This window comes from Colossoma macropomum, unplaced genomic scaffold (assembly GCF_904425465.1).
Source record: "Colossoma macropomum unplaced genomic scaffold, Colossoma_macropomum, whole genome shotgun sequence".
NCBI classification, from domain to species: Eukaryota; Metazoa; Chordata; class Actinopteri; order Characiformes; family Serrasalmidae; genus Colossoma; species Colossoma macropomum.
Window position 1 is genome coordinate 15,011,352 of NW_023494797.1, and position 116,563 is coordinate 15,127,914.

Below are 116,563 nucleotides of genomic sequence, written 5' to 3' on the forward strand. Positions count from 1 at the left end.
ATCAGTTTATTAATCCCAGAGGGAAATTCCAATATATATCAATAATGTCTAGAAATTGGCCTCAAGCTCATCTGAAATGTAGTTGTGTGGTTTGACAAGTCAACCTTTTAGATTGTTGATGGAAGTAGTGGACCAGGCCAAAGAAGAAAAGGACCATCCAGATTGTTACCAGCATAAAGTTCAACAGCCAGTGTCTGTCATGGTATGGGGGGTATTAGTGCCCACAGCATGGGTAAATTGCACATCTGTGAAAGCACCATCAACAGATATGACAGATATGTACACATTTTGGAGCAACGTGCTTCCTTCTAGACATGCTTATTTCAGCATGACGACGACAAGAAATGTTCTGCCTGTGTTACAACAACATGGCTGCATAATCAGAGAGTGCAGGTTCTAGACTGGCTCACCTGCAGTCCAGTGCTCTCTCTCACTGAAGATGGGTGGTGCATTATGAAGCATAAAATACAACAGTGAAGGCCCAATACGTTGCACAGCCAAAGATTTGAATGATAAATTATTGGAAAAAAATTCTGGATAGATATTATATACAAACAATATATAAAACTGTGTTTCATAGTGCCCTGACTTAACACGCTAGCCACTATACTATGAGGTAACATTACACAATACAATACATTACAAACCTAGAGGGTGGGTCGATATGGTGACAGTGGTGATGCAGGTTGGTAGTGTAATATAACTAAATGCAGCGTTCATAAAGGGCTCATATTGAAAACCAATTTTTTATTGATATGAAAATCTGATGTCTGATGTAGTCTGATGTACTTTGTAGACACTGTTAAAGTTTCAAAACCTACCATTCACTCCCCAGTCCATACACTCCATATATGGAAACCAAACTGCAAAAACAGCCAGTTATAGGCTGCTTCAAAAATGTGCCTATTTAGCCTACAGCAATTTTGCCTCACCCATTCAACCTGAAGTTATAAAGAGTGTTTTAACCCAGACTGTTTGATGGAAGTGCAATATATGGCAGCCAATCAGAACAGAGCTCATTTACGTGTATCATTCTTAAAGGCACAGTAACAAAAAACAGCCTGTTTAATTCTAAAGGATAAAGAGAGGTTGGATAATATTCATGTGAAATGAGATATACTGCTTTTGGTACATAAAAGCACAAAAATGATATAAGTGGACCTTAAGGATAAATAACACACAAGGAAAATATAGGATATGGGCCCTTTAATCTAAACAACACATACACACATATCCAATGCCTATATATATATATATATACATATATATATATATATATATATATATATATGTTCTTTACATTAAAGGGCCAATATCTTTTTTATCTAAATCTTCAGTTATAACCAACAAACAAACAAATAGGACAGGTGTTATTTTGTGTGCCTTATTTTGTGCAAATTATATAACATTGTGGCCTAACTATAAATAAAATACGATGCATTTACTGTTAGTGTTGTAACCTACTTGTGCACCTCAGTGCTTTTGTGCCCTCTAGTGGGATGAGAGACTATCAAGACTTATTCAGAGATGGATCCGGCGGATTTGTCCTTAATGTTTATTTATGTTTACACACACTTACACAAAATCAAACATTTTACAACATTTTCATGTCACATCCATACAATCAAAGGGCCACTGAGAATGATTTAGCCTTCATGGGATAAGGGAGAATTTTTCCCAGTGCTGTGTTTGTGATTCAGTTATGAATCATTTAAAATACAGAGCATGTTGTTATTAATTGAAAGAAGGGAAATAAGCAAAGAAAAGAAAAAATGAGTTGAGCTTTGCAGCTCTCTAGTTCTCTAGTTCCTTCTTACACATTTTGTCTATTGCACACAAATCAGCAGTGAAGTCTACATTGCAATGAGGAACGTTATTTTTTTATTCTATTGTATTTCTATATGGAAAGGATAACAACAACAACAACAACAACAATAATAATAATAACTTTATTTATGTATTGCTTGTCATACATTAAAATGTGGCTCAAAGCTTGACAAAGAAAGAGGTAAGAGTTAAGAAGAAAAAGAGAAAGTAAAAGCATTGAACAAGGAAGTACAGTACGAATTAAATAAAAAACCTAAAAATAACAATAAAAATACTAACAAAATAATTACAACTAAATAATGATAACCAAAGGGGTGAAAAAAATTAATTGTAGTTCAGCACAACATTAAAAACTACAACAATAAATGACATTAAAAATACCTAGATAAATGAATAATTCTTCATAAAATAAGATACAACAGAAATAAATGACAGTAATGTTTTTGGCTCTTGATGGTCACCGAGATTTCACACTCTATAAAGAGAAATGTACAGAAATGCGCCACAGAACTACTGTACATTTAATCTCAGCTCAACACGCTCTAGGACTTTTATTGTGATAGTTAATGAACCACAGGCAGAACCAATTAAATGTGCTCGTTCTGTGAGGCACTATCCAATCCGAAAGCAAGCAATGCCGTTTAGTGACCATCGATATATTTGCATTTGATGACGCCGCATCCAATGAGAAGGCGGGAAGAGGAGCTCAGTAGCCAATCAGAAAGCAGGGAGCGGTATTTGAATCATCGCTATGCGCTTTGTTTCTATCCTCTCGGTGGTTTAAACGCGATAACTGAACAGTATTGAAGCGCAGAAGCGGCAGAGCTTTAGAGTCGTTTTTAATTTTTATTAAGGAGTCGAGCGGCTTTTAAAACAGCGTCATGGACCTTCGCGCTGTTGTGAGTAACGTTATTAAGGAAAAACTCTTGTTTTTGTGGCGTGTTTGGTCTAGTAAGCAAGTTAGCTAGTGTTAGCTAACCTAGCTAGCGTTGGACATAACCTATGTTTGGCAACACGACGCTAAAGTTAGTGTTTTATTTTCCAGTTCCACCTTAAATAATGCAGCCAGAATGTAACTGCAGCACTCCTTTTAAGGTGGAACGGGAAACTTGGGTCAAAAAACTGGCGAATTGGAAGCCACGTTCAGCGTTGTTTTGGTCTTTGGGTGATTAGCTAACGCGAGGTTTCTTTTAATTGCATTAACTTGAGCCTTAAACTTTGATTTTGATTTAACTTAATCGGATTTTTCTAATGCAGAAATTGGTTAAATAATTGGTTAATGTTTTTTTTTTCCTCTGGTGCCTTCTTAAAAAAAAACAGGTAAATCGTAAATAACGGCTAGCTGTATTAGCTTAATGGTTAAAGGAGAGGTTAACCGAAAATGAGTTTTTATTTTTTATTTTTTTTTTAAATTTGGTTACATCTTCCCCATAGTCGGCCAGACGACGTGCTTGGTGTCCAAAGTTTTCTGTAACTTACTAATTTTTCACTGGAGCTGCGAGGCCAATGTTGTAGTTTCTTAGCAGCGAACTTGGCGAAGACACCAAACAGGTCTTGGTTGTGTAGCTCGTTTGGGGAGGTGGAAGTCTTTTACTAAGGGTGCTCTCACATGGTCGATCACGCTAGGACATTCTTGGCCCCGACCCTTTTTAAATAGCATGTCTTTTGTTTTCTAGTACCGTAATGCAGAGAACCAAGCGCCAGTCGGCGGCAAGGCCGGAGTGACCAACGCTGGAGCCAGGCGGGCCGCCCTGGGCGAGCTCTCCAACTTTACCGCCAAACCTGCAAAAGCCACGGTAACAGCACAGTAAACACTTTACCTACTGAACTATCCCTACTTTAATGTGGTGACTCAGTTACACTCAAGGGTTCTTTAGTAAAGGAAATGGGTTTACCTAGAACCGTGAGTTCTGTATAGAACCCTTTTGTGCTGAAATGGTTCTTCGTGTGGTGAGCGTTCTTCAGATGGATGAATGGTGTGGTTATAGTTAAAGGGTTCTACTATTATGAACTTTACATCGTAATGGTAGAAGAACTCTTTTGGTGCTAAACACTTTCAAAAGGTTCTGTATAGAACCCTACTCGCATCTTGGTCTGGGCCACTTCAAGCAAAGAACCCATTAAGCATGGAGCAATTCTTGATAGAACCATTCCTTTTACTAAAGAACCCTTGTGCCATCTTTGAGCATAGCCTTTCCAAACATGACTCAGCTCAAAGTCGGTATAATACTTGAAGGGTAACTTCACCAACTTTTCAAATTCTGTGTAATCTAGTGGCTGAGTCTTTGAGTAGATGTGGGCTGGTTCATTATAGTGACACTTGCTCAGATGTCTTTACAGTAGTGGTGTTGGGAACCAGGGGATCACAATGTCCCCAATGCAAATATAGCCATTTATTTTACTAAAGCTACCAGTGAACTTGCATGAGTCATTAGTTTGTTTCCATGAATAGAAAATATGCCTTATGCAAAATACTGGTGGTGCAGGTGCTATAACAAAGCATTATGAAATTGAATGAAAGGAGTTTTGGCTGAATGTTAGACTCAGTAGCCTGCTTGCATAGAAATAAAGGCATCGCTTAACCTCAGGAATATATATTCATTTCATGGATGTGGGAGTCAGTGTAGCTACTATATCTGAATGTTGCAGGCTCTGCAGTTTTCTTTCTGATGACCTCTGTGCTTTCTTGTATACAGAAAGGCTTGAAGTCTGCAGCTCACGCTGCTGCTGTGCAGCCTAAACGTGCTCCAGTGGTGCCGGAGGTCTGCCCTCCTCCGGCTCCAGTTCCTCCTGTTCAAGCTGATGTCTCCATGAAGGAGGAAGACGACCTGTGCCAGGCTTTTTCAGATGCGCTGTGTCCCATTGAGGACATCGACAAAGGTGATGCTGAGATACCGCAGCTGTGCGCAGAATATGTGAAGGACATCTACATGTACCTCCGCAGCCTTGAGGTACGTATGCTCAACACTAAGCTAAAGCCACTTTCTTGTCCTGCATTCTTTTAGTAGGGGTGTAGCTTAATCTCAGAACTCATTTGATATAATGAAAGGGTTGTTAGACCCTTGGTGAACATGCTGTTAGTATTGAGTGTTCAGGTTTTCAGTTTGCAACCATATAGACTTGCATCCTTATTGGGAGCTTTTTGCTGTGTGCCAACCATGTGCTTTTGTTCCAGGCCCAGCAGTCGATCAAACCAAAGTACATGGATGGTTATGAGATCAACGAGCGTATGCGTGCTCTCCTGGTTGACTGGCTCATTCAGGTGCACTCAAGGTTCCAGCTGCTTCAGGAAACCTTGTACATGACTGTGGCCATCCTTGATCGCTTCCTTCAGGTGAGACTTGAGTCAAATTTAACCATTTCTAAGAAAACGTAGTACATGTCATGTAACGCTGTGTATGCCTGTACAGGTCCAGCCAGTGTCTCGAAGGAAACTGCAGCTAGTGGGGGTCACGGCTATGCTGGTTGCCTCCAAATACGAAGAAATGTATGTGCCAGAAGTCGGTGACTTTGCCTACATCACAGACAACGCCTTCACCAAACCCCAGATACGTGAAATGGAGATGCTCATCCTCAGAGAGCTGAACTTTGAACTTGGACGGCCTTTGCCCCTTCACTTCCTCAGGAGGGCTTCCAAAGCTGGAAATGTAAGATTTCCTTGTCAGATGTACTAACTTGACTTCAATGAGCAGTATAGACTTTAAACTGCGATTCAGCTGGTCAGAGTGCACTCAGTAACTAATTAGCACAAGGAATTATGCATAGTTGTGCTACAGGATTCTGGTATTGGTGTAAAGGCAGCATTCAAATATCATGTGCACTTTCCAGGGCTAATGTTATTTCTTGTTCAGCCAATTCTGTTGCAAACTGCCAACTTATTGTACCTTGGAGCAAATTGATTCCAGTTGTGCACTGTACTTGTACATGGAGCTCACTTATTGGGACTGTACTTCCCTGATTAGTTTGACTTGGTATTTAGTGTTCTCCCTATAGTGGACCAGAAAGTTTAAGCTGGGGTGTCCAGTCTTATCCCCAAAGGGCCAGTCTGGCTGCAGTTTTTTTACTTCAGACAAGCTGGAGCACACCTGATGCCACTTGTTTAATCAGCTGGCTTCAGTCTGTCAAACTGCTGATCAGGTGACCTTCTGCTTTGGAATGAACGTGCAACCACACAGTTATAGTATATTTCATCCTTAATTTTGCTCAGTTTCTGTTGAGATACTAGGAATGGGCTGTCACATTAGAAGCGAGTTTTAAGCAGATCACCTGCTTTTAAGAGGTTAAAGAGGAATTGGGGAGGATGTCTAATTCAGTGGTTGCTGTAAACCACATCAGTGGTTTGAAGTGGTTCACTGTAGATGAACTTTCCTTGGCTTTCTTTAGTGGTGGTGATGGGAACCAAGGGTTGTGAGATCAAGTGTAGCCACTCTATTTACTGTCAGACAACTAGAACTTGCACATGTCCTGAGTTTGTATATGTAATGTTAGTGGTAAGTATGAACACCTTGTATTTACTTCTCTGCTATGGATAGCTTTTTAAAAAAAAACTCAGCTGTTGTCATTCATTCGGCAGAGTACTTGCAGCCTTTTGATAACTTTTTGTAAAGGAGTTTCTGGAGGATTTAAATGCTTTGGATGTGGTTCTGATCACCATTAAACACTTCTGACTTTCATGGATCAATGCCTTTCACATCAAGCCACTAAATGAATTGAATCATGATTGCTTAGGATTTAATTGGTGCAATGCCATTTGACTTATCAAAAGGAAATGGCTATAATTAAACTTTGCTTTCTGTTTCAAGGCTGATGCTGAGAAGCACACACTTGCAAAATATTTTCTTGAACTGACCCTCCTGGACTATGACATGGTCCACTACCATCCATCAGAGACTGGGGCAGCTGCCCTTTGCCTCTCTCAGCTTGTACTCGATGGCCAGAAATGGGTAAGTGTTTCAAACCCTGAGATGAGTTTCTTCCTTTCATTAAGGCTCAATTGCTTATTACACTGTCTTCTAGTCTCCAACACAGGAACACTACACCACATACAGCGAGGCCCACCTGAAGCCCATAATGCAACACATGGCCAAAAATGTGGTCAAGGTTAACGAAGGGCTCACAAAATATGTGGTAGGTCTCTTAACCTGTTATTTCTTCACTGACTTGATGTGGCCTTTTCTGGACCCCTGCTGACCCTTTCTGTCTTACAGGCAGTGAAGAAAAAGTATTCCAGCAGCAGACTAATGAAGGTCAGCCTGCTTCCACAGCTGAAGTCCACCTTGCTGAAGGACCTTGCTGCTCCTCTGCTGCCTACCTCATGAACCTTCTCATGAATGGATGATTTCTACTGATCTGCACTTTATTCCCAATCAGCCATCAGAGATGGATGGACTGCTGCTTTGTGATATTGTTTGTATATATGCAAATAAACAGGTTTTACATTTTAACCATTTTATGAACTTTTACAACTTTCTATTCAGGGTTTCAGGTTTTACTGTCATGCTTGCTGACTACATTTGTCCTCGTGTGGGGAAAATTGGGCTCCATCAGTGTTTGAAGTGCAACATTTCAATAAAAGTCCAAAGATGTTTTAATGGCATCAGCTTTTGGTCAGTGGCTTCATAACTCCTGCAAGCTTTTTAAAAGCAACTGAAGGTAGTGTGGTAATATAGCAGCAAATGGGGTTTTTTAACCCCATTGAAAATGACAGCACTTGAATATGAAAATTGGTATTTGGTCTCCCACCTTGATTTCTGTATCATTCAATGATTGAGATGTAAAATCATTCAGAATGGTTTGATGTAAAACATGCTGAAAGACCTGTTTAGTGGTGGCAAGGGGGCTTAATTTCTCTAGAAGGGAGCATTTCACATTAACCTACTTTCACTTTATACATTTAAGAACTGAATTTATGCATAAAATTAAACTTCTGCTTTTAAGGGTTTTGTAGGTTCTGGTTTTAATTTTTTTTTCCCCTTTTCCCCCCTCCCCTCCTCCCCTCTACAGTGGATAACTGAGGCCTGAGTCCAGTTTTCTTGATTTCACTCCTTACAGAACTTGGTCTAGCAGTCATTTCTGTGTGAGTCATGATTGTCCAATCAAGGGCTGGTGTGGGTTTCACTGGTTTGCTGTGGCACTTCTGTTTTCTAAAACAACTGATCAGTATTGTGCTTGAATAGAAACCTGCAGGCATGCTGGCCTTTTCAGACAAGACTGGAAACCCCACAATTTTACCAGTGCAACCCTTTAGTAAGTACCCAGTTACCATAATACCTTCAGCCACACATCAGGCTGAGGGAGGGTCTCATTATGTAAACAGAAAAGACAGACCACTACAAACCCATGGAAACATGCTAAATGTCAAAGCTGTCATTCTTCTTGACTTATTTTTCTGAAACAAAATTGATCTTTGATGTAGCATGTAAATATTGTTAAAGCATTAAAACAGTATTCACTCTTCAGTCTAAACAGTCCATATGTGGAGGCTAAGCTGGACAAACAGCCCATTTTCAGTTCATTGTTCTTGTGACATCATGAAAACCAACACAATCACCTATTCAGCTTAATAGCAGTTTAGCCCCGCCCATCCACACTAAAGTTATAGGGGGTGTTTCAGTCTGGACTGCTCTCTGAACAGCTAATCAAAACAGTTCATTTGCATATATCAGACCTAAAGGCCTTGTAACAGAAATGGCCTGTCTAATTCTAAGGGAGAGGAAGAGGGGGTAGAAATCAGTGATGTAAAATTGTATTATGACTGTTTTTGATACCATAGAATACCAGAAATATGATGTGAAAAATGTGGGATATGGGCTCTTTAATGTAAGCTAAAGCTCAGCTAAGCCTATCTGTCCCACTCACATTCACATGGTGGTGGTGTGAAGCAGGTGTGAAGGAGGGAATGAAGGTTTTCATTGTTTGTCAAAACATTTTCAACACCTGCACCTCTAAGGGGTTAACCCTTTAACCCCTTAAGTGGTCACGGCCACCGGCGGGCCCAAAGTTTACCTACACACTTCTATAACCGAAGAACACACTCTTTAACAAAGCTGGTTCTTCAAGGGTCCTTTAGTAAAGAAAATGGTTCTGTATAGCATCTTGAACTCTCCAAGAAGCTTTTGCATGGTTAAAGGGTTCTTTGCAGTGTGAAAGTGTTCTTCAGACTGATGGAGAGTGTGCTGTAGATGGCTCTATATAGAACCTTTTTGAAAAGGGTTCTCTTATTGTTACAAGCTTGATATCGTAACAATAGAAGAACCCTTTTTGGTGCTGTATAGAACCATATACAACACATTCTTCGCCAATCTGAAAAGCTGTTTCATGATGCAAAGAACCCGTTAATCATGCAAAGGTTTTTTGAGAGTTCATGGTTCTACATGGAACCATTTTCTATACTAAACAACCATCTTTTTTAGAGTGAAGCTCAGTCAGTTTGCATTAATAAGCTAAAAATAAGCTTTATACTAACAATGTTTGCTATCCGGTGTCGACCAGAGGAGGATGGGTTCCCCTTTTGAATCTTGGTTCCTCTCAAGGTTTGTTCCTCCTCCTTTTAGGGAGTTTTTCCTTGCCACTGGTGACACTCATGGGGGTTTGGACAAGGATTTTTCTGTAAAGCTGCTTTGTGACAACACCTGTTATAAAAAGCGCTATATAAATAAACTTTGCTTGCTTGCTTGCTTGCATTAAAGTCCCTGTAGTTGCTGAATAATGAGCCTTAGTATTTAATAAGCCTGGGATTTTAAGGGGTTAACGTCCATATCAGACATTTTAAATGTCATTTGGTCCTTAAGTTCTCTGACCTTGAGCACAAATCTGAATATATTTTTATACTGATCAAACCACATGGCTAAAAAGTGAGTTTTTATCACATAATTGATCATACTGATCACAGTGTTTTGGTCACATGGGGATGTTTTTAAACAAAACAGTCAAACGGGTCGTATTAGATATCCACACAAAATTTCATCATTATAGGCCAATCAGAGGAAGTGCTGCTCTGGGATATTCTACTTGATTTAACTGTTGGACATAAATGGGTTAATGTTATGTTAAGCTGAGAGAAAGAGACATTAAAAACACAACAGACTCGGATCCATGAAATGCTGTTAATTCATTGGAATGAAACAATGAGCACCTGTTACCAAGTGGACAGCGTTAAATGTATTTGGTCATCAAAGTTCTGTCAATAGTGATGGGAGTGAACTGCTTATAAATGCTTACAAATACAGTCTTATGTGTATAAGAGGAACTTGTGTTTTGGTCCAGTTAGCATTGTTACAACCCCTCAACCAACCGCTGTTGCGCATTATTAATATGACAGCCAACATAAGCAAGAAGAGCACAACACAATGTGTCCATCCTATTATTAACAAAGTAGTACAAAATATTCTAGATACACAGATGCAAAATGCCTGCATAATCATGTAAACAAATTGTTTTTCCAAAACAATCGGTTCCCTTCAGCAACTAGCGCATCTTTGGCAAACCTTCATATGTACATCCTGGTGCGTCTGGCCGTGGCAGGACAGGTCGGTACAAATTCATACTGGTAAAGTGCTTTTTTAACCACAGCGTCATGTACAGTTATGCAGTAACGGATGTGCTCCTCGTGGCCTGGGGCTTCGTTTACTTCTAAAGAGTGAAGCTGCAAAAACTGCAGTTTTTTTTTAAAACAGGTATTAGCAGCACAAAATTCCCTACTAAACCCATAGATTTGAACATTAAGCTACAGGAGATTATAAACCACAAGACAGCAGGTGAATCTACAGGAAAGCACCTTCATTTCCTTTAAAAAAAAAAATCCTTTCATTTCAAAAGCTAAAGAGATTTCAGGTCCCACATACAATGAATGCACTGCGTATTCTTCATATGAGATAAGGTCGTTTTAAATATCACTGAAGGCTGAACCAAAAAAATAGAAGAAGTAAAATGAAGCTATAAATACAATAAATAGTTTTGATCAGTGCTCACAGGGACTGTGTAACATTTAGCCCTGGAGAGAAGTCTGGAGGCCGGCGCGCTGTGCGGGACTCCGCTGCAAAACTGGCCCACGGCAACAGAACGCGGCTGCGCTGAGGCCTCCACGCGGCTGTCTTCTCACTCTTTCTCTCGCTCCTGCGGTTCCGCTACACTGGGAGTCCTCTGAGGTACGCGTGACGCTCTGGCCGGCCCCTCAGCTGCAGTAGATGGACTTAGATCTTGGTGACGTAGTTGTTGGGGAAAAGGCCCTGTTTACCCCTCAGTCTCCCCGTCCACCAGCCTGAGGCGTCTGCGCAGCGAAGACGAATGGTAAAAAACGTGAGGTCTTTTAGTTAAAAGGGAGAGCAGAGCACAACTAACCCTGGGTAAAATGTAACATGGATGTTTTATGAGGTTAAACATGCCTTTGGTCATCATTCACACAACAACCTCATCTGCAAATTTATAGACAGATATTTCTCAAGACTCTAAGTTTGTCAGTGAAAAGTTACTGTATACATTTAAGGAGATACATTTTTCGTTAATCAAGGCAGAAACAATGTAAATCGCTGATGTCAGAACAAAACCTTGTATCTCCATCTCGTTTTTCAGATTTTAACATAATTTGAAAATGACTGTTGCTCTTTACATTGTTTGTAAATTTTATGATAAATGGACCAAAGGAAGTGACCCAAAATTACTTGGAAAAGAAGTCTGGTTCCATTGACTTACATTAAAAGTGGAGTAAGTTTTTTCCTTCTCCTGTAAAGTTACCATTTTGGAGATACAAGATTTTGTTCTGACAACAGCGAAATGTACCCTTAAAGGTACAGCAGTGGTTTTGAGGTTCAACTGTGTACCTTAAATGAGTTTTTCTCAGGGAAAAGTATGTATTCATATCTTTTTATAATCAAATGTTTCAAAACAAAACGGTAATATATAAAGGCTGGAGTCAAGAAAGGGTGTGACGAGTCAACATAATTAAAAAAAATATAAACGCAATGAAATATGGTAGTTATGTTCCCGAACTAAAGGTTACGAAGACCCTCCCTTGAGGGTACCACCCCGTGACAGCTTAGTACATTTTTATCTGAGAGCGTAACTGTTTTTCGGTTACTGAGTGTATAAGTCACATAATTCCCACCTGGATTATTTTAATCTCCCTCTTGGTGGCTGTAATATAATAGCATGTAAACAACTCACAGTGAAAGAAAGGCGGGCTGAAGTACAGCCTCAACACGAGAGGGATGGTTTTAACACAGTGTTAACACTAAGACCCCCAAATAAACAATGAGAGAAGTTCATATCACTCTATGTAAATGAAGTATATTTTTTATTTACAGATTTTGGACATAATGTGAATAAAATGTATTTTAGTTTTACATGCTGATATTTCTAGTTCTTCTTTAAACTGCCATGTTTGACAAAACCTCTTTTTTAATAATGACTTTTACATATTTCATGTATTTTGGTGGGATTTTCTAAGTGAACACATTCTCTACAGAGAACACACTTCTGCACATTTTAATACACAATTACTGTTTATTTACTGAATTTAACATACTGGAGAAAATAAATGGTCTGTGCAAAAGTTATGACATTTTATATTTTATCTTATTTTCACTCAGAAAATCAACTAAAGTCTGCAATTGATCCCCCAGATGGCACTGCATTAAAAACTGACAGGCTTCTGTAATGAACATGACCACATGGGCTCAAGAATATTTTGGAAAACCCTTGCCAGTAAACACAGATTGTCAGTCTGATGGGTCCACCTTTCAAATTATGTTTGGAAATAATGGACATTCTGTTTTCCAGGCCAAAGAGGAAAAGGAGCATCCAGATAGTTGCTAATGCTTTTGAAATGCCAGCGTCTGTCAGTGTACGGGGGTGTGTTAGTGTGTAATTTGCACATCTGTGAAGCCACTATTAATGCTGAGGGATACATAGGCGTTTTGGAGCAACATATGCTGCTGTTGGAACAAAACCTCACCTCCATTTTTTTTGTTGTTTTTTTTATTTTTTTAGTTTTTCAGTTTTTAACATATTTTGTAAAAGCCTGTTACTCTTTACATTGTTTGTAAACTTCACGATGAACGGACCAAAAGAAACAGCCAAAAATGACTTTGAAAAAAGTCTGTTTGTTACTTGTAAGTTATACTATAAGCTTGTTCTGACAACAGCAATATGTTGCCGTCTAGATGGCGTCTTTTTCAGAGACGTCCCTGCTTATTTAAGAAAAACAATTCCAGGCCTCATTCTGTATGTGTTACAAGAGTGTGCCTGCAGTCTAGATCTGCCTCCCACTGAAAACGTGGCACATTATGAAGACCTCATATATAAAACTGTATATAAAAAACAAAATAAAAAGTTTAGCTGAAACTTTAAACACCTTATAGTTGTACTGTTTTAAATCAAGTACAGGTCAAAAACTAACTGCCAATCATTGCTGTCTGTTTTTACTGACATTTTTCCTACTGTCCCAACTTTACTGGAACTGTGTTCGTACTACTACTCTGATCCCTGCGGTTTGCTCACCTTCATTGATGATTTCGATGATGTCATCTGCGTTGAAGCTGAGCTCGTCCGTGTCCTGGGCGTCGTAGGCATACAGAGCTTTACACTGAGGCACCTGTGGCTTGGGTTTGGGTGCTGGCTTTGGTCGGCCGCCTCCCGGAGGGGGCCTGTTGGTGGACTGCCTGTGGGCCCTAGAACAGAACAGAACAACGACAATGTAGCAACAGAGCGCGTGGGACTCCTCTGTGACGTTACAGAAGCTTGTGAGCATGCTTTAAAAGAGCTAAAGTGAAATTAACTTCAAGTGTGAAGTCAAAGAAATCCCTCCACCAAACATGCTGACACAGCTAATGCTGAAGGGAAGCTAGTAGCCGCCAATTAGCATAGCGTCACGGGCATAATGCTGCATGGTGGCTGTATGATTTAATTCAATGCTAGCAACATTAGCATTTTGGCTGAATTATTCCTTTAACTGTACTGTCAGCATTCATAAATCATAAAGCACTATATGGTTTGTTTGCTGTGACAGCTTTCATAATTGTGAATGCTTGGTGTTCAAACCAGTGACTTTTTTTTAACTGCCACAAGGTGGCGCCAAATGCAAACATTTCACAAATGTACTGCACTGAAGAGTGTATCAAATTGAGGAGACAACAGACTTGAAATTTTCACATTGATTTAGGAGATATATATATATATATATATATATATATATATATATATATCCTTATTCAAGTCCACCAAAACCAAAGACATCCAAAGAGCTTCACAGCCAAAATTTTAACAGAAAAGTAACAAGATTAAAACACCAAAACCTAAAAAACGTATGTCAGCGGTGAAACTGCTACTCCGATTCCACTCTCAGAAAACCCTGAAGAGTTCTTTTCTGAGTTTGCGCAGAACTGGATGAATACAGCCCATCTCATGTGACCTCGTGTAGCTGTTTGTTTGCTCTGTAGAGGACCCATGAGAGGTTGACTAAGACTACAGGAAAAGCCAGGATGAGAAGATGACCCAATTCCAACTCCCTTCACCTTAGCAAAGGCTCCACATGTTGATCTGAGGGACTATATTCAGACTCATACATTAGAAATTCTCATAAAAATACATGTTTAGTGATGCATTAATATGGCACTTCTTGAAAGATACTGTTAACTTATAAGTACCACCTTGTTGTGGCTGTTACTGATACAAATAACAGTAATATTCTTACTTTTTGCTTTTTAGAAAGTTCCCACTACAATCAATCTTTGAACTGCAGGATGAAACTGCTGAAGATGATAGAAGATGCTAGCCACTAATGCTAGCTTCCACATATCCTTTAGACTACATGTGTCAGACTCCAGTCCTTGCGGGCCAAAACACTGCAGACTTCAGCATGCTGCCTCGTTTAACACACCTGATTCAGCTCATCAGCTAATTCGCAAAGCCTTGATGAACTGAATTCAGAGCGTTAGATGAGAGTAAACGCTAATCTCCGCAGCACTTTGGCCTGGAAGGTCACCGGTTTGACATGCCTGCTTTAGGCTATAGAGATCATTGGCATGATCAGTGTTTAATAACTTAAATTTGTGGTACTCAAAGTTTTGGGCTGTTTTGTCTTCGCTGTACCGCAGCTGAACATTTGCTGCAAATTTCAATTCTGCTGAAACCTTGAAAACGTCCACATGGCTAACATTTTCACTCTGCAGCAGCAGAACATGATTACATACCATTGCTGTCAGGACCAAACTTTGTATCTCCATTTTTACCTTTTTACTGTTGTGCAAAATTTGAAAATACCATCTGCCCTTTATATTGTGTCAAAAGTTCATGATGAATGGACCAACAGAAACGGCCCAAAATGACTTGCAAACAAATCTAGTCCAATTAACTTCCATTCAAAGTTCAGAATGTTTCTCCTTCTTCTGTAAAGTTACCACTGAGATACGAAGTTTCGACCCGACAGCTGCACGATGCCTCAGTGCGTACGTGAGCAGAAACGACTAGTCATAGGTTGTAATTTTTATAATCATTACATTATTTCACAAATAACCGAGTAATGAATCAGCCAATGATAACATCCTGCACCCCTGATAATATCCCTTGGACTATTTGCTGAATGAGGTTCCTCTTTCTGCAAGTGGAGAACAGCCACAAAACCAGATTATGAGGAAGATCATCTGTCAACAACTTTTGTATTGTTAACAGCTCTTCGGTCGGGTAGTGAAACCCACAGATATGTAGTAAAGAGGCCATTTCCATGGTAATAAGGCTTAGGGCTGGTTTGGAATTGGACATCTCTGTCAAGCCTAGTACTACAGTAATCAGAAAGAAACCACAACCAGCAGCACCACTGATGCACCCACACACACCCACACACACACACACACACTCTCAGACTCACATTCCTCCGTTTGCAGACAGCCGCTGGTTTCTGTTTTGGTAAAGAAGTACATCAGCTGTGTTACACACCGTCTCTCTGTGTGTCACTGTGTGAATGTGTGTGGACATGTTTACAGAGAACACTTTAATCTTAAGTGGCTGTTTGGAGCTGCTCTGTATTTATAGAGTGCTGGGCGTAAACTTTTCCATTAAAACCTTCTCGTTACTGATGACTAGCTTGCAGTCCGTTTTGCTTGTGTTTGTGTGCGCAGAGGAAGAGGGATTGTGTTCGTGTGTGTGTGTGTGTGTGTGTGTGTGTGTGTGTGTGTGTGTGTGGGGAGAGAGTACTTTTCAGAGTACAGTCGTATGCAAAAGATTGAACAGCCTCAGTGCAATTACAGTTGCACAGTTGTGTTGATTTTCTAAGTTTATACATCTTCGACAAGAAACACACTTAAATACGGCATTTGACTTATTTTAGTGTACAATTTCTATTTATTTGTGAGTTTAACATACATACGTAAATATATCGCTGCTGTCGGAACAAAACCTCTTATCTCCAAAATGATAACATTACAGGAGAAGGAAAAAACACACTTTACTTTTAATGTAAGTCAATGGAACCAGAATTTTTTCCAAGTCATTTTGGTCCATTTTTCATGAAATTTACATACAATGTAAAGGGACAACAGGCATTTTCAAATTATGTCAAAAACTGGAAAACAACAAAATTGGAGATATGAGGTTTTCTTCCGACATGATCCCACATTCTAACATTGTATAACAAATCTATGAGTATGTGTGTGTGTATGTATGTGTGTGTGTGTGTGTGTGTATGTATGTATGTGTGTGTGTGTGTGTGTGTGTGTGTGTGTGTGTGTGTATGTGTGAGTGTGAGTGTATGTGTGTGTGTGTGTGTGTGTATGTATGTGTATGAGTGTGTGTGTGTATGTATGCGTGTGTGCGTGTGTGTGTGTGTGTGTGTGCGTGTGTGTGTCTGCGTGTGTGTGTGCGTGTGTGTGTGTGTGTGTGAGAGAGTGTGTGCGCTCACCCTGCAGCTCCCTGATCGGGCACTTTAAGGCAGTCCAGGTTGGGTTGCTGGGCTGCATGCCTGCTGCCTCTGTCTTTCAGCTGATTGACTGTGACAGGCAGGAAGGGGCGGGCCTGGTTGCCCGGTGCCGACCTCTGGTTACTCTGGTGCTGCGGGTTTCTTTGACTGGCAGCGTGATTGGCGTGTTTCGGCCCGCCATTCTGATGAGCAACTAAAAGAACATGCGCAATGAATCGTGTCTATTATGCCCACTGAAGAAGTGATGTTGACCATGTAACACAAGTGAGAATAGTGATCCTTGCTGGGGGAGAGTGTGCCTTACCTGGAGGTCCAGGCGCGACCCGTGTCGGGGTGTGGTGGTGCGGCCGGGACATGTTTGAGCGGCCTTGACCGATGCCTTTCTTAGTTGGACCTGCCGGAAATCACTCTCAGTTACACATGATGTGAGAACACCAGGGTGGACATAACCGTTATGGTTTTACAGGTTTCTTTTTCAAAGCAATAAAAAAAGCTAATTTACACGATAATAAACTTATTCCAAACACAGTCGATCAGCTATAACATGTTAGATATCAGAGGTTTTCCAATGGAGCTTTCCAATGGAGATCAATGTAGCTAACATATAAAGGCAGCGTATGACCACCATTCGCCGTGCAAACTGCCTCACAGCACACAGAGCTTAAACAGTGTCAGACAGACTTGGTTATGTGGTTTCTGACACTGTGTGACATCTTGTCTATAAAAATGGACAGACAAAATTCAAGCTTCAATGTCGGTTTCTACAGTTTTTAGCTATGTGATGTATTTTTTGTGTCGTACTGTGTCCATTAGAAATGACTGAACAAAGCAAAAGTCTGATGATTTAGGCATGCAATGCTAATGATGTCCATAATTAGGGGTGGGCAATATGACGATACTTTATCGTTATTACTAATTTTTGTCATTGTGATACACAATATGCATTTCTCATCGTCAATACATAAGGAACACTGAATAACTATGTGTTTCAATAAAAAGAGAGCTTAACTGTAGCCTGTTTAATCGGATTTAGTGTAACAGTATGTAAAATGTAAAATCATTTGACACTACTAGCACATTTTGCCTATGCGTGATAACATACTATGAAGTGTATCGTGAACATTTCTTTAAGTATCATGCCGCACTACTTTTTCCATGACGCTGACTCTGAGCCATGAGCTTCCACTACCTGCTATCTCCTTTAATCTCACAGCTGCAGTGCAAAAAACCTCAGATACCAACGTGTCTTAGCTGATCGGCTGCGTTTGGGAAAAACGTGAAATTACGTAGCCTGACTTATTGCCAAGTTGTCACTTTAACCCCGATTGACCTTTGGGATATGCATAAATCATGCTTTGGAGAGGCGTGCAGTGATACTTACGGGAGTTTTTGGGCAGGCCCGGTCCAATGCTAACCTGCAGCATCTTGTTGGACGGTCGCAGCACAGTGGCGTCTCCCTGACCCTGAATGAACTGCACCTGCCGCGAGCCTCCGGCACTCCACGGCCCCCAGCTCTCCTTCTTCAGCTTCATCTCCAACCTGAACATAACAGTCAAACCATTACATTACCCTGTGTTTTTTCATTACAAACTCTTACACTTCTTTACATTCTTCTCTTATAAATACATTTCTTCACGTTTTTCCTTTACACTCTTACAAACCCTTACTGATCTAACCAATCAGACTTCTGAAGAAGGGAACTAGCTGGAGCTGGTGTGGCAGACAGTGGTTGGAACTGGACTCCGCAGGAAGGTAGACCTCCAGGACCAGGGTTGGTGACGACTGTCTTACATTCTTCACTTACAATCTTACTTTTTTGTATTTGGCTTATTTTTACGCATTTATTTATTGTAATATCTTACACCTACAACTTTGTTTCAGTAGGCATAATTCTGGGCACCTGCTGCAAATAATTCCACTTTAATATTTCAATAATGATGTAATATTATGTTTTTTGTATTTGTATTTTTTGTATTGTCCATTGAATGTGGCCTGGCCAATCAGAACCGGGACCATTGGGTTGTGTTTTGGGCCAGATGTGACCATATGTCCCAACTGAATTCTGTTTTAATGCACAAAAAACCATTTAATCTTTGACGATTATGTTGCTTGGCAACCACGGCCTGTTTATTATAAACTACATTTAATGTTGTGCCTAACAAATACCCTTAACTGTGGTAAAATAACTAACACAAAGCCTCTCGTGGCTTACTGCTTTATTATAGTTGTCATTCAGACAAACTTTATGCACTTTACATTAAATAAACATGTATATGTTTTTACTCCTAAAGCCTGACTGCAACTTAACGAGGGAAGCTCTGAATCTCTTATTTAACAATAAATTTGAACTTGTACTTTTCATTTAAGACATCATAACTGAATGCATGCTTGCAGTATTCAAAATATCCAATAGCGCTACAAAATCTCTAGAATTGTCTCTAAAATTGTTGGTCTACTATTCAGCACTACTATATAGCACATGATATGATGCTACTTTATTTGGATTGAATCCAACAGATTAAATATAGTTAGAATTAACTACACACTTTCTGGTGAAACTCTCAACAGTGTTAAGGTTAGGATTAGGATTAAGATTAGGGTTAGCGATAATCAAGGTAAAATGAATAGTATATTTAGTTAAATATAAGTTACATGCAGGAGGAACATCTACAAAGCGTCTACGTTGTGCTATAGAAATAATCCAACTATCTAAATGCATGTAAGGGGGACTCACGTGTTGGCGAATTTGAGGGGCAGCTTCCTCTGGGTCTTCTCCTCGAACCTGCGAGCCACCAAGCTGATGAATTCAGTCTTAAACACGCACTCCAGCAGGCTGTCATACTCCTGCTCATGCAGGATCATGAAGTCATCCTGTAGAGTGCTACAGAAGAAAAGAGAGACAGGAAGAAAAGTGAGATTTTGAAGAACAATTAAAGGAATAGTTTGGCAAAATATTGAATGTACACAACTTTCTCTTTTCTCCAAATTTAGTGGATCAGCCGAGAAATGTTTGGTGTCTGAAGTTTGATTCTTTAGTTTTGCTATTATGTTTGCACTGTGAGGCTACAGTGGACTGAAGTACATTCCATATCTAAAGAGAGTAACAGTAGCCTAAGTTTTGATCATTTTTATCATACATATATATACATACATACAGAAAAATCTGTTTGGCCTTATTTAACAACTCGACACAGTTCGAGGAGCGTGTGAAGATTTAGCATGCAGTTAGCACCATGCTAACTGGACGGCTACCCATCCAAAGGTATTTGCTCCAGTGCAAAACTAACAAAGCCAACTTCAGGCACCAAAGTACACTTTGGGAAATTCATTTTTAACTTACTATTCCTTTAAGCTAACGTTTTGGCTCCGGACTGAAAATGGAAAGTAGACGTGTTCGCTGACGAATAATATATCTACACATTAATTAATACATGATCTCTTATGAATATTGAACATTGTGCTCTGCAAAGAGCAAAACATCAAAACCCAAACACTTCCCATTCGGCACTCCGCACAGATAAACACGCCAGCAGGCTGAGTGTCAGATGTTCTCAGCTCAGTCTACAAATGACTTTATACGACGACAAACAAAACAGCAGGCGACTGAGGGGCGAACAGAAACGACATCAAGAAGGCCCATGCAGCGATGGCCTGTTTCCCCCAATAAACTTAAGTCTTTTCTAATGAGCTTTTTACAAGGCCTGCTCTCGCTTTCCAGGAGCACCTGGTTCACATTACCCACAACCCTCCACTCACATTACGCCTCACAGACCCCCATCAGACACACGGCGGGGCTTGTACACACTTTACTGCCCTCCATATGCATCACGTAAAAGATCAATGTGGGGCAGTGCACTGTAATGTTTAACTCGTCGGGTGACTCCTCTACTTTAATCCAGAGTCTTCGGGGAGCGATATGTGAAACAACTGACTTTTATCTCATCCCTGATTCATTGAAACCAACTCAGGACAGCTGTTCTAAATGTGCTTTTATAAATCAAATTCAGTACTAAAATCTGATAGGCTAAGTCACATTCAAAGCCATTGTAAAATAAAGTAATAAGCCACAAGACGCCTCGCATTACAGTGATTTTACAGTTTAGGGATGTTGTTAGGCCTTTGTTTTTAATCAGACATAAAATACAAAATTCTGAAATACTGATGTTTAATAAATAAATAAATTCTTACAATATAGCGGTAGTGCTATGTAGTTTGTTAAGGGGGTGTGGGGATGGAGGGTGGTTCAAATTGCATTTTTTGGTTGCTTATGGCTGCATATCTCCCAGTTGTTAAGCAACAACAGCCTTCTAACTGTCAATCAACTGTGCTAGTTGTCTAATGTTTCGGTATGTACAGGCGAAAAGGTGTGGCACTCGCTCTTTTAGAGGGATCCACTATTAGCTATCCAAAGTCAGTTAAACAAAGAAAGAAGCTGCTTTTTGATTATGTCAAGCCAATTTTGATCCATGAAAATCATAAAGCTCATGCTTAGCAACTACAACTGCTACTAAAGCCTGGCCTTCCTTTTGATCCGATTGGTCAGCACAGAAAAAATGCTCATGATGTAAGCTACCGACCAGTACAAGTTGAACTTTTTTCAACTTGTGTTGCCTGGAGCAACAAAGTATGCGATAACAGTGTGCAAACTATGGATCTCCCATTAAAAACAATAGAAAAAAGGCTCCTCAAAACGTATCCTGTGGTTGCCATTTTGTATTTTGGGTCAGTTGTGACCATATGGCCCAACTGAATTCTGTTTTAATGACCAAGTAATAAAAAGCCACTTTATTTTTGACTATTATGTTGCTTGGCAACCGCAGCCTGTTGATTACTTTTGATGTTGTGCCTAACAAATACCCTTAACGGTGGTAAAAAAAAACAAACAAAAAAACTGTAACACAGCCTCTCATGGCTCACTGCTTTATTACAGTTGTCATTCAGATAAACTTCATGCACTTTACATTAAAAAAAAACATGTAAACGTTTTTTACTCCCAAAGCCTGACTGCAGCTTAAGGAGGGAAGAACTGAATCTCTCACAGATGTCTTCAATTCCCCATGTGTGACATTTTAGAGCAACACAGGGGGCTCCGAGGGCTTTAGAGTCCAGCCCTGAGGCCTTTGAAGTGGCTGTGTCTGGATTTGTGCAGATGGAGAAGCTGGGCAGTATTACGGGAGAAAGGGAGGGATACCCGTACTCTGTGCTATAAGTAGTGCAGTGACATTAATATCAATACCAAGTGCTTTTAAAACACTTTAAAACATGTATTATTGCCTGAACAGTCGATGTTTATTACACTGAACAAAGAAAAATAAGTAAATTGCTACAGCTTAACTGATATCTATGATTTATTTTCTATCTTCATTAATATAAACTCTTCAAATGTTAAACAGTTAACTGAATAACGGAAACACTGGCTTACTTGGCGTGTTCCACAGAAACGATTGTGGGAACAATGGAATAAGAGAACACAATATAGCCTAGCACTCATCGCACTGTGTTCACAACATATACATACAAACATATAACTATATATACACACCGATCAGGCATAACATTATGACCACCTCCTTGTTTCTACGCTCCACTTACTATATAGGTGCACTTTGTAGTTCTACAATTACAGACTGTAGTCCATCTGTTTCTCTGCATACTTTGTTAGCCCCCTTTTACCCTGTTCTTCAGTGGACCAGGACCCCCATGGACCCTCACAGAGCAGGTACTATTTGGGTGGTGGATCATTCTCAGCACTGCAGTAACACTGATGTGGTGGTGGTGTGTTAGTGTGTGTTGTGCTGGTGTGAGTGGATCAGACACAGCAGTGCTGCTGGAGTTTTTAAACACCTCAGTGTCACTGCTGGACTGAGAATAGTCCACCAACCAAAAATATCCAGCCAACAGCGTCCTGTGGGCAGCGTCCTGTGACCACTGATGAAGGACTAGAGGATGACTTTACATCTACGAGGTGGACTGACAAGGTAGGAGTGTCTAATAGAGTGGACAGTGAGTGGACACAGTGTTTAAAAACACTGCTTTGCTGTGTCTGATCCACTCAGACCAGCACAACACACACTAACACACCACCACGTCAGTGTTACTGTAGTGCTGAGAATGATCCACCACCCAAACAGTACCTGCTCTGTGAGGGTCCATAGGGGTCCTGACCACTGAAGAACAGGGTAAAAGGGGGCTAACAAAGTATGCAGAGAAACAGATGGACTACAGTCTGTAATAGTACAATTATAAAGTGCACCTATACAGTAAGTGGAGCTGATAAAATGGATGTGTGTGTTGGTCAAGCTAACAGACAATCAAATCAAATCACATCAAATCACAATGGACTGTTTATTTGTATTTATATTATTTGTATTAACAAAGTTTTCAAGAAGTAAGTTAAAAGTTGAGTATTAAATCATTTACAATGTTGTAGTATTGAAAAAGCACAAAATGTTTGATATATTGTTCAAGCCCTAGTTTAACTTAAAGAAGTTCTAAACTGCAGAACCAAACCGCAGGACAGTACTGAAGGTCTGAGTTTCGGTGTTGATTCAGTAACGAATGTGTATTGTGGGATAATGTCAGATATGATCTTTCTGTATATGAGAAGTATCTGTGGCTTTTTATCTGCGTATGTGCTGTACTCCTGACTACCGATGAAGGTTTGTTGTTCCATTCTCACTGTATTGACTCACTGTTGTTTAATTATTAACCGGTTGACCTGGTTGGCACAAACGCACACACAGATACAGTGACTTTTATGCCTTACCTAAGAGAAATAGCCATGATCTTGTCCACCTCGATTTTGCGCTTGAGCACCTCCTTTATCTGGCCTTTTTCTGGACCCTGCTTCACCTTCTCCCTCCCGATCAGATAGACACCCTTAGGGGTCAGGATGAGGTCTCTCTTAATGCCCTTTCACAGCAAAGAAAAAGACAAAAAACATCAAGATAGAGGAAAAAACGAGAACAAATGCTAGAAATGTTCATAATGTCTATGAAATCTTCATAAATATCACTTCATGATCAAAGAATCAGGGGTCTGAATTCAGTCCCAGCTTCAGCAACCCATTAAAGTGACTGTTAAATCACTTTAATTAAATTAATATATATACAAAAGCAAAAAACATGGACAAAATTCGGGCTTCTACCACAACTACTAAGGCTACACTGTCTACATTTATAAAGAACAGCATGTCATACAGTGTTGGAAATCACATGAGCGAGTCAAGGCTACGTTCACATTATGAGGCACTAAGTGCAAAAGTCTGATCTTTTCAAATCAAACTTGAGTCACTTTCATACGTGGTCCTAGATCGGAATCGGTACATATCCATATTGTGTCCAAGCGACTTTAACTCTAATGAACAGATGATCCATTCTGAGAATTTGCTGATGCTCTTGAACGTCATAAATCTGCTGTCAAACGAGTTACAGCAGGGGCAAGTACACAATGACCACAGTGTAAACGTGTTTCTCTGAGCTACACTGTTTTCTATCACAGTGTAAAAGGTGCATGAGTCTTCCTTTCTTCTTGAACGCACGATGTTTTTTTTTGAGAGCAAGAGTGTGAGCTTACTCAAAACACAGTTCAGACTGATTATTATTGTTTTGTTTAACCACTGGGACAATTAAATGTGACTTATGTTTGTTATTCTGTGTTTATCTGTGAGAGAATGTAAATAAAAACCTGTGAATTTTTCACCTGTTCAGGCTTTGTTAGATTGTGTTCTTTGCTTATCAAATGAATGCCGCAACAATATTGAGAAATCATGTGATTAACGGAGAAGAGCTGATTAAACGGCAGACATATTCGTGTTTTTGTGTTGGTCCTGAAAGATTAATGAGCACAAAATTTATACGTTTTATCTTGTAAATCTGATTTTTTGATAAACTATTACTTTAACGACTGGTTTATTGAGTTCAACCAGGCACGCTGGAGCAGGACACTAAACTGGTGGTACTATGTTTTTGGTCTCCACTGGTCGAGGACTGTCATACATAGTACTGATATCTGCTCTGTGTGTTCAGTCAATGTATTATAGCTGAAGCACCTTGAAGCGTCTGTCGTATTTGGTGACTTTGTCCGCGAAGTCGATCTTCTCTCTCTTCCCGAGGAACTGCCTGAGCTCAGGCCGGTCATCCATGCCCAGGTAGTCTCCAACAAAGTTCCTGTTCAGGCTGTGCCTCCTTCTCTCCTTCTTGTTTAGCAGCAGGTCAGAGGCTGGAGGAAAAACACACAAACCATTTAACACTAGCATTTTACATCAGTCAGCCTATTGATGTGCACTGCACTTAAAAAAAGGGAACACAGTGACCTGACTTACATTCCAATAGTTATTTCTACATGAATGTAATGTATTACAACATGATTACTGCTGAAAGTACTGGACATTATTCATCATTTACCAGCTTCTTGTTGCTCCCAAAAAATTTGAACTATAGAATAAAACATCTAAAAATACCATTTTGTTGTATAAGTTACAATATTTCAGTCTATACTTGGGGTTGGAAATGAGGCGATATTCATTGTTGTGTATCTATTTAATGCCAATATGGTTTTCTGGATATTGTCAGTACTGAAGAAGTAGTACTTATAAACCATGATTAGTCTAGGTGGTCTAAATGGACTAAAACAAATCATTGTTTTCATAGTTTTTTATAATATTTTTAAACCCACTGCTGGTTCCTTTTTCATATCCAACTTATTAAACTTCTAAATAAATAAATAAATAAATAAATAAATAAAGTGTTTCATACTGTGTATTGAGAAGATACTGTGAATTCTTGTGATCATACATTGTTTGCTATTTCTCTCACTCCAACGTATACTATATAAGTTGGTAACATTGTGCTGATGTCATATTTTATGTGGAAATGATCAAATATATCACCTTATTTCAATTATTGCATTATTTAGGCATTGGTCACTATGGTAAAACACATTTATTTTTGGGGGTGATAAGCGCTGGTTGACCAGCAAAAGGGAAATGAATAATTACTTCCACTATAATGATTCAGCATGTAATGGTAAATTTTGCCAATCTGACAATAAGTTGGAAGTTTTTTTATCATATTCTGGTGCAAAAGCAAAACCTCTGCTGACTCTTGTGGTTCCAGCTAAACCAATGAATGGGGAAATGAGGTCATAGCCGCTATCGCATGTGTACAGTGGAAAGCCACCGAAACTTCACTTCTCACCCAAGCGGTTTAGATAGCGACTCTTAACGTAACAATGGTTTTCACTTCCTTTTTTTAATTCTCTATGTGTGCATAAGATGACTGAATAAGTGTGCATGGGTGTGACAGTATGTGTGCTTGGCCAGGCTCTGACAGGTCAGGCACGGGCTCTCACCCTCCTCTCTCATCTGTACGTATTTCTTTCGGGCCAGGTACTGGCGCCAAGCTCTCTGGATGGCCCGGGCGTAGCCGTCGAACTTTCGGTCCCTCGTCTCCTCCAGAAGGAAAAGCTGTGGAGCAGATAAAAAGAAACTGTACCCATTAGCCAGCACATACCTGCAGCTACCGCCACACCCGGGCCTGCCACGTCAGTGGAAATACAGGCGTGCCAAGCTCGACTGCAACCTCAAGCTCTCTGTTGCCCCCATGTTAGTCACAATGAATACATGTTAGTATATTCATCAAAACAATGATGAATATACAAGAAATGACACTACCAAGGCTCTTGGCTGACAACGATGAAGCCTACATACCATAGTAATGCATGAAATCAGTGTTTTCAATAACAAAGAGGCAATTTTAATGTATAAAATAATTCTAATAGTGCATTTAGTATGATGGGCAGAGTTGCAGAAGATGAAATGACTGAGAAAGCTATAAAACTTTGAAAAAGCATTTCCAGAATGCTTTGTATTTGGAAATTGGTGATAAAATCATGAAGAAGAAAAACAGACAATTATATTACAATATATAAAAATATAAAACTTTTTTTTCGAGGTCTAGATTATAAGATTTAAATGTACACTGTATAGCTTATTATGGATTTAAATCAAATTAATTATTCATTTAAAATTTCAAACATTCAGTCATTTAAAGCCTGATGCTTCAATATCTGACCAGTAGTTTAGTATGAAAATGTTATTCATTTACTTTTAATGTAATAAAAGTACAGTAAGTACCAAAAAAAAACACACACACACACACACACACACACACACACACACACACCAGCTCAAGAACTAAGATAACGAAATCCTTGCCAAATATCCTGAAAGGTCACTCCCTACAGGAGCCACAGATGCACATTGTGAGCTGAGGAAAGACATCACATTTAAACAGCTCTGGCTGCCTTTCGCTCCCAAAACGCTTCTCTCTCTCTCTCTCTCTATGTCTCATTCATTCATTATCTCGGACAGCCTCACTCTGTCCCTCTCTGTAGGGTCAGACTAGATTAGAGCTCCTCACTCTGTTCTGTCCAGCGTGAGCTCTCAGAGGACACTGCAATAGCACTACACAGCTCCAGACTAAACACACTATTCTCTCATTATCACCTCAGCCTGGACCGGCCACTCTCCCTCACACACACGCAGGTTTGTTTTTATAACTTGCCAGGACATGGGTATATACACATGTCCTATAGCCAAGATATATATGTAAGCACCTTGGTGTAGTAATAATAATAATAATAATAACAACAATAGTCATATGTTATATACAGTGCTGTGCAAAATTCAGAGCAACCTTCATTTATTTTCCAGTTAAAACAAGTTTTTTCAGTATATATTGTGTTCACTCTTTGCCTTTATTACAGCTTCCATTCTTTTCAGGAGACTCACTTTCATTTCTTCTACACCTCCAAAGTTCAGTCTTAGAAGTTTTGCATTTTCTGCTTCTCACCATCTAAATAATCCCAAACAGATTCAGTGATGTTGAGGTCTGGACTCTGGGGTGGTCAGTCCATTGTTCTGAGGACACCAGCAGCTTCTTGGGCTTCTTGCCAGCTACACGTCCTTTCAGACCCACAGCGCTGACGTCGTCTTCTCACAGTGGAAGGATGGACAGAAACATCTGTGGATGTTTTCAAATCTGAAGCCGCTTGATTTTCTCCTCTCTCTCAAAGATGAAAGCTTTAAGTGCTGTTTATCTGATGGGGACAGTTTTGGTGGTTTAACAGGTCTTGCACAGTCATTTCTCAATGTCAGTTTTGTTTTTTCACTTATTTTCCTTATGCAAGTGCATTATCTTATATCTAATCTTCTCAGAATTGTGTAATATCTTCAGAAATATCTCCTGAAAAATGAATAACGTACTGGAAATCAAATAAATGAAGGGTGGTCTCTGATTTTTGCACAGCACTGTATATGGAACCGCTTATATGTTATAATATTTGATATATATGTATGTAAGTACTTTTATATTACTTTTGTTTAGTGCATTTTACAAAGTCAGGAGCACTTCTCGTCCTGTAAGTTGCTGCTGTTTTTCTCAGGACATTTTGTCCTGAAACAATATAAAAACAAACACATGCATGCACACACCAAGCATGAGCCACGAGTGTTGGAGAGATTCCTCACAGCAGATGTAAAAAGTGAGAGAGCAGAAAACACAATCTCTCTCTCTCAATTTCAGAAGCCTCCCATCCTTTGCTATCATAGTCTGAGTGTCAAATCAGCTCAGACACAAACACAGCATAAAAGAGCCATCCATCAGCAGTCTGAAGGATCAGAGAGTTCATTCTGGCACACACACACACACACACACACACACACACACACACACACACACACACACGCACACACACACACAGCTGCTGTGGGTAAAATTACTCTGCTCGACAAAAAAATACCTGTAGTCATGAAGTAATTAGTGTGTGTCAGCACCTTATCAGAGCAGGAGTTTTGTTTTTAGAGACTGAGTGGATAATACTTAAAAGCCGCCCTGTTGGTACCTGTGTCGTGCAAGAACATCTAACACACACACACACACACACACACACACACCTTTCTGTGAGCTCACTGTGACGTTTCCAGTGACCTCAGTGTTGACATTTACATGCACAAACACTCACTTGCAGCACAAATGCAGTTACCATATGTTATCAAAGCCTCGGTTGTAACTCATGAACAGACCAGACGTATATATATATATATATATATATATATATATATATATATAAACACTGTATATACCTTTGTAACAATTTTGGATATAACAAGTTTTTAAAAAGAATGATACTGATGCATCATGGAATTTGTATTTCTCCACAGAAGATGATACTACCTCTGTTCCCCCCTCCAAAAAAAACAAAAAATGAATTACATATATATATATATATGTGTATATATATATATATATATATATATATATATATATATATATGTATACACACACACACACACACACACGTATATACACACATATATATATGTGTATATACATATATATATATATGCATATATATATATATATATATAAACACTGTAATATGTCTCTTATGGATTACAGTTCTGTATGTCCCTTGTGGATAACTATAATACTATAATATGTCCCATAGTGCCATATGGATTATATATACGTAAGTATATAAACAATAACATGTTCCATGCATTATGTAAGTTTAAGTACCTATAAATAACTACAGAATATGGACTATATATATGTAAGTACCTGACATGTTTCTGCAAAATCATCATTTTAGAGATACAAGTTTTGTTACGACAGGCACATAATATACAACATACACTCACACCTTTACACAATTATGTGCATTGAGTCGGATTAACAAGGTCTGATTCAGAGTGTGTGTGTGTGTATTTGTGTGTGTGTGTGTGTGTGTGTGTGTGTGTGTGTCTAGATGTCAACACGGAAACATCACAAGCAGAGCTTTCATACACAGCATGAAAAAGATGCAGTGGGGAAAAAGGCCCAGGCTCTGTTCTATGCAGAGCTGCTTCTGCACAGTCAGGCGACTGTGTGGACCCCCAAATCGATGTTGACTCAACACTAACACTGCTGTTCACTTAGGCCTGCCTCTGCTCTCTGTCTGCTAATGCTCAGAGAAAGAGCCTGACCACACAGAACACAGCCAGCTACTGAAACTGAAACTCACTGGCTCCGCAAAACCAACAGGAAGGCTCATATTAATATGTCTATGTACTAATAATACACACATAGAGCACAGCAGCTTTAGATAACAACTCACAAAGCCCATTATTATAAGCAGCATTATTACAGTAATTTAGTTATACTACTGAAGCATAATTCTGTAATTATGTGATAAATTTCATCGTTATTTACATTCTGAAATATTTATAAAGACGTTTATATTAAATGTTTAAAATGATCATGCAGGCTTTATCATGAGAATTTCAGAAAATGAGAATTTTTCTTCTTTCCAATAAGCAACAATAACTTCATCTAATTCAAATCATATTACAACATCATTAACATGAGTGCAAATGTGATCTTGACTGTTAGCTTAGAAATTGCATTTTTGACAGGACTGTCATATTTTCAACTACCTATGAGTGAGAAATGATTAAAGAAAACGTAGGAAAAGGCATTTAATTCATGACGTATGAGAGGGGGCGCTTAACAGCTTTGGAATATGTTTGTGTTTGTGGATTGAAGTAGCGCTCATACCGACTCAGGTGCTTTAATGAAGATTTTGGTTCGGCCCAGCTGGAACTGGTCCTGGTCCATGTTGACGGAGCGCAGCAGGTGCAGGACGCCCTGCTTCTCGTCCCCGCGCCACGTCGGCCACGACTCCTTTGTCAGGATGGCGTACCTGAGAACAGTGAGGAGGGATTAGATCTAACCGAATACTTTAGACTTGAACTGCCATGCCAATCACCCATCAGAGCCCTACTGAGCATACTCACAACATTTCATGTTCATTTTAGAGGTATTTGGATCTCTGGTTCCTATCACGAGTGACAATTCTGACTCTGTAAGTTTCTCTAGAACGCATCAAATGATTCTGTTTACATCTTAACCATTTAATTATGAACATATTTTTGGAAAATCGATGGAAATCCCCTTTAAAGGGAACCAATACATCAAAGCTGTAATGCCTCTAAAGGCAATATCACAAAATGTACAGCATGAAATGGTGATGAATACACTGCCTGAAATCTGAGTCGGTAGGTTTCTCTACAAAGCGTCATTACACATCAAAACACCCTGAATAACTCTGTTTACATCTTGATGATGACTGTGTTACACACAGAATGTACTTTATGTACAAAATATAAATTTTTTTTCTAGCAACTTAACTGCAAAGCCCAGTTGACTGAGAACTTCATGCTAAAGTTAACAGGCAAACAAGTCTCGTTCAGTGACGAAGCTACCAGCCTGAACACAAACCAGTCTTTCATAGCCGTGTACCTAAATGCCTCCAGTGCCTATAGCTCTGCACTCAGAGCAGAGAAACCAATAAAAAGACAGTGCTGTCTGTGTGTGTGTGTGTGTGTGTGTACGTCTGGGGGAAAGCAAACATCAGCAGGGCGGAGAGAAAGTGTGTGCGTCTCTCAGGAGGTCCAGGAGATGCCAGCAGACAATAACAGAGCAGCAGAAGAAAGCAGCCACTCCTTTAGTGCTCAGTAATGCTAACAAAACCCCCGGACAGAAAAAAGCACAGCAGGATTCAGGACAGCCGAATAGCTGCCGTCAGAGCGCACTGCTTCTTTTCTACAGCTAGTCTAGCTTCCTGCTCTTTTTCCTTCTATAATGTTCTATAACTGCACACCATTATTATTAAACCATCAATAAAAATAGTGTACCCTACTAGGTGCACCATCATCAGGGAGCTGGTGAGTTCGATCCCCAGTGATGCCACAACCATCCATGGCTGGGAGACCAAGAAACCGTAATGGATGGCCCTCTTTCTCCCCCCATGACTCAGCGCGATGACAGCCATGCAAGTGCTGGTTAGATATCATTTATAATTGAATAAGTCTTTTAATGTTCCCAAAAGGTTCTCACTGAATAAAACTGCAGCAATTATCAGCAAGACAGGTGATTCTACATTCAGGAATGGCAGTGCATTAGATTTGATTCGATTTGAAAGAATGAGAACGAAAGAGCAAGAGCCTTCTAGATGTATCCTACATTAAGGTGGCTTTACACGGTGAAACTTTCATTTAACTTCGGTTGCTTGAAACCGCCATAAAACTAAACTGAGCCTAAGCTGCACATGAAGCATCCTGCAACTCACTTGAAACACTCTGCAACAGTTGCATGTGTGTCTCAACTTTATAAAACAGGTTTCAGGAAACAGCCAAATCAAAATGGCAATAACGCATTATGTGATGACATCAAACATCATATGTTCAAACCATTGATTTCGCCAGATCAGTGGAGAGAAGAAGATGAAACAGAAGATGGTTTATTGGCCCTATCATCAGGAGACCGCGAGTTCGATCCCTGGTGATGATACAGCCATCCGTAGCCGGGAGTCCAAGAGAGCACAGTTGGCCTCGCTCTCTGGGAGGGTAGGATAGCCCCTCATCTTCACCCATCACTCAACGCGATGCTCTTGTGTGACTGGGGGAGTCCTAACTAATGGGGGCCGACCAAAAAAAAACGACTAAATTGGGGAGAAAATTGGGGAAAAATAAAAAAAACAAAAAGTTCCACAGTGTAAAGCCAGCCCAAGATCAGCTTATGATAAGAGAGAAATGAAAGCCATTATCATACTGGAAGCACAGAAGAAGAAGTGTTCATAATACACCCACACAAAACAAACAGTCTGGTTTCTCTCTTCTCTTTTCTGTCAACTATCCATAGCTAATCATTCTCCTGTAAGCGTAGCCAGAAAATTTTACTCTGATATTCCCATTCAGACCAAGATACTCCTACGTTAGACACGATTCTGCCGTCTGATCAGTGACACTTTTACATAGTGACTCATTTTACACAGCTGTGTGCTGCACAGTGACCTTCTGTACTGCACTGTTTGAACTGTTTCAGGCCGGTCAGTAGGAGTAGGAGTTTGTTTTACCTGTTCAGGAACTTGCGGAAGACTCTCCTGTAAGCGTAGCCAGCACGCCTTACTCTGATGTTCTCCTTTAGACCAAGATACTCCACTTGGTGTTTCACTCTGTGATGAAACAGAAGAGGGGGTTAAAATCACATATAAAATAGATGCGTCCAGTTTTAAAGTATGATTGGCCGACTCATTACAAGTTATTGTAAAATAGCTGCTATATGGCATTAATAAAATAAAATTAAATTAACAAATTAGATTATGAATAATAGTATAAAAATTCATACTGAAAAATTCAAACGGGCCCTGTCAGATGTTCTTCCAAAGTATATCGCTATTGTCGGAAGAAAACCTCGTATCTCCATTTTTGACATTTTTCAGTTTTTGATAATTTGAAAATTCCTGTTGCCCTTTACATTTTGTGTAACTTTCATGATGAATGGACCAAATTAAATGACCCAAAATGACTTGGAAAAAAGTCTGGTTCCATTGACTTACATTAGAAGTAAAGTAGGTTTTTCCCTTTTTCTGTAAAGTTACCATTTCGGAGATTCACACAAAAAAATAAAACTTTATAAAGAGAATTAACAAAAAATTAGAACAATAAGAGGTAATAAATATACAATATGCAACATATAATTTCAGACTATGATTTCTGATGATTATTAGGGTTTAGGAAGCACCGATTATGTTAACGTAATGATTTTCTTTTAAGTATATTCTTTTAATCATGTTTTTAATTTCTATTCTTTACTTTTTTAAAACATCTCATTTTCTCATCTGTAAAGCACTTTGAATGACCGCAGTGTATGAAAGGTACAATATAAAAAACTTGGCTTGCCTTAACAAAAATTACTGAAGTACAAAATGTATAAAATATAAATTACATCAGTCAATATTATCCATTAATGTAATTTTGAGTCTCCTAAAATCGATATCAGTCACAAAATTTTCACACTGGTCAGGCCCAAGTACACTAAATGTTCTGCAGACAGGACAATGGGCTATTTCAATGAAGTGTAATTAAAACACAGACCACTTTTCTGGCTGTGAAAGGCATTAAATAGTTCCTCCACCACAGCTCAGCCATTCTCAGTCACGTCCTGCACATGCAGAAGGCCAAGTGCTAATTACACCGCCCGAAGTGAACGTGTGCTCACAACAGGAAGAAGCAGAACAATACAGCAGGAGCCCCCCGGCGGTACAGCCCGTACCAAAAGCACCGGAGAGAAGAACGAGCAGGAAGGGACAAACAAAAAAGGCAAAATAAAGGCTGTGAAAGTCTAAAAGCAGCCAAACGGCCAGCAGGAGGTTTTCTGGACAACTCTCTAAATGACAGAGCTGGGAGGGATTCTGCATAGTAGATGTTTTAGTTTACGTGCTCAGAATGCAAAACATGGCCTAATATAACATTACTTCATGTCTTAGGTTTTAACCTAGGGCTGAGTTAACCATGAGGCTAAAATGAAAATACTTGGCCTCTGTGTGAAGAGCAACGACACAAAAACATCAAGGTGATGAAGTGAGGCTCAAATTCTTCAAGCCATTCTGCTTGTTACATCATCACCGCCAGTGGGGAGTTCAAACTGACCTGCCATGTGTGACTGTTGTGTTATGGACTTTAATCACTACTAATGTAGAAAAAACACAGAAAGACAAGTTTTGGCCAAATTTCAAGGCAGGTAAATATTTATTCCTTCGTTTAGCTAGTTAGCTAAGGTTAGCTATCCAGGCTAATTTTTGTCTACAAGCTGGCAAGAGATGTTCCAGTTACTGAGAAAATCTTTTTTGCTCCACTTTCCCCTCAACTGTGTGTGAGTGAGTGAGTGTGTTCACCTGCTCTCCTCCCAGTCTTTGGGCTTCTTGGTCTCATTGGGTTTGATACAGCGGATGTAGTGAGGAGTGCACTTCATCAGCGTGCTCACCAGATCATTAGCTTGTTTCTAAGAGACAGAGAGACAGAAAGAGAGAGATGAGGGAAGTGGAGAAGAGGGGATGTGAAGATGAGGGGATAAGGCGATGTGGAGATGAGGGGATGTGGAGATGAGGGGATGAGGGGACGTGGAGATGAGGGGATGTGGAGATGAGGGGATGTGGAGATGAGGGGATGAGGTGATGCGGAGATGAGAGGATGTGGAGATGAGGGGATGAGGGGATGAGGTGATGAGGGAATGTGGAGATGAGAGGATGTGGAGATGAGGGAATGTGGAGATGAGGGGATGAGGGGATGAGGGGAAGTGGAGATGAGGGAATGAGGGGATGTGGAGATGAGGGGATGAGAGGAAGTGGAGATGAGGGGATGTGGAGATGAGGGACTGAGGAGATGTGGAAATGAAGGGATGTGGAGATGAGGGGATGAGGTGATGCGGAGATGAGAGGATGTGGAGATGAGGGGATGAGGGGATGAGGTGATGAGGGAATGTGGAGATGAGGGAATGTGGAGATGAGGGGATGAGGGGATGAGGGGAAGTGGAGATGAGGGAATGAGGGGATGTGGAGATGTGGAGATGAGGGGATGAGGGGAAGTAGAGATGAGTGGACGTGGAGATGAGATGAGGTCACCACAGGCTGGACTGAAGTATAACAAAACACACATACACACTTTTCACACCTTACAGTTCAGCGCACCTTGATTTTACTGCCCGCAGTAGTGGGTCGACCTTTCTTCTCAGCGTTGAGGTTTTCTGGGAACAGTGCCCGGATAAAAGCTCTGCAGAGGAACAGAGAGAGAGAGAAAGAGAGATTAATCATTACTGAGAAGTGGAAGAAGACAGAAGGAAAAGCAAGAGACACAGAGGCAGATTTACAGGGAGAGAGAGAGAGAGAGAGAGAGAGAGAGAAGAGAGAGAAAAAAGAAAGGAGTGCAGATGAAGAACAGAGACTGGATGCTGCAGAGTTTTATCGGGTCAGTGAAAGTGGGCCGTGCTGCAGTGCACACTGTGTTGGAGTTTGAGGGTCAGGCCTGCAGTTTGAATAGCTGTGGTTTGGTGTTAACTGACTGTTTTCTGACCGTTCCCCTCCATTCCTCCTCAATGGGCGCTTTACTGCGCTGGAATTCAGAGCAGCTGATATTGTATTATTGCATTCACGCGTATCACATTACTGTATTTTGGAATTCATAAACGATCTAACCATGACGTCTCAGTGCCGCTCTGAATGTAACACACACTTGTGAGCATTCCAGGGTGTGTGTGGACCTCTTTCAGCCTAAGAATGCAGTTGGAACGGATTTCACAAATACCAGTCTTGACCCATGGGGACAAATATGGTGTGCTATTGTGCATTTTTGCTGTGGGTAGTGTTTCTGGTGAAATCCATCTTTTGAACCATTTGCATGCAAAAAAGTCACCTGAATGAACAGGCATATATATATATATGAAGAGCGCTTTCACATAAGAAATTAATTTTGTGTATTAAGTCATTAGTAATACTGAGATGTAAAGCCAGTTATTGAAAGCTCAAACAGAAGTTCTTCACTGCTCTTTAATAAAGGTTAAAGGTCAGAGGTTAAGGCTGTAGGGCGGGTCTGTGCAGATGGACTAGAGGCTCTGCGACATCACACAGCTGTCTATATAACGAACTCTCTCTTCTATTCTTCTGTTCAGCGCTCTGCTCTGACACACGCCTCTAAGACTGTGAGCGTCTGCGTGTGTTTCTGCATGAGTGTGTGTTTATGCCCAGCAGCACGTGTCTGAATGGGGTCTGAAGACGGACCCCCAGCAAGATCCACAAAGCACTGAATACAATAAACCTACAGGGAGGTGATGAGGGCTGTTTATACAGATGGCTCAGAAGAAGGAGAGAGAGAGAAAGAGAGTAAAAGAAAGAAAGAAAAAAAAAGAGAGAGATAGAGAGAGGGAAAAGAGAGAGAAAAAGAAAGCATGAGACAAAAAGACATGGGACAAAGGAAAGAGGGAAAGATAAGAGAGTAAAATAAGAATTAAGAATAAAAAAAAATGTACATCATTTTTTATGTTTTTATCATTTTCCATCACGTCTTTGACTGAATCTACAACGTAGAACTGTGCAGGATGTGGGGACACAAGCAGCTCTTATACAGCTGAGCTGCATATGGAAATATTTCTCACAGAAGGTTGAAAGATTTGTACAGTGTACATTTATGTGAGTTACTGTTCTGTAGGTCAGCTGGTAGCGTGTTAAATCACACAAGCCTAAAACACAAAGATAAATCACTCTGTCAACTGAATCAGTAGGTATGAATTACCTGTTACGCAATCTGCTCACAATAAAAGAATAATCCATGTTTTCATTTTTAATATATTACAGTATAAACTATTTTCTTTTTGTGATATTCTACTACTATTTATTTTAAAATTCAAGATTTTAAAGAAGCACAGATGGTTAAAAAGCCCATTTCTGCTACAAACCCTCACTCAGTAGCAGGCTATATGGGGAGAACCAGCCCTGAAACACTGCTGTTGTTGCCAGACAACGTCTCCAGCTGGCCAAATTATCAGCATTATTTACATACATTACACATTACAATAGGAAAGTCTGGGCAAGAGAAATGGCTTTTCTATGCTGGACTGATGGCTGAAGAGTAAAGAGGCTGATTGGCCTTCACTCACATCTCACTGCTCTGCATCAGCTCGATCAGATCCGTGAACAAGACATCTCTGTTCCTCTCACAGAATCCCTCAGCATCATAGGACACCTGGAAAGAGTACAGACACACACACACACACACACACGTCAGTCTGTGAGGTCATATATTTGTCCATATGTGGTATACAAAAGTGGTTACCCATACATAACAATGTAACAAGTCCCATATGCATGCATATACATACACATTACGTATATGCATATATGTGTATTTATTGATCCCAATTAACTATTATAACCAAATTTGATTAACTTGTTGACTGAAGGGCAATTAATGGGCATTATGTGTTCGACAAGTTTGTCTTTGTCTTATGTTAAATTCTGTTTGAAGAATCAGAAACAATAAAGTAAACTGAAGAAATACAGGGAGATTCACTTGAAAGAGGCCCTGAAAATTCTGTAATAACTCTCTCTAGGATGTGTCGGAGTGATGAGGTAGGCTGCGGACAGCCGTCATGACGTTTAACCTCCGTTAATTTCAGAGTGCATATCCCTGTACCCCTTCACATGTCTGGCAGAAAATGGAGATCAGTTACAGCAACGCATGTAATGCAATCGATTACACATACGTCAAGGTATGTAGTGTATTTTTTTGGTTCAGATTGCTTCATCCTAACGGGAGTTACAACAGAATATTCGGGGCCTCTTTCGAGTGAATCTCCTTGTATATCGCTGCTGTCGGAAGAAAATCTCATATCTCCATTTTTGTCTTTTTTCAAATTTTGAGATAATTTGAAAATGCCTGTCGCCCTTTACATTGTGTGTAAATTTAATGAAGAATGGACCAAAAGAAACGGCCCAAAACGACTTCGAAAAAAGTCTGGTTCCACAGACTTACATTAAAAGTAAAGTAGGTTTTTTCCTTTTCCTGTATAGTTCTCATTTTGGACATATGAGGTTTTCTTCCGACAACAGCAATATGTAAGTGTCTGTACGTAAAAATAACTTTGTTGATCCTGTAGGTTAGCACCATTTTATCCCACAAAATGCACAACGTGCACAAAAACAACACATACATGCACACATACATATAGTCACTATCAGAACAAAACCTCATATCTCAGAATAAAGGAACTTTACAGAAGCAGGAAAAACTGTTTTTAAACTTCAATGTAAGTTATTGCAACAAGATTTTATTCTAAGTCATTTTGGACCACTTCTATTGGTCAGTTTATTGTGAAACATGTAAAGCAGCTGGAAAATTATGTAAAAATATGAAAAACGACCACAACGCTGACACTACACTGACACTGAAGGAAAGAAAGCAGGGGAATGTTGTGTGACACTAGCCTGAAGCATTTCCTTCTTTACAGAAATATCTGAAGAACAGGGATCTGTTCTAAGCGCTGGGGAAGTACAGTCACACTGACACATCACACAACCATTAGCATGATTCTCGGATGAGTAGAATAAGGGAAATGACTTTGTTGGAGAGTTCTGTGTGCAGGTCCTGATCTACGCCCTGGAGAAGAATGCAGTTATTATAATTCTAATCAGGCTGCGGGTGTCACGCAGGCCCTCGCTAACAGACCCTCCCCTCCCTCCCTCCCTCCCTCACTCAGTACATGCCTCATTAAATAGGAGATATGTGGGGGGTCCCCACACACAGAGACACACATTCCTCCCCAGAATCAGTACAAGGGACAAATTATGAGGCTGAAGAAGAAAGACAGGGGATGCAAGAATGACAGACAAACATCAAAAAGCAAACAGAAAAACACAACACTGTAAAGCCTCATTGGAGCTGAGTGTGACCCGTGAGGTGAAACTGAGTACACACTAGATCTGAATCCTGTATGAGTCTGAAGTGTGTGTAGTTTTACAGTCTGACAGTAATAATTGTGGAGCGATTTTAATCCGGTATGAATCTGCAGTGTGTGTAGTTTTAACCTATAAGTAGCTCAGTCAGTTTGCATTGAAGTCTCTGTAGTTACTGCATAACAAGCCTTAGTATGTAATAAGCCTGGGATTTTAAGGGGTTAATTACTTTCATTAGCTGAACCCAGAGCTCCCTCACTAATAGTCGTCCTGCTCCAATCCACCTCATGCTAATGGAATAATCAAACCTGCTAAGAGACACAGCCATACGGTGTATTGTTATTGTCACCGAATGTGTCCTGTGGCGTAACAATGACATTAGAACATCCTGGCAATGGCTTACAATGTGGGCTGTCTGAGGAAGTTTGGAGAAATAACACAGACATTTTCTTCCAAATAAAACAGCCAATCAAATTCCAACAAATTACACTGCACAGCCTGCTTTTGTAAAACTCGCCCAGCTCCAGGTGAACGATTTCTGCCTTTAATTCTACTTTTTTTACACTTATATACCAAAATACATACCAGACATGATCTAACAAAGCCAAAAGTTTCAAAAACTACAACTGTGTGTGAGTGTGATAACATGAATATGAATAAATTTCACATTTCATGGCCTTTTATTGTTACTCTGATTTAACAAATCAATAACAAGTGTTTCCAGAGTGAAGTTTCTGAATGTGTGTGCGTGTTCACTCAGAAACTATTGTAGTGCATCCAACAATAAAGGCAGCATGGAACTTCTTTTATGCATTGATAGGAAACATGGTAGCTCACAGAAGGCTCTAACTCCACATGCTGATCCATTTTACTATGACCAGCATGGACATGCACTGACCAGCTACTCTGGGGCAGATTTTAGTTATTAAAAGAGGACAAATAAGATACATTATGTACGATGGGGTTAAGATCATAGGCAGAAATCAGAGGCAGCATCCGTGAGAGCGTGTGAAGTGAACATACTGAGGAAAAACCTGCCAGCAGTGATATAGAAGAAAGTGAGAGAGAGAACCAGACAGTGTCGCTCTGACCTTTCCAGCATAGTGGTGAATTATAAAGCCTTGGTTCCAGCTGTTGAAGTGCTCATGGTTGTTGATCTGCATTCTCAGCTTCTGCAGCATGGTCTGGTCTGCACCTTCACCCTTGGCATGCATCGTAGCACACACGTCGTCCAGGATGCTCATGATGCCAGGAGGGTTCTGGGAAAAATTACACAAAAAGTCCAGCTAAAGTGTTTTTTTCCCCTCATCCACCATTCAAAAAAGCAACTTAAACTGCAGTTATTAAATAAATAACTACAAAAATAAGTTTCGGTCCATTATTTACTATTCTACCAGTTTGTTACTGTATATACGATATGAACAACACTCCAGAGAGTGACATTATAGAGTATGTGGATAACTGACGAACTGGGCAACTTATGTTACAAAAATATAATATTATGATACTTAAAAGAAAGAACTTTTATGATGCACAATATGTAGGAAAACATTTAGTTTTTCTAACTTTTGCGAACAAGTTGGAACAAATAAAACACAGCTAAACACAGCTAGCAAAAATAAACAACAAAATAAGATGATGTCATAACGGGCTGACATCCTATCAGCTACTTGTTGCAATGCAGCTAATATATGCTGGTTGTTGTTGTTCCTCTCTGTAAGGCTGGCTTTGAATAATGAAACTTACTGCAAATTTAGTCACTTGAAATGTACAAGAAACTAATTTCATATGAGTTGCACAAGGTAAACTGTCCTGCAACTGACTTGAAACTTAGATGCAACAGTTGCAACCTTCTCAACTTCATGCACCGAGTTTGAATAAACAGCAATAACGTATCATGTGATCATGTTGAACATCATTTTAAACGACTGATTTCACAGAATCGATGGACAAGAAAATAAAACAAAGGACGGTTGAAAATGAGATCTGTTTGTTATGTTGGTAGTTTTTCATTTTGTCAGTTATCTGAGCCGTGACAACAAACAAAAGTAAGTTTGCTCAAAGCTAACATTTCTGTAAAACTGCTGGATTAACTAGCCAGCTAACGTAAACAGCTGTTTAACGGCTGTTTGTGTCACCATTTATTTTTCTTTGTTAGTCTGTTATTCTAATCTAAGTAGTTAGATTATTTATTCTCTCCTCTCTTGGGATCCAAAGAATAAATATTATTACACCAGGGCTGAGATGTAGTCCTCGATTAACTTGCAGTGCTTCTAGGAAAGGAAGAGTGAGAAGTACAACTTAGTCATTTTCAAAGATGTAACATACATAGAACAGATTAAAAACTCAAATATATAGTTTTCATATAGATGAAAGATTTTATGTAATAAAACCTATATGTTGTATTAAAGACATACAAGCTGTTAATTCACTAATGAAGTAATTAAATGTGTTGTTTGCAACTTTGATTTTGATTGTATGTAAATTAAGTTGCATGCAGCCCACAACATGCAACTAGTTGCACTGAAGTTTCACTGTGTAAAGCCAGCCTAACAATGTTGTTTTTATGAAACATGTAGTTGCTCGGTGCACTAGAAGTACTGATTATACAAATCATATACATAAAAAAGCAGACTGCAACATATCCATCACAATAACAATAACATATCGTCATAATGCCAACCCCTACTGATAAATAAGAACAGGTTTTTCTGGCTTATTTCAAAGAGCTTTCAATTGCTCTTGGCTCAGGAAAGATTCACAGATGAATTGGTCGTTTTAAAAAAAAACGCAGCAACATCATCTCTTATGTCTCATATCACACATACCACCACCTGATATCAGTCACACAGCTGGCCCCCAGATGTACTACAGCATACTGAACCACTATCTCTGTTCCTCAGTTGAAAAGATCCAGGCCGATCTGTAGCCACAGAAGCAGCCTAGAGCAAATGAATAGCTTTATCCTGCTCTCATAAAAACCAGCTTATAAATTTCTCACAGGCTACTGTTAACATTTAGCAGGCTAGCTTCCCCAAAAAGCCACACACAGAGAGATAAGAACTTCTCTTAAAGCCAGACTCTGCTGTCACACTGCTACAGCTGCTTAAGGGCTTCCCTTGTCGTGGAGTTCCAGGGTAAACCTCTACGTAGGGACAGACAAATCAAATTAGGAAGCGCGTTAGCTTGTTTGAGGCCATCGGACTGCCAGTCATGGGAAAAGACGGGAGGTCTGTGTGGCTGGAGACGTATCAATTTGGCACACTGTTGAGTTTTATTGCTCGTGTAAAACGCAGTTAGGAGGACGCGGCTCATATCCTATCCGTGGGAAGGAAACGCTAAAAAGCCGGTTTCACTCTCGGCACTTACTACTTTACTCTCGATGAGGTCGCAGACTATCTTGTTGTTGAAGTACTCAATGGGAGTCCATCGGATTCCCTCCTGCACATACTCCTCCTAAAACAGGGAGAGAGAGAGGTAGAAGAGGGAGAGAAAGAGGGAGAGAGTGTAAAATATCATCAATAATGAAGAGACAAAACAGCACAACAGAAGAAAGGAAGTATAAGAGGTATCCTTGTTGAACCAGGTTAACATAGTCAGGTTACTGAAACTCTAAAATGCATAAGCACACTGTCAATCAAAAGTATGAGATCATCTAGCTTTTCAAAATGGTTTTAATTCAAATGGGCATGTTTTCTTTGTTAGCTTGCAATCTGTGGCGTGATAATCAACTATGACTATTAGTGCTGGCCAATCTGGGCTATAATTGTCAAACACCAAACAACATAAATAAAAAAACCCACCTTTACTATAATGTTTATAATGCTAATTTTGCCGTTAGCATCTATGGGAGTTCTAATAATACGTTAGCACTGAACATTCTTTGGTCCTTCTAGCTTTAACATCGACAATTAAAGCTTGAAATTACTGAAAGCTGAATAGTTTACCACTCATATTCAAAGTCAGTGATGTCTCTCAAACTTCCAGAAGGCCTAGAGTGATGATTTTTCTCACAAAATTAACCTCATCCATTGTAATTAGAAATTGTCACTGTCATTTCCCAATTATGTCACTTCCTTATCTAATGTGTAAGGTCTTCAGTCCAGCTCCTGAAGGCCTAACCAACGGGAGACCTCACTTGGCTGTATTTATACAGACACTGTGGGGGGAAAAAATTTCAGACTGGACAATTTTCCATTAGGTGTCAAAATTTTAACCCTTTTTAACCCAAATTTCCAAAAAATTTACGCCTTTAAGATGGAACGGGAAATTCAAAGAAGAAGCTGGTGAATGAGAAGCGACTTAAGCCTCGTAAAAAGTCGAGACATTTGAGAAAACATTGAGAGACATTTTACAAGAAACTGTTCTACAATTGCAGAAAAGTTTCCTGCTGGAGATGTGAGAAAAGCAGATATAGCTGAGCTAAAGCTTAAAGCAAAGTAAGTCTGTGTCTATTAGCCTGTGTTTATTAGTTTTTTAGCCTATACTAGTACATCAGCACATACTGAGACATATTTACAGCCAAGATGGTAAAACGGACATAAAATGTTGTGACTCCCAAGGTGGTTTGATTTTTGTTGAAAGGACAAAATAGCTCTTCTTAACATTTGGGTTGCCGACCTCAGAGATATTTCAATCACCTTTGGGCCAAAAGTGTTTCAATGTGTAACAATAGTTTGGAAAAGAAAACTTGGCACAGTGCCATTTTATGCCTTTCTTTCTTCACTGAAAAGTCACTGAAAAATCAAAAGAAGCAAAGTGTCCTCAAGTTTACAGTGTCAATATTACCATTTAGTCTAATATAAATGACACAAAACAAAAACTGTACCTGTTCTGCTTTCAGTGTAAGCTCAATGAAGATCTGCTGCAGCTTCTCATTCACAAAGTTGATGCAGAACTGTTCGAATCCATTTTTCTAGAAATGTATGAAAATAAAGTCATGGAGCATCATCAACAAAACTATAGCAAACCTACATTTTCTCCAAGACTTTCTTACTTCCGCTTGAAAGACTTTATTACAGGACCAGAGTAAAACATGACACAGGTTTACCATTTCTGGTTTATAAAGCAAATAGGTGTCTAACTCTGAAAGAGAACACTGCAGCGTAACTTTCTGCACTGATTGTAAGAGAATTCTGCGGCCCGGCACGACCAGACGAGGCCTTGTTTTTAGCAACAGCACTGTGTACAATACATACACCCATAACTGTGGACCCAAAACAGAACCACACAGCGTTACTGAGTCTAATAATGATTCTTCCTGCATGCAGCTAAGCACATTACAAACCTCGTATACAGAATGAACTCAAACAAAGGCATAACAAACGAAGGACATGCTTAAGCATCAAAAGCTCTGGCAGTTCGAAAATGAATTAGATATAACAAATAGGTTTAAAAGCACTCTTTCATCCTATGATTTGTAATCCGAGCCAGGCACAGATGAAATAACCCTGTGTGCTAAACAAGCAGATAATTGGATCAGCAAGACTCCTTAAGACTCACTATCCGTCTGAAACAAAAGATTCAGTCAATAAGGAACCAATTCAGACGATTAAAAATTAGTCCTCTATCATGAACTAGACTGCATGTTCCTTGGCTCAGCACATTATATTAGCAGTGATTATAAATAAATGAACTTTTATGGAGCAATTTAAAACCTTGAATTTGATAGACAGAGCATTTTAAAACTGCTCTGAATTCAGCATCCAGGAATGAAAAACATATAAGGAATGTTAGGAAATACCTGGAAAATCTCAAATCCGTAAATATCCAGCACACCGATATTCAGCTCCTGATGATCCTTCACCATGGCTTTATTGATCGACTGGCAAAAAAGAAGAATTACTCTGATAAACTTACTGAAATAGTAAAGAAGGAGTCTAATAGATAGATAGAGTACTGTGCAAAAGTCTACCCTTCATTTATTTAACTTCCTGCCATTAAGTACAAGTTTCATTTTGTATCTTTGTATCAGATTTTCAATCTGAGGAGATTAGGTGTAAAACTCTCTATAAGGAAGCAGAAAGTCAAATGAAAATATGTGAAAAACCAGGAGCTCCCAAAACTGGAGTACAAAAAAAGAGAAAATGAGATGATTAACAACTGTGTAAGACCTGGTGGGCCACAAAAACTGCCCCCATCAGATAAACAGCACTTAAAGCTTTCGTCTTTGAGAGAGAGGAGAAAATCAAGCTGCTTCAGATCTGAAAACATCCACAGGTGTTTCTGTCCATCCTTCCACTGTGAGATGTGAAGTTTTATGAACTGAATTTGTATTTGGGATTAATTGGATCATGACAGGCAGAAAATGCAACCAACTTCTAAGACTGAACTTTGGAGGTTGGGAAAAATATTCCAGCAGATTTCTTTGAAAAACTGAAAGTGAGTTTCCTAAAAAAAATGGAATCTGTAATAAAGGCAAAGTGTGGACAAACTAAATACTAAGAAAAAAACATAATTTAATAATAATGTTTTCTGCTTTTTCATGATGCTGAAAAATGAATAAAATACACTTAATTGCTGTTTCAATTGGAAGCGAAATAAATGAAATGGTCGTCTCTGATTTTGCACAGTACAGTGTAGAGAGATAAGACTGCTGCTCACAACAACGGTCACCTGCATCCAACATGCTTATTTACATATAACACATCTGAGGTAGTTTTTATGAGATTTTAAAAACATATCCACATATGGATTTTGTACATAATGTGACGTATAAAGCTATGGTAACTCTAACCTCCACCAAGTAATCAAAGAGGCGAGCGTGCAGAGCTTTGGAGAGGGCGTCCCGCGTGAAACACGCCTGCTCCACGTTCAGGGTCACGTCTATAGACTCGGACTTTCCTCCCCATTTGCCGTCCATCTTACGGCTGGTCAGTTTCTCCTTCAGTCGCTCCTGGTCAATGCCCAGCAGGAAGGCGGGAAAGGCCAGGACTGCAGAGGAGAGAGAAGGAGAAGAGGAGGAGGAACAGTGTTAATCTCTTAAACCTTAGCCTTTATTACAAAGTCAACAATCTTAAGAATTAATATTCAGTAACTACTATGAATATTTTACTAACTACTATGAAATTAATATGTAAGTTATGTAGATGTGGAGGTGATGAACTGATGTTTGGACCCACACATAGATTGTTTTGAGTTTAAGGACACAAAATTATTTTATGGACATGGCCGAAGATCAAGTGACCCATTTAATGGCTTAGTCTAACCACAACAAAGGTCCTCTAAGGACAGTGAGGCATAACTGACCAGATCAAGTATCCTCCTCAGCTCGCCTCCCTGCTTCTTCACTGAGTCACTTCCCTCAGAAAGGAAGGCTCTTACTGAGTCCTGATAGATACTTACTCCACCTAGCCCAGTGGCCTCATGGGAAATGAGGATGCAGCCTTAGCACACCAGGTCCCAGACCACAGACGAACACTCAGGCTTTTGCTTTTGCCTTCCAGAAGAGCAGAGAGCTACTCTCTTACTGCTTTTCTAACATTATAATAGTCTAATAAAGCTCAAACTATCATGAATTTTCATCATTGTTTCTCATATTTGTTGATCAATTTTAAATGCCATCACAGAATCACTGTCAGGGATAGGGGTTGAAATATGTGTCAGTCCTTGACGGGACCTGGCTGCTCATGGATGCTGATGGATTGGCGGCCTGTCCGGGGTATTACCTGCCTCCTGCCCAGTGATCACTGGGATAGGCTCCAGCTCCTCCCGCGACCCAGAAGGATAAGCGGCTTAGATAATGTGTGTGTATGTATGTGTGTGTATTTGGCACTTTGGGTGACAATAGGCTTTATTCAGGTCAGTTTCGGGCAGAATTTTGTTGGGTTCAGGTTAGTCTCGTACTTAAAACTTGATTATCCGGTCCGATAATCTGGTGGTCGGGCCTGTGTTTGTTCATGTTTCTAGCCTGTTTCCTGTTCCTTAGCCTTGTTCCTGTGTGTCTTTCTGTTTGCCTTCGTTCTTATTCTCTTTCACCTTGCTCATGTTTATTGTTTGGTTTTCCCCAGTAGGTTTTGTATCTCTAAATAAAGCCCTCGCTCACACTTACATCCACACGTAAGCACTCGCACTAGTGATTACTAATAGCTAGTGGTCCATTAAACACTAAGCACCTCTCCCTGAGGTCTGCTAAGGTTTATTCTTCACGGCCACTACTACATAACTTGCATGTTAGTTTCACAGCTGTTACGGGAAAATAAGCCTCAACATTAATAACGGAATAATAAGCCCAGGTATTAAAAGTTATAAAGGTCACAGTCATTGCCAGCGACTACATCAGTGCCAACTGATATCATTTCTCCCTCATAGTTTACTATAACAAGCAGAAACGTTCACAAAGAATCATTTAGAATCTTTATCTTTAAGAATTCGACAGGCTGTTTTTGTTACTGTGTTTTTAAGACTGATATATTTTGATAAGTGAGCTCTGTTCTTATTGCTTCATTCAAAAAGCAGCCTGGGCTGAAACTCTCCTTATAACAAGTGAACAGGGTGGGGCTAAACAGCTGTACACTGTATGTAAAAACACATCTGTGAAAATGCACTGGCTTTCATGACATCATGAAATCAGTGTCTGGCCTAATTCAAGGATATGGAAAGAATTTGGATGGAAAATTTTGACCCGCTATTTTATAACACCTGAAATACAGAACTGGTCATCAACAGCCAGGTTGGAAGATGTGTGGGAATAAGGAGGCCAATCAAACACACATGGGCTATTCAGTTCCCAAAAAATGCAAAGTTATGTACCTTGGAGATATAAATGATGGAAATGGATAATGGCAAATATTGATCAAGAACACTTCTGATAGCCAGCAAAAAAGCAATAACATGAAACTGGTATAAGATTGAACCTCCCTCAGTAGAACAGTATGTGCAAATTGTAAGACAAATTTACATACTAGAAAAAATGACTTACCAGCTTTGAGTGAGAGAAAACGTATTTGTTAACAGGTGGCGAAAACGGACGACATCTGACACCACAGAAATACTTAGGGATAAATGGATGTAAATGCAAGGACGATACACCTTTAAATACACTCATTTGATAAGAGTTTTGTGATGTTTTCCTTCCTTCCTTCCCCTCCCATCCCCTCCCCTCCCCTCCTCTTGGATGTTTTTCTGATTGTGACATTCCTTTATTGTATATATTGTATAGTTTCCATTAGTTTCCAGTCCATTATATGGACTGGGGAGAGAATGGTACATTTTGAACCTTAAACTTTATATACTACGTTAAACTCGTTTATTTCAACAAGGTGAGGAAAATTCAGTGTTCTATCATATGCGATTACTATTGCCTTTTACTATTTGCACTGTGCACATGTGAACGACACATAATTGAGTTTTTCTATACATATCAGACTTTGGTTTGCTTCACTGTGTGGACCAATTCTGCTGTGAGTGATTTTTACATCAGCTCCCCAGTGAATGTGTCAAAGCCATTGGCGGCAGCCAGGAAGTGGGCTTCGGGGGGAGGGCAGGAAACGCACAGATTAGGCTGTGAGCAGTGTTGCGTCTGCACCCAGCACAGCACGGCTTTGTACCACCACGGCCAGTCTCAGCTCAAACCATTCAGCCTATAATCGAGGGACTGAGGGATGGATAGAGTGGTGGAGAGAGGACTGAAATGAGCAAGTGAGCGAGAAACAGCCAAGAGTCAAATTGGAAGGGTGGGCTGGCGCAACAGGAAGCTCCACATTTCTTGGTGTAATTTTAGTCTGTGATGTAATTTGGCCAGGCGCAGAAACGCAGCTTCATTTTCTGGGTTAATTCAGCGTGGCTGTGGCTGCCTGGCTACAGCCCTCGACTAACACAATGAACATCTAGACAGAGGGGGAAAAAAAACAAACAAGGGAAAACAGAGCAGACAGGCTGAAAAGAAAAGTCTCCACTGAGGGCGACTGAGGACACTGCAGAGAGCCCAGAGAAGCCACAAAGAAATGTGGCTTCACACGTTGAAAGAGAGACGATGGTCACAGCACTGCGGTCAGTACTAGGGATTATACAACACTTTGTTCTGACCACTCAGGCTGACTGGCTGAAAAGCATTGTATTGTTTTTGATAACAGCACAGTTTTTTTTTACTATGCGTGCATCATTCTGATGACCACAGGATGCTAACAACAAATTCTATTCAATTTAATTTAAAATGTATTTATGTGGTGCTTTTTAGAGCGAGCAAAGTCACGAAGATCTAGCTTTACAGAAGATCCAGGTCCAAGCCCTAAATGAGCATCACTAAGGGCCATAAGAGCAGGAGGAAGAAACCTTAAGAGGAACTACGACTCAAAAGGGGAACCCATCCTCCCCACCAGATAGCAACATAATACAACAACAAGAGAAATATGAATGAGGAATGAAGAACTGAATATAAAATTGCGAAAAATGTGAAAAAGAAACCAGCCAATGACTGTACGGAAGTATTTAGAATAACCAATAATAACTGACGACTACTGTTAGAAGCCTATAAGAGAAACAAATGACAAACAGATCTATGACAACCAGTGATTAATATTACAGTCATATCACAACAAAAACGTGAATCCATGAAAAAGCTCTGACTACTGTTATAAGCCTGTCATGATGATACATTAGTAGGAATACGTGAAGAACTCAGGATGAGGCAAGTGAACAGCGTCTAACACTGAATAGCTCCAGTTCCAGAGTCTGTGCAACAACAGGTATTCTAAGGCCTTTATTCACTGAGCACAATTAATTTGTGCGCTTTTTTGGCTGTCACTAAATGTGTTTGAACATGTGTATAACTGATGATACCCTACATACAAAACACAATGTTTTCAGATGAAAATGTAACATTACTTTATCCACCTCCTCTTGTTTGGTTTTTGTGCATTTTTGCAGGTGACATAAATCACCAATCAAACGCACTCAAAGTTTCAGCTCCAGAATTCTCTGTGCTCTTTTCACTTTTCCAAAATGGTAAGTAGAGTCAGAAAATTCCACTTTTCTGTGCCGTTCCTCTCATGATCTGTATGTTATGGCCTTTACTCTGGGCTGCTGGAGTTACTTTTTTGGTTAAGTAGACTGCCATTATACACAAGGTTGTGTTATTGTGATGAATAACATCACAGCTGTAATGTTACTGTGATAACTCAGGTTCTACTGCGTTAGTACAGGAGGTACAGCACACAACTGATACTCACACTCCTCGCTCTCCACGGCTGCATAGTTTCCAGCCTCTCTGAAGCTGATGTTGCCCAGGTGAAGAACTCCAGCTACAATCTGCAGCACCATGGAGCGGTCCTCCCTCGAGATGCCTATCACATCCATGGCATGCTAGGGAGGGACAGAGAGAGAGAGAGAGAAAGGGGGGGGGTGGAGAGAAAAGGAGGAGGGGGTTACATTAACACATTCTGCAGTCACTCGCCACTGCTGTTTCCCAGCCCATGTCCTCTAATTACTCCTGCTGTGGCTTCACTGATAAACAAAAACAGGTGTCTAGTACGAAGTGGAAACGGAAAAAGCATGAGTGGAAAAGAAAAGAAAAGAAAAAACAAAAGAAAGGAAAGGACAGAAAAAGAAAGGAAAGAAAAGAAGGAAAAGAAAAGAAAGGAAAAGAAAAGAAAAAAGGAAAAGAGAAGAAAAGAAAGGACAGGGAAAGAGAAGAGAAGAAAAGAAAAGACAGGAAAAGAAAAGGAAAAAAGAAACAAAAGGAAAAGAAAAGGAAAGGAAAAAACGCATGGAAAAGAAAAGAAAAAAAGAAAAGAAAAGAAAAAAGAAAAGATAAGAAAAGAAAAAAGAAAAGAAAGGAAAATAAAAAGGAAAAGAAATAAAAGGACAGAAAAAGAAAAAAAAGAAAATGAATTAAATGAAAATAATATTTGAAATTAAGACAGAAAGTCCTCCCTGTTTTTTGTTAGAAAAAGGTCAACACTAGAAAGAAAGAAAGAAAGAAAGAAAGAAAGAACAGAACTTCTTTCTCATTTTCAGTGACTGTCATTGCTGTGTATCTGTACTCTATTTGTTTTGTGCTGCAGCTGATCTGGTAGACTCTGTTTCCTAAATATACAAAACCCAACAGAGTAAACTGCAATCAAAGTGTCTAAAAAACAGGCACGTGTTGCTGTAAGTCACCCTCTCCTCCTGAAGAGTGGGGAAAACTTCTCATCCTCACATCTGAGAAAGAGATAGAAAAAACAGCAGGCAGCCTGAGTCACTCACCAGAGTTTCCTGGAAGTCGCTCTTGTCATTGATGTCATCCACCTTGTAGGATCCGGACTGGTTGAGATAGGAATAGTAGTCCAGGCTGGTGATTCCCAGACTGCTCTTCTGATCTCCACTCGCCCCCTCGATCAACTACACACAAAAGTGAAAGTTATGAACATTCGATTTGTAGAAAGATGGGAAATCATCTATATAATCTAAAACGGACAGTTCCGGTGGCTAAATCTGAGTCTGACTGATGCAGAGTCACTTTGAAAATAGTTATAAAATACTTGATTGTTTATGGTACGCAGGTGTATTTTATCACAGTGTATGTTCTCACTGTTACATAATAGCAACAAGCTACTTAAAGCCGTTTGTTACAGTGATTTTGCCACGATTAATGATGGATTTCAAAGATTTTGAAAAAATTTCTGCATAATTAAATCATTAAGAATCATTCAAAGTCATTCAGAGTGGTTTGGTGTGAAATGTGCTGTTCTAGAAACTACACAAGACAGAGTTATTCACAGTGGTAGTGATAGGAACCAGACGTCTGAAGCATCTAATTTTTCTAAAAGAGCTACAAATGCTTTGCTTCAAGCTGAAACAAGGTTTCGGCCAAAAATATATACTTTAAATTAATTATTCAAGGTACAGGCAGAGCATTGTAGCAAAATAGTCCCCAAAGATCATATGGCGATATTTGCGCTGTAGGCTTGTGGTTTCTATTACCAGCACTGTAAAATCTTAGCAGGTTTCACCAGAACGGTGCATTTCACATAAACAGAATTACTTTGTTTACGTCTCAGCGACTGAACTGGGCAGAAATTGCCATTTAAGGGCACTAAAGACTTTCAAAACTTATTGCCTTATTTTAATACTAGACTTTTCGATTACATCTGTATTATGTCTGTCTACATTCATCAACATAGAATAAAACACAAACAAACCAAAACAAATGCCCAAATATATTTTATTATAGGGCACATGCCCTGGTCCATTTAGTCTAATTGTAACTCTCGTAATCCAAGAAAAAGCAGTAGAGTAGATATATTGAGGTTCTGCTGTGACGAGGCAAGGCAGCCTGTTTCTTTTCCAAAGAGCTCAAGTGGTAAACAGACCGACTGAACAGCTGAGTGCAGAGCCAAATCCTCCTGTTGTGAATTTTGTCATGTCTGTTCTCCCCTCGTCTCCTCCAGCACCGCAGGCAGGCCTGGACCGAAGGAGGAAGGGTGGAGGGAGAGTCTAAACTGAAGTCCCTGGATCTGGCGCTCACCTGGTAGAAGATGTGGAAGCTTCTCTCTCCTGGGTTCCTCATGACCACGCGAGATTTTTCCAGCAGGAAGTTGGAGATTTTCCCGCCATCTGGTTCACCGCCGGAGCTGAACTGGATCTCAAAGTATTTCCCCTGCAGGAGGAACACATTCACATTTACTGAGCATGTTTACAGCCTAGAACAAATCGACCCAACGTTCTCCAACACAGGCCAACAAACTCAAGCGACAGGTTGGTGTGCTGTTCTTGGGAGATTCTACAAAGTTCTCCTCCATTTACACTGTTTTCACACTGTTCTCGAATGTCCTCCCGCAGTTCTCCCTGTTCATGCTGTTCTAGAACATTTTTACTTATCCACACGGTTCTTACACACCATTCACACTGTTCAAGAATATTCTTCCCCATTCTGAGTGGTCTGAAACGTTCTCCTCCATTTTCGTTTCTCTAGAATGTTCTCCCCATTCTCACTGCTCTAGAATGTTCAGCCTTTTCACACTGCTCTAGAACCTTAACGCTGCTCTCACTGATCTAAAATTTTGTCTTCATTCAGACTGTTATAGGATGTTCTCCTCATCCATGCTGTTATACAATGTCCTCCCACACTCGTACTGCTGTAGAACTGCTGTAGAACACCTATACTCCCACTGTTCTAAAATGTTCACTACCATTTGCACTGTTTCAGAATGTTCACCTACATTCGCACTGTTCTAGAATGTCCTCCCCTATTCACACTGTTCTAGAATGCTCACTACCATTTGCCCTGTTTTAGAACTTTCACCTAGATTCACACTGTTCTAGAATGTCCCTCCCTTATTCATACTGTTCTAGAATGTTCACTACCATATGCACTGTTTTAGAACATTCATCTACATTCACACTGCTCTAGAACGCCCTCCCCTATTCACACTGTTCTAGAATGTTCACTACTATTGTATTGTTTCAGAATGTTTACCTAGATTCACACTGTTCTAGAATGCCCTCCCCTATTCATACTGTTCTAGAATGGTAGAACGCCCACCCGTATTCACACTGTTCTAGAATGTTCACTACCATTTGCACTGTTTTAGAACATTCACCTACACTAACACTGTTCTAGAACACCCTCCCCTATTCACACTGTTCTAGAATGTTCACTACCATTTGCACTGTTTTAGAACATTCACCTACACTAACACTGTTCTAGAACACCCTCCCCATTCATGTGGTTCTAGAACATTCTCCCTCATTCACAATGGTTCATTTGGCTTGTCAGAGTTTACTCTGGCACTGCACTCACATGTAGACTAAGAAATCTGGTTCCCAGCAGTGCTAAGTTTCTTTAACCCTGTTCTTCCTCTAAACACCTCCCCTACAGCCCCCCTCCCCCCACCCCATAGAAAAAACTAAACCAAACCCAGGAGAACCAAAACAAGGCTGACATGGTGGAAGCTCACAGTGATGGATTGAGGCTAAAGGTCTAGAGGACGAGCTGCAGAGGTAGCAGTTGGAGATTTGAAGATTGCCACCTTGGAATTAAAGGCTTCCTGACAGCAGCTAAAATCTTCAAACGAGTATTATGGTTATAGAGGCTGTAATGGACGTTACAGGCTTCGAATCAAACTCCTCTTGCAACTTCCAGTCCAAAACAAACCATTTTCAGCCAACACAGTCTTTTTAGTACTGCCCTCGAATTCACAGACACCAAAAAAAGAGTGACACTGAATTAACAGCTGATTTCCACATGAATAACATCGCTGCTGTCGGGACGTTTTTCAGTTTTTGACATAATTTAAAAATGCCTGTCACCCTTTACATTGTGTGTAAATGTCATGGTGAATGGACCAAAACAAACGGCCCAAAATGACCTGTAAAAAAGTCTGGTTCCATTGACTTACATTAAAAGTAAAGAAGGTTTTTTCCTTCTCCTGTAAAGTTACCATTCTGGAGATACAAGGCTTTGTTCTGACAACAGCGACATGCTACATCAACCAAGTTCATGTCCAAAGCAAGTAAACTAAAAGACAACACTGTGCTGATGTGTTATATTTCATTAATGTGAAAACGATGCACATTTGAGTAAATTCAATGAGTCTTTTTTTCTCACGTCCTTATTTTCTCAATGACTCCCAGGCAAAACCCATGAATCCACCTCTATTGAGTTCGCTTTACAATAGCTGGATGGTATTTCTCTCCTCCTTTCCTTCAGTATACTGTAAATATCCCCTGGCCAAGTGACGCCTACCCATGCTCATATATCTCACTGGCCCCTGGAGACCGATCCTGGATTTACTTTCTCCTTCTTGTCCTCCCTCGTTCCGCCCCTCGGCTTTAACAGGCCCTGCTTCAGCCTTTTAATGCAACCCGAGAGAGAGAGAGAGGCTAATAATACAACTTATGATGAGAAAGGCTCTCTCTCTCTCGCCTCCCTCATACTCTTTTACTTCTTTCCTCTCACTCTTTCACCTTCTCTTTTCTCTCTCCTTCACCTTTTCTCTTTCACCCTTTTCTCTCCCTCTATTCTCTCCTCCACTCACTCTCTTTTCACCTTCTTTTACTGTTTGTCACTCTTTTTTTCTTTTTCACTTTTTCTCCTCTATTCTCTTCTCTTCACCTTTTATTGTCTCTTTTCTCCCTTTCACCCTCTCACTTCTTTCCTTTCACTTTTCTCTCTCTTTCATCTTCTTTTTCATCATCTCCTCTCTTCTCTTTCACCCTTTTCTCTCTCATTTGTACTTTTTCCCTCTTCTCTCCTTCACTCACTTTCTTTTACTCTTCATCAGTTTTTTCACCCTTTTCACTCTTTTCTCTCCTCCATTCCCTCTTTTCTCCCTTTCACTCTCTCTTTCACCCTTTCTCTTTTTTACTTGTTTCTCTCCCTCTCTCTCCTTTACTTTAAATCTTTTTTCTCTTTCCCTTTCTCTTTTCGTCAGTTTTCTCTCTGATTTACTCTTTCACTGTTTTGTTTCTCACTCCTTCATTCTCTCGGTCCCTTCTCTCTCCTTCCTCTTCATTCTCTTCTCACCCTTTCACCCTCTTTCCCTTTTTTGCCTTTCTCACTCTTTCACTATTTCTTTTACTCTTTCTCACTCTCTTTTACTCCTTCACGCTATTCTCTCTTTCTCTCCTTTCACTATTTCTCTCCTTTACTACTTCTTCTGTCATTCACCCTTTTCTCTCTCTCTCTACGTTTCTGACCTTCTCTTTCTTTCTTCGTCTTTCACTTTTCTCAGTCTTTCACACTTTTCTGTTTCTCCTTCACCCCCTCTCTCTTTTGATCCTCTCTCTCTCTCTGTGTGTCTCTCTCTCACTCAGTGTCTCTCTCTCTATTTTCACTGGAAGTTCCCCTTGTTTTCTTTGGTCCCTGTGTAGCTCTGGAAGCTGCTCAGCTTTATGTAGAGGATGAGATCTGGCAGACCGCATGACTTCAGGCGCCCGCTTTTCTCCATAAAGCAAAGCCTTGGGAAGAGGAGGAGAGCTTACGAATCGACTGGAGTTGTTGTTCCTCAGCGTCTTGGCGTTTCCGAAAGCCTCCAGGAGAGGGTTGGACTGCAGGATGATGTCTTTGACATGCTGCGGGGAGAGAGGGAGAGAGAGAGGCAATGATGAGAATAAGGTGTAATTGCATAAGCCTCCTGTGCACTGCTCAGTACAGTCTGCACGCCACACACGCGTTAGTTTTCATACCTTGTCAGGTCATTTACATAGGGTCATTTATATGACCCATATGTAAGATATATATGTAAATGCTTGTATTCACTAATAATGTGTCCCATATGTATTATGTGAGTATTTAGAGTACTGTGCAAACCTCAAAATGGCCATTAAATACAAGTTATTCATTTTTCAGCTCCAGCAAAAAAAGCAGAAATATATTTAACAGAAAATAACACAGAAGCCTCAACAACTGAATATAATATCACAGTTCAGGAGTTCAGGAGATCCCCTTACAGTTTTTCAAAGAAATCTGCAGGGATATTTTTCCACACCCCCAAAGTTCAGTCTTAGAAGATGGTTGATCGTTATCTGAAGTAATGAAACACATTCAGTGATGTTGAGGTCTGGACTCTGGGGTGGTCAGTCCGTTGTTCAGCTTCTTTGTTTGATGTGTTCGTCTCCTTTTCTCAGTGAGGTTCTTCTTGAACAGATACACATCCTTCAGACGCATAGCTCTGAGTCGTCTTCTCACAGTGGAAGGATGGACAGAAACACCTGTGGATGTTTTCAGATCTGAAGCAGCTTGATTTTCTCCTCTCTCTCAAAAATGAAAGCTTTAAGTGCTGTTTATCTGATGGGGGCAGTTTTGGTGTCTACTAGGTCTTCCAGGCGGTTATCAGGAGTCCCATTTTCTCTGTATGTCTTTAAATCGTTTCATAAACTCTTGTTTTTCCCACTTATTTTCCTTTGATTTCTCCTTCCGTACCTAATCTCCTCAAAATGTGGTTGTAAAAATATAGAACTTATATTTAATAACTATTTTGACTGGAAATGAAATAAATGAATTTTTGCACAGTACTGCACATCACATGTATTAAATGCATGTAACTACTTCAGTTACAGATGAGAAATGATTCAGCTCTTTCAGTTCTAAAAATAAAACCCAGGGTTCTTGTTTTTAAAAAAAGTACTTTGTAAAATCAGGACCATTTTGTTGCTGTTATAGGTTACAGCGAACACACACACACACACACACACACACACACACACACACACACACACACACATTCCAAGCAGATCTGTAGCCTGGGTTGCATTATCTCTGCTGAACCATCTGCAGCTCAGGAGCACATGCATTTTGAATCAGCATTTTGAATGCAGATAGAGAAACTATTTACGCATCTTTTATTATGCGCAGACATCGTATGGTAGCCTTTCTGGGAAGGCTGTAAACTCGTTGAACTGTCCTATAAAAAAAGCCTGAGCGGAATTCAGACAGCGGTTTCACAGAAACAACTGTTCCAAAAAAAAAGCCTTTTACTGTAAAAACTGGAGATTATTCAAACTACAGCAGCTTCTCATTTACAGCTGTAGAGAGAAATGCACTTACTTTGCATAATAACTCAATTTCTCTGTGCTAAAGGAGGGGTAATGACTATTTATATTCAAAATGATTACCTTGTGTTTTATAGGGTATACTGCTTTACTTAAATATGGATAGTAATATAGATTAAAGGGCCCATATTCAACCCTTCTCTTATATTTCATTGTTCCTCACTGAGGACCACTTAATACTGTTGTATTAGTGTTGTATTGTGTACCAAAAAGAGTCATCATTCATCTCCACATGACCATTTTCTAACCTCTCTTTGCCCCTTAGAATTAAACGGACTGTGCATTTATAGCTGAGATACATATAAATGAACTCTGTTCTGATTGGCTGTCCTGTTTTGTGCCTCATTCAAAAAGCAGTCCAGGCTGAAACACTCACTTCAACTCCAGTGTGAATGGGCGGGGCTAAACTGATGTAGGCTGAACAGGTGGATATATGTAAATGTGTTCGTGTGACATCATAAAAACAAGGAATTCAAAAAGAGCTGTTTTTGCAGCTTATTTTCCACATATGGACGTTTAGGACTTTATGGACTGGGAAGTATGTAAATAATGTCTACATACTACATCAAACTCTTATTGCAAGGATAATCTGGTTTTCCGTGACATGAGCCCTTTAAGTGTATTCTAACAGAAATAGGTGTCTGATTTTTTATGATGTGTAAGCCATTTATCTTTTTCGTTCTGTGTTATGGCTCAGAGGACAATGCAAATTCCACCTCTTAGGGATGAGGAAATTATAACCATAAACCATTAACCATAAACCAGACAGTGTACAACAACAGAGAGAGAGAGAGAGAGAGAGAGAGAGAGAGAGAGAGAGATTAGGGACACTGAAACTAACAGTGCTGGTGTGGGTGTCGTGTATCCGTGGAGTCAGTGACACAGAGGAAAGGCAGAAAAGGGAGAAAGTCATGTGACAACGACACAATGTGACATAAGAGGGAATGGACAAAAGGCAAGAGTAATACGAGCAGGTGGAGCAGATTAGGTCTGATAACACAACACGCGGCTTTGTTCAAGGACACAACAGCAATTCTGATGACAGTATAACTGACTATACAGCATATTATACCCTAATAATTAGAGATGCATTTAATTTTCTTGGGTCAAATGTTTGGCAACAGTTGTGCTGTTGTAACATATTTAAAATATATGCAAATATATCATCGCTGTCCAAAGAAAACCATGTATGTCCATTTTTTGTTGATTTTTATTTTTCTGCATCATTTCAACACACCAGCTGTCCTTTATGTCGTGAAAATTTCATGATGAATGGACCAAGAGAAATGTTCTAAAATCACTTGGAATAAAATCTCTTTACATTAGCTTAAACTGGAAGGTAAGAGTGTTTTTGCCTTCTCCTGTCAAGTTATTATTTTGAAGATACTTGTTTTTCTTTGGACAGCAATGATATCCATTTTATTTGCTATTCAAAATGCTAGTGAACCTACATGTGTCTTCTAAGTTTGTATATGTAAAGGTGAAAACGGCAAAACAGAGGTATAAAGTATGTTTCCTTTGGGGTCTATTTTGCCGCACCATGCCCTGCTTGGACCTCTCCACCCAGCATGTGCTTTAAAAAATACACTATATGGCCAAAAGTTTGTGGACACTTCCAAAATCAAGAGAGTTTGTCCCCATCTGCTGTAATAACTACCTCTACTCTTCGGGGAAGGCTTCACACCAAATGTTGGAACATTGCTGTGAGTGTTTGATTGCATTTAGCAGTGAGAGCACTAGTGAAATGAGGTGTTGATGTCGGATGATCAGTTCTGGGTCACTCCAACTCATCCCAAAGGTATTAGTTGGTGCTCCAACACTCCAGAGAACGCAGTTCCACTGCTCCACAGCTCAATGCTGGGGCCTTCTTACCCCTCTAGCCTACGCTTGGCATTGGGCATGGTGACCTCAGACTCATGTGCAGCTGCTCCAGAGCAACCTGTTCTATTGTCAAAGCTTTTCTACGCAGACTATACAAGCTGTGTGGGCATCTGAACTCCCTTGTCAGCAGTGAGTACACCTTAATACAACTGTCTTCACAAACAAGAAGGGGTGTCCACAAACTTTTGGACACATAGTGTACATGTTTACATTTTAGGGCAAAATTTAAGCTCAAAACTATAGTAAAACAATATCTCAGGCATCAGGAAACACATTCATAATCATTTCATTCTGAGATATCTTTATGTGAAGGAGCTTTTAGAGGCATTAAACTCTTGAAATGTCTGGTTACTATCACCACTATGAATAATTCTGACTTGGTAGGTTTCTCCAGAACGGATACTTTCACATCAAACTACAGTAAATGACTTTGTTTGCATGTCAATGATTTCATTAAGCAGAACATTTGGAAACTCTCCAGAATTCCCCTTTAAGTTCTCACAATATGGAGCACCAGTCAGAGCTCTAAAAGAGCTTGGGATGGAAAAGAGCATTAAAGTAAGCTTTAGAAAGTCCCAACACAGTCACCGTGTGTGTCCATGGCTGTGGAATCTCATGATCCAGCTTTGATCCCCACAAACTGGGCCTGGGGCAAAAACTGTAGGGGGGGAGTGAGGGGCAGGCTTTGGGGGGCAGCAGTGAGGACAGATGGTTGAGGGATGCCGGGTGGGTTTGGGGCAAGAGGATATGATAAAGAGACGGAAGGATAGAGGGATGGCAGAAGAGGAAGGGGCTGAAGTTTAAAATTAAATGAGGATTTTGAAGTAATGCTCTGAGGGTAAAAAGCTGTGGATCTCAATGCAGATCCACAGCGCAGATTCTACAAATCTGTTTCGCCTTTCAGTAGGACTGCAAGATTATTCTTGCATAATGATTCACAGATAAATGGGAAACATTCTATTATCAGTCCAATACTGGAATTATTGCCACGTTACAGCTATTATAACTAACTGCTTGGTGGCCTTGTGCATGCACATGAACTGATGCATGTATACTCACTAGTTCCTTCAGTTCTTTTCTAAAAATCTTTCCCAAATAATAAATCACTCACTCTGAGCAGTGTATAACTCCACAGTGCCACACACAGAAGACAGAAGGTTTAATTCCTTGTCCAGTTTCATAACAATAAGGGTTCTTGGCTATTGCTACATTCATCTGGCATTATGAGTCGCTGTGGATAAGAGCATCTGCTAAATCTGTAAACGTTTATATATCTGATTTAGCTATGTAAATTAATCAATGTTGTATTTATTTTTGAAGCTTGAACTTGTCTTTCTGCACTTCATATATGGGTTGTGGTTGTTTTAAAACTTGAAAAAACAGAATGAGTTATTGATATCAGTATTGGTGATAAACATCAGGCCGGAAAATCCCTATTGGTGCATCCTTACATTTCAGCTTCTGAACAAAGCTTGAAATCACATGACAGTGTTGTACAGTTGTGAGGGCAAACAGGCCCTTCAGACTCACCTGTACTTTAGGTCCTCCTCCTGACACTCTGGAGATGTAGCTCATAATGTACTTGGCTGCGACTGTTTTTCCTGCACCGCTTTCACCACTGTAAGACAGAGAAACACCTGGTCAGGGTTGCAGTACACACATGGTAGGCACACAGTATGCTGCATCATCACCAAGCCTGGGACAGTCTTGCTATCCATCACCAGTGTTTCAAAAATAAACACTTGATTGTGTTCAGACATGAACTCATGAGCAGTGAAAAGGTGACAAATTCAGAAACCAATCCTCTGTAGCAGTGTCTGATGGCTTCGTTCTTAACATGAAATTTTAGTGCGCTCTGAGAGTAAAATACAGGGGTAATGTGGAATTTAGTTCAATGATTACACAAATATAAGTGCTGTCCAAATGCTGTACCGTTTTCTAGGTATTTTTATTTACTTTATTTATATCTGTTGCTTACCATCCCAAGGTCAAAATGTCAGCATGTACAAAATCTCCTTTAGAGACCCTACATCTGCTATTAAAAAGGCCATCCTAAAAACATACATTTGTGTTCTGCTGGCTCTGCCAGTTGTATAGTGCTTGGACCCCGATGATTGCCACTTCATGTCATGTAGACAGTCATTTAGCTCTCATTGCAGTTGCATCAGTGCACAGAAATAAACATGTTCTACCGCAAAACATAAATTACATGAAAGCTGACTGTCTTGGTTGCAAATGATGATTTACATTGTAAGATGTTTTCTATTGAAGAAAGAAATCTGAAATCTATCTAAAGGTTCATCTTCAGTGCTTCACTGCTCATGAAATGTGTCTCTTTTCACTTCACAGTAATGTTATCTTAGTTTGGACTGGCCTATTAACATATGTCCCCCCAATTTCCTAAATTAAAAACACTTCAAATCTACATTTACATGAGTGGTATGTTCAACATTCAAATCTGGCGACTTTCACAGAAAGGTGACGAATTTGCATATCTGTATGTTGTTTAAAAAACATGGCACAGTGAGTTCGTAGTTGCTCACACTATTTTAGACAAACAAACAAAGGCAGCATACTGTTCCAAGATGAACTGCACTTGTTTGTGGCCGGTGAACTCCGATTAGATCTGACCCAACAAAAACATATTTTGCATTGAGTATTAAAGGAACACTCCAGCATTTGTCAACCTAAACCAGGGATCGGCAACATGCGGCTCTTTTACTGCCCTGTTGTGGCTCCACAGCAGAATTAGATTCGTAGGTAAAAATAAAATAATCCTCCTTTGCAGGAAAATAAAGCTCTGCTGATCGTTCAACACAGTTTAACAATAAATGGTCTTAAACGCTTAATGTAGAACTGCTAATTCACCCTTCAACCCTGAAGACTGACAGACTGCTGGACACACAGCAACAGAAAACAATCTTGCTTAGCTAGTAGCTAATGAAACAAGAAAAGAAAAAGATTCAAGATGAACATCAGTGATTTGGAGATGAATGGATTATTTTCACTTATAATCACTCTGGTTTCCTGATGTGTTCAATCTGCAACGAGAAACTGTCAAATGCTAAAAGGGTCAAAAAGCTGAAGTCAGCTATTCTCCTGCTTCTCGTTCGAATTTTCAAGTAAGAAGCTGGAGAATGAGAAGTGACTTCAGCCTTGTAAAAACTCGAATGCCGAGAGACATTTTACAAGAAACTGTTCTACTTTCGCAAAAAGGTTTCCTGCCGGAGATGCGAGAAAAGCAGCTACAGCAGAGCTAAAGCTTAAAGCAGAGCAAAGTAAGTCTGTGTTTTCGTTTATATTAAATGTGTTAGCCAATACTGACGCATTAAATCATACTGACACACATTTACAACCAAGATGGCAAAATGGACATAAAATGTTGTGGCTCCCAAGGTGGCTTGATTTTTGCTGAAAGGACAAAATGGCTCTGCTTAACATTTGGGTTGCCGACCTCTGGTCTAAACACTTTAACGACTGCCCATTGGCTTCTACTACAAGCGTTCATAGTCAACTTTGCTAAGTACAGTGAAACAGTGAAATTAAGAATTGTTAATTAAAAAAAAAAATTATAATTTGTTCAAGTAAACACGTAGAAATAGGTTGAATGTTTCTACATTATGCTCATAGCAACCTCACAATAAACAGCAGATACACTGAGTACCTTTAGGATGATTTCACTTTTTTCACAGTGATCAAACAGCTAAAATGGTTGTTAACTGGCTGGAGCTCATTCACAACCAAAAGGCCTTTTATTGCAGCCCTAAACACACAAAGGGAGGGTCTGATTTACAGTATCGGACTCGAGTGTTCAACAGCACACAGCTTAAATCTTTACAAGCTCCACAGAAGATCAGGAAGGCTTTAGTGAAACAGCTCTTTTATTCTTATCCCCAATTAATGGAAATGAAGGGGTCTGTTCTGCTAAGGAGCTAAGAGAAGCATTTCTTTAATTGAGTGCATATGGCTCTTGCTGCAGTGAGAATTTACAGAGACTGGCATTTTATGTGTTACTAAAGAAAGAGGAATTACATTACAGAAGCGAGTGCTGATAAATGTTCTTTTAATACTTTAACATAGTACAACATGTACAAGTAGCAGCTGTTAAATGTGTACAAATTGTCAGGTATTCTCAGATATCTGTACGCATCAGACTGTAAGAGACCAATCTCTGACTTCAGCCATGTTATAGCAAATGTGCCTCTGTACTAATCTAAAGCTTCCTGGACTACTATAGCCAGATTTCCATCATGTTTCCTGATCCCTACCAGCTTGTGATACCAACAGAAAATGTTGGATTGGATATCAGACCAAAAACAAGAACAAATTTGATCTGATCCGAGCCTTAAACATAGCAGAATTGCTTACAGCGCAACATAAAGTGAAGTAGGGGCGAGTGATACGGCAAAAATATAATATAGTGATTCTCGCGATTCAAGAACTTTTCATGATACATGATATGTCACAATATTTATTTTTTTAGACATTTGGTCAGTTGGAACAGAAAAAAAGAAGCAGTAGCACTACATTAAAAAAATACTATTAGAAACTGTAAACACAATGATTTTTATTCAATATTTGGAATACTGTTGTGCACTAAATCAAGTTAACCGGGACATATTTTGCTCTTTTTATATGAAACATGTAGTTGGTCAGTGTTCTACCAGCACCAATGATATCCACAATATACTCTGAAAAACACTGTGTTGTGACATAATTTATCATGATAACGATACATAATCACATTACCCAGCTCTAATACATTTTACAATACATTTTTGACACACAGACACAATGACTTAGCAGTGCCAAATCTTAAATCTGCCACAAGAACTACAAGTACAAACTTTATTCAACATATCATCTACTGCACTAAATCCAATTAATTATGTTCTCTTTATAATAAAATGTGCAATTGGTCAGGGCTTGTAGAAAAGCATTTTGTTGATCATGATAACGTCAAATATCATCATACTGCCCACATGTAAACTGCAGTCTAACAGTAGCCACGGGTAGGCTAACATTAACATAAACACGTGTGTTATACTACAATTACAACTCCATTCTTATAGTCTAAAGTCTCACACATCCGCATTGTTGTTTAAAACCAATTAACCACTTTTGCTGTGGTGGTCATTTTGTTGGTGGCTATAATTTCTAACAGAAGTAGAGGGCAGCACAGCAGTAGAGTGTTTGAGCAGTTTGAGTATGGTACTCCAATCTTAAGTGAAGTGCTTCAAGCATTTCATTTTAAAGCTTGTTTCTCTTTATACACATATACTGGGTGATTCTAAAAGATTAATCCGATTTCAAAACACCATATTTTTACAACCGTGAGGCGCCTAGGAACCAATCACATACCAATTGAAAGAGGGGGTCATAGAGTTTCTGACTGTCACCGGAAGATGGCTCCCTTCAGTCTGCGAGGAGATGGTGACCCCCGATCAGAAAACGTTTTGCGTTCTCCACTTCAATAAGAGTGAATCCGTCGTAACTGTGCAGTGTGATTTTCGTGGGCAGTGAAGCTCCAACAGCTCAGAGCGTTCGACGTTGGTTCCACAACACTGGATGATCTCCGAAATCACACTGAAAGAGCCGTGAGTGCAGCGACACCCAACATGCTCAATCGAGTATGGGATGAGTTTGACTATGGTGTTGATGTTGTCTGTACAGCTGGAGGAGGTTCATACTGAGACCTTGTAAAATTACATAATAAACTTTATGCTCATTTAAACCATTTACAGTTACTGCACTGTTCTGTAATGATTTACAAGTGAAATAAATCATTTTGAAATCGGATGAATCTTTTTGGATCACCCTTTATATTTAAATGTCGGATCTTGGGAAAATAACTGCTGAATGCTCCCTTTGGTTTATTACTGCAGAGCTCTCAATTATTACATAAACGTCTGATCACAATTATCATACGTCATAACCATATGTTTACATCACAACAAATGGAATGGGAATTATGCTCATTCTTATTCACATCATCCACACAAAAGGTGTTACAAAAACAACAGAAGTCCTGACTTCTGACTGGTAACATCTTCAGGGAGCAGCAGTAAACACTGTTTATTTGAGCTGGAGCTGTGTCTGTCTTCATTTGGAAGCTAATAATTATAGAAACCAAGCACTTCAGGCATGTTCTTTAAAAGTTGCATTCAAAGAACAAGACAAACTGTTCATCACAACTGTTTAATCGTCAGGTAAAACTTCATGATCGTGACAGGCCGACTCCTCCCGAGACCCTGCAGAACGCTGTAAGGTGATGCTGCGCTGCTTAGTCCATTTCAGTCACACTGGGACTGTTTCCTTTCTTCCTGCTTCTCTCCTCCGTCTGCTTGTCTCCTCGCCTCTGCCCTTTGAGTTTGGCAGGGTCTCGTACATTTAGGCTTGTGTGGCTTGGCAGCAGATGAGAGCAGAGTCAGGTTTGTTTTTATATTTCGTTTGTAATCATGTCAGTAATGCCTTTTTGAGCAGGCACAGCTGCGGCCCGTTAGAGGAAGCCGGAGGAAGCAGTCAGAGAGCCGTGACGTTACACAACAGTAACTCTATACACCTATTCATTTCAGCCAATTTCCTCCGGAGCGGCCTTCTACTGTATCACGCCCGCACTAGAGCACTACTACTGGGCATGGACACCATGTCTCATCACACAAACACCCAAAGACACAAATCCGTACAGATGCTTATAAAGTCAAAGCAGAGTTTAACTTGTACAGAGTCTAATGCAAAAGTTTGGGCACCCCCCGGTTAAATGACATGTTTTGTTGATTTTCTAATTGCAAGTAAATTAAGACATCCTCTATGGGGAAAACACATAAATAAGGCATCTTTCTGCAAATTTTAGTGCATCATTTTTATTTATCTTGCTAAATTTGACAAACAAATGGAAAAAATAACAAAAAAAAATATGTTTATGTTAAATTTAGTAAATAAATAGTGCTTTCGCTTTAACATTTGTGCACCCTGTAGAGGATGTGCTAACTTTTTTCCACTTAGATAATCAACAAAACATGTAATTTGACTGAGGTGCCCAAAGTTTTGCATAACACTGTATGCATCACCCTGTGACATGAGAACAATGCAGGTTTCCTTTGACACTTTAATGTTAAAGTTCTCTTTTAATGTACTTTTAATCTACTCTTCACCTTTATAGGAATGGCTATTTGAAAATCAATGCTAATACAAAACTCGGTGACACAGGTTTACATGACTTGTTAGCTATATTAGCCTCATTGCTCCAGTGCAAAACTAAAGAAGCAAACTTCAGACACCAAACACGTCTTAGTCAATCAATTGCGTTTGGTATGAGAGGAAAATTGCGTAAATTCGATTTTTCTCAATGTTGTTTGTTGATTTTTATTTTATTTCTCAAATACTACCATTTTGAAAAAGCAAGCATATGAACAGGGATATACTTCACACTTCAGGGTCTTTTATTGTTACTCTGAAATCAATAATAAGCGCTTCCACAGTGAACGCCTGCTCAGAAACTATCCCAGTGCATCCAACAATAAAGGCAGCATGTACTATGAAACAGAAACAGAAAGCATGGCAGCTCACAGAAAGCTCTAATTCCACATGCTGATTCATTTTACTATGACCAACATGGACAGACACACTTACCAACTACTCTGGGAGCAGATTTTAATAAGATAAAGGAGACAAACACAGAGATATGTTACGTAAGACAGGGTTACAGAAGCTTATCCGTAAGTCTGAGAGTAATAGAGTCTCTAATGTTAACTGTGGTGTTCTCTCATTTCACACCAAGGGCTGGAGCTTCAGTTTGGGTCTATTTTTAAACCTGCTGTAAGAGGCGTTCCCCATTGTATATTGTAATTACACAGCTAAACACATTGTTAAACTTCCCACATGGAATTATTGGCCAAATATGGGCACTGAGAGAAAAAGAGACGATGCCAGTGCAGCTGGTGCTTCCTGTGAACCCCTTCAGTCTTGTTCAGTCGCTGTGATAAGACTGATTACCTCACAGCCCAAACAACAACCCAGCTGAGAACCGGACAAAGTCCGCTTTTGTATTATTAAACTAAACTGTATGTCCAGTGCGGCCTTTTGTGGCAGAGTTGGCCCATGATGGGCTGATAAAGAGGTGATGAGGTGTCACTGGTTCTCTGGGAATTCTCTGTATTCTCTTTCGGTCCTTATGACTCCTCCAGCGGGGGCTAATTTCCTCTCTAAATGGCTTCCTCTGCTTGAGGAGAGAGAGACCGTTTTAATGAAACAGATTCCCCAGCTTCCGTCATCATTGTGTTCATGAAACAATGGGAATCTAGTTAGGTGAGGTGGTTATGAGGCGATTTAAAAGGGCAAATGGAGGAAAGTAGGCCCAAAAAGAGAATCTGTGACTGAAGCAGGTTCTTTGCATGAGCTGTGACTTAAAACAATCCTGTAAGTCACAAGAAAAGCAGTAATGTGATAAGTAAAGGAAGCATTGTAGTCAAGAGAGTCCAGAGAGAGTTAGAGTCCAAGTCAAGACAGAGACCTAGACACTTCGAGTCCGAGTCAAGATCGAGAACAGATTAAGATTTTTTTCAGAATATAAAAATAAAAAGAAGAAAGGAGGGAAAAAAACTGAAATTTGTTTGTGTTTCATTGTACATTTACTATAATTCATTATATACAATATACGGTCATAAAAACAATGAAATATAACATGTAAAATATAACACAGGATAAAAGATCAACTATTATTACATTATAGTCTTAGTCCAAATTTGCATTGTGACTTATGGAAGCAGATGACGGTGAGGTTCTTCCGTGTCCTTTCTTCTCTAAAAGATATTCACATATATATTCACCACCTAAAGTCAACTGAATATAAACCAAACAACACACATTCATTTTTAACATTAAAGGAAAACACAGTAATAATAACATTCCCATCTGCCTTTGGAGGATGTTCGAAGTTTGGGATCAGTGAACATCAACAGGCAAGTAACGCCCAGTTAAGACATTATGGAAAGATTAATTAGATCCTCAACCTGCAGAACAGATTGTATTTACTCATGTAGAGAAAGGACTGTTTTATTCTGTTTAAAGGTTTTGTTGATATTCAATAATGATTGACGAGTCATTCTATCATTCAGCTTTCGTTACCTCAGACAGAGGCATTGCACTCAGCTGATCTTGGGAACAATTTCCAAGTCCACACTACCCTGAGTCAGAGACAAGACTGAGACTGTCGATTTATTCTTGAGACCAAGACTGGACTCAAGTGCTACAACACTGGGAAAAATAGGACTTTTTTTCACTCTGGTATCCAGGTAGATACAGCGAAAGTGAGCTCTCCCACTGGTTAGGACTTCAGGAGCTGGACTCAAGGCCTTACATGTCAGTTTACCAACAAACATAATTAGGAACGCACAGTAGAGTCAACCAGCCATGTTTTGATTTACAATGAGTGGGACGAATTCTGTGAAAAAAAACTTCACTCTAGATCTTCTGGAGGTTCTAGATAAGTCATTGACTGTGAATATGAGCCACAGTCTAAACCAGTTCTCAGTCATTTGGAAATGGAAAACAGAGGCAGCTCTTTCTTTACAGAGTTACATACATGATGATGTTGATGTCTGTTATAAGCTTCAGATGTCTGTGTTTAATCTGGAATAGCCAAAAAATGGTGCACCAGCATTAGTTAATGCTAACATACTAATAGAAATCCCATGGGGGGCTAGCAGAAATGAACATTGTTGTATTGCTCAGTGTTGGTATTTACGGCCAGAACCGAAGGCCTAGCTCTAATAGCCATGGTTCAGCACTCAATTCCACCCACTAATTAACATCTTTTCCAACTGATGCAAACACATCATCGTTTGGAACACCAACTGATAATTTTGTCAGCTGACAGACACGAAAAATGATGTTGTTTCAAATTGTCAAAATGTCAAATCTATTTCGCATCTAATGAAATGCCCAATAAGTAAATTTTCAATTCATATAAATGAGTGAAAAGATCTACGTTTTTCAATTCACCACTCATTAAATGTTAAACCATCAATTTGAAATAACAATTGATAAACATTAAACAGCCCTAACATGGACAGCACAGTGGTGCCTACTGCAGCGCTAGTTTAGCTAGCAGGCTGAAAGCTCCACATAACGCAGGACAGGTTAGATTCCAGTCAAAGTGTATACTGCCCAGCCCTCCCAACCGCAAAAGCCTGTTGGGCTGCACAATCCCAAAGACTGCAGTATGAATAAGGTCAGAAAAATAGGTAAACTAAAGCACTGTGGAAAAGGGCCATTAACAACAGTGGCCTTCGTAAAACGGCTCATTTCACGATGGCCATCTTTAATAATATAATAGTACGGGAAAAGAGCTGTGCTGACCACACACTGCCTGAGCAGCAATTTCACAGAGGGCTTTGTTTGCTAATCTGGTTCATCACGATTCCACTTCCAGTCCCTTTATGTGGTCCAACTGTGCTGGCAGCAGCTCACTGGGCAAACAAACGAGAGGAAAAATGCTGAACGAAGAGCCATTCGCCATGAGGTAAGCACTACAGTGACCGCTATGGCCTCAGGTGACCGGCAGACCCGCAAAACATGCAACACAAACCCGGGAAGGATAATACGCTTTTCCTTCCCAGTAGGGCTGCATGATATGAGCAAAATACGGATATTCTGATTACATGTTAGATTCTGTGACTGCAATACACTTTACAGTGTGTTGAAAAAGCACTGGTAAACCAATAATGTGACAAGATTAAAGACTTAATAATGACCTGCATTATTTTGATATATATGTTCATATATATGATTCTGAGATGCACTGTGAATCTCTCTTAAAAGATTCTAAATTGATGCACAAAAATCATAAGCTTATGCAAATATTATTTTTGAGAAATGTACCAAACATTTCTGATGAAAAATAAACAGTACACCGTCTGAAAACAAGCGCCACAAAGGGACATGGCTTAGAAAAACCATCTTAGTTCTCTGCTCACAGTGGTGGTGATAGGAACCAGACGTCTGAAGAGTTTAATGCCTCCAAAAGCTCCTTCACAGAAAGTTATTACATACATTAATGGCTACAAATACATTGCTTCATACCTAAGACACAATAGTTTTGACAGGTTTTATTTATTTTTTGAGTATTATTTAAAATACCGTAATTGCAGATTTTTATTTTCAGATTTATTTACATTATTAACGTTACATAAACACTTCAAAGACGTGCAGGTTCACTGGCTTTCAGTATAGTAAACTAGAGGGTTATATATTTGTATTGTGACCCCTGGTTCCTATCAGCACCACTGTAAGAAATCTGAGTTAGTAAGTTTCTCTACATTGATCCATTTTGCATCAGTTTTTGATGCAGTTTTTGATGTCCTTTTTAAACACGTGCACTGTGTAAGCATACAGTGAAATTTAAGCGAGCTAACGTTGCTGTCAGCCTCATCTGCACACTGCAGCAATATCAGTACTGCACAGGCCAATATCGTGAGTAACAAACAATGTATTGTGCAGCAGCACGTCCTACCCACTCTCTCTGTGGGGGGACTGGATCACATGACCACTAACCACCTCTGTCCTAGTGGAACACAGCTGCTAAAGCTCCATGACAACTGCTTCTACAGAAGAGAGCCCAGTCCCAACACACACGTACAGATGCACACTTCTTGTTTACAGTGGCACTCGGCACTGAGTGGGCCCTGCAGGTGAACTTCCTGTGCTGAGGAAGCAGGAGAAGCAGGAAGCTGGAATAAAAAGCTGTTGCGCTTTGTTTTTTTTTCTACATGCTGCAGCAAATATGCAAATTCACATCTGAAAAAACTAAAGAATGGAAAGTTATATTATGCTGAATGTGTAAGATGGACTGCACATATTACTGTCTTCAGAACTCCATTTCTTTCAGCGGTTTTTGCCCCATTTAAAAAAATAAAAGGATCCAAAATCACCTGTAATAAAATCTGGTAGCACTGCTGCACATTAAAGTTAAAGGAAAGGTTTGGTAAAAAGTCAAATTTACACGATTTTCCACTTGACCCAGATGCAACTCATCAAAGAATACATGTCTGGTGTTCAAATTTTGCCTTTAGTTTAGCACTAGAGCTACCTGGTTAATGTTGCTTATACTAGAAGTCAATAGTCACCCAATTTTTTTCCGGAAATACATCCCCAAAACTTCTCTCAACACACTCAAACTACCTTTATACCTTCTTAAAGACGTTTTTAGAAACAGTACTTATTGTGAAGTATAAAAAAGAAAGAAAACTTCACCATATAGCTGAATGCTGTAGGTGGTTCCTATTAGACAACAGGCTTTGTGCCAAACTCCATCTCCACCAGCGCAATCCAACTCCTACACTTATTACATAATCGCCTAATCGCACTTATTTGAGATGATCACAATTATGTGAAATGATCACAGTTATTTAAGATGACATTTATATATTATTCTGTGTGACTGCAGACATTTGTTTGAGTAAAAAGCTAGGAAGCAAGATGGCTAATCCGCTAATTTGCCAATGGCATTTGGCTACCCAGTGTTTTGTCCATTTTTATAGGTCCCAGTAAGCCATACTGTGACCTAAACCACATTGACAAGCCTCTGTAACCTTAATGAAGAGAGGTTTTGTGGACTTACGGAAAACATTTGGGTGACCATTGACTTCTAATGCTTGTTATCAACATTATCCTCATATGAACTATTTTTTTTCCCAAACCATTCCTTTCCATTCCTCCAATCCAGTTACCATTTTGGACAGGAGGTTTTGTTACAATATGCTTTTTTACATTAAACAATACTGCTAAAAGTTGCTAACAGCTAAGGAGTGGTAAAAACAAAACACAGAGTCCACTCAGCTGCTCTTGAGGCGCCAGCCAGCATCCAAATCACCTGGTTGGGCTAGTTAGGCCTGTTCCCCTCCTTTCGATCGAGCACAAGTCAATAACTGTCCAGTCCAATCACTTGCATGAGATAAAACCCTTCACACAGTCACATGACCTCATCCTCTGCCACGTGTGCATTACTGTCATAGCTGCAGGTCTATCACCACCCTGCCAAACAAAAAAACCTCCCAGGAGGCCTACAAGGCGGAACGATCTAATCTGTTTGCATACCTGATGATGACGCACTGGTTTTCTCGGTCGATCATCATGTTTCTGTACATGTTGTCTGCCAGTGCATAGATGTGGGGAGGGTTTTCATACTGAGCCTAAATATGAAAGAGAGAAAGCAAAAAGAGAAAGTGTGATAAGAACAGCTGCAAGATCTGTACCAATCGCAAACTGAGCTAATGAGCTTAATAAGATAAAAATCAGAGATGCCACTAGGGATGCACTGTGATATCAGAATCATATCTGTATTGGCAGATAATTCAAAAATAATAATCTGTATTAGACAGGTGTTCAGATTTGACTGAAGTTTGATTATGTATTTATTGTACTCAAAAACAGCAGGATCTTTAGGCGACATTGGGCTATTATTCAAAAAAGTCTTTTATTGATTTTTTAAATACATTTTTCATAAGTGTTTGTATAGGGGGCAGATATGCACATGAAAAATATCTGAATTAGCCCACAATTCTCCTATCAGTGCATCCCTAGATGACACAACACCACTTTTTACTGAAACTTTGTTTTCCGAAACTGATTCTGTGTTTTCCTTGATAACTATATTTCATTGACTTTTCATGTCCTTTAGTGTAATGTAATTACTAAATAGTTTAAAGTAGTTACAGAGTAATTTACAGGAGTTGCATGAATGACTTATAGTAGTTAATGGATGATTTATAATAGTTACTGAATAATTTACAGTAGTTACTGACTAATTTAAAGTACTTACTGAATCACTGATAGCTCGGGACAATAAAATATACTATATTGTACAGAACTATATTGTAGTATATCATATCAGATCAAACAGTTCCTTTGTGAATAGCATGTTAGCTAGCGGCAAGTGTGTTAGCTTGGGGCTAAGACATTAGCTTACGGCTAAAGCATTAGATTGGGACATTATAAAGCACAACTTTTGTTTCAAATACTGTACTTTTATAATGTCAAATGTTTGAATCGAATACTTTTCATGTCCTTTAGTGTAATGTTTTTTTAATATTGCTGACATAGCAGGACTTGCTGTGCTGTGCTAAATAGCAAGCTACTCATTGTTTTAATGTTGACCTTAGTCCACTGTTATCACGTGACCTACGTTACTTCTCTTTATGTTACGTTGTATTACAGCCAATTCTGTAATATTTCTGGTAGGACTTATTAGAGTCGCACTGGATTGGTACATATACTGTATACTGGATTGATACCATTTCTATTAGAAATACCAAGAAAACATATGAGGAATAATTTAATGCTAAGCTGCAAACTCTGAAGGCTCTGTCTGAAGTGCCCCAGAGAGCCGGGCCAGCTCTCAGTAAGCAGGCCAAGAGCAGTTAAAAGCAAATTCGAACATGCTGTTCTGTGGAGATGCTGCCAGGTGACTTCACAGCATAGGACAGGTCTGTGCTGCATTCCTCCTGGCTAAAAATGTAGTGAGCACAAATATTTGCACCACACCTAATTCCTCTGAAAACTCTTTCGTCTGTGCTGTAGGAAAATCATAACTTTATTTGAAATTATTTGTCCCATTGGCTTCTAATGGCTGAACTTTACTTTCTGGCTGTTTCGCTGAAAAGTCTGATATTGAGGGACACAAAGTGTCTCAAAAGAGTTTCACACACTTCTTACTGAGTTACATAATGATGAATGACAACACGTTCCGAGTTCCACCTCTGCCAAGAGGAGTTATACAAGTTCTTTCCTAGAAGATCAGATCTTGTAGAATACTTACTGCTCCTTGGTACATCTCCACCTCCTTGTCCCCGAAGTAAGGCATCTGTTTAAAAGGGTTAACAGAGATGAGCACAGGTCCGATGTATGTCTGCGTACAGAGGTCAAGGGTTATTTGCTCATTATGCAGGTAATGCTGCTTTGGAGTTCTCACATTATTAACCCCTTAAATCCTAAGGGTCTCTTTGTGGATCAACATTTAATTTGCTTACTCACAACTACATAACTTGCATATTAGTGTCATAGTAGTTAGTGAGTAATTTACAGTGGTTAGTGAAGAATTGTAAGTAGTTAGTGAACAATGTAAAGTAGTTAGTGAACAATGTAAAGTAGTTAGTGAGCAGTTTAAAGTAGTTAGGGAATAATATATAGTAGTTAGTGAATAAGAACAATTTATAGTAGTGAACAATTTAAAGTAGTGAGCAATTTAAAGTAGTTAGTGAATAATGTATAGTAGTTAGTAAATAAGAACAATTTAGAGTAGTTAGTAAACAAATTATTGTAGCTAGTGAATAATTTATAGTGGTTAGTGAAGAATTTAAAGTAGTTAGTGAGCAATTTAAAGTAAGTAGTGAAAATGTATAGTAGTTAGTGAATAAGAACAATTTATAGTAGTTAGTGAACAATTTATAGTAGTTAGTGAATAATTTTATAGTGGCTAGTGAAGAATTTTAAGTAGTTCGTGAACAATTTATAGTAGTTAGTAAACAATTTATGGTAGTAAACAATTTAAAGTAGTTAGGGAGCAACTTAGTTAGTGAATATGTATAGTAATTTAGAGTAGTGAACAATTTATAGTAGTAAGAGAATAAATTATCATAGTGAATAATTTACAGTACTTAAGGAATAATTATTGCATATGTAGTAGTTACAGAATAATTCATAGTAGTCACCAATTTATTTATAGTAGTTATTGCATAATTTATAGTACTTAATGAATCCTTTATAGTAGAGTTTGAATAATTCATAGTAGCTACTGAAAAAACATACAGCAGTTAATGATAAAGTAATTACTAAATAGTTTAAAATAGTTACAGAGTGATTTATAGGAGTTGCCTGAATGATTTACAGTAGTTATTGCATAATTTATAAAAGTAACAGAATAATTTACAGCAGTTTACAGCAATTTAAAGTACTTACTGAATCACTGATAGCTAGGGATGTGACAATGCAATAGATTATATTCTACTGAATTGTATTGTAGTATATCATATCAGATCAGATCAAACTCTGTGGTTTGTGAATAGTATGTTAGCTGGTGGCAAGGGTGTTATCTTGGGGCTTAGACATCAGCTTATGGCTGAAGCATTAGACTGGGACATTTTAAAGCACAAGTTTCAAATACTGCACTTTTATAATGTCAACGGTTTGAATCAAGTACGTTGAATTCTAACACCCCTATTTTAGCAGCTACTGAATAATTTGTATTACTAAATAATTCATAGTGGTCAACAAATAATTTATAGTCATTACAAGGATCACTGGGAGAAAATGTCTTCGCTGCAATTATACCAATATTTATAACATTTATTTATGTGCTCATTTTACTGAACTTCTCCAACTATGAACAACTGTAAAAACTCTAAACATGCTTTGTGTGTTGTTTTATTGTTTATGTTCCTGTACTATGCAAATACTTCTTCCAGTCATGTGCATTGCTATTTTTAAAAATAGCAAAATAGTCCAACTCTGGTGAAATTTGAATCATGACTAAACTGAATTATTGTGAGGTCAAATATTTGCGCCCTTACAAGTTTCTGAATAATCTGTCTTCTGATATGATCAAGTCTGGGGATCAAGGGGTGAAATTAATCATTTTGAGCCATTCATATCACAAATGTGAGAGAGAAAAAGTCATTGCCTTTTTTGGCAAATGAAGAAATGATCTAAAAATGGGCAATCGGGTGATGACAACAGCGCTGAGGGGAGGGGAGCAGCTGTGCAGCCAGAGTGAGAGGTCGGAGCTGTTTGGCTGCTGCTGCTCAGTGCAAATAAAGGAAGTATTGAGCTTGACTCATGCTGACCTCAGTCCCATATGCTGCTGACTAGAACACTGCAGCACTGTGGCTATTTTCTGACCACAATCATGGACTGATTTAGGGTTAAAGCTTAGAATGGTCCAAGTCCGCTAAGACACCATAATCCTAATAAGGCCAGAGAACTTTATGACAGATGAGGTTTCATTGAGAATTTCGAGTGAATTCTGCTGGAGGGTCATACAAAGAGCCAATGGCTCCCACAATGCGAACGCAGGGGTGGATGTTGCCAAGAACACTGGTTTCATATTTTATATAGCACAGATATAAGCCAGCACGGCCTGGTTGGGTCCTGAAGCAGCAAAGCTTTCATAACCTCCCAGTAGAAGAACCTAACTTTGATTAAAACTGTGTCCAAGATTGTGGGAAAACAACAGGGCTTGCAAGAGTCTTAAGATAGCCTTCAGACCATTTAGGCCCAAAACACACTGTTCCTACAGCTTCCAACAAACACAAATGAGTCAATGCTGCCAACTGGCTTTAAAAAGTTCAGAAAAGGCCTGAAAAGCCGAATGAACTTGTGCCCATAGGGGCGAAACAAACACACTAGACCTGCATGATATAAATGCAATTCCATTTTGAAATTATAACATTAGTTGTTGCAACTGTGATATACCTTAAAGTACACTCTACGGCCAAAGTATGTGGACGTCTGACCATCATCACTTGAGCTCGATGGACATCCCATTCCAAAGCCATGGGCATTAATAAGGTGTTGCCCCCCCACATTCTGTGGCTAACATCTTCCACTCTTCTGGGAAGGCTTTCCACAAAATTTTGGAGTGTTTTTGTGGGAATTTGAGCCAATTCAGGCAAAAGAGCATTTGTGTTTCAGGCACTGATGTTGGACAAGAAGATCTGGCTCACAATCAACGTTCCAGTTCAATGGAGTAGAGGTCAGGGCTCTGTGTAGGCCACTGGAGTTCCTTCACAGTACATTCACCAAAACGTGTTTATAAATCTTATATTTTGTGCACAGGGACACAGTCATGCTGAAACAGGAAAGGGCTTTCCTCAAACTGTGGTCACAAAGTTGACTAACATGTCGTCATATGCTGTAGCATTAACATTACCCTTCACTGGAAATAAGGGGCCGAGCCCAAACCCTGAAAAACAGCTCCAGGCCATGATCCCTCCTCCACCAAACTTTACTCTTGGCACTGAGGGTGTAGCGCTCTCATGGCGTGTGCCAAACCCAGATTTGCCCATTATACTGCCAGATAGTGAAGCATAATTCATCACTCCAGAGAACACGCTTCCTCTGCTCCAGAGTCCAGTGGCAGAGTGCTTTACACCACTCTGGCCAGTGCTTGGCATTGCACAGCGATCTCAGGCTTGTGCCATGCTTGGCCATGGAAACCCATTAAATGAAGCTCCTGTTCTTGTGCTGATGTTGCTTCCACAGTAAGTTTGGAACTATGCAGTAAGTGATGCAACAGATAGGTGATTTTGTCTACTACTGTGTGGCTGAGCTGTTGTTGCTTTTAGACGCTTCCATTTCTTAATTATAACACTTACAGTTGGCTGGGGCAGATCTAGCAGAGCAGAAATTTCACAAACTGGCTTGCGGCAAAGGTGACAACCTATGACAATGCCAAGTTTAAAGTCACTGAGCTCTTCAGTACGAAACACTCTACTGCCAATATTTGTCCATAGAGACGGCTATTTGTCTATGGCTTGGCTATTTGCTTGATTTCACACACCTTTTATCAATAAACATGGCTGAAACACCTGGATACAATAATTAGGAAGGGTGTCCACATATACCACATATCCACCATACAGTGTATAATCCCACATTTACTTATCATGTGATGTTATCGTGTGGTTACTGGTGTTCTAACACGGCATACTTTCCTTTGCTTCACATTTTGCGACACTACAAGCAATTCTGTGCTATTTTTAGGCTAGATTTGACAGTATCGGATCTAACTCAGTCTCTATTTCTGGTGCCATCTCTGTTTGCATATTGCGGCCTTTAATGATATCAGTACTGCAAAGGCCTATGTTGTGATAATGAAGAACAAGTGCTATATTATGCTACATTTGCGTTTGTAGGATCGGTGTGGCGTGGACTTTAAATGCCATTTGGCTAAGCCGCAGTAAAGTCAGCCTAATCAAGATTCAATCTATACTGCCCTGGAATGGGTCCAACGCTACCGTCCAAGAAAAGGCACAGGAAAACATTCTTTAAAACGCCCTACATAACTGCAGACAGGACAAGCTGAGGAGGAGATCAGCACACTGCACCACCCTCTGCTAAACTATCTGCTGAGATACTATGGCTAAATGCAAAATGACTTCATACTGGATGGTTAACACACTGTTTAGGGAGCCACTGTCTGCTAATGGCTTTCACATCCTTAATGGTTCACTATATGCCAAATAACAATCTGATTTCTCTGGGTTGGGTTCAGGTGAGTAAGGGAGGATTTCTTGGCTGAAGTCAGAATAATAAAGGATACAAATATATAGTCGTCCATGTATCTCTTCTTGAGGTTTGTCCACGATGGCGTCCTCGTTGATTTTGGTGAGAAGCACCATGTCGTCCACGCCACTCTGCTTGACATTGTGGCTCTGCCAGTGGTACCGGTAGTGACCCCGGCTTCCCTGTCAGAGAACACAGACAGAGCATAAAAGTTAACACAACATTAAACAAACAGAGCATTTATCTTCAGCTAAACATTAGTCTGTAATAGCCTGGAAGGTTAATGGCCACAATTCTGCATTTGCATAGTCACACAGTGGTGAACACTGTAGAGTTGCTTTACATATTACCCAAGCGTAAACATCTATATTTTCAATAAAGCGTACAATACGTTTGAAGCAGAAAATGCAACCAATTTCTATGAATGAACTTTGGAGGTGTGGAAAAATATCCCTGCAGATTTCTTTGTAAAATTAAAAGCAAGTCTCCTGAAAAAATGAACGCTGTGAACACTATTTACATTGTACTATAAATATTCATATTATTTATAGCTGTTCAGGCCATGATCTTCTGTTAAATACATGTTTTCCAATTTTTTGTCACACTGAAAAATGAATACATTGTATTTACCAGTCATTTTGGCTGGAAATTAAATAAATGAAGGGTGGTTTCTGACTTTTGCACAGTACTATAAGCTGAAAGACAAAACTGTGTTGATGCAACTTGTGGAAATGACGTACACCTTTAAATCAGGAAAACTCAATGCATTACTGTTTGCAGTGCAGTACTTGGACTGGGTTTATTTTCCAAAAAGTATATGAAAAATAAACCCTGAAACACAGTTCACCATCACACGGCACCTTCAGGGAACTGTTTACAGGTTAAAGCAGCCAAAAAAAAACTTGTTTCCTGTTGGCTCCACTGACTTCTCACTCAAGGTCAATAGAACTGAGTACAAATAGCAGTCTTGTCACTGCACAGCTGCCTTCGCTACATTTCCTTCACGAGGGAACTTAATTATAAGGGATCATATCACTGGAAAATTAAATTTCTATTCAAACTCCAGTCCATACAGTCCATATATGGGAAATATCAGGCAAAAACAGGACATTTTGAATTCCAGCTATTCTGCCTACAGCAGTTTAGCTCTGCTTACTCACGCTGAAGATATAAAGAGTGTTTTAGCCTGGACTGCTTTTTGAATGAGGCACAATGTGGGGCCAATCAGAACAGAGGCCAATCAAAACAGCTTATTTACATGCCAGTCTTAAAGGCATAGGAACAAAAACAGCCCATTTCATTTTAAGGGTTGAACAGAGGTTGGAAAATGATAATGTGCAAATAAATTATGACTATTTTTGGTATATAAAACCACACAAAAATTATAAGTCGATCTCAAGGAAATAATAACAAGAAAAATGTCACATACTGGCCCTTGAAAGCCTAAAGGTCTTGTTTGTAGGTATACACTTCAGTTCCTCATCCTCAGAACTGTTGAACTTACTGATACTGGTAGTTGTTGATTGTGGATACTGAATAATTGACAGTAGATTATTAACAAGTTGTAGTAGATGCTGATAAATCCATAGTTACAAATTCATAAGAGATACTGAATAATTCATCATAGATACTTAATAATTTGCATTCATTTTTGAATAATTTAAAGTAGATACTTAATAATTCATATTAGTTATTGAATAAATCACAACAGATACTGTACAATTCATAGCAAATAATGAATCTGGAGTTTCCAGGGTTAAGCTTTGCCTCTTGATAAAGGGCATTGCTGACCCTGGTCAGAGTGTGAAAACTGTCCACTCAGTGAAGTGACCACATCCAGTTTACAAACGGACACATTTTAACAATGTCTGTGTTCTCTCACCACAGCAGATGTTGAGTTTGTTTTCTCGAAACTGGTGAAAAGTGCAAGGTCAGAAGTCTCGCAAAAACGTTCCCCATGCGCTGCAAATACTTCTTTTGATCTCAGATCTTTTCCAAATCCCTCCTCCTCCCTCTTTTCTCTCTCACTCACTTGCTCACTCGTTAGTGTTTTTTTTTTGCAGAGGACGCATCTCAGTGGGTCATTCATCATGGGCTGTGAGTCAGTATCATCTGGCTACTGTTAGAGGTCAAAACGCACCATGAGCAATTTTTCTCTTTAGAGGTCCGGTGAGACATTCACCCCGGAGAACATGTACAGATGATCAGATTAGTGTCTGAACAGATTGCCAGTCCTCAACAGTCAAGTTCTGGTTCAGGTCGAGCACTGTTTGGGTCTCGTTCTGCCCCAACACTACTGGATAGTTAGTTAGTGTTTACCCACAGCTCCACAGACTGACACGATGAAATTTGGATGTGTCAACAAAAGGCTTTGTGCTTTTGTTGTTTTCGGTCAGTTAAAATGCTGAGCTCTTTGCATTTTCAGTCAGATCTCTTTACATAAAAGTTTGCTTTGGAACATATTTTTACCTGACAGTACTTTGTGTTCAAGTTTATCAGTTCAGCTTGTATTACTACAATAAAGGTGACCAGCTGGTGACTTCTAACTTGGCAGTCTCTGTAAAGCAGGCGTCTCAAACCACCTGGGGGTCACTAACAGGGTGGTCTTTTCCAGTGAGGGCTGGTTAAAAACATGCAGGGAAAAAGTCCCAAATCTTTCCCCTCAATGTGTGAATTTGAACCACATAACGTTCACTCGCTTAACCACTTCTTTGGACTGTGGGAGAAAACCGGAGTACCCAGAGGAAACCCACACAGACACAGGGAGAACATGCAAACTCCACACAGAAAGGACCCTGGTCGCACGGCCAGGGAATCGAACCCAGGCCCTTCTTGCTGTGAGGCGACCATGCCGCCCACTACTATAACTACTAACACTAAAATATTGGGAATTTTAGCAGTAGTAGCAGTAATAAACACACAGTGTTTAAGCACTATTTTAGTGTTCAATTAAATCAAGTAAAATTACATTTAACAGTAGAAATATTGTGGACTCTCTGATATTCCTGGTTGAACGCAAATGAAAAAATTGCAAATGAAGTGCTGGCAGAGCAGTTAATTCTGCATTCCCAGTGGATCCGCTTGATAATTCTATTCATTTCCTAATGCTGTATCTACATCTGTGTCATGAATGAATCCACAAAGACGTTTAAGTAACCATCGGTCTAAATTAGAACAGTAAGAACAGTATGAATGACAGCCAATGTGCAGCGGTCATGCTGCATCAGGTTTTCGTTTAAATGGTTCCTCTTGCACACTGCACTGTAATTTCCCTTTAACATTGTTATCTTCAGCCCAAGCTGATTTTATACACATAATAGTAACATAATAGTGAACTGGTCACAGTGTCTGATGGTTGAAGCAAATCAACCCAGTAGGTGTAAAAATTTAGTCTCAGAAACATGAAAAAATGATTTGTGGGCCTCTGTAAATATGTGATGGACATATGAAGAGCTGGTAGATTCAGACCCCTACTGTAAAAAGTAATTAGGGTCTGGAGGCATTTAAATCTGCAGAAATGATCCATTTAGATGTATGTGTTCATTATATTATAAAACAAACGAGTAATATTTTCAATATTAATGTTAAATATTAATATTTTTGACAGGATTTTTGTTGATACTAAAATATCAATGGAATCTCAATATCACCGATTTTATCGGCTGGCTGATATATCAGCCGGGCCTCATATCTGATTCTGAACCAGAGCTGATCTTCAGTCAAGCGCTGTTTCACTATTTTTTCCTGACATTGTTCCATCGTTACAGTGTCTGCTTTGAAGCTCTGTTTTGTTCGTTCCTCTCCTACACTATATTTCCCCCACCCGGACAGTGTTGTGGGATATGATGTAGAATGGAAGACATTTCAAATCTTCCTTATCCTACATTCCGCAGCCTGGAATACCACGCAGTGGAGAAGGCCGCTCACCGAGGGAGTGCGGTAAGAGCAAGCAGAGGGGACTGAATGTTCCCCTCTCTCCTATATGAGCTTAAATGAACTCTCTGCTCAAACCTAAATGAACTTACTGCGGTCAGACAAAACACCAAGTAAGACCACTGTAAATTACAGGAAAATAGAAGGAGTACAACAGCCGCTGCGCACTTCGCTAGAACACTATTAGTGCAGGACACTACACAAACAGGCTGGCTGCATTTTACCAGCCAAAATAAATACCTCCTTCAATTTACAGACTTCATTTCTGCATGGACGACTAGGAATGTTAATGATCTCTTTTGGGCTACTTTTTTCTTTTTGTTCTTCTGTTTTTTTTTCCCTACAGTAGGCATGTTGTGAATCACTGCTTGATTAATTTTCCAGACGGTAGCCATTATCATGTTTTACAACAGAGAGCAGGAAAAGACACTACTAATTTGTGACCTGGTGTTTTGTAGAGTGACGTCATATCTTGTTGTGAACTGGTGGCAGTGTCATTTTGGAGTGATGTCATATCATGGGACCTCGTTACCACCTGGAGGAGGATGAGGTGTTAATGAAGGGAGCGTGCAGAGCGGAGCTAGGGAATACCAGGCTTGAGGAGAAAGATCGGGTAATAACTCTCTGTATAAGCCCTAGAAAAAAATGTTAAAAGGGGCTTTTTAGCCAGAATGAAAAACATAACCATCTATCGTAAAAAAACCTGCTTACTCGCATCCTACTGTGGTGCTGTAGTCTCTACAGTGAGAGTTCAAAGACTAGGAAAAAACCCTTCTGAAGATGCAACTTGAAAGTTGTAGGAAAACACTACAACTCTATAATCGCTTTAGTGTGGATTTTTGGGGACAGGCTGTTTGTAATTTTGTTTTTTTGAGCGCAGAAGGAACACAAATAGCTAACATTGGTGTTAAGAAGCCAAACAGCTTATTGCAGCCATATAACTGTCTTTAAATCATCATCACAATGGAGAACGGATTAGTTCAACGACAGAAAATACTCATCAAACATGAAGCACAACAAGCTAACAGCTACATTTACATAGCAACCTAGCTATCTAGATTCCTCAGTTTAGCTTGTCTTCTCTGTTTTATTTACAATTTTGTTCACTGAGGTAAGAGTCTGTATTTGTGTTTGTATTTATTCACCTATAGCTCAGTGGATAGGCTAGCATTTAGCATGGGTGACACCACAGGGATTCCCAATGGCTGTGTGATGAATTTGCATAATGCAAGTTGGATAATTAATGATATAGTAGTGACATAACATAGACAAATGAAAACATGAATACAATATAAAGTTGTGAAATCCGTCCAATGAGGTTGGAGGATACTAGAGGCTAGAATACCCTCTTAACCATTCCGACCCACACAAAAAGAGCTGTAGCCATCCTGCAAGACACAATACTATTTCTATAATACTGAATAACACTTGTATAATGATCTATTAAGGATGATGCACAATGATATCAGAATCTGTTTGGGCCATAAGCGTCAAAACTCCCCAACAAAAAAACGTTCTTCAATAAAGCTAATTTGTGCTAATCTGAATCTACAGCTCATGAAGTTCTAACCAATGGGAGAGGTTGCTTTACTGTATCTAGCCCCCATGTGTCAAACACAAGGCCTGCAGGCCAGGTCTGGCCCAAGGCACAATCCTATCTGGCCCACAAAATTATTGTTATTATTTTCAAATAACATTAGCCCGTTTCACAATGTGCGGCACTACAATCCCCAGCATGCACTGCAACATGGTGTGTGCTCCAACTCCCTTTCTCCAACAACGATTTATGGGACAGCGATTACACAGTTCCACTACACCAGTCATATCGCCAAACTCGCTAGCTGCGTTTCAGCAGAAGCCCAACCAATAAAAACATCTAGCTAGCTAAAAAAACATCCAGTTAGGTAAAAAAAATTGCCAAAAGAAAAAAAAAGACAGTGAACACAAGGGATTTCAAGACAGGTAATACCTTTCAATGCCTTTTTACTTCCAATAAGGATAAACTTATCTGCCTCTTTTGTGGAGATGGTGTTGCCACATTAAAAGAATAAAAAAATGAGGCACCATTACGAAACAAAACACTGTGACAAATATGGAGAGCTGGACAGACAGCAGGGGCAACAGAAAGTGGCGGAGATGGAGAAGGACGTTCTCTGGCTCACAGATTTATTAAGATTTATCAATATGGCTCTTTTAGTGATTGAGTGTGACACCCCTGATTTAGCCAGATACCACAGAGAAAAAAAATCCTGGCCATTTTCTGCTGGGAATTGGACACTTTTGTTTCCAAACCAAAACAATAAAATGAGTATTACTAAAATACTTGCAGAGACTGAATACAAGAAGCATGGTGACACACATGGTAACTTATTTTAGCTGGCCACAATTATTTTAGCTGACTGCAATGATCTTCCACAGTTCTCACAATAATACGCTTACGCCACAACAGAGAAAATTTACACTGGGTGTGTCTTCATCCATTTGGTTATGATAAATTAATGTAAATATAAGAAAGCATAAAAACGCATTTGAGACATGTCATGGGTCTTACAAAAACAACAAAAGTTCTAACTTTTGACTAGTGTCATACCACCTTTAGAGGGCAGCAGTGAGCAATGTTTGTTTATTTAAGCTTGATGGGTTTCTGTTGTTAGTTGGGGGCTAACAAGTATCGACAGCTAGTAAGCAATACAGCTAATAACCAAATTTGGCCACTTTAGGTTTGTGCTTTCGCAGCTGCAATCGGTAAACAATTAAATTGTTAATCACGTTTATTGGTATGGAAATCAACAGTCAACTTAAATTTCATGACTGCGACAGGCCTATTACACATCATGTGACCTACTTTTACGCCTTGTGCTACTAGCAGTTCCATTATACATCTTAAAATTTCACGTATTTGGTTACTCTAAGCCACATGTGTCAAGCTTCAGTCCTTGCGGGCCAAAACACTGCAGACTTCAGCATGCTGCCTCATCAAACACACCTGATTCAGCTCATCACCTAATTAGCAAAGCCTTCATGAACTGAATTCAGAGTGTTAGATGAGGGTAAACGCTAATCTTGGCAGCACTTTGCCCCAGAGGGTCCCCAGTTTGACATGCCTGCTCTAAGCCTTATTCAATTCCAAGTAATCAGAACGGGCCATCGTAATGGGCCATCTCTTCTAGTTACCATGACCAAAACACAGTGCTACACGGGGGCCTACGATCTGTGAATGAGATGAAGCTGTACAGGATGTCCTGAGGTAAGTGGTTCTCCAGGTTGGAATATGGCTGGGCTAAAGTGGGTCAGAGTGAGTGTAAGTGAAGGTTTGTAATGTACATCCCCATTGAGAGAGTCTGCAATAACACCATCTCTATGGAAGCAGCACACACTTTCAAGTTGAGTTTGGCTGCCATGGATGGTTGACTCTTTGTGAATGGAGCAAACTTGATATTTATCTATAATGAGCACATTTACTTACATACAGTGAGCTTATAATGTTAATGTAAACATTAACACTTCTCTCACCCTTAAAAAAAAACAAAATTCTTGCCAAGTTTCTTCCTAGACAGACTCTGCTGTAAGCCTTCAAGCTATTTAGCATGAAAAATGTGCGCTTCAGTCTTGGCCTGGAAGATTAACGTTCGTTTTACCCTTTAAAAAATGAGGGCAAATTCTTGCCAAGATTTTTCCTCTCAAGTACTAGAAGGGACCCATTTCCCCAAAATTTAATCCAGCAGCATTTGAAGAATTTCTGCAGCACCAGCCCCAGATCCATACAGTCAGGCAGTTCCCAAATGCAAATTCCATTGCCTTATATGGCGCGTGTGGAGCGGAGTTGGGCCCGGGCACAGGAAATGGCTGCGTCTGATTCAGTATCACAGTCAGGCGGCACTTTTTTCCCTCCCCTTAAAACTTCACTCTGCTTCCCAGACATCTGGTTTTCACACCACCGCCTGTTTTCATAAAGCGGCTCGGAATAGGAACAGTGAGACAGGGGCAGGTCAGTCCCCCTGTCTGTGGTAGCTACTTGGTCTTTTTGTGCTTAAAATGATGTTTCATCATTTACACAATTGTCTCCTTCACCCAAATGTAGCTGATGAGCCAAGACATGTTTGGTGTCTGAAGTTTGCTTGTTTACTTTTGCACTGGAGCTGCGAGGCTAATGTAGCTAACATGTAATGGAAGCTTATAGCCACCAGTTTAGCATCCCATGCCTAAACCATGACACAAGCAACTGGGTTGACTTGGTTAGTAATGCCTAAAGGACTTGCTCATGTGATTTCTGACAGTGTATGATATGGTTATCTATAAATCAAATAAGAGACTGAAAAGACTGATCCAGAAAAAGCAGTCACTCTGCGAGAGGACTGGAGAACAGAGGGGTAAAAGATTCTTCTGCTTGATATGATAGCAAATTTACAAACATGTGAGTGTGGAATAAGCAAACATCAAGATAAGCTACACTTCATTTATACTTACACTTTCATTTTGTGGCTTAAAGACATGTTTGGTGTTAGCTACTGATGCTAACAAATACTAGAAGTCAATAGTCAGCCAAATCTTTTCTGTAAATACATCCTTGAAACTTTTTTCAACCTACTTAAACTACTTTCAGGTCTTCATTAAGGTCGCACAGACTTGCTAATGTGGTTTAGGAAACTGTGTGACTTATTTTGAGAAATAAAAATTAATAAAACTTCACAGTACAGAATACGACCCTACATATGCATGCATGTTATACGGATACTAGACTGCAGTTGGAGTTTTTAAACACCTCAGTGTCACTGCTAGACTGAGAATAGTCCACCAACCAAAAATATCCAGCCAACAGCGTCCTGTGGGCAGCGTCCTGTGACCACTGATGAAGGACTAGAGGATGACCAACACAAACTGTAGATGAGCAGATGAGCTATCGTCTCTAACTTTACATCAACAAGGTGGACTGACAAGGTAGGAGTGTCTAATAGAGTGGACAGTGAGTGGACACGGTGTCTAAAACTCCAGCAGCACTGCTGTGTCTGATCCACTCGTACCAGCACAACACACACTAACACACCACCACCATGTCACTGTTACTGCAGTGCTGAGAATGACCCCCCACCCAAATAGAACCTGCTCTGTGAGGATCCATGGGGGTCCTGACCACTGAAGAACAGGGTAAAAGGGGGCTAACAAAGTATGCAGAGTAACAGATGGACTACAGTCTGTAACTGTAGAACTCTTTTAAACCTAAGTACACTCATAAAACTAAGACACTGATAGTCGACAATTAATCAAATAACAATCAGAACAACTTATAGAACTCACAGAACTTCTTCTCTCCCCTCTATGTTTGAACTGGATAACATGCAGTGCAGAAGGTTGAGGTTTGGCTTACAAACCACTTCAGACCCCAGAGCGTTCTCCGTAGATTAAGAGCAGGAATGGTAAATGAGGTATAGGGTTTAAATTGGGTTTTAAGTCTGGCACAGAACCTTTTTGTTCCATCACAGGGGTCAGGATGGATGGATGTTCTGCTATACTCTGAAATTAGACTTTAATAAATCTATAAATCACTGATATAGAGAATGATTGCACATTTCTAACAGTGAGTACATGGAAAATCCTTTTTTTTTATACTGTGTTAAACAAATCTGCTTGAGCATAATAATAATTCATGTAGCCACAGTAATACTGTAAAGGAGTTGACCTAATTTCTTTCATGCCCTCAAAACTTGAGAGAGGCTAAGTGGATTAGAGGGGGACTTGTTTTGGACTTCGGACAGATGATCACGCACTTGCAAAAGACTGTAATCGTCCCAAGATTCCTAATGCTTAAATTGCAACTGCCAACAATCGGCTTAGAACTCCAGCATCACTGGCTGGGACCCCTGGATTGGGGGGGTGCAGGGGTATGCCTGTTAGCCTTTAACCCCAGGGTCCCTGGGTGACCACCAGGTCAGACCTGTTAAGGCTCTGTTACAATAAGGTTTAAAAGGAATAGTTTTGTTCAGGCAAAAGGTTGTAGGCACCAATTAGCATGATGATATTTGGTGCCTACAACCTTTTCACTCCTTTCCAAGTCATTTTAGTCCCAAGCACGAGCTCAATGCCATGCCACAAACAAAATGATCAGAGAACAACACATAACAGTTAGATTTGAGGATTTTATCAACCTTTTTTCCTGCAGATGAGCAAATTATGGGTCCTTCAACTGGCACTACCAAACATGTTAACAGTTCCTGCAAGTTCAGAAATGACCACACCACCAGTGCTGCTGATCTGTGCTATCAACCATGGCATATTCATCACCTCCATTCTATAAGCTCAACAGACCACAGGGTCTTAAGTGATCTTGGAAAATGACTGACAAAAATAGCTCCAGACTGGCCCAGAGTCCTGATGGCACGGTCTCCGTCTGAGTGGCATCACTGAATCAGTGGGATAATGACTCGGCTTTCAGCACCCTACCAGGGGAGAAGGTGCCAGTGCATGGCAGCAGTGGAAAAAACCTCACCACACTTGGATGAAGTGTTTCACTGCCACAGAAAGTTACAAAGGAGAGAGAAGAAGAATAGGTTCCTACACTGGAACCAGAAGCAAACTGACTCTGCAGTGCTTCCAGTCTGTAAAAATGAATGCAGTTTGTCTGCAATGACAAAACAACCAAGGCTTGCTAGGAGTATCTTAAAAGTATCAGAGCATTAAGACAGACCAGTATGAAAACTGTCACCGATACTGATTTTAAGGAGCCAAGAATTGTGACAGAATTGTGAATAAGGCCTGATATGATTTTATATGGTCAACACCAACAGATGTAGTTAAACAGTACCTTACTGACTCGTATGACTGTCCACTGTGACTTGTCAAACATCCCAACTGACAAATTCAAATCAAATAAACAGCAGAAACTCACAAAGTAATATAAAGATTGTAGTGTTGGGGGTGTGGCATGATGCAAGGTGCATAAAGATATTATGTTCATTTGCACTGCTGATTGGTTCTTAATTAGCTCTTTTCACTGATACTAAATCCATATAGCCTTCATTTCAACGAAATTTCTGCATAATTAAATTATTAAGATATAAACATCATTATTTAGAGTGGTTTGGTGTGAAATGCTCCATTCCAAAGAAACACACAGAGGCAGAATTGTTCATAGTAATGGGAACCAGACGTCTGAAGTCTTCAATGCCTCTAGAGGTCTTTCACAGAAATGAAATGGTTTCATGTTCGCTGTCTGATGCCTGAGATATAATTAAAACCCACTAATGCAGAAGTCCATGCAGGACAAAAAAGTACCCAGAAAAGTACCCCTAGTTCCTATTACCACCAACATAAAGAAAGAAAAGTAAGTAAATTTCTCTTCAATGCACCATTTCAAAACAAACCGCTCTGAATGACTTTGTTTATGTCCCAGCAATTTGAATTATAAGGAATTTAGAAAAAAATTGGTGGAATTCCCCTTTAAGATAGTATCATCCTCACTCTTAGTGAAAGTGTTCAAAGTGAGATGTCCTCTGCGATTTTTACTGTGAGTTTTGTGCGACAACATCCTTAGAAAAAGACACAAGATCTGGAGAGGTTAGTCACAACACACACACACACACACACACACACACACACACACACACACACACACACACACATTTTCTAAGCCTCTTATCCTTCTGGGTCGCGGGGGGAGCTTTAGCCTATGCCAGCAGTCAATTGTGGATTATACACATTGTACTACTTGCTCACTTGAAGACTGTATTATGGGTCTAGTGCACTGCAGAGCAGAGTTACAGGGGAGGGGTCTAAATCTTAAATTACATAATCTAGCTCTAATTAAGCTTGGTGATTATGTATGAGGTAAGGCCGCACTGAATGGTGGTCAGATTACTGGTGTATAAGTCTCAGAAGAGTTGAAAGAGCCTGCAGGCTAAGGGTGGAGGCACTGGAGGTACCTCTAGCGTCTCCGGAGACAATGTCAGCGGGGAACATAATGTAAGCCGAGATGGGAGTAGCTCAGAAACGTCTGGCTACTGCTCGGAAAACTCAGTGCCAACGATTCTAAATTCAGCCCAGCCATTATTATTTCTGTCCTGTGGAAAAGCACGTAACACATCGAGTCGTATGGAGAAGTGAATCTAACGATCAGCTCAGACAACACGATGACCAAGAGTCAACACTATTTCAGCATCATAGGTCAGAGTCTTTTTTGGGAAACTGGACGTAGATGAATCAGTTCATCTATATCCATCACTTCCTATGTCACACAGCGGTCCCTGTCTGTCCAGCCTAATGTTTCAAATCCTCTTCTATTTCTTCTGTTGTTGACGAATGGTCACCTGGTGTAACTGGACCTGTGTCTGTATCCTCGCTGTCGGAGGAATAGATTCCAACTGAAAGTACTTCCACAGAATTCTCTAAAGGGTTTGCAGCATCATTAGCAAAATTCACCGCAAACTTTTCCATAGCTGTGCAGTTATATGTCTTGTAGAGCATCCGCTGCAACCAGAATCTAAAATCAAAGCTTTTGGGGTCTGATAACTACTGCTGTCCTTGTGCAAGTGGTAACCACAGAATTGAAGGTTACTGCTACACGCAGTGCCAACGTGCCCTTCGTAAAGACTGAGATTTTTTCATCCCTGGATGTGATTTGGTACGATTCTGGGTGGTCCAGGATTCACTTCCAGAGCTGGGAGAAGCAAAAGCACATCTGCGACTATGGAGGTTTGTTTTTCCAGAATACATTACCACATCTTATCATGTTTTATTTAAGCAAATTGAAATTTAAAGCCATTTTCTTGTGAAAATGGCCACAGCCAGATCTAGTCTCACTGAAAAAAGTGATACACTGGCTTTAAGTGTACATCATTTCCACATCAATGAAACATATTACATCACCGCCAGAAGTAAGCAAACTGAACGACAAAGTTGTGATGATGTAATACATTTTGCTTACAATGGAAATAATGTACACATTCAAATCAAGTCAATTTAGTGCATTGCTTTTTTCCAGTTTAGTTGGTTTTACTACAAATTGTGACACTGATAAGCCTAAAAGCCATTCTGATGAATGAATGAAATGAACCTTTTAGCCAACGGTGTCTGAACACATCGGAATTAGACCTCCGCATTTAACCCATCCGTGCAGTGAAACACCACACACACACTAGGGGGCAGTGAGCACACTTGCCCTGGAGCGGTGGGCAGCCCTATCCATGGCGCCCGGGGAGCAGTTGGGGGTTAGGTGCCTTGCTCAAGGGCACTTCAGGCACGTACTGTCAGCTGAGGGGATCGAACCGGCGACCTTCCGGTCACAAGGCTGGTTCCCTAACCTCCAGCCCACGACTGCCCCCATAACATGACTTGGTGACTATATAACTTTTTCTCACTTTTTCTGTAAGCTGTTAAAGCAGGGGTGTCAAACTCAACCACTAAAAGGGCCATATTAAAAAAATCTCAACAAATCCGTGGGGCAGATGTGTTTTTATTTTATTTTTACTTTTTGCCATGACCCAAACAGGCCATTGTTTATTCAACACATGCCAAACCTGCAACAGCAAAACAGGCAGTAAATACTTATTCAAAAATAATTCTAAATAAAAATAAATTGTTTCACATAGTTTTTATAAACGGCTTGTTACTGTAACTGGCTCACAGATTGTTGTTGGGGGAAAGGGGTCGGAACACACACTGTATTGCAGTGCATGCTGGGGACTGTAGTGCACCTCAAGGTGAAATGGGCTACTAATAATAAAAAATTCAAATAATTTCTCAGGCCAAATAGGACTTTGTCACGGGCCTGACTTGGCCCGCGGGCCTTATGTTTGACACATGGGTGTTGAAGTTTCAAAACATACCATTCACGCAATCTGTAGAGTCTTTACATGGAAACTAAGCTGCAAAAACAGCCTGTTCTGAATGCTTTGTTTCTGCGATGTTATGACAACCTATGCATTTACATATATTTTCCTACTTTAACTTTAGCCCCGCCTATTTACATTGAAGTTATTAGAGTGTTTCAGCCTGGACTGCTTTATGAATGAGGCGCAGCCAATCAGAACAGATGTTAATAACATATCAGTCTTCAAGGCACATTAACAAAAGCCTGGGAAAAAGAGAGGTTGGGAAAATCATGGTCATGTAAAAATGGATTATGAATTATTTTTGGTACATAAAACCACACAAATGTCACAAATGGACTTCAGGGATAAAAAATAAAATACAAGAATGTGGGTCTTTTAGAGATGAAGACATTAACAGAGCATGTTTATTGTATCGCTAAGGACTGCAATAACAACCAAAAAGTGACTGGATCAAATAGACTATGTTGTCTTTAGATTCAAGCATAGGCACCACTTTACTTCTGAAATCTCTGCTACGCTATTAGAAATAAAGGTTCTGTGCAGGTACATTTTTCATACATTAAGGTACAAACAATGTAAATGTTCCCTCAAAGGTACAACAGTGGTTTTAAGGTCCAGTTGGGGACCATAAATAAGCTTTTCCAGGTGAAAAGTTCATATTTGTACCTTTTCAGAACCGAATGTTCTAAAACAAAGCAATAAAATAAAAGCCTGGAGATGAGACGGGGTGTGTGGAGTCAGTACGACTTAGAAAATATAATTTCAATGGATTATGGTTCAGTTATGTTCCCTGACTAAAGGTACTGAGATGTACCCTTGAGGGTACCACCCCAGTGACAGGAGGGGAACTGCCCCAGTGACGGTTTCATACCTTTTTTTTCTGAGAGCGTATGGGTAGACAGTTGGGTATGTTTCAATGAAGACAGCAAATCACTGATACACTGTGGGCACTTGTTTTGAAAAGTACGCTGAACGGCTGCTTAGTCCATTCCAATCCAGCACAAGTCACAGCCTGTGGTCTCCGCAAATTGTCCCCTTGTACGTGAAAACAGGACCTCCCAGATCAAAGGCGATCAGGACAGAAAAGTGAACTAGCGCTGGAAAACACATCAGTGACTGAGCGAGTGTGTGTAGAGCAGTGTTAAAGGTATTTACACACAGACCAAATATAATGGTCTGCTTCAACAGAAAGCTGAATGGAGGGAACAGGTCCTGCAGCGTGGGCCAGATTCACTGGTAAGTAGCTCAGTGGAGCCAGAGGGGCAGATGGGTTTTCTCCAGAAACACTTAGAGACCCTTTCAGCACGGGCGTTTTTATAGCCTCTGCTGATAATTTGACAGATATCGCAGACACAGACAGCCGAAAGGAAGAAAAAGGCTTAGAGAGAGGCCGGGAGAAATCAGTCATCCCAAACACCAGGACACGGGAGGACCATGACAAAACATGGCTGGAAAAACTACGTAAAAGAAGCGGCCAGACTGAACATGAATAAAATGTAACTGGCGGAAAAGTCAATTAAACTGAATGGGAAAGGATGCATTACGGTTAATTCTAGTTTGCACTGATTTCCCGTCGAATTTGCGAAAGCTTGGAAGAGTAGTTAGAAAACAAGAGGGTGGGCTGTGCTTTCTTCTTTCTGAAAAAACTGGAAGAAAGGCTTCTTAGTCACAATTGCAAAAACTTTAGCTGTTCACCGAACTACACTTTCAAAAATAAACGTATGAAACTGGCACTGGGGCGGTACCCCTCTTGTCACTGGGGTGGTACCCTCAAGGGTACATCTCAGTACCTTTAGTCAGGGAACATAACTGTACCATAATCCATTAAAATGACATTTTTTAAGTGGCATTGACTCCACACACCCCGTCTTACTTAAAGTCCACAACTGGACCTTAAAACCACTGTCGTACCTTCGAAGGCATATTTACATTGTTTGTACTTGAATGAAAAACACGCTTCCTCCAAAATCACATCACATCAGGAGCAACCATTGTCAGCGGACTTTTGGCCCACCCCATTGAAGGAAACAAAAGGTAAAAGTCCAGCATGACCATGATCTGACTATCAATTGACCAACAAAATCTGTGTTGATTACTTTGTATCAGCAATACCTCTAATAAGATGTTTCATGTTTAGAAACATGTCTCTAAATATTTTGCTTCATACAGAAATGACAATATGACAATATTTCATTGTTATCAGGTTTAATTACTTTCACATGTACGGTATCGTATCTTATTTGGCAGACATACTTATCCAGAGTGACTTTCTCTGGATATTAGCTTAGCATTAGGATCAGCTTAGCAAGCAAGCTACGGACCCAATCAGGTTACGGGGTAGGCGAACGTAGCATTAGGAGTCTTGCCCAGGGATCCTTTTTGGTATTGTGAACTTGGTGTTCTTTCCCGAACTTCAGCACACTGCAAGGACGACAACGGTGTTATCCACTGACCTATTCTAACAATATGCTTTTATGAGGATATCATTTCATTACGAAGACCTCAAAATTAGTTGAGTATAATTTTTAATGCAGCAGAATATTTAAAACATAAAATAGATCTATTATGGTTGGGCGGTGCCCACTTGTTTCATACAAACCATATCAAAATGTTACTCAGTTTACCGCAAGTATAAGTGACATAAAAGCATTCAAGCCATCTAACAACTGCCAAATGTTAAACAGTGCTGCTAACTAGGAGAGAGGTGCTGGTTAGCATTAGCTTAGCTAGCATGATAACAGTTCTGCTCACCACAGAACATGTTGGATACTGACTAAAGCAGACTAAAGTGAAGTCGAACAGCTTGTGTTAAAGGGACATAAAGGCGAAATGAATCCTGTTCCATGGTGTTTAAATCTGTAACCTGATCGGCTTAACTTAACCTTAGCTTAGCAAACAGGCTACAAACCCAAATAGTGCCACACACCACAGTACAGGTTTGATTCTGACTGACTGCTGCTCTGCTGAAATAAGTGCAGATGATAAAAACTCAATGTTTGGCGGAGCAAAAGTTGAGTGACTGGTGTTGCAGTGACAGAAAGCATACTTTCTAAATAAAATTATATAGGCCTAAAATTGTCAGTTGTGGCATTTTTAGCTCCTTAAAATTGGTATCAGTGATTTGTCAGTCACATCCTACTACACAGCTGTAAGAGTGAACGTGGACTCTTTTTTCAAAAAAGAAAAACACTGCAGGCCACAGCCAAGACAGTAAACAAACTGACATGGTATATGACGTGATAAGCTATGGAATAACAACTACATCCCATGCCATGCACAACTAAGCCACATCTAAAGGAATGAGCACTTGCTTTGGGAACTGGTTTGCTTCACGGAAAACAGCAAGCATGTGACCTACGAGATGCCTGCTGTACTACAAGCCTTCATCTACACTGCATTAATAACTGTTGCCTCATAAAACCGCCCTGTCTAAACAAATTTTCCACAGATTCATAGAGATACAAAACGACGGCGGGGCCTTTTTACTAGCCCACATGAGAGGCTCCTAACGAGGCTGTTAATCAAAGGCAGGCATGTGTGGGGACTTGATTAAACTAAACAGAGCGTCTTGCCTCCCTTCAGCTGTCTGCTTGTGGCCTGGTTTTCTGAAGGGTTTTCAGAAGAGTCCTCCCTGACTCTGACTCTGGGCCCAACGCCCTCCACCAACACCAGCCTAACAATGGGCAGTACGTGTCTGAAAACAGAAACACCCTGTAGGTTAAAACAGGAATGGAAGGGCCAGTCGAACTGGTCGGCCAGGGCGGTGCTGACTGGTGGAAAGTGCTGTTGATGTTTGGTCAGCTTTTAAGGCTGAAACGAACCTAACCTTAGATGTAGTGTATTAAATTCACCAAACTATTATTCATAAATTCTACCACTAATTCTGGTTTTATATTGCCCTGTCACAGTGGTCCATGTGTGAAACAAAAGAAAAGTAAACATCTCTTCTTTAATGACAATAAAAACCATGTTGTAGTAAAGCTTTTGTTTTCTGGCAGAAGTTAGACTTTAGATCTGTATGAGATTCTGGATTAGGGAGGTAAAAAATACATTCAAATGGGAGCGACTACTGCAACTATGGAGGTAACTCAAGTAGGAATTTAGTCATAATGCATTATGTAAATACCATTAGATGGCTATGATAGGTGACAAATCTTTCAAGCGTATGAATATGTTAGCATGTGCTGGTTTAATAAGACTACCCATCAAATTGTACGTGAAGAGTCTATCGAAACATCTTGTCAGCGATCCCTCCAGAGACTCTGCTGATCTTCCATTTAACCCATTTAAATCTGCTGCCATCTAATGGTATTTACATAATGCATTATGGCCAAATTCCTACTTGAATTACCCCCATAGTTACAGTAGTCACTCCTGTTTGAAAGTATTTCTACCTCCATAATTCAGCATCTCATACAGATTTATAGTCTAACTTCTGCCGGAGTTACAGCACATGCTTGAAATTTGGAGATTTCTGTGAGCTACCGTGTTTCCTATCACTGTATTAAAGAGGCAAAAGGTTTCCTTTATTACTGGATGCACTGTAAAAGGCATCAGATGTATGATTTATATTCCTATTCATGCATTTGCTTGTACAAAAAGGTAGTTTGTAACAGAAACTAAATAAAATTCCACACATTTTCAGTTTTGTTTGATGATGTTCTTTACATATCAACTAATGCAACAACTGCACTGGGCAATCACGTTATTAATGGAAATGAATGGATTGAATAGCAGGAAGAACGTCGTCCATGAAAGGTTTTGCTTACTCACTCAGCCTGGCAGAGATGGACAGAGATGGAACTGCCTTATCAGCAAGCTGCTTTCCAAAGCCAACTTTCACTGCATTTTTGCATTCCAGCTATGTGTTACAAAGATCGTTTTCATGATTAAGGGTGTTTTGACATCATGTTTAACATGCAAGCTAGTTTGCTCACTGGTACTCAGTTGGGCAGCTAAGAGTTGATCCTTCCACAACTCACACATCGATAGTCCAGCTGTATTTTTCTTTAGATAACACGAAAACCAAAGTGTAAAATTTGTAATGAAAAATTTGTTTACAATCAAACAGCATTGCCAGTGCTAAAACATCTACCTAGGAGCACCCTGTTAGTCAGCTGAATGAATTTAGCTGGCTGTAGCCCCTTCAGACTATAGTTAATATTTTACTTGTTATTTTTGCCAGATATATGTTCTATATGTTTGCTTTTTATGTCTATATATTTTGGTTTTTGGAAGACCACTGTGTGGAATCTACTCTTGGAATCAACTCCTTTGCTTCCTTCCATTCGGATTCAGAAATAAGGTTCCTAAATTTCTGAAATCGGACAGCCCCACTAAACAGACTTTGGTGGGTTGGAGCTATAGTAACCACTGATGACAAATCTGCCCTAATTTGAATTGGTCTAAAAAACCCTTGACATCAGTGTCTTCCACTGTAGTCGCACCCAACTCAAACTCAACCGAGGAAACCCAGAAGTGCTAGTGATTGTCCTTTTCTGACAGTTACTGATAAATTCATGTGGGAACGTACAGCTTGTAAACAGATTTACAAAATAAGTTGACAGCCTTTTCAAGTAAACAACATATCAAGTTTTTTTCCATACTGGGCGTTGTTCATGACGTACACTTGATGACTAATCACTGCAGCCCCATCAGCTTTGCTTTATCTCTGATAGCTGCTGAGCTGGGGGGTTTGGAAGAGTAAGCTGATCTGAGATCAGAGTAACTATGTCCTGCGCTGTACTGTAAGCGAGACTGGGTGGAATGTTGCGGAGGTCGGGGCTGACTGGGGTGACTCTCTGTGGCCGGGGCTGCCTGTGTGTGTGTGTGTGTGCGAGTTGCTGATGATGGCAGAGAAAAGTAAACAGGGTTGTACTCAGGAATGCTGCCGGTTAAAGGCTGTTACTCACAGCCAACGGGAAATGGGCGCTGGTGAGCAGAGAGGTGCCCCGGAACGCCCCTCTGAGTTATGAGTAATGCCCCTCTGAGAACTCCCTTCAACAGAGCTCCACTCAGAGTGCCTGTTTACACTGATTATACCAGTACCTCCCAGACCCAGACCTGCAGCTCCCCTGCACTGCAGTTTAGTACCAATACTGATTAAGGGCTTCATGAGATGAATCAGGTGTTCTGAAACAGGGCATACACTAAGTAAAATCTCAGCATTTAAACAATAATGATCATCAAATGCATTTGGGGTATTTTTAACAAAATGATTATGCTGTTCTGTTTAATCTGTTATTAGTAACAAGAGCATTAACTTTAAACAATTACTACTGCAGCACACTAAGTGGCGATGTGCGCTTTTTACTAACTAGATGAGAAGGCAGAAGTCTAGCCGTTCACTCACAACAGCCCAGACCAATGGGGCAGTTACCTATCAAGCTATTTTCTTTAGAAAATGCATGTAGTAATATCAGCAGTTTCAATATTGAATATTAAGGGAAAATATATTGTGATAAGATATTTGGTCATATCGTCCAGCCCTATTGTACAGTACAGGGCCCGAGCTGGGAAATGACCTGAACTGTTCTGACATGACTATATCTTGGCCACACAAAGCTGCAAAATATTTTGTTAAAGTGACTGTACAGATTACTGTACATGATTTGCAGTTTATACTTAGAAAAAAACAAAATAAGACAAATCTTACATATTAAAATCTACTGCCTTGCTCATTTCAGTAGCACCTGAACAATGCATTCCGGGGTCAGATGGCCACTTAATCACAAGTGGGCAGGTTTCGGTTTATGCAGGCTGAGACTGAGCACAAACATTTACATTTCACTGAATGTGCTGTCACTGCAACTTTATATTTACGAACAGACACATACTAGACTGAAAACACTGATTTCAGAGAAGAGAAACTACTTCATAAGGACTCCAGGAACTGGAAAACATGGGAAAGGAAGAGATGAGAATGTAAGATGAGGTCTTTTTGCCATGTGGGTTCAAACTTTCCCCTATCAGATTCTGACTCATGACCTTAATCTTGATTATGTGTCATCAGTGAACTTTGACCTCTATGATTAATCACATGTTGAATCTCTCTGCTCCTAAAATCGCTAATTGGTAGGAAAAATCTTGAAAATGATTTAAGCTCGTTGTTCAGGAACTGACTCATATAGACCCCTGAGTGTTCAGCCTTAAGATGGCCAATGTAATAAATTATCACATTTTTCTGTTTATTTTTCATGATAAATTTCATTCAACGCACAATAATGTAGCTGCATACAGTGTTTAAAAACCCCAGCAATGCCACTGTGCCCAAAACACTTGTACCTACAGTAGAGCTGGGCGTTATGGCAAACATATAAATGCCACGATATTTCAAGAACTTTTCATAATACACAATATGTCATGATGTTTATTTTTTCAGCCATGATCTGAGACTGAGAAAAAAGAACCTACATTTTAAAAAATACTGTGAACACAATGATTTTTTATTCAATATTTGGCACTGAATCCAGTTAAACAGAACTAATTTTGCTCTCTTTATAATGAAACAGACAGTTGGTCAGAGTTCTACAAGCACTGACAACATCCACGATATGTTCAGAAAAGCATATTGTATTGTGACATCATTTATCATGATGACGATGTATATTGTCACATTGCCCAGCCCTAACCTACAGCTGGATGCAATATTTTGGTTGGTCAGTTGGCCGCCCCTGGTTAAATTACATGTTCATTTTATAAGTTAACACATCATCTACTGAGACCACACTTCTGCACATTTTTAATTTTAGTGCACAATAATTTTAACATATTGGGGTACAAATAAAACCTAAGCATGTGCTTCAGTTATAGCACATTTTATACTATGTGATTTATTTTTTCCACTATGTTAAACTCAGCAAATAAGATAAGATATAAGTGACCCTTATTATTTCCACAACAGGGAAATTTCACCTCCGCATTTTGACCTATCTGTGCAACGAAACACCATATACAAACTAGTGAACACACACTAGGGGGCGATGAGCACACTGCCCAGAGCGGTGGGCAGCCCTATCCACGGCGCCTGGGGAGCAGTTGAGGGTTAGGTGCCTTGCTCAGTGGCACTTCAGGCACACACTGTCGGTTCAGGGGATTGAACCGATGACCTTCCGGTCACAAGGTTGGTTCCCTAAACTCCCAGCCCATGACTTCTAAACTTCAGCCCATGACATAAATAAATGGACACTATACACTGACATTTACAGAAAAACACCATATTTCAAGTGTACTGCCTGTAGAAGACGTGTTAGTTTATCTTCACTTAGAAAACAGACATGTAATTTGTCCAGAGGTATCAAAACTAGCATACAACTGTATCTAACATGCATTTACCACGTTGGAGAACAGTCCACCAACCATATAATATCTGGAGGACCCTTGGTGGTCTATTGATGGCTAGAGTAGAGAAGTACTTATAAACTGTAAAGCTACAGACCAGCTACAATTAGTAACCATAAACCTATAAGGCATTTACATTGTAGGAATGTAACAATACAACATATTGCATTGTATTGAACTGGAGCATATAGTAACATATTATTATATCATAATTAGCATGTTAGTTTGTAGCTAGTGCATCAGCTTCGGGTTAACTTGTCAGATTGTGACTTTTGTAGTACACTGGGACACTAGAAAGCATGTTTGTTTCAAATATAGTACTTATATAATGTTGAATGCTCTAATAAACTAAAAATGAAAACATTAAGATATCAATGACAGCAAATGTGCAGCCATTTCTTATTTTTGCTGTATCGAAAAATGTATCGGCACCACTGTATTGTACTGAATCGAATACAATCTGTTTCAGATAAAATGGCCAATGAGTATAAGGTAGATATATTAGGGATGCACCGATATGGGAATTGGGCCGATGCTGATATTTGATACTTTCTCTGTACATATCTATAGATGTTGATACATAAACATTTATAAAATGTAGAAAATGGGACGAAATCCTCTTGGATTAGCATTACAAAAAAACAACATTTACTTTTAGAGCGTAATAAATGCAGTAAAACGATTAAAAGGCAGACAAACGTAGTACAGTAGAACACCGTCATCATGTTCTGCTCATCTGCTTGGTTTAGTTTCATCATCAAACAACTGCTGTTGTCAATATACAGATTTTTCTAGTAAATATCTGCTGATACCAGTATAATTCTGACTTCATCCTTTCCCTAAGATATAAGCGGAATAATGACCATACTGGTCAGTCCTAAATTAGCCCTAATTTTTTCAAACAGCCTTGTGATTAGACTTCCTAGGGGAAGTGATGCAGGGTGACTATTGTTGGCATGACACACAGTGAGCTGTCCGAAAATGGCCTGGTGATTAGGTCACAAAGTGTGAGAAACCAAGTTTGGCAATCAAGGCTTCGGACGTCAAGATGAAGGGCCAAAAGTACATGCGTGCTAAACTTACGCCCTGTTTTCGGAGAAAATACGCAAGCACACCAATTGTTCAAATCCCTTTAAAAAAGTGCAAACACATTGCCGAATTCTGCAGTGCTGAAAACCTGGATGCTGACTTGGCCAGTTCAACATTCGCCGTGGTTTGGTTTACGGCACAAGCTTCTCTGCTCAGCAGTACAGTGAATGAACCACAACAGGAAAGACAAGTCACTTATATAATGAGCTGAAAACACTCTGGCCTCCCAGTACAGGCAAAGAATCCTCCCCTCATCGGCTCTGCACAACTATGACTCAGCATATGCAAATCCAGAGCCGATAAGCTGTCGTTGTGATTGAGGTCATGCTGTGAAACCTGGGAAACAGCAGGAGAGGCCAGTGCCTTTTCATGAAGGAGCCTGAGTGAGGGCTGTTCTGTAACACACAGTAGCCTCTCAAGATAGAACGTTAATAACGATGAATGACACGTTGTTTGATGCATCGAATTTACTTGATCCAAATGTCTCTCATGGCCACATGAACAAAATATATTACCAACACAATTATTGTCAATATTAAGTAAATTGAAGGACAAAATTTTGTAGATGTAATACATTATTGCTGTCAGAAGACAAAACCTTGTATCTCCAGAAAGTGCCTTTACAGGAGTAGAAAAAAAGCACATTTTGACACAATGTAAGTGGCAGTTACCATTTTTTTTAATTATGTGAAAAACATGAGCATTCACAAAAACGGAAACACAAGGTTTTGTTCCGACAGTGACAATGTATCATTAAAGGGCCACTTATGTCCACTTATGTGTGGTTTTATGCACCAAAAACAGTTATAATCTATTTTTAAATGCCTGTTTCCAACCTCTCTTTATCCCTTACAATTAAACAGGCTGACTTTGTTACTATACCTTTAAGACTGACACATGTAAATGAGCGCTGTTCTGATTGGCTGCCCTCATTCAAAAACCAGTCCGGGCTGAAACACCCTTTATAGCTTCAACGTAAGTGGGTGGGGCTAAACTGCTGTAGGCCGAAGGGGGATGTGTGTAAATGGACTTGCTTTTGCGACATCATAAAAGCAATAAATTCAAAACAGGCTTGGTTTTCAAACATGGGCTGTATGGACTGGAGGGTGAATGATACGATCTGAAACTTTACAAACTACACCAATGTCAAAAAAGGGCAAAGGAAATTCGGTTTTCCATTAAATGGACCCTTTAATTTAGATAACAATGTACGCAATTGAATCAAATAAACTCAACATGTTACTTCTTTTCAAAGACACAGTTACAGACGTTAATTTTATTCTTAGTTTGCGTAGTAAGACTGGAAAGGAAAAAAGTTCCATGAATGCTGCTGCTAAAAATACCACCACTGCTAATAATGAAAGCAAAGCAGTAAAGTCTCCTTCTCATCATGTGACTCGGATCGCGCTAACTCGTCCTGTGAGCATTTTTGAGTGAGGCGTTCCTTTAAGAAAAGCCGTCAGGTTGGTCTTTCCAAATCTTTGTGCTTTGTTTTCAGATATGGTTTTGCAATATACTTTGCGGCCTGCTGGTGAAATGGGGAAAATACTCTCAGCAGGACCATAAAATCAAATCAAATAGTAAGCACTGTTTGTATGCAAGAGAGAACACTGATGGCACAATAGAGTCCTTAAATTGCATTTTCTAAGAGTAAGAGATCTGGCTACGAGGACTTCTTTAGCACAGGAAAATCACAGATACAGCACAGCTGGTTATGTTTGCTTTGGGATAATATGAGCAAAGCCAGCAATCCATTAGGCCTGGGCTAAACCGGCTGCATCAAATACAAACTCCGGTTAAAAAGAAAAAAAACATGAAATATTAAATCAAGGTGATCCATTAGCAGTGATGCGAAATGAACAAAATGGTTACTGTACTGTCCAAATAAAGGCCCGAGCTATCTGTGAGCAAACAAGAGCTTGCTGGGCTGAAGGAAAGGTGCCTGGTTAACATCATTTACGATCAAAGCGCTTGATCTTCTGGCTAATAGGAGACATTCGCTGATGGAACAGCTCGTGCTCTGAAGAGCCTTGATCATTAGGAGCTGAGCTACACGCTTTCGCAAAAATGATCACCATAAATTTTGGAATACAGAAACAATGAATGGCCTCCTCGTGGAGGTAGGATGTAGAGGCAAGTGTAAGAACATCTGCATGTGTACTTTGGTGCAGGATATCACTAATAAAAGGACTACGGCACAAGACAATCAGTTCATAATGATTAAAAGTTTATAAGGGGGATTTGATCATTTTTGAGTGCTTCTCTGGAGCATCCACGATGCCTTTAATGCCTTTAGGCAGAACAGCGCAAAAGACTTTAACATACAAAGGTTCTAACTTTGTTTCATAAAATGTACACCAACAAGTGAAGCTGGAAATGCTTTGATTGTTCATACAAATACACAGATAGGCCAAGAAAAGATTTCACTCATTAGCTGTACTTTATTGCTTGTTTAAACATCAATTTGTAATGATAAAAATTGTTTATTTGTGATTTCCTGACCCGCTTTAAATTAATTTTATCAGGAGGTTGGGCAGGTCCTAAAAGACCATTAACCGGTCTTTTCTGCTGGAAATGCTACTCAATGGAGGCAAAAATACACCTGCATCAATCAACACTTTTATTGGCTATGTTTACATCCAAAGGTTTGTGCCAATTCAATTGAATGCATTCCAATTACAGATTAAGACTGAGGTGTTTATATACACTCTACTCAACAATCTGATGAAAATCTGTTTACATGCTCACTACAAGTAATCCGATCCAAAATTACACGCATGCGTAGAGCACCACCTAAACGTTACCATGACAACGAGCATCACATCATCACGAGTCCAGTCAGAGTGAGACGAGCCGCAGTGAGCAGTGCTTGTGTTTTAATTGCTTTAAAATGATGTCAGACTCAGGAAAACGTCCTTCACATTTCCTCATTAAAGAAGGCCGAGAGGAAGACGTCATGTTCTGAGACACATAAGATGGACGTCTGTCCCACCGCCGTCTTTTAAAGATCAGAGCATAAACTTCGTCTCCTCTGCAGACCAGTTTCTGCTCCGCCATGTTGAACAGTATAAACTTTCACCATGATGCGTCGCACATGATCAGAACGTACTTAAACTTTCTGATCGGGAATGTAATCAGATACAGGCGTTTACATGGCTATTATTCTTCTATTAAACAGATTATTTACAGAATTACCCACCTCGTTCAGTAGGATAGAAACTGTATTCCGAACGGCCACAATCAGACTAGTCTATTCCGACTGAGGTGTTTACATGGACGTATTCTATTCCGATTGAGCTATAAGTAGCATTATTAAAGGATTATTAGGCTGCACGTAAACGTGGCTATTGTCTTTTTTGTTTATTGTGTGCAGCTATTAAAAGCACAGTTGGCTGTTTAGCTGCCCTGCTTTCTAGATGTCGATACTTAGCATCTTCCAACTGCTCAAATAAACAAACATTACTCACTGCTGCCCTCTAAAGGTGTGATTTACAAACATTATATAAAACACATTACATACTGCTGCCCTTTAAAGGTACAACACCAGTCAGGCTTTTTAATACATTTGTTTTCTGCTTTCTTTTATTTACATGTATTTGCCTCAACCCAACAGATGAAAACACTGAATTCACATCCTGTTTGTTGTGAACACACAACTGTGTGATAAGCTCAAACAATTGCGGTCGGGTGATTATGTAACAATGGTGACAGGCAGCAGTTTTTTGTTCATATTGTCATTTTTCTCTTATGTTTTTTAAAAACATGAAAAAGCATAGCATCCTCACCACTAGTGGGCTTGTGTGAGGAGGCTACTGCAACTCTAATTACAGGTGCAGATTCAGAAACAACTCAGTCCTGGGTCATACAGTAGCAATGGATGGTATGGCCAAAAAAATATATTATGGTATAATTAAAATTGGTGAAGGCAAAAAGTTAAAAGTCGCTTGGAATGTCCCTTCATTTTTAACAAGAACCATTTTTAACAACATAAATAAACCTGAAATATTTCTAAACAGTATATAGACAAACCTATAGTTACTGCTGCATTTAAGGTAGAATAGGAAATTCCATTAAGAAGCCAACCTTAAGTTATTTATCTCATATGTGCGTCCCACACTTGAGCATCTGACAGTCAGACATTGTGGAATTTGGAAAATTTTATATTACTTGTCCTTTATGTTTCCTGCCTTGAAAACAAAGTGGACTCCTCCAGATGCAACTGGCCAGGCAGCAGCATCCAGCTCTATGAAAATAAAACATATGTTCTATACTGTCAGTATATTCCAAAACACAGACATAGTTTTGCAATGAAAAAATATTTGCATGCTTAGTGCAGTCTGTACTTCTTCCACAGCAATTTGGGTCAGAAATGAGAATACACCTACAATTGTTATGACTCAAAATCCACCGCACGCTACAATAAAATAGTCGTATGCTCTCTGCAGTCTAGTTCTCTGTTTCTAGAGGAAGCACTGAGGCCATAACTCTGTCCGCTATGAGACAGAGAGAATACAGTCTGTATATTGTTTGTGTTAGTCAGTGAAAGTGACATGGAGTTTTATGGTTTGGCTAGAAAACCTGCCACCGTGATCACTTCCAGAGAACGGCTACTCCTAAAACAGGGCCAGAGCCAACAGTAATAACTATTCACACAGACACAATGGAATAAAGATTCAATATGTGAGGAAAAGAGCAGAGATAAACATGCAGGAATTCCAGGGATGCACCAATGTGGGAATCTTCTATATGGGCCGGTATCCGATATTTCTCCATGCACACATCTACTGATGCCGATACCTACACATTTAGAAACGGAAGAAACTTGGACTAAATCCACTTGGATTGGCTGTACAGAGAAATTTAACATTTGAGCTACAAATGCAGTAAAATTAATAAAATGCAGATATTTTAACACAGAAGCCCAGCATCGTTTAAACTGCTCTTCCAGAGAATAATAATATATCAAATATCAGTTTGAAATATTAGTCACAGCCATCTGATGCTAATATTTTTTAACTAAACATCTGCCAATGAAATCACTGTGCATCAGTGATGAATTCATCATTTTGGTGACCACATAGAAGTAAAATAAAATAAAAAAACACACACATGGATCTCAGACCAGCGCAACACACACTGACACACCACCACCACGTCAGTGTTACTGCAGTGCTGAGAATAGCAAACAGTACCTGCTCTGTGAGGGTCCATGGGGGTCCTGACCACTGAAGAACAGGGTAAAAGGGGGCTAACAAAGTATGCAGAGAAACAGATGGACTACAGTCTGTAACTGTAGAACTACAAAGTGCACCTATATAGTAAGTGGAGCTGATAAAATGGACAATGAGCGTAGAAACAAGGAGGTGGTCATAATGTTATGCCTGATCAGTGTATACACACACACACTGAGGTGACTCAAGACATTGCATGCTTTTAAAGGGTGCCTTGACTGAAAAAAGGTTGAGAAACGCAGGTTTTGGAAGACTAGTCAGTGCTGTACTCTGATCACTGTAGATTATTTAAGCTAAAGCACACTTTTTTAAGATGCAGCATGGCAGTAAAGTGGATCGCATTTGAAGTAACCACACTTTTCCGATGACCCGTACCTTGCAGCAGGAAAAACATACTCGAAGCTTTGTAGCGCCGTGACTATGCACTCCTATTACTGTCATTTGTACCGCTGTTCAAGTATGTGTGAATGTGCATGATGTGCGCAGGAGCGCTCTGGGACGTGTGGTGTAGTAACAGCATGGATAACACTTCAGACCCAAAATGTGCTTCATTTCCAAAGAGAAATACATATGCATATCCACTGATACAGTCCCCAAACAGGCCACAGCCCAGATTGAGTTTGACTGCTTAGTAAAGAAGCTGAATTCATCTGCAGACTCTTGGCAGAGCAAGGCAGAGTGCAAAGAGCAGGTCCTGAAAGCATGTGTGTGTATGCGTGCCGTGTTATGGGGGGGGCACACACCTCCCCGGTGGAGACCTTAATGTAAAACATATGCTGCCATACTGACCTATTATTCAGCATCTGGAGAGAGAGAGAGGGACAGAGTGCAAGAGCAAGACAAAGAAAGAGGAAGGCGAAACGAGCAAAAACTACTGTCTGCTGCCCCAGACGGTCTGAGTGACTGATTGCTTCTCTTAACAAAAGCCAAACAGTAAAGCTATCTCAGCTTGGCCCCGACCTGCCTTTTAGGCTGAGTGAAAAAGCACAAAGTGCACCAACAACAGAACTTAATCAGGGCAAAAATTCATACTGAATGGCCGTGAATTCACTCAAGGTTGGGCGATATGGCAAAAATAGAACATCACCACAAACACCTGTGTTGTCCTAAACATCAGGAGATTGTGAGTTTGGTCCCTGTTTGATGCCACAGCCCATCTATAATACAACAAAATAACTATGCTCGCTCTCTCTGGGTGGGTAGGATGTCATCACCTCTCCCCCACCACTCAGCAAGGTGCTATTCAGTGCGGCTGTCTATTGGCTGACATAACAGAATTAGCGGTTAGTGTTCTCCTCCAAGCGTGTTGAGCTGTTCAGCAACACTGCATTAGCAGCAGTTAAAAAGAGGAAGCATGTGCTAACCTCAGTGCGTAATATAGGAGGACCTAGCTAGCGTGTGCAACTGGTCACATCTAAATTAGGTAAACACTGAGTAATAACATTTTTAAATAACATGACAATATTTTTTTTATGTAATGATATGTATTACAATACTACAGACAAAATGATCACCTAAACAAGAGCAGCAAATAAAAAATGCTGTGAGTCGTCTACAATGACTTTTGTTTAGTTCATCATTTCTAAAAATAAACTATTTAAGAGAGAACAGGAGGAAAAATCTAACAAATGATTACAAATGGTAAAAATATCTATGGTAAAAATATATTAATAAAATAAAATTACATCATAACAGGCTGCCATCCAATTAGCTACTTGTTACTAAGAAGTCTATGTACACAAGGTGGTTCTTCAAGGGTTCTTTATTACAGAAAGTGGTTCTACATAGCACCATGAACACTCAAAGAACCCTTTGCATGATTAAAGTGTTCTTTGGAGAATGTGCTGTAGATCGTTCTATATAGTCCCTTTTTGAAAAGGGTTCTATATAGCACCAAAAAGGGTTCATCTATTGTTACAATGTCAAGCTTGTAATAAAGAACCGTTTTGTTGTTATCTAGAACCCTTTTCAAAAAGGTTCTACATAGAATCATCTACAACACATTCTCCATCAAACTGAAGAACCCTTTCATGATGCAAAGAACACTTTAATCATGCAAAAATGGTCATTTTTTAATATAGAATCATTTTCTTTACTAAAGAACTCTTGAAGAACCACCTTTTTTAAGTGTGTAGTTACTGTACACTGGTTGCTGTTTACAGACTCTCTAGAATTGGTCTATGATATGCAGTTGTTAGCGTTCCACAGGTACTGTTGATCCCGTGATACACTCAAAAAAGCACATTGTTGTAATTTATCATGATAATGATAACATAGTCATATTAATTGTTTATTAAAACTGGTGGTCCTACACCAGACGCAGACTACACTTATCTGTCCTCTAATACAATTCCCACTGATCTCAGCTGAGAAACACACAGTGGAGTCTCTGATCTGTCCACTTTGCTGATGTCATGAAAAACAACTCCTAGTCTGCTTGCCAACAGACTCACTCAGGGTTTGTATAACCAAAGCAAACGACTGAATATGACTTGCTTTGTCGAACGTCTAGATGCGCTGTGTTTGGAAATACGTCCTCGGTTTGTCACAGACAGCTGGGCCTGCTCACGGGAACCGTCCCTGATGTGGGATGTGTATTTATATCAGACGTGGACATTAACCGTTACCTCAGAGTTAGGAAACCACTCCATTTCCTTTGGGTTGTCATGAATGAAATGAGGACTATCATCGAGGAAACACCAACGCAGAACTGTAGCCAAAACAATAACATCTCAAAGCTCGACACGGTTAAGTAAGTCTGGAAAGGGTGAGTGCCATTTTTACCCTGAAAAAAAACTAGCGTGGTATGTTTGCCTGGCCTGGAGGATGAATCATTTTTCTACTGAAATTGCAAAATAAAAAAAAAACGCAATTTTCAAACCACAAGAGCTGCGAATTTAGTTATAGCTTACGTTATCACTATCATTAACATCATAAAACAATGTAAATTTGACCTAACAACACATGTGGGGTCAGACCAATCAGAAGCAACCAAACACCCATGCGCTGTGACATCACAACCATGACTAACTGGCAGTCTGGTGCATTCAGCATTCAAGCCTTAAGCTAGAAAAAGTGATCTGGATGGTTCTTTTTGGCCAAAACATAGACCTGGACCTTAATTTACAGAAAGGAACTGCTATGGAAATCACAGTCGAAGTACAGGTCAGATGTTTTCTCCAAATCTTTCAGTTGTACTGAACTCTTTTCCAAACCTAGGGGGTGACGGAGGGTATTTACGTCAATAAATAGATGTTTAATTGACTTGAATGCATGACTGAAATCATCCATATCAAGTACAGGCGTCAAAACATAGCATCAGCAGCCCATTATGTAAAGAGGTTTGTTGTATGCACGCAGGCCCTCAAGGGAAAAACCAGTTCCACTGGCGGCATAGTTCTCGAAGCATCTGTTCATCTGCATGGACGAGACGGCTGGACTGGCTTAACGTGTTCTACGACAGAGCGCAAAGAGTCTACATATGACATACAGACAGGCCGCGATGGTAAAAGCAGAACAGAGTTAATGAAAGTATTAAGGCAATATAAAAAGGGACGAATGTTGAAAAGCACTCATAATGGGTTTTTGCTTGTTCTGAAAATGTCATAGGATTAATGGGACTACAATTATGTGTTCCAACCACCTGTTAAGTGCAGATAAAGCTGAAGATAAGCTACGAAGCTGACATTTCTCATTTGGCTTATTCATAAAAGAGCGAAGCCGCTGTGAAATGAAAGCAAATGTCATTATGCAAACAAATCAAGTCCTGAGTTCTTTCCACAGAAATCCAAAACACGTCCTCAACCTACACAAATCATCTGCAACTAGAGATACAGAGTGAAACAGAAACAGGAGGCAAGCTTTATCATTTATAACCTGGTCAAGGTATTTAGGTAGACGGTGCTCCTGTGAGTGCCATTATCTGTTTACCTTTTACTTATAACTACATAGAGGTCAATCATCCGGCCCAATAGAGTCTGTTCTAGGTATTGTTGGCCTATAGAAGGCACAGAGAAGCAAGTGAAGGCATAAAACAAAACCTGACACCCGGCTGAGGGCGTTCACTCAAGTGGCCTGAGTGCAAAATTCACTAAGAGTCCACACAGGCCTATGAGCTCAGGTTTCTAGAGCACAACAAAGGTTAACTTAGATCCTGAAACCACTGTAAAAGTAAAGAGAAGGTACATATAGGTGTAAGGTCTTCTCTTCGTGCCATAAAGGGGAATTCTACAGATTTTTAAAAAATTTTGCATAATTAAGTCACTAAGATGCCATTCAGAGTGCTCTAAAAGCCCCCACACAGAAATTTATTACATGAAATGACTGAGAATACGCTGCCTGATGCCTATGACGTTGTTTTACGACATTTCTGAGGTAAGTGTTTGGCCTGAAATGTATCTTTTAAAAGCCATTCATGGTGGAGGAGGATATTCTTGGGCACTATAAGGCAAAATAGTCCCCAGTATATTACATTTTTTTCATATTTACTACTACTTCAGCATCAACAACATAAACATAGGCCTAAAAACTTAAAAGACACATGTAGGTTCACTGGTGGTTTCGGATAGCAAATAAAAAGGGCTATTTGTGTTGTGGACATTGTGACCCCTGGTTCCCATCACCACCACTGTAAAGAAAACTGAGTTGGTAAGTTTCTCTAGCAATGAAGCATTTCACATCAAAACACTCTGAATGACTTTGTTCACATCTCAACCGCTGAATTATGCAGATATTTTGAAAAATCGGTGGAATTCCCCTTTAACTGCACAACGTGGTGATGTTGTTATTGTCTAACAGTAAAATTACTGTTATTCATATTCCAGTCCATTACTCGCTGAGAGAGGAGGTGCATAGTGAACACTAGCCGGTACACAGAAGCCTCAAACTAAGTTACAAGAGCTCTCTGAGGCTTCTTATTACACATACAGACGTTTGTTATTTCTTTTTCCAGCCTGTTTCCTTCAAAACAGTCGACACGAAGGGAAATATGCTCATATGCAAATGTAAACAAGGTCAGACAGACAGTCAAAGGTACCGTAGCGTTAACTCACCATACTGAGCTGCTGTTGTTGTCAGACAGACACGGCTCCCTTTATAACAGTCCGTTTTGTCTCGACTTCGCCAAGTAAGATATCCTCGCTCTGAAATCACCCTCGTCGGTATTTTTTGAGGAGATGGGACGCAGAAATCGCTGTCCTTTGTGTGAAGGAAAGCTGAAAAAGACGGTTAAAGTTCTCTCCTCAGTACCTGCCTCCTCCCCGCTCCATGCTACTGTGAGCTTAGCAACGGCAACGCACACAGCGCAGCGGGACCGCTCGGCTTCTTTCCCACCCGTTTTCAGACAAGCCCCGCCCTCCTGCGCTGGGATTGGCTGGGACCAGGCTCACAAGTAGAGCCGGCGTTCGAGAGCGCCACGCCCTCCGGTGATCGCTGAATTAAAATATACGTATAAAAAATGGACAATGTAAAAATATAATTGTTTAAAATATATATAATATTAAAAGTGAAAACTACATTGATGTATATGGAGTTTTGTTCGGACAAAATTATTTAAATAAATATAAATACATTTATTAAATACATGGCCTAACGTGACCATAGTGAAAACAAATAAGTGAATGTGAAATATATCTTTGAAAAATTTTAGATTTTATTTATCTATTTATAATTGTTTGTTTGTTTATGACACTCCTGATCTCGGTTATCCCTCTCATGTATATATATATATATATATATATATATATATATATATATATATATATATATACATACATATATATTGTAGTATTGTCTTTGTAGTTCTACAATTACAGACTGTAGTCCATTTGTTTCTCTGCATACTTTGTTAGCCCCCTTTTACCCTGTTCTTCAGTGGTCAGGACCCCCATGGACCCTCAGAGAGCAGGGACTATTTGGGTGGTGTGTTAGTATGTGTTGTGCTGGTACGAGTGGATCAAACACAGCAGTGCTGCTGGCGTTTTTTACACACTGTGTCCACTCACTGTCCACTCTATTAGACACTCCTACCTTGTCAGTCCACCTTGTAGATGTAAAGTCAGAGACGATAGCTCATCTGCTGCTGCACAGTTTGTGTTGGTCATCCTCTAGTCCTTCATCAGTGGTCACAGGACGCTGCCCACAGGACGCTGTTAAAAACTCCAGCAGCACTGCTGTGTCTGATCCACTCGTACCAGCACAACACACACTAACACACCACCATCACATCAGTGTTACTGCAGTGCTGAGAAGGATCCACCACCCAAATAGTACCTGCTCTGTGAGGGTCCATAGGGGGTCCTGACCACTCTGCAGTGAGCGCTATTCAATACCTCTGCGATGAGTTGCGTTTGTGATCCAGACCATTACACAACATCCGTACCTTGGGGGTATTCCACAAAGCTGGATTCCTCAGTTAGCCAGATAACTTAAGCCTAAAGATTAGGATTATCCAGTAAGAATGTCCCTCAGTTCTTTTTCTATTGGACAAGCTTGACTTTGGACTTTTCCTATTGGACAAGCTTGACTTTGGACTCAAGTTATCTGGCTAAACTGAGACATCCTGCTTTGCGAAATACTCCCCTGACCCTCATTAATGCCCTTGTGGCTGAATGCAATCAAATCCTCACAGCAATGTTTCAATATCCAGTGTAAAGCCTTGCCAGAAGAGTAGAGGCTGTTACTGCAGCAAAGAGGGACAAACTCCTTATTAATACCCCTCATTTTCAGGAGAAACGCTGGTTGAGCAGGTATCTACAAAGGTTTGGACCTGCACTGTGAATGTCTAAGGCTAAATCCTCATTTTAAACTCAAAATTAACAGACAAACTGGTCTCAGGCGAGGATAAAACAGAGCCAATGGCGCCATCTGTCGGTAACTTATATTAACACATGCCTGTACAGGGCCTGCATACACTCACCAAGTTCACCAGCAGGGGGTACTAACTGCTTCAGCCCTGTCCCAGTGGACGCACATGCCTCCTCAGAGCTTATTTACATATATCTGCCTTAAAGGCACAGTGACAAAAACAGAGTGATTAATTCAAAGGGATAAAGAGAGTTTAGAAAATGGTGATATAAAAACTACTAGAACTATACAAGTGGTCATCATAAGTGGACTGTAGAAGACGACAATACAATGCAAGAAAATATAGGATGTAATGCATTTGTTTAGTAATCTACCTTGTCACAGAGCTGCACTATGAGTGTGCTCTGTATTGAGCCACTGAACATAAGCAAACTAAAAACTCAAACACGGCCAATAACATCATTTCATTGGGTATAAAACATGCATAGCCATGAGTCTATCTCAAACACACACTTTTAAACCTAGCACCCTAGAGGTCTCTTTGCAGACTTGGAAGGAGCCCACAGAGCTTACGGTGCCTTTTAGAACAGATCTTTTGTTGTGTTCGTTGCAACACGGACTGGGTTAGATGATGATGCACTCATGAAATTGCACGTGTTAGAAGATCAGATGTGGTAATTCTATGAAGTAAGCAAGACTGAGGCTTATAGGGCGGAAAGAACAGAATGAAACAGGCTTCATGTACTTGAGTATAATTTTGATGGATTTGAACTTGTGTTTTTAATTAATAATGTTACTACTACTTAAGTAAATATGAAGCAAGGAATCTCCGGTCCAGTTTAGGCAGTGTTTCACCGTGACTAGTAGGGCTAGGCCTTTATTTCGGGCCATAAAAGTCAAAACATGGTCAGAAAACAGGAAAAAACATCTTTATGATAACTAATTTCTGCTAGCGCCCCATGGGATTCTAATTATGTCAGCGCTAAGCTAACAGTGATTTAAAGGGGAACTCCACCAATTTTGCAAAATTACTCAATCATTCAACCGTTAGGACAGCAAGGTGCAACTGTGATCTATCGCAGCTCCTCTGATGAATAACGTTACTAAGCTATGAGTTTTGCTGACACCGTGTGATGTAACCCAAACAACACAAAAGGTGTGCAGGGCATAGAAGTACATACAGGTTGTTGTAAGGAAAAATACCCCAAAAATGTATTTTTTCCAAATTTAGCACTATTTTACCATTATCAGCATGACATATAAAACCTTACAAGACACATGTAAGTTCACAGGTCATTTTGGACAGCAGATAAAATGGTGATATTTGTATTGTAGACGGACATTTGGTTCCTAGTGCTATATTGGTGAACAATTCTGACTCAGTAAATTTCTCTCGAAAGGCACATTTCACACTGAACCACTCTGAATGATTTTGTTCACATGTAAATCATTGAATGATTAAGTAATTGTACAAAATCGGTGGAGTTCCCCTTTAAATTAACATTTTTGGCCATTCTAGATTAAACACAGACTTCTGAAACTTGTATCAGACGTTAACATATTGTGGTGTCCCCCTATGGGCCACGCTGCTGTAGGGAGGTTAGGGGAGCGTGGTCGTGCAAAGTGGCTCTCAGGAAACTAGTGGTTAGAAGTGTCTAGTGGTCAGAAGTGTCTACCCTCCTCCTATGTCGAGTTCTCACATGTTACATTTCCGGTGTTTTTGTGTTGGGTTAGTGCTTTTTCAGTACTTTTTCTGCTCTGTTGCAGCTCCACAGCAGAATTAGATTTGTAGGTAAAAATAAAATAATCCTCCTTTGCAGTAAAATAAAGCTCTGCTGATCGTTCAACACAATAAATGGTTTTAAAGCTGGAATTAATACATAACTGCTAATTCACCCTTTAACCCTGAAGGTCGGTGCGCAGACTGTTGGTCACCATAGCAACGACAACAGTCTCGCCTAGCTAGTATCTAACAAAACTGCAAAAAGAGATTTAAGACAAACATTGATAATTTGGAGATTAATGGAATCTTTGGGGCAGCACGGTGGCGCAGTGGGTAGCGCTGTTGCCTCACAGCAAGAATGGCCTGGGTTCGATTCCCAGCTGGGTGACCAGGGTCATTTCTGTGTGGAGTTTGCCTGTTCTCCCTGTGTCTGTGTGGGTTTCCTCTGACAGTCCAAAGCCATGCAGTCAGGCTGATTGGCGGTGCTAAATTGCCCCTAGGTGTGAATGTGTCTGTCTGTCTGCCCTGCGATGGACTGGCGACCTGTCCAGGGTGCTTTCCGCCCAATAACAACTGGGATAGGCTTCAGCACCCCACCGCGACCCAGAAGGATAAGTGGTTTAGATGATGTGTGTGTGTGGACTTTTGCATTTACAATCACTCCAGCTGGTTTTCTGATACGTTTAATCTACAGTGAGAAACTGTCAAACACTAAAAAGTCGCGAGGCTGAAGTCGCTTCTCGTTCGAACAGTCCCGTTCCATCTTAAATGGTGCAGTAGTTACATTCTGGTGCATCGGGCACCGTTTAGGGTAGAACGGGGAAATTTGAAGCAGCTGGTGAATGAGAAGCGACTTCAGCCTCTCAGTTGAGCGCTGAGAGATATTTTACTGCCGGAGATGCGAGAAAAGCGGCTAAAGCAGAGC

At 39.9% G+C, this 116,563-nt stretch overlaps 2 protein-coding genes across 2 annotated transcripts; one reads left to right on the top strand and one right to left on the bottom strand.

The window, feature by feature from the left end:
* Window positions 1-2,612: 2,612 nt before the first annotated feature.
* On the top strand, window positions 2,613-7,317 carry ccnb2 (cyclin B2). Its single transcript, XM_036583910.1, has 8 exons — window positions 2,613-2,726; window positions 3,504-3,623; window positions 4,524-4,778; window positions 5,003-5,161; window positions 5,238-5,474; window positions 6,630-6,770; window positions 6,844-6,954; window positions 7,035-7,317. Exons 1-8 carry the CDS (start codon window positions 2,709-2,711, stop codon window positions 7,143-7,145), a joined length of 1,152 nt encoding a protein of 383 aa, XP_036439803.1. The 5' UTR covers window positions 2,613-2,708; the 3' UTR covers window positions 7,146-7,317.
* Window positions 7,318-10,149: 2,832 nt separating this feature from the next.
* myo1ea (myosin IEa) lies at window positions 10,150-112,434 on the bottom strand. The gene is given in 30 exon segments (XM_036584401.1): window positions 10,150-11,095; window positions 13,324-13,493; window positions 15,689-15,718; window positions 16,718-16,928; window positions 17,040-17,129; window positions 18,117-18,274; window positions 19,470-19,616; window positions 23,502-23,647; window positions 24,786-24,955; window positions 26,087-26,201; window positions 30,334-30,478; window positions 32,693-32,791; window positions 34,514-34,620; window positions 35,306-35,387; window positions 37,267-37,352; window positions 40,153-40,320; window positions 42,431-42,517; window positions 43,890-43,976; window positions 44,805-44,885; window positions 45,798-45,994; window positions 50,230-50,362; window positions 51,248-51,382; window positions 52,509-52,640; window positions 55,967-56,056; window positions 60,947-61,034; window positions 72,512-72,606; window positions 74,232-74,321; window positions 78,732-78,767; window positions 78,769-78,876; window positions 112,163-112,434. Coding segments are annotated over 30 exon segments (3,363 nt in total). The 5' UTR covers window positions 112,166-112,434; the 3' UTR covers window positions 10,150-11,018.
* Between the last annotated feature and the right edge of the window lie 4,129 nt (window positions 112,435-116,563).

Excerpts from the sequence above, each read along its gene's own strand:
- ccnb2 (XM_036583910.1), top strand. Across the intron at positions 3,624-4,523 it reads CCAAACCTGCAAAAGCCACG|AAAGGCTTGAAGTCTGCAGC; the intron begins GTAACAGCACAG and ends TCTTGTATACAG. Across the intron at positions 4,779-5,002 it reads TGTACCTCCGCAGCCTTGAG|GCCCAGCAGTCGATCAAACC; the intron begins GTACGTATGCTC and ends CTTTTGTTCCAG.